At 39.1% G+C, this 143,342-nt stretch overlaps 6 protein-coding genes and 1 long non-coding RNA gene across 12 annotated transcripts in view; 3 read left to right on the forward strand and 4 right to left on the reverse strand.

Annotated features, from left to right (window-relative positions):
• The first annotated feature begins 628 nt into the window (after window positions 1–628).
• On the forward strand, window positions 629–22,020 carry ogdhb (oxoglutarate dehydrogenase b). 4 transcript variants are annotated; one of them, XM_028025968.1, is made up of 23 exons: window positions 631–739; window positions 2,254–2,681; window positions 5,128–5,316; window positions 6,262–6,355; window positions 8,865–8,980; window positions 11,719–11,873; window positions 11,962–12,108; window positions 12,872–12,962; window positions 13,426–13,605; window positions 13,694–13,822; window positions 14,813–14,992; window positions 15,282–15,434; window positions 15,585–15,687; window positions 16,198–16,326; window positions 16,419–16,569; window positions 17,620–17,747; window positions 18,034–18,212; window positions 18,396–18,467; window positions 18,674–18,799; window positions 18,900–18,972; window positions 19,054–19,217; window positions 19,316–19,470; window positions 20,418–22,020. In XM_028025968.1, the coding sequence occupies exons 2-23, from the start codon at window positions 2,448–2,450 to the stop codon at window positions 20,536–20,538; spliced, it is 3,069 nt and encodes a 1,022-aa protein (XP_027881769.1). In that variant the 5' UTR covers window positions 631–739; window positions 2,254–2,447; the 3' UTR covers window positions 20,539–22,020. The 4 variants fall into 4 exon arrangements, 3 of the variants coding, with proteins under 3 accessions (XP_027881771.1, XP_027881769.1, XP_027881770.1); XM_028025969.1 differs by lacking the exon at window positions 631–739 and adding an exon at window positions 3,659–3,916 and having other exon boundaries at window positions 2,595–2,681; XR_003596627.1 differs by lacking the exons at window positions 17,620–17,747; window positions 18,034–18,212; window positions 18,396–18,467; ... (3 more) ...; window positions 19,316–19,470; window positions 20,418–22,020 and adding an exon at window positions 15,926–15,981 and having other exon boundaries at window positions 629–739; window positions 16,419–16,560.
• On the reverse strand, window positions 21,855–34,400 carry pargl (poly (ADP-ribose) glycohydrolase, like). The gene is made up of 16 exons (XM_028025972.1): window positions 34,258–34,400; window positions 32,194–32,846; window positions 31,020–31,157; window positions 30,045–30,137; window positions 29,524–29,595; window positions 29,354–29,434; window positions 28,471–28,631; window positions 28,306–28,385; window positions 28,153–28,225; window positions 27,068–27,143; window positions 26,815–26,962; window positions 26,007–26,085; window positions 25,814–25,922; window positions 24,955–25,054; window positions 24,672–24,800; window positions 21,855–22,916 (listed from the first exon to the last, which is right to left on the reverse strand). Exons 2-16 carry the CDS (start codon window positions 32,842–32,844, stop codon window positions 22,813–22,815), a joined length of 2,094 nt encoding a protein of 697 aa, XP_027881773.1. The 5' UTR covers window positions 32,845–32,846; window positions 34,258–34,400; the 3' UTR covers window positions 21,855–22,812.
• Window positions 34,401–42,292: 7,892 nt separating this feature from the next.
• On the forward strand, window positions 42,293–81,368 carry zmiz2 (zinc finger, MIZ-type containing 2). 3 transcript variants are annotated; one of them, XM_028025508.1, is made up of 20 exons: window positions 42,293–42,800; window positions 54,764–54,865; window positions 55,693–55,810; window positions 57,084–57,286; window positions 59,731–59,893; window positions 62,390–62,608; window positions 62,731–62,943; window positions 63,226–63,309; window positions 63,462–63,639; window positions 65,976–66,117; window positions 66,857–66,935; window positions 69,446–69,577; window positions 69,697–69,802; window positions 71,803–71,960; window positions 72,052–72,119; window positions 72,202–72,270; window positions 74,976–75,217; window positions 75,318–75,439; window positions 76,078–76,281; window positions 77,908–81,368. In XM_028025508.1, the coding sequence occupies exons 2-20, from the start codon at window positions 54,816–54,818 to the stop codon at window positions 78,013–78,015; spliced, it is 2,658 nt and encodes an 885-aa protein (XP_027881309.1). In that variant the 5' UTR covers window positions 42,293–42,800; window positions 54,764–54,815; the 3' UTR covers window positions 78,016–81,368. The 3 variants fall into 3 exon arrangements, with proteins under 3 accessions (XP_027881309.1, XP_027881310.1, XP_027881311.1); XM_028025509.1 differs by having other exon boundaries at window positions 42,310–42,369; XM_028025510.1 differs by lacking the exon at window positions 42,293–42,800 and adding an exon at window positions 49,921–49,944.
• An 18,408-nt stretch (window positions 81,369–99,776) lies between these two features.
• dusp26 (dual specificity phosphatase 26) lies at window positions 99,777–106,947 on the reverse strand. Its single transcript, XM_028026061.1, has 4 exons — window positions 106,440–106,947; window positions 106,156–106,339; window positions 104,704–104,915; window positions 99,777–103,693 (listed from the first exon to the last, which is right to left on the reverse strand). Exons 2-4 carry the CDS (start codon window positions 106,332–106,334, stop codon window positions 103,482–103,484), a joined length of 603 nt encoding a protein of 200 aa, XP_027881862.1. The 5' UTR covers window positions 106,335–106,339; window positions 106,440–106,947; the 3' UTR covers window positions 99,777–103,481.
• A 1,320-nt stretch (window positions 106,948–108,267) lies between these two features.
• On the forward strand, window positions 108,268–117,370 carry ddx56 (DEAD (Asp-Glu-Ala-Asp) box helicase 56). The gene is made up of 14 exons (XM_028026471.1): window positions 108,268–108,375; window positions 109,640–109,801; window positions 109,935–110,089; window positions 111,495–111,665; window positions 112,397–112,487; window positions 112,784–113,025; window positions 113,115–113,249; window positions 114,122–114,235; window positions 114,319–114,413; window positions 114,535–114,608; window positions 114,689–114,778; window positions 114,853–114,958; window positions 116,060–116,157; window positions 116,686–117,370. The coding sequence occupies exons 1-14, from the start codon at window positions 108,319–108,321 to the stop codon at window positions 116,767–116,769; spliced, it is 1,674 nt and encodes a 557-aa protein (XP_027882272.1). The 5' UTR covers window positions 108,268–108,318; the 3' UTR covers window positions 116,770–117,370.
• The window catches only part of aebp1a (AE binding protein 1a), a 31,398-nt gene continuing 5,306 nt past the window's right edge, over window positions 117,251–143,342 (reverse strand). Inside the window, exons 4-20 of the mRNA XM_028026468.1 lie at window positions 141,858–141,920; window positions 141,176–141,235; window positions 141,018–141,086; window positions 139,653–139,730; window positions 139,459–139,568; window positions 124,777–124,916; window positions 124,464–124,548; window positions 124,224–124,368; window positions 123,225–123,304; window positions 123,005–123,128; window positions 122,691–122,887; window positions 122,069–122,242; window positions 121,853–121,978; window positions 121,524–121,770; window positions 121,010–121,149; window positions 120,797–120,896; window positions 117,251–120,417 (exon numbers count right to left, since the gene is read on the reverse strand). Of these exons, the coding sequence (XP_027882269.1) occupies window positions 119,861–120,417; window positions 120,797–120,896; window positions 121,010–121,149; window positions 121,524–121,770; window positions 121,853–121,978; window positions 122,069–122,242; window positions 122,691–122,887; window positions 123,005–123,128; window positions 123,225–123,304; window positions 124,224–124,368; window positions 124,464–124,548; window positions 124,777–124,916; window positions 139,459–139,568; window positions 139,653–139,730; window positions 141,018–141,086; window positions 141,176–141,235; window positions 141,858–141,920 (2,495 nt within the window). The 3' untranslated portion in view covers window positions 117,251–119,860. The remainder of the gene's footprint in view (window positions 120,418–120,796; window positions 120,897–121,009; window positions 121,150–121,523; window positions 121,771–121,852; window positions 121,979–122,068; window positions 122,243–122,690; window positions 122,888–123,004; window positions 123,129–123,224; window positions 123,305–124,223; window positions 124,369–124,463; window positions 124,549–124,776; window positions 124,917–139,458; window positions 139,569–139,652; window positions 139,731–141,017; window positions 141,087–141,175; window positions 141,236–141,857; window positions 141,921–143,342) is intronic.
• Window positions 131,976–132,322, reverse strand: LOC114150180 (uncharacterized). The gene is made up of 2 exons (XR_003596682.1): window positions 132,230–132,322; window positions 131,976–132,141 (listed from the first exon to the last, which is right to left on the reverse strand). It is a non-coding gene; the product is annotated as an uncharacterized LOC114150180 (long non-coding RNA).

The following is a 143,342-nucleotide window of genomic DNA, read 5'->3' on the forward strand; positions in this document are numbered from 1 at the left end:
GAAGCAGTTTCTTCCCCCAGGCTGTTGCTATGACGATCACTCTAAACACTTTACAGCCAAAGCTGTCAGCTACTTCACTGTGAAGCAAAAATAAGCATATCTACACCGTCACAACAAGCAGTCTTTTTTAACATATAAACAAATGACTGCATTATCCTTTCATTCTTGTATATTTTTCTCCTCTGTAGTTTATACATTTGTATTTAGTTGCTGGACACTGCAAGTGATTGAACACCGAAAACAAACACCTGGTTTGTGCACACATGTTTTCGGTCAATGTCTTATAAACGCTTGGCATTTAAGAAGAAAGTGATCTTCTTCTTTTTTTATTTTTTATTTTTACGTTTGAAGGCATTGCAACTGTTTTTCTTTTATAAAACCGTATATGCCTAATTGATCGTATTTTCTTTTTTCTCTTTAGACTAACAACTTTGCATCTAAGCAACTTATTTCCATACAACTGGAATTGCTGACAAAGGAACGTGTTTCATTGGATGTTCCTTTTTTTTTTTTTTTTAACCCTAACCTGTCTTATCGTGCTGACATCATCGCATGACGCAATTTAGAGGTGAAGTGATTGAGCCGTAGCGCACGCGGCTATTTACCACACACAAAAACGTGCGCGCGCGCGCGCGCCCGCACCCATGTACCCGCGCGCTGGACGCGCTGCTCCTAATTCACAGCAGCAACGGAGCGAGAGGCCGAGAGAAGCGCCAGGAAAACCAACAGGGAAAAAAAGGTAATAAACCGAAATATACGAACACGTCCGCCTCACGTTTCAGCTTGAGTTTAACTTATTTGAATACATTAAAGTTTAAAGTTTCCTCCTCGTGACCTTCCGGTTTATTTGCAGGTCTTCGAGCAAAGTAGTGGTATAAGTCTAGTCATAGATGACCCGTCTGCTGTGTAATGTCGGTGTCTTGTCCCTTTCAGAGTAAATAATACGTTAATATTATTTTTTACTTTTAATGTTTGGATTCGTCTACAGCGATTTATTCTTTAACACCTCAACACTCATGTAGTCATAACTTTTTTTTAAATGCTAGTCTTATCTTTGTCGGGATTAGAAGATGTGAACATTAACACAGGCGACAGAGATGATTTTACAGCACTACTGTAATGTTTTTATTATTTTAAGTAATCGGTTTGAAAAAGTTTATTAAATGAAAACACTCCAAACACATTGAACAACAAACCAAACACTGTTTGTCTCCAAGATATTAATTTAACTGTCTTTTAGTTCGGATCCATGCTGCTGCACTTAATGATATTTCTTTTTTTCTTTTTTTTTTTTTAAATGGATCTTTTAGATCTAGTACTGAAAGGCCTCAAGGCCTGGGCTGATTTCTGTTCAAAACAGTTTTAAAACATCATAGATTTTCTGAAATCCCATTCCAACAGTTTCTAAGTCTTCTAAAGAGACGCCAGAAAGAAGTGCCTGAGTGACCAGAGTTATCTCTCTCTGGACATAATGAAATAAATTAATTTCAGAAATTAAAAACCTTGCTTACTGCTGTCTGAAAAAAAATATTCTTCGAAATTTATTTATTTATTTTTCTTCATTGAATCGTACCAATCGTGGGAACCAAACTGCTACTATAAAACCAGACAACTGGGTCATAACTCAGTGGTCTCATCAGGACAGCTGCTGGTTATTGTGCCCCCAGAGGCACAATTTCACAAATTCAGTAAGATCTACAAACAGAAGCACATTTCTAATTTTTACACAAAAGGTGTGTTTAATAAATGATATTGTGTTATTGATTTCTGTTTCTTATGATGGCACGTTAGAGCCACTGTAGATGGAACAAAAAAAAAACGTAGGAAAGCACTTTGAAATGCCTTGTTGCTGAAATGTGCTATGCAAATTAAATTTGATTGATTGATAGTAAATTTCCACCAAAAAAAACAATCTCAGAAATTTTCAAGAAAAATACATAGAAATTTCTCAGATTTTGTTTTTGTAAATTTCTGAGATTAATCTAAAAATGATTATGTTTTTTTTCTAGCACATTTTCGACTTTTTAAACACAGAAATGTCCTTGTTTTTTCTAGATATATTTCTGTAAATGTACTCCTCTCTTTCTTTTTTCTATCTACAATGGCCCTAGGTCAGCAGTTTCTTCAGCTTGGAATAATTAGTGAACTCAAAAATGATGGAAAACAATGTGAGAAGAGTGACATTTGTATGAATTCAGCCCTGCTGTTTTCATTGTTCTTTAGAAGAGTTTAATAAACCTGTGTGCTTTTTAGACTCGACTGAAACCTGTGGAAAGAGTGAGGAGCAACATCTGTACGAATTCTAGCATCAGCGATTTAAAAACACCTCCAGCAACGGAGCGGGAGAAGCCTTCATGTTGACAGGGTCTCCTTACTCCCCACATTCTGCTGCATTTTTCTTCCAAGAGGAGAGTTGGGGCGTTGGGAACCGTGGCTGACCTGCGGCCATGCACCGCTTAAGGACTACAGTTGCGAGGCTTGGGCCTTTAGCTGCTGCACAGACAGCCCAGACCGCGCCACAGTCCCGACTGTTGGCGCTGGAAGGAGGTGCAAGGACATTTCAGCCTGTGAGGAGCCTGAGTGCGTCTGTGGCTGCTGAACCTTTTCTCAATGGAACCAGTTCCAACTACGTGGAGGAGATGTACTACGCCTGGCTGGAGGATCGTAGGAATGTGCATAAGGTACTGAGGGTTTATGAGATGGCAGCTAATGACAAGAAATGGACTTTCCAGGTGTTCAAAACTGTGACAGGGAAGATTGTTTGTCCAGCCTAACCAAACAGGTTATTAAAATTTTTTAGTGAAGCCGCCAAACACACTTAATTATTCAGTAGCTCCATAATAATATATTTTTTATTTTATTCTTTTCTCTTTTTTTTTGTTTAACTCTGCTGCTTATGGAGTAGAGTTTTAAATGCAGGTCTGATATCACCATAGTCAAGGAAAGGGAGGATTGTCATTTTGACCAAACTGTACTTTGCAGAATGAGTGAAAGATGATTTGTTGCGATAAAGAAAACTGAGTCTAGGCCTGTTATGCTAACAAGTTTTACTGGCCGATAAATTGTCTAGGAAGTTATTGCAATAAACAATAACGTTGTTTTGGGACCATTTTTAGGTAAAATAATGGCAATGGAACAATAATGGAAGAACTCGTTCTCAGAGATCAATAAACTTTAAACTCTAATGAACATTTAACACTGGAACTGGAAGACATTATCCAAAATAAATCAACAAACAACAAATAAAATTAATTATAAAGTCTCTAGAAACAAAATTGTCCTTCATAAAAGGGTCTAGTTGAAACCAAAGCATCAGACTGAAGACTTTTATCATCTAGTTTTTGGTAGAAAGAGAGAAAAGAGAAAAACAGTACATCATGCAAATGGAAACTATAGAGTTATTTTTAACTGATCATGCAGTTGATTTATTGCTTATTGTGACAGGTCTAAATGAGTCTTGATTTGAAGTTAAGTCATATTACCTTGCATTTAATTAACGTAATTTTGAAGCTTTGCAGCTTCTTGTGGTATATTACGGAAGAATCCCACAAAACATGATTAAAAAGAAGTAATACGCAGCAGTCGTGTTTGTACTCATTAGAACTCAAAGTGCATTGCTTAATCTCAGGAATGTTTGTCCTTTTGACTTTTCCTCCAGCTGCTGGCTGTCTGGAAGCTCCTGTGTTAGCAGTCTCTGCCTTACAGGCAAAATTCAGGGAACGCTAGTCTCTCAGGAGCAAGTGACCTTCTCCCCTGGATCTGCTCACTTATGCACATTTGTCGTCACATCCAGTCTGAGTCCTTTGCACTGTTTGCATGCAAACCGAACTGAGATTTTGGTCACTAACGGATGAATGTCCAGGATGCAATGGGCTAAAGTTTACGCAGTTGACTTTGATCCTCCACCTGTTTATTTGTGAGTGCATTTTTATTTAAGTAGAAACTCAGAATTAACATTATTACAGGAGTGAAGCTTCTTTGTTGAAGAAAATAGTTATTAGTTAAAAGGTCACCTTTCTTGGTAATGCCTCAAATTATGTTACTATAACAATACATTTTGTTGTGTTGGTGAAAATGATGAGAGCTGACATAAACCATGTTATTATGACGCTTAACAAGACAGCAAAAACATCAGTGCAGATCTTCATGTCTGTCTCATAATTACTTGAGATTTAGAAATAACACCAACTAATGATCATATCTAGAACCTGAAGCTCTGCTTGTGCTACTTTAAGTAGAACAGTAAAACATTAGCTGTCAGTTGGCTCATGAACACCACTAAATGGATTAAACTACATTCAGTGAACAGACGTTTACAGTGGGGAATTGTACGTCATAAAAGGTTCAAACATAGGCTTTGACCTGCAATCTGTTTTCAGCTAACAAACTGAGCTGCCTGCTGTCAGGGTTCATAGTTTGAGTACAGCTGTAAAGTAACTCGTGCACCGTGCTAACTGTAAGCTAACATCCAGCACAGAAAGCTGACCCTAAAAGCTTCTCACTCCTGTAATCTAATTACTCCCTGCTCCTATTAGAAACTTAGGTGGAGAGTGAGGTTAATGCTCATTAGTTAACGGTGTTGCTTACAGTTCATGTAGCTTCTGATTTTAATGCAAATCTACTTTAATTTTGTTTTTGCAAGTGAAATTTTATAAATTTTCAATAACAACAGCAACAACAAAAATCTTCTACAACAATCCAAAAACGTAGATAAAACTCGTGAGGTTTCATTGCCTCAGGATGAAACTGGGATGTAGGAACGTTGTCACCCCTGACTTAGCTGTGTTCCAGTTGTGAGTTGGAAAAACCAGTGGTACTTGTGTTACAAAATAATATGTCTGCATGTTGCGCATTGAAACACTAACGTAATAGAGAAATTGTACAGCACTATGTGTGTGATTGATTTAGTCAGATCAAACCACTGGCATAAAGTAACATATCATCTTAACGTACATCAACCATAACCGACTTTGAGGTTGGGAGTAGCTGTGTTAGCCTACTTTGTGTCATGTTGTTAGACGCAGTCTAAGCCTGTTGGCAGTAAACAAAAACTTCCAATTACTGTTTACCACCAGGAGATGAGCAAAAAAACAGCAGAGGTCATCCTTTTTTTTTTCCTTCTCACAGTCTTGGGATATTTTCTTTCGGAATGCAAATGCTGGAGCGCCGCCCGGTGCGGCGTACCAAAGCCCTCCTCCGCTCAGCGGGCCTTCTGACGGAATGACGGGCGTCCGGATGCTGGTGGGAGCTCAGCCCAATGTAGAGAAACTGGTGAAAGACCACCTGGCAGTGCAGTCACTGATTAGAGCCTACCAGGTAAACAACAAACACTATCGTATGATAAATGTTGTTTCAGATCAATATCAAATTTACTTGTATCTTATATTTACAGCTGTTACTACTACATTCATAGCAGAATTTTCTGCACCATAATAAATAATCGCATATCTAAAGGATTTATAACTTACAGAAAGACAAAAACATTATTGCAAGCTTATGTTTTCATTAGATATGCACAGATCCGATATTAATATCTGTATCGGTCCCGATATTCCAAAAAATTTAATTCAGTTTATTTCTATATTCATATATTCTATATATGCTCTGAATGCTTTATTTATTTTACATTATATTTAAAATTATTAATTGCACTTTCTGAATCATTCTAAAGATTTGTTGCAGTTTGTTGTAGTTAGTTTCAGTTTCTTTATTATTTATTTTCCATTGACTGTTCTACTCCTAATCACACTGACGGAACAAATTAAAGTTGGTTTTACATGTTTGACCAAACTTGTGAATCTGTTGGTGTATTTCAGTATGCTGTACTGGTGCAGAGTTATCAAATAAATTTGTAATTCAGTACATTTATGTCTGTTTAAAAAAAATTCAGCTATTTTTCTGTATCGGATCGGTATCAGCCAATAATAAACCTCAGATATCGGAAGTAAAAAAAGTGAATTGGTGAATTCCTAGTTTTCTCTCTGTGTTAATTAAACATCCTTTTAGTGAGTCTTAAAGTTGCATGAAGGTCATTTTCATCTGGGCAAACACATCAGATGTACAGAAAACTTTTCAGATTGAAAGTATTTTGTTCAGGCAGAAAACTGGCTCCAGGTAAAACAGGCAGCTGGTTTAAAGCCTTTAACCCACTTCTGATATGAGGACAGAAAACTGGGTCAGCCATGTTGACATCATGAAGGTGACCTGCTGGAATGAGTTTAGACATTCTAACCTCACCGACCCTCATCTGCCTTTCTGCAGGTACGGGGCCATCACATAGCCAAGCTGGACCCCCTCGGTATCAGCTGTGTGGACTTCGATGACGCTCCGTGTACTGTTGGCTTTCAAAATGTTGGTGAGAAAAACAGCCCTGCACCATCCGTGTTACATTTCACTTCACTAAGTGTCTCTCTGACTCCCTTTTGAATTCGGGACAGTATATTTAGGATCTTAATTTATTTGGTATTTAAATTTTTATGAGCAAAATATATGTTCTGCTAGAACTACATACCTGATCTCTAGATGGTTTGCAGAACATTTACACAGGGGGGCTGAATATATATATATATATACATACAGTATACTGTATATACTGTATATATACAGTATATATACAGTGAGGTTCATGCCTTTGACTATAATAGTAATTAGTGAAGCCCAGAAAGTGTCAGTAAAATCAGTCTTTATACAGGAAATTTAAATTTTCTAGGTGATTTGCAGAAGAAGAAAAAAAGAGTGCACACATGATCTGTTATCATACCGTCAGGGTATGGTTGTAATAATTTGAGAACATTAATTACTGTAGATTATGGCTTATCTGAAATTATAAACCCTTAATGTGATTTTATGGAACAATTATTTTCTATTAAGTAACCCAGATAAATCAGAAAGATAAACACAAGCTTCCTCACTGCCTCAAAACCCAATGCATTATCAACCTAAACTACTACTTCTTGTTGTCATTATGATTATTATCAGTGGTAGTGATGTTATCATTAATTTTTCATGTATCACATGGACTCGTGCTGCTGTGGTTGTTTTAGAACATCGTGTACAGAAAGCCATGTTCCCTATGAGATAAGACTATGTTCTTGCTTTATGATGCTCTGGCTTCTGATAGGCTAAGCATGTTATCATGATGATGTCAGCAGTTCAGTCAAAGCACAGCTGTGCAGTGTGACCTCTCACAGCACTTTGCTTCTGTCAAGACTGTGTGTGTTTTCAGTTTCACCAAAGTCAGAATGTGAGAGAAATATTAACGTTTGCTCATAAAAAAGCAAAACGCAAACTGGTACTGTAAACAGGAAGTGTCCACCTGACTGTGTGAAAGGTGTGTGTTTGCTGTTCAGTCATTGTTCCCTATGAAAAGGCCCGGTGCCTCTGAGTTCACAACCTGCTGATTTCTCTGACCTCTGATTGGATGTTTCCATGCTCACTTGTGGTTTTGTTCATTTTCAGTGAGAGGGTCACTGAGGTCAGTAAAAGGTCGCTGCATTGTCTGACCTCTGAAATTACATGTGTGGCGTTCTACTGGATCATTAACCAGCAGTTTGTGTGTTTGTCACTTTGTGGCTCCTGAATGATCCGTGCGTTCTGATTGGTCGATGTTGCTCAGCTTGTGGCCCATCTTCTGCAGTAATCACCCAGTGAGAAATTATTCTATATTATTCTGACAATAATTTAGGATTAGTGAATTTTAGCCCTCAGAGAGATTTGTATCTCTTTGTACTTAAAATATGAAAATGTAAAAGATTTTCATAGATTGAACAAAATAATTTGGAAACCTGAGTCACTGAAACCAATTGTCCAAAGATATAAGTTAAAAATGATGTTCCCTAGCCTAACATGTCAAAGGTTAATGGTTTGGTGACGGACTAGAAAACACTGCACTGGAATAATGTGAGTATTCTTCCAAAGTCTGAAGAAAAACTTTCAGACAGTTTCAGACATATTGTTGAAACTGCTTTTAAGATTTCATGAAAGTCAGGTTCATTATGAATAGGTACGCTTAAACAACAGCCACCATATGTGTTGTACATTTTGAACAATTACATTATTTAGCTTCTCAGCAACAAGCTAGTTCAAAGTACTTTACATCGTAATATCACAAAAATACAAAGTGAATAATTGAAACAATACATTTTGTCAAGTGCCATGGTTAACCCTAACCCCTACCCTACATCAAAATGTTGATTAATGTTTCATTTATAAGGTTTCAAAATCAACCTTAAGCAGGTGGGTCTTTAGTCTGGATTTAAAGGAGCTCAGTGTTCCGGCTGCTTTTCCAGTTTTCAGGAGGTTTGGTCCAGATTTGTGGTGCACAGAAGCTGAATGCTGCTTCTCCAGTTCGTGGTAAATGTTTCCATGCTTTCCAGGAAACTTTAAAGAAAGTGATTAGGAGTTCGCAGATCCACAAAGTTAATATTTGAGTTGTTAACATAATAAATGATTACCATAAAACCCTGAGGAAACTTTCTGGACGTTCTGTTCCTTGTTGAGTGAGTTATCTCATAGTGTGATAAAGAAAGTTTAGATCAGGGTGTCCAAAGTGCTGGATTTGTAGGGCATTTGTAGGTCTCTGCAGTCCACCGTAATTTAAGAATGGTGCAACTTTGGCCCCACATGGGGGGTTGGAGGGATATGTGGCTTTTATTCTTGTGAGAAGTCATATTAGTAGGAGTCTGTCAGTAAATGTTATCTTCCATACTAGAGAAGATAAAGGCAGAAATTCTAAACTTTTCTCTGTTTTTAGTTTCTGTCTCAGGTTTGCCATCCTTCTTTAGATCAGTTCCACTCCACCTGGCTCCAGTGATCTGCTTTAGATTCAGTTTGATTCTGTTTCCTGTGTCTCTTGTTCGCTCCAGGTTTGTACGGCCTGACTGAGGGTGACCTGGACAAGGTGTTCCGGCTCCCCGCCAGCACTTTCATTGGCGGCAATGCCAGCGCGCTCCCACTCAGAGAGATCATTCGCCGCCTTGAGGTAGAGCTGTGATAAGTGCACACACACATTAAAACAGCTTTGTTTCAATCAATCAATCAACCAATCAATCAATCAATCAAATTTTATTTGTATAGCACATTTCAGCAGCAAAGCATTTCAAAGTGCTTTACATCATATCAAACACAGAAACACAAAGCAACATAGAATCAACAATCAAAACATGACATTGAGTCAAGTTCCATCAATAAATTTGTAATTGATTAAGTTTCAAATACAATCCTAAACAGGTGGGTTTTTAGTGGAGTTTGCATCCATAAAGGTTTACCTGTTACACTCCTACTGTGTTATATGGAACAAAATACCTGTTGCTATTTTTATTCCCACTCACAATCACACAGTTTAAAATGATGTAAACAGCATTTTAATGGGCTTCTGGCACAAGGCTCCGTTCACCTCTTCACGGAATTTCGAGCAGGGACTCCGCCGTCCCTCATGGGTTTTTGTGCAATTCTATGGTACCTATTAGTGTCTAGAATTTACAGGGTTTCCGTTACGCCCAATGACCCTCAGTTTGCATTCATAAGGTCTTTGTCAAAAACAACTTGGACATTTACTGGAGCACTTTTATATTAATATAATTCTACTTTATAGGAATATTTATGTACATTCCAGTGATGTGCGGTCAGGGGAGGCAGGTGAGACTCTGCCTCACCTGTCATCATGGAAGAATAATATAATCATAAGATAAATTGCTATTTTCACTCTGTGTTTTGTACTATAAAGTAGCTATTTTTCATTTAGCTTAACCAATTCTGATGATTTTGTTCTTCAAAATCACTGAATTTTCGCATTTTCCCATTCAAATGGTCGGAAGCACAGCTGGTGAGGCAGCAGCAAGCTGAGCCTCACCTGGGATTGTGCAACCTCTCGCTAACTGCACTGGCTGCCATTCTATGAGCGCGTGCTCCTCCTGTCTGTACGTCACCAATAAAATGGCTAAGAAACATTTAATGTATGAACTGATTTTCCATAATTTAGCTTATGTATATATTGTACAGTGTCAATAACTGTGTGTGTAACGTGTTTTGTGCGCTAAGGAGCGATCAGAAACGGCAGAAAACAGATTCGAGGTGAGGCATGCAGTTCTCTTGCAGCTATGTAACTATAGCAACGAGTCTGCGTGTAGCTGCGCTGACACAGAGAGCGAGAAAGAAGTGGTTTTGAGTTGTACTTTAAAGTTTTTTCACTTTGCTGTGGAGCATAGAACAAAATGAATAATATCTACATGTCCAAGTTTGATTGAGTTAACAGAATTATTCTACGGCGGCAGCGCGGCTATGGATGACATGCCTCTAGCATTTTTGCCCTCTAGTGTTGTCCGCATGCGCGCAATTTCCTTATGTAAACAATAACATGTAGGGGCCTTATTTGTAAATCTGATTATGATTAAGTCAGTGGCTCACCAGCTATGAACCTCACCGCACATCACTGGTACATTCAGACACTTCTCAGACTTATCTTGGTCATCTTGAGCTTGTATACATTCAGTGGCCTTAACAGCACGACAGATGCTAGAAATATGCTTTTTCTTCTTCATTAATGCATCAAAACCTTAAAAATTCTCCACATTTGCTATGGGAAAAGATCTGTCAACTCTCAGCAGAGGCAGAAATCAGGAAGAAAAGATAATGCTAGGTAAGGCACGCCCTACGCCAGTGGTGCCCAAAGGCGGTCCTTGAGGGCCGGCGTCCTACATGTTTTAGTTTTCTTTCTGGTGGTAGTAACAACTTTCTCAGCATGTAACTGTTCTCCTTAGGCCTTCTAATGGCCCATCATTTGATCCAGATGCGTTAAACCAGCGATAGAACTAAAACATGCAGGATGCCGGCCCTCCAGGATCTACTTTGGACACCACTGCCCTACGCAAACCACCAAGCAACTTCACCAGATAGGCTGTCAGGTGAAACCTCCAAGACAAGAGAAAGAGAGGCCATCCTAGAAACACCTGGTGATGAGACATCAAGGAAAACGTCAAAAAGACAGGCAATGCTTGGAACCAACTAGAAAAAATGGTCGAGGACAGAAATCTCTGGAGTTCTACCTTTGGCGGCCCATGACCTGGGACTGGACGAAGGGCAAAACAAATGATCCAACAGAATTTGGAGAAGCTTCCAGATGGAGCTGGACAATATGGCTGAAAAATATATTATGATTTAAGCATTTCATATCAATCAAGATAAATGATTATTGATTAGGTTTTTTTTGTTTGAAATATCTGAATTACTGCCCAACTGGTGATGTGACCTCTCTTGTTTTATTTAGTTTTCACTCTGTTTACTTTTAAGCAGTTATGAGGCAACGCAGCAGATCCTGAAACTGCTGCTGCGCAAGTTACTCAACACTTTGTTGCTAGGCAACCAAACAATGAGTTTGCTAGTTGATGCCACCAACCTTGGTTAGCTCGGGTTGTGAGCTAACTACAACCCGAGAGGTTGAGCAGCTAAATTCTTTCCTCTGCCTACATCACCCAGAATGCTGTTCGGTTCTGGATTGGAGTTCAGTGAAAGTATTGAATATTGGACATATTATCTATTGACATTGATCATATGTCTATCGTGACATGTATTGTTATTGACTTGTCCAGCCCTATTTTCAGAAAGTCAGGAGAAAAAAACCCTGTCAACAATCCTGTAGTATCCATCCACCATTAATCCATAACCCAGCTGTTATGGGTTATGGATCTCAAACCAATACATGTTCATGTCTGTGTTTTCTAGATGGCCTACTGTCAGCATATCGGGGTGGAGTTCATGTTCATAAATGACGTGGAGCAGTGCCAGTGGATCCGACAAAAGTTCGAAACGCCAGGAATCATGCAGTTTTCCTTGGAAGAGAAGAGGACTCTGTTGGGCAGGATGATCCGCTCCACCAGGTCAGTCTGTCGGTTCTACATGCTCTGAGTCCGGAGGTGATGGAGCCAGAGTTCTGTGAAGCGTACCAGCGGTCACAACTGTTGGCAGGTTTGAGGAGTTCCTTCAGAGGAAGTGGTCTTCAGAGAAACGCTTCGGCTTGGAAGGCTGCGAGTCGCTCATCCCGGCCCTGAAGACCATCATCGACCGGTCCAGTCAGTGCGGAGTGGAGAGCGTGATCCTGGGAATGCCTCACAGGTACAGACAGACACACCTGGTGTCCTCTAACGCACACAAGGAGACTTTTTACTAGACACCAGTATTGGCTGGGTGAAGCCTGTAGAAGGAATTTAATGCATTTTCATACACTCTCAAAAAAAAGTATGAACTTCTTCATGTTTTGTCATGAAACAACTGTCGTGCATTATATGATGTGTGCATAATTTTGAAGTGGAAGAAAAGTGATTCATAATTTTACATTTTTTCTATTTTTACAAGTACTGGGGAACCTCTAAATACAAATTTAATTTGCTCCAAAAATCAGTTTGCCCCTTAAAAAAAATCCCCATCCATGAAAATTACATTCATGTTCACAGATTCTTCCCTTAAATATCACTAGAGGCACCACATGATGCTTCTAAATGGTTTGTAGATGGTTTGTAAAGCATAATGTTTCCTTTTATTTTTTGTAATGTTGCAAATTCAGCAAAAACATTTTTCTACAAAGTACTGACCCATGGTGACTGAGTGCAAATGTGCTCCACAATTTAAATATTTGTTTAGTGAAAAAATCTTTAAAAGCTATGTAGCATTATCCTTCCTTGCCATCACTGTATGCCCTTTGTATTGGTCTTTCACCGAAACAAAAAGAAAAAAGTAAATAAAAAAAACGAAAGACACTGAAGTTTGTAGTTGTAACATGACAAAATGTGAAATGTTTCAAAAGATCTGGATACTGTGCTGGGAGGCAAAAGTAAAGTATTCTCATTCATGTGTTTTCTTTCCCCATGATTCTCTTCAGAGGGAAGCTGAACGTTCTGGCCAATGTTATCCGGAAAGACCTGGACCAGATCTTCTGTCAGTTCGATTCCAAGCTGGAGGCTGCTGATGAGGTTCGCACAACAAAACCACTCACAGACGTCTGTGCAAACGTTAATGAAACTGACTCCAACTAATTACATGCTTTTAATGTTTGCAGAGCAATATTTTGAAATATTATTACTTCTAGATATCACGGATTTAACACAAAAAATGTGTCATTGTGGAATCATGGAAAATACCATTTTATACTTATTTTTCTGTTGCATAGAGGCCAGAAACATCAGGAATCTCTGGTTCTTCTGGTTTAGATTAAGACATCAACCCAGTTAACTTCCCCCATATTGTAGTACTTTCAAACCAACTTATTAAAATAAACACACGTAAAAGCGTCTTAGCACAAGAACAAATTTAATCAGAAGAAATGCTTCCTCCAAATTGGAAAACCAGACAAAGTCATCACTTAGACGTTTAGCTGACTTATGGATCACAGTGGCTTAAACACATGAGCTGTAACCGTTTACCGTCTGTGTTTAGGGCTCAGGAGATGTGAAATATCATTTAGGCATGTATCACAGGAGGATGAACCGAGTCAGTGACAGGTACATCACCCTGTCGCTCATGGCCAACCCGTCCCACCTGGAGGCCGTGGACCCAGTGGTGCAGGGGAAGACCAAAGCTGAGCAGTTTTACTCTGGAGACACCGAGGGGAAGAGGGTGAGAAAAGACAGTTTCATGAACTGTCTTTTTATGACAGTTCATGAGAAGAACTGTCTATAGGTTTTGAATTTGGAAACTGTTTCAGGTGATGTCTATTCTGCTCCACGGAGATGCTGCGTTCGCAGGCCAGGGCATTGTGTACGAGACGTTCCACCTTTCGGACCTGCCGTCCTACACCACCCATGGCACCATCCATGTGGTGGTGAACAACCAGGTATTCACTTGTGAACTCTGAAGGAGTTAAAGAAGGTCATTCACCAGAAGACATGCAGTGGAGAAATGAGGCCTCCAGGCTTTTATTCGGTTTAAGACGGACGGCTCAGTCTGATAAATCAAATGCCTTGAAATCCTCGTGTCCTCTGTTACTTACCTAAAAACAGAAAATCTTTGGGGGGTTTTTGTAACTGTAACAACAGGGAATGTAATTCAGAACTAGGTCTCATCCTGAGAAGTGCTGCTAGAATAGGAATACATGTTGTATTTGGTCGATGCAAACTCCTCTAAACAACCAAAGGTTTGACTTTACAGAGGAAACCGACCCGCTTAATCATGACAAGTTTGGTTTTTCTGAGGAAGATTTATTAAAAAGAGCTTTTTAGAACCAAAAATCCTCAAAGACTGCAGAACATCTACACATTAAGTTACATATTATTTTAGATTAACAGACTGTAACACTGCGTTTAAAGTCAATTATTTTTGAAGCAGGACAGATGTAACAGGGTGAACATGGAATTCAAAATAAAAAAAATATATAATTTTTCATATTTTTCATTTGGTCAAAGGAGCTTAGTGTTACTTCAGTAGTAGCATCTAAAATTATGCATTACTATGTTTTTTTGTCTACAACAGTAAAATAATCTTGTAGGTTCTTCCTGTGTCTCTCCTTAGCAACTGCAACTTACTTTTTAAAAATTTTTCATTATATCTATTAAAACACAGTAAAAATAGTGACATATTTTTACTTTAAATACACCACAATTTTGATTTCTATAATTATGCAGATTTTCTTATGGCCATGAATATGTTAGGTGCCCCCCCTCCGAGGACTTGGTGTCTTATGCACTGTGCATGATGATTCTAATTGGACTGAAGAAATGTAATGAAGCTTAATTAAGCCAGTAACATAAAACCATATTAGTTTATGCCGAGCTGTCAACCAAGCAGAAACATGAAGACACCTGACAGCCTTCTCTGCTTCCTGCAGATTGGATTCACCACAGACCCCAGGATGGCTCGCTCATCTCCGTACCCGACAGACGTGGCCCGAGTCGTGAACGCGCCGATCTTCCACGTCAATGCAGATGACCCGGAGGCCGTGATGTTTGTGTGCAACGTAGCGGCAGAGTGGAGGAACACGTTCCATAAAGACGTCGTTGTAGATCTGGTAAATGTTTAAGCAAATGTCTGCATTTTTTAAAAAATTATGACATCCCTTTTAAACTTGTAGTTTGGAGGAAAAGGTAAGAAAAGCCATTAACAAAACTTTCAGAACCCAAAAGTTCAAGTCAGAAGTGTTGCACACGCCATGGCAGAAATGGTTTGTGTATCTGTCAAACGTATTGCTGTAAATATTAAAATGATAGATCCATAGATCATTACACAAAAACACAGAAATCATGAAAATTCACAGTCCTATATCAGGACAGGGTTGTTACCAACTGTTTCTGCTGCAGGTTTCTTACAGACGTAACGGCCACAATGAGATGGACGAGCCGATGTTCACCCAGCCGCTGATGTACAAGCAGATAAAGAAGCAGAAAGGAGTTTTGCAGACGTTTGTAGAGAAGCTCGTTGCTGAAGGAGTCGTCACAACACAACACTACGAGGTAACGCCACCATCATGCCTGTACGCCGAATCACTTTGAGGATGTGATTTTTATCTATCCTAAACTTTAAAAAGACTGGAATTGAGTTTTTAGGTTTGAACTCCACATTTTCATTGATGAAACAGAAATGCAAACCTTTTTGACACTTAGGAGGAAGTAGCTCGATACGACAAAATCTGCGAGGACGCTTTTGCTCACTCCAAAGACGAGAAGATCCTCCACATCAAACACTGGCTGGACTCTCCCTGGCCAGGTAACTTGTTTCTAGGAATCATTTAAATGTTGATTTGTGTCATATTTTTTCACAGTAAAATGAATTGACCTATTTCAAATAGATTACATGTATATTTTGTGTTAATGTAATCTGCTAATCCATCTGAACTGAGAAAATTACTTTCTTTTTGTCTTTTTTCATATTTAATGGTCGCTGAAACTTGCATGCTATGTGAGTGTCTTCAAGTAGTCAGATAATTAAATGTTAAAATGATCAGAAACCAAGTCGGACTCCACTGCTGTTGGAATCACCTCAAGCTTTCGGCATGCTGTGGTGAGTGGATCTTCCTCAGCACAGACAGAGTGTCTGCGTAGTGTAGCATAGGATTAAGTAAGGTTAGCATCAGGTCGCTGTTGTGACATTTGAGTAGAACGCGTGTAAGTGTCAGGGTTTGTAGCAGTGGTGTGGTATTTATGGTGTCTCTCAATTACAACACTCCACCACTGAGTTATTATTATTTTTTATTTCTTTTGCCTATAAAATCTTTAGGTTTTTTCACTCTGGATGGTCAACCTAAAACTATGAGCTGTCCTTCCACTGGTATTCGAGAAGATGAGCTCTGTCACATTGGAAACATCGCAGCCTCTGTCCCGGTGAAAGATTTCATGATACATGGAGGTATTCTCCATCACTCCATTAGGACTGTTAGAAAATGCTGTGAATTAGCCTTGTTGAGCCTTCCTGTTTCTGCGTTTTGGATCACGGCGCAGGGTTGAGTCGGATTTTGAAGGGACGCGCAGATATGGTGAGCCAGCGAGTGTGTGACTGGGCCCTCGGAGAGTACATGGCCTTCGGCTCTCTGCTCAAAGAGGGCATCCACGTGCGTCTCAGCGGACAGGATGTAGAGAGGGGGACGTTCAGGTAACAACAAAACAGCATGTTTAATGGTAAATATTGAGTGACATGGTTTATTTGCTCAACACTGACAGTACTAGCCTGGTAAAAACCAGTGTCTTGTTCTGCACTTCACTTTGAGGGTCTGGGCTCTCGGCTGTTGAGAAACGATTGCTTCCTGAAAGCGTGGACTCTCACAAGGTCTTAAATGTTACCCAATCGCTAACGTCTGGCCATGACCTGTGTCATGAGACAGTTTGATGCTATGAAGCTTATTGGAAATTATCAGCGCTGTAAACAACCATCCTCCGTTGTGAAGAGAGAAGTGTCAAGCTGAATGAGGCGTCTGTTAATGTTAATTCAATATTTGACCAACACAAATGTCTTCGTTCAGTTCCTCTGCTTCCATCGCTAAAACTACTGGCAGACTACAATTCTAAGACAGCGCGGAAAATCAATGTCACAGTTCACAATTCCTCCTTCTCTTTGCTGATTGTGGAAATCACCAGAGGGAATCCAAGTGAATGGGAGAAAGCCCAGACTGAGCTGTGAAGAGAGATTAAAATCAAATGGAATTAGACAAGAATGCAATGGCTAGACTAATGCAATATAGTATTATCCTCAGGGAAAAGCAGAAAATGATGTTATTGGTAAAAGTTAAATGTTTTACTGCTGGTTGTAGATGAACTACTCTGATTAAATGTAACTGGGTTTGATTTGTACAAAATATACACACTGATTAAATTGGTTGGAGGTGGATTTTGTTTTGGCCACAAATTTTACATCACAATATATCCCTCTAATTAGATTACATAGTTTTATGTGAAAATCTGATTCTTTGGCCAGCAATCAAATTCAGGACTTCATAAAATGCTAATCAATGAAAATATGCTAAATACACACAGTGGCACACAGGACTGTAAAGATGCAAAAAGCTAATACTATGTTTTATATATTCTTTAAAAAAAAAAGTTGGATGCAGATTCTCATTCTTCAACTAAAACATATTATTTCATATCTTTGGCCACAATGTCCTGTTAAAAAAATAAATCAAATCGTTTTTACTCTTTTTCACAGCCATCGACATCATGTTCTCCACGACCAAAATGTTGATAAGAGGATCTGCATCCCGATGAACTCCATCTCCCCTGATCAGGCTCCTTACACCGTGTGCAACAGCTCCCTGTCTGAGTACGGAGTCCTGGGTGAGTGGCACACCGACCGGCAGCGCCATGAAAAGTCACATTTCACACATTTGACTCTTTTATTTCGAACATGACAGAAGTATAAAATCACACACATGAACAAGGAATGCAAAGGACACTTATTTTTGTACAGTAAATCTTAACATCCTCGAAAAGGAGTAGGACGAAGTAAGAAACTTATGAACTCCTACCCCATAAGGGTTAGGGTGAGTGATGAACTCATATCACATTAAACATGATTTCCTTCAGTCAAACGGTGGCGTTTGTTTTTATTCCGTCTGTGCAGGTTTTGAGCTCGGCTTCGCCATGGCCAGTCCCAAAGCTCTGGTTTTGTGGGAGGCCCAGTTCGGAGACTTCCACAACACGGCTCAGTGCATCATCGACCAGTTCATCAGCTCCGGACAGGCCAAGTGGGTCAGACAGAACGGCATAGTGCTGCTGCTCCCCCACGGCATGGAGGGCATGGTAGGAACAAACGCACACCGCCTGAGAACATTCTGGGTTTTTCTTCTTCGCTTGTATATTCAGCTCAATTCAAAGATACTTTATCAATCCCAAAGGGAAATTAAATAATTAAGGCGTCCTCATTTTATTCCGCAGACACAATGTTTCTGCATTCTACTCTTTGTGTCTCTTGCCCACATCCAGGGTCCAGAGCATTCATCCGCCCGTCCTGAGAGGTTCCTACAGATGTGCAATGACGACCCAGATGTTTTTCCTGTAAGTTTGTGTCCCTATATAAGAACACTAAATACTGGATATGTTGACATAATCTAATGTTTTAATTTGTTGTAAAGTCATGTCAGCTATTGTCTGCGTAAATTAAGCACAGATCTGACATCAACATTAGAAACTGTTGTTTTTTTATAACGGTGAAATCAGGTTTTTATTATTTTGAAACTTTTTTTTTTTTTTTTTTAAATTAGAAAGTCACAGGGGACTTTGCGGTGCATCAGCTTTATGACTGTAACTGGATCGTGGCCAACTGCTCCACTCCTGCAAACTACTTCCATGTCCTGCGCAGGCAGATCCTGCTGCCCTTCAGGAAGCCTGTGAGCGACTCCCACCATGAACCGCTGCTCAGAGTTCAAACTGATGCAGTTCCTAAAGCTCAACGTGTTCTACTTCTTCTCTCTGCTTTTCTAACAACAGCTCATCGTGTTTACCCCAAAGTCGCTATTGCGCCACCCAGAGGCCAAATCGAGCTTTGACAACATGCTGCCTGGTGAGAACTGATTTTTTTTTTTTAAACATCCAGGAAATGATGCCAATGAAATAAAGATTATGCTATATTTTCTCCAACCAGGTACCCACTTCCAGCGCCTCATCCCGGATGAGGGGCCTGCAGCTGTCGGCCCCCAGAACGTGAAGAGGGTCGTTTTCTGCACAGGCAAGATTTACTACGACCTCATCAGAGAACGTAAGAGCAGAGGCCTGGAGGATGCTGTCGCTGTCGTCCGCATCGAGCAGGTGATTGATTCTGCCTTCGCTTCACCCAACCGACTTCATCTCCAGGCCTGGATCAACGCCGCAGCAGCTTTAAAGTCGTGTTTGTGTGATGTTCGCAGCTGTCTCCGTTCCCCTTCGACCTGGTGAAAGCCGAGGCCGATCGGTTCCAGAACGCCGATCTGGTTTGGTGTCAGGAGGAGCATAAGAACCAGGGTTACTACCTCTACGTCAAGCCCCGCCTCCGTACGACAATAAACCGCAAGCGCCCCATCTGGTCAGTTTTACAGAATATAAGGTGACCTGGTGTGAAGCAGTCCACACCAAACCAATGCAAGAATGGTAGAAGTAATGAGATGCAAGATGCAGTGCTCAGCAATAACATCAGGGGTATTTCTAACATGAAGTAGTGCATGACTGTGAAATGGAAGGAAATGCATGGCTATCAATGTTTTATTTTTTACAAATGGGAATCTGAGAAGTGTGGCATCATTTCCTTTTTTCTTTTTTTCTGAACCACTACATAAAATGTAAAAGTCACATAATGAGGAAATAGCACACAGGTGTACCACTGTGTCTCAGTGTGGATGCCGCTGCTCTGTGTAGGCCTCAGAGGATTGTTGGTGAAAAAACAGAAAAGGTGCAAAAACAAATTATTCTAAATAGAATTGGAATTTCAAGTCCTGGGAATCCTGAATCCACTGAAAATGCTCCAAAATCCATTTTAAAATGCCGCTCCTGTTTGAGAGCATAAGAAAAATACAGAAAATATTTTACAGCACTCTTTCGGACACTCAAAGATTAATTCCCAGTAAACTGCGTATCGCATTACCCAGTACTTTTGAAAGACTCCACATGGAAATCCACGATGGTCAAAATTAGTTGTGGGGTTGTGATGTGATTCGTTGTAGTGAAACAGACTTCTTTCATAATCTCATAATTATGATTTTCATCCATCGTTAATGTCAGGATTGACCACTTCTGGTTTCTTCTGGTGCAGAATTCTGACGCACGCGTCACGTCGACGAGGTGAACGTCAGATCAAATGACCGTTTAGGCTGTTTGAAAACAATCCGATACGCATCTGAGTTAGAACCACTTCTGGAAGTATCCTGGTGTCTCAAGAGCCGCCTCATTAGCCATGTTGGTCTGATCGAGTCAAGGTCGACGTAAACGAAACCCTTGAGTTTCTGTTTTGACATTAGTGCCTGTGTGTTTGTGCAGGTATGCTGGCCGTGAGCCCGCCGCAGCTCCTGCCACTGGAAACAAACACACTCACCTGACGGAGCTCCAGCGTTTACTGGACGCAGCCTTCGACCTGGAAACGTTCCCAGGGAAACTGTAACGGCCCCAGAACGCCACAGCCCAGACCGGACTGTTTTCACGGTTACCATGAAGACTGTGTGTTCACAGTGAGACACGATGCCGAAGGAAAACTACAGAACCGCTGATTCATTCATTTATTGATTTTGGTGAAATATCTGCAGAATAACAATAATCAGTTAAAGAATATTTAACTATTAAAAGGAAGGTTGTGGGAAAATCTAAAACTCAGAAACTAAGAAAAGCAAACAGCCAGATTGGTAACATGGTAAAAACTTTCATTTGTGTGGCTCTCTGTCAGTACTGTTTGTCTCCCGACCAGCAAAAATATAAATTATTGTTTTTTGGGAATTTGACTGAGAAAAATCAGATAGAAAAGGGTTTTTTTTAGAAGTTTTAGAGATGCTGGACAGATAGAACTGATTTATATTCAATAACTTTGGAAAATTGCCAACTAAGCATTTAAGGGACAACATTATGGAAGGTGATGTAGTCTCAGAAAAAGCAGGAGCTTTTAAAGAGACAGCGGCCCAACTTCAAGGTGTTGCATTACAAAGTGAAATTTTTTATTGTCATATTTGATATCACATTTTTATAACCACTGAAGGTAACATAGTTACCTGATTGCGCTATAAAATGATCCTATTTGCCTGGAAGATTTATAACACCGACCCTTTAACTGGATTTTGGAATCAAGATTACAGGATTTAAACATTTACTGTTTCAAAGCCACAAAGCAACTTATAGTTTTTTAATGAAATGTCAAAGTGTTGGAATGACTGGTATTCAACTGTACTTCCCCCTCCCTCACCTGTTGCTGTGCTGTCAGTGTTTTTGTTTTCCTCTTACTGAGTAAAAGCTGTTTAAAGTTCACCTTGCAAACTCCACATCTATGCAGCAGCCAGCTACATGTTAGCAAGCTAACATCTCCTCAGTAGGCTCCAGAATGGCAAAGAAATGATGACATTTTGCACAATAAGTTGACTTATTTAAAAAAAAAAAACAGACACTAAAACTGCCACTTTTTCATTGTCCAGTTTGTCTTCAGCTAATCTGTTCATGTGCTTTAAAGAAGCTGTTAAAATGATCTGCTCATGTCAACAGCAAAGGTTGAATTTCATCTCACCACTTGTGAGACAGTACGACTGAACCCTTAAAGTTCTAAATATCTGGTTTAGCTTAAAGAAACCCATACATGGTTTATCTGTGTCATGGATCAAAATATCAAATACATGTTCTAGGTAACACTATTAATTAATATTTATACATCATTTTAACAGCAGAGAGGATATTTTGTTGCTGTTTTGTTATGGATAAAAGCAGTCAGATCATTTTTTCCCCATTTTTATTTGAAAAAGGTTTTTGGTTAATATCATCAAACGTTGATGGGAAGATCTACAGCTGCTCCATGTGTACAGCTGACTATGAGGTGAGGGTTTCTGAATAGAAATGCATCAGCGATTGTTTGACACATTGAGCTAATATAGCAGAAGAATTTTTGTTTTTTAAAAAAAAAGTTTTATTAGAAGTTCAACATCTCAAGCGGCCTCTGAGTTACAAAGTCAAGCTTAGGAGCTGAAGACGCTTCTGCAAATCTAACAGATCTGTCACATGTATAGATCATTGATACTTTTTTTCCCTCCAGTCCAAAACATCACTCTTTAAGGTCTGCTTGTACCACATTACAGCCTGTCTCTATGGAAACGTCACAGAATTGATGCAGATGTCAGTAAACACACAACCTCTGGATTAAAGCATGTATTTATTTTCGTTTGGTGCTGCCTGTTTTAATGTTTTGAACCAAAATAAAGGATTTCTATCAGTGCTGTTGAGCAATAACTATATGTTTAATTATTTCACTGAGAAAGCCAAACTAATGTACTGTAAATGAAAACTGTAGTGTAATCCAGACAGCGAGTAGAATTAGAGAAAACTCATTAGAACACAAAAAAAACTATTCTAGTTCGGCTCATTCTGCAAATTCTCAAATCCAGAAATATCTGTATATGATAAGATAATACTACAGAACCCTCACTGTTTAACACAAATAGAACTAAAAACTAAGCTCCATGTATCAGGAGCAAACATTCAGTGACGGGATGTTTGGCTCTGGCAGCTTCTAAGAACCGTGAATGTAATTTGATTGGTTAATCATTTTAGTCTGGCTTAACACTCTGATGCGTTACCGTTTGTTCTCGATCACAGTGTCAAAATGTGCAAAAAGCGTATTTCAGAAGTATTGTTTTCTTCATTATAAACCAATTCCTTCAGTTTGATGCACATAGAGCAGGCCGCCTCAGAGCTGACTCTGGGTTTTTCTCAGGTAGTCAAACAAACCCTCATGGAAATTGGGTTTGTTACGTAGAGCACAGTACTTCTCCAGATGTCTGTACAGCTGGCCTGAAAAGAAACAGAACATGAAGTAGATTTTAAAAAGATTAGTTCTGCCAGTACTATTTACTTTACTGTTCTTAAAACAAATAGTAAACTGTGCAAAGAAGCAGCTCAACATTTACATCAAATCCCATCAAAAATAAAGCTGCTTATGGATGATTTAATTGTGAATCTGACTATTCTCTAATTTTCCAGGAGGAACTTGACCCAAACTATTTGCATAATTGGTTTATATTGTTATACTATTGACCAGAATAACAGAATTAAAGTGGTCCCGATTTAAATCAGGATTATTTTTGGTAGAAAGAAATTATATTTCTACATGACAAATAATTTACTGAAAAGTGTGCAAGAGAAGAGCAGTTGTGACACAAACACTACTGATTGTGAGAGGCTGAAACATTTTTCTAAAGGTTTGTGTTTAAAAATAATTTTAAATTATTTTATTCAGCCAAGAAGTTTGTTTCTTATAGGAAATGAAACATGAATCTTTCCTGACACTACAGCAATCAAACATCAAACTTTTCTTGTACTTACTGTTCAATGTTTTGCATGTTTCTACTGTCACTTTAGCTCTTTGAACCTCTGCTAACAACATCAGAAACAAAAACTCCTGGTAGAACTAAGATTAATTTCAACCTAAATTTGCCAGGATGAATAGTTTTGGTCTTAGCTGTATCAGTGTAAAAACCTTCCTGTTTTTTGAAACTGATGACCTATTATTTAAGAAGCTATTCAGACAATAAAACACACCAACAGTAAAGAATTTCAGCTTATTATAGTATCTATTTTCAGGGAATAAAAGGATTACTTGTGGGAATATTTCATTTTAAGTTCTCGTCATAAATTTATTATTTGTATGTTTGTCCACCAGAGGGCGGCGTTGTTCCCAATTCTGACGGTGATACAAAATGTCAGACTATCTACTGTTTTACTATGGTAATGAACCTGACACAGCGAATGATATGATTAGCGTGTTTTGCTACTGAAGTTTGGGAATGGCGTGTTTTTATTGTTTTTTTTAAATGATCAAAATGTTATTTTACCATTTCAAGCTTAACTAGTTTCTTTTTTAAGGTTTTATTGGCTCTAGTTGCCTTTATTTGATAGTGAATTGACAGGAATGTGGGTAATGAGAGAAGGAGGAGGACATGTGGCAAAGGTCACCAGGCCGGGAATCAAACCTGCGACGGCCGCGTTGATGACTAGGGCCTCCTTATGTGGGTTGTGCTTCACCCCGCACCACAGCATCCCCAGGCCAGACTAGTTTTAATACATTTATTGTCCTTAAAGTGCGCTTTGGGAAGATGACATTTTATATAGAAACAAATGTTGATTTTAAAGGTCATCTGAATGGTCAGCCATTCTGTTTTGTTAATTATTCCAGTTTTCAACTGATATCTTCCCAGTGTATTTTTTTTAAGTTGCCCTCAGAGGTGGGACCAAGTCGGTGTTTTGCAAGTCCTAAGTAAGTCTCAAGTCTTTGTCCTCAAGTCAAGTCAAGTCTCAAGTAAAGACAGGCAAAAATAGAGTCAAGTCTCAAGTCTTGATTTTAATGACTCGAGTCCAGGTCATGTGACCGGAGTCCCCACCTCTGGTTGCCCTATTATTTGTCATTAAGATAAGCTGGGACTAGATTTTTTCATTAAATTTAACAGTTTTTCACTTTTTGTCTCAAAGCAAATGCGAACCACATTCATAGTCACAACAGCTTCTTCGGCTAAAACTTCCAACTTGGCTTTCTGTCATGAAATGTCTCACCGACTGTCATCTTCTGTGTGACCAGCAGGTGGTACGTCTGCTGCAGCCTTCTGCACAGATCGTGGTCTCCAAACGTGAAGAAGGCCAAACCCCTCCTGGCCTTTGCTGCTGCCATCAGCTGGATCACAGCTGCAAACCAAAACATAGCAACGTCACTCAGATGAAAAACAGCCAAATACAGAAAATATTCGCTTGTTTTAGCTCCGGGCTTAAAGGTGGAATATTTTTTCAGGGAATTGTAATAATAATAATACAGACCCGACATTAGAGTAACAGAGTTTACCTTTGAGTTCTGGGTCTCCATTGAAGGCTCCACAGCCCCACTTTCCTGTGGCGATGTCTGGCTCTTCATGACCATAGTGACCTTTGAACCCACAGTAAGCCTTTGGAAAACACACACACACAAAAAAAAAAACAACAAAAAAACTTAAAATGTAAATACATTGAACTAATATGGCAAAGTTCATTCGATCAGGTTTGAGCTAAGTTGGACCAGCAAGACAGAAACTTTGCATCACGTGATCGGAACCTCCTCTGCATTCAGTTGAACAAATCTAAATTAATTTTTATTTATAAAGCACATCTAACAAATAACTTGTTCAACCAAAGTTCTAAAACTGCTGAAATAGAGAGTCAGGAGAAGCAAGACCGCTGACACAGAGCTGACCTGCTTGTTGAACTTTGAACCAGAATCCATGGTTACGCCGAGATTTCTAACCTGATGCTTACCATAGGCTTGGAATAGGGGTGTGTGTGAATATCTGTTAGGACTGAAGAAAACCCCATCTGTTTTCTTTTCATTAAAGATCAGAGAATTCATGGCCATCATGTTCTCAAGATTCTTTAAGAGGTTAAAGGGAGCATGGGTGGAAATAGGGGGAAATAAATTTGAGTGGTATGCATAAAACTTACAAAGGATGCCAAGATATCTCAAAATCAACTCTAAAACGAGAAGATATAAAGACAAAAGGAGAGGACTGAGAATTCAAGCTTGAGGAACTCCTGAGGAAAAAGGTGCTGAAGTTTTCTGAACACAGAAAAGTTCTATCCAACAGATGTGAACTAAAGCAGCGTAGCATTTATCCACAACCCAAAGCTCCAAACGGGATATTAGAGTACTGCGGTCAACACAGTGACTTTACCTTGTTCAGTTCCCGTTTGACTTTCTCCATGTTGTACTGATCCATGGGTTGTCTGAAGTGACAGGCATCGATGGCCAGAATCTGCCGCTTCAGCCGACGCCACTCGTCTCTGCCGAAATAGTTCAACGAAATCAGACAACCAGCACAAACTGAAAACGTTCTAGTTCTTTTTTTTTTTTTAAACATCTCACACCTTTCGAGGTGATCATCATAAGGGCCCAACCACTGAAAGCTGTCACTGAAACCAGAGTAACAGCTGAACTGCTGCGTACCTGAGGAACAGACAGCGAAAACATGTGAGATGTGACACGGCTACGGTCTGATGAAATGTCTTAGGTTTTACGTTTAGAAGAGTGTCTTGAGAATGTGCATGCTTACAGCAAATGAACTGAAAGGCTGAGAACCAATCAGAACCCAATAAATTTATCCTTGAGTATGAACAAGATGCATTGTACATTTCCTGCAGCGGCTTCTGATTTATGGACAAAACATATCTAACAAAACACTTAAACGTTTAATAACCTGTATACTGGATATGTATCTGTGCCATATCACATAATACATAATATGCATACTTTTTATTTTTTACAAATATTAAATATAATTTTAAATAGCTGAAACATCTGGCAAAAACCTTGATTTATTTGTTTCAACTTCATGTGACAGACCAGCAGAAAGTCCTGCATAATTGCAAAGTTTTTCAAAAATAAACTTGACTGTAAATATTCATTATTCACACTGAACTGTGACGTCATTGTATAATTTTTATTAGTTGTTGGTTTTAATCTTTCACATATTGCCATTTAACACCAAACCTTATCAGGCAAGATATTCATAAAACAATAAATGAGACTAAAAACTACTTGGCTACTGTCTCCTGATAATCATGTGGCGCCTCGACTTGGTCATTTTGATCTGAATTAATCATTTTATTATTCATAGCCAAAACCTAAACCTATGGTTGCACAACACACAACTGGCCTGAGGTGTTTCATTTCTACCTGTAATGATGAGACACTCATCCCTGTCAAGTTTCTCTGTGAAGAGACGAGCTACGATTAGCTCTGGGTTCATCAGGAACAGGATCTCTTCCTGAACCAGGCCGGAGTCCAGGACACCTCCGCCTATCTTGCTGGCAGCAAAGTCCACCTGCACACACACACACACAACCCCACACACACACACACAATCCAGTCAGGCCTCAGCCGTGGACTGAAACAGCTGTGATCCTCTCGGCTGTAGGCCCCTTCTCACCTGAAGCAACTGTGCACCTTCGGCCTCGATCCGGCCCTCTGATGTAACATGCAGCTTGTGCAGGGTGTCTGTGCACCTACAAGAAAACACAACAGTGTGGATCAGCCTGGGCTGACCAGGTCTAAAGGTTTGGTTCCATGTTTCTAAAGTGTAACAGAAACACAAACAATATGGCTGCTTCAATATCTTCTTCTTCTAGTTGTTCTCGTTAAAAGGGGCGGTGCTATGTGTTTTCGTTAAACAAATTATAAAAATGCTACAAATATGGCTTAAAAGACATTTGACTTTGTAATTTAAGATATGTTTCTGATGAGGGAATAACATAATGACATGCTGTAATGATCTGAATACAACACAAACCATAAGATGTGTCCACCTACAGCTGAATTTGGTTTAAATTATTAATGTTATTGTTACATTTAGCATTTTTGGCCCATAACTCTTCATCAGTGCTAACAAAGCAGTTCATTCTGGATAAACAGATGCACCACATGCTAATCCAAAACAAACGCAAATAAAGACCTCCATCTGAATCCCATAAAACTTTACCTGTGCAACATGTAAACGCGCTAAAGCTCTGCATTTTGTGTTTTCCCATTGCTCAGACATGAATGTGCAAAAGTATCAGATACACATCAATTCATTTTGTTAACTCCACTGGGGGTTTGTGGCAAGTTCTCCTACGACAAGGAAAGCTCAAGTCTTCATGTTTTCTTCCTCTCTTTTTCCCGTTCGGTGTTCACCACAGTGAACCATCTGTTTCCATCCAGTCAATTCAGGTCACTTATATACCGTCAACTCACAACTTATATCCTCTCAGGATGTTTGACAAGATGAACAGCAGTGGAAAAAATTGTGCAAAAGAGACTAATATGACGACAAAGAGTCATCAGTCGGTAGATTTCCAGAATGATTTCCAGAAATTATGAAGTATCAAAGCTAAGTACTGGCTTTGTATGCTTTATTTTTTTTACATTTTTATAAAATCCTTTCAATCAATGCTGCCAAAAGTAATGAAGTGTGTAGCAGCGTCATTGATGTGAGAATGTTTTCATTTTTTTGTATTAATTCAAATCGGACATTACTTTCCCCAGGCCTGAGCTTCTGCGTCGCTGAGCCACCGCCTCTCGAACGTCACCAGGCCTTCTGGTTTAGATTCTGAGGAGAAATCAGCAGATTGTCACAAACCTCCTGCGCATCCCGCGAACACGCGTCCACGGTCCGAGGTCCGCACTCACTCTCGTCTGTCATCACGTTAAAGTAGTGCATGATGGCCTTGAACTTCTGGCTCTTCCGCTCCGACCAGTTTCCGAACAATCTGAGCAGAATCAGAAGAATCAGTCGGGATGTTAAATAAAGACGGGGCAGCAGTAAGGGGGAGCGGCGACGCCGCGTCTGCTGACCTGCTGAAGTTTATGGGCGGGTAATTGTGGTATTCTGCGTTGGACTTGGTGGTGTTGCGGTGAGGGAAGGTGCAGAAGAAGGCGTTGGCAAGGAGACAGGAAATCTGACCCTGGGACAAAGTGATGGAGGCTGGTTGGTGGCGCTGCAGCAGAGGGATGGCCTGGACACACAGACACAAACTATTACACTTATGGCGATTGGACAATGACATTGAACATACAATGAATGTCGCTGTACTTTTTCTTTTCCATACAAGCGAACACCACAGTGGGTCTGGCTGCCTTACAGGGTCGCAGCAGCTGAATGGTATATTCCTGCGCTGCATATGGACTCATGTTTGTACGGTTGTTCATTAACTTTATGGTCTTTTGTGTGTTTTATGTACAAGCAGTAACACATCTTTCTTCACTTTTACCTTTATATGTATCATGCTTTACTAATGTTAGCGTGAAGGTTTTTGTTTGGTTCTTGCCAAATGCCAAATTTTTTTCTTCTGCCATTACAGCTTAGTTTTACTGCATAGCAACGTAGCAACAAAGGAGCAAATTATAAGATTGTTACTTTCGTACCCCTACCCCCTAAAAGTTGTGTTAACTTTAAGTAGCTTTAAGTACAGTTAACTTAACTTAGCATTAATCTTGCTGGACCAGAACTGAAGCTACAAGATTGACCATTAACTCAATTAATTAAACTTCCAGGCTTGATTTCACCCTCGTTATATATAAATGATTATAAATCGAGCCTAAAGTCTTTAGTCGAGTCTAAATATTGGACTTAAAGTACGAGTGCAATCCAGATCTGGAGTCTGTGTTTTTGTGAGTTCAGTACAATTTCAGTCTAAGCCTCCGACTCTGAGTCACCCAACGATGCCTCCATTGGTACCTTCTTGACTTCATCAGGCAGCTTCAAGGCCAAAGCAGCAATCTTCGGAAACAGCTTCTCGTAGAGGTTTTCGATGTCATTCTAGAAGGAAAGCATGAAACATTTCTCATCACCCATGGCTTTAATCAGTCATAAAACTCATCACGTCAGTTTAAGAGATGACCACTGACCTTCACGTATCTGGGAAGTGCATCAAAAGACCACTCGCGTTCATAGCTGGGGTTGTATCTGAGGATGGCTTTCTGATGGGAGACAAGTAACCAGAGTCAAGCATCAGAGAATTAGTATAATCATAGTATTAATAATGACTAATCAGTCAGTGTAATAATTGTCAACTAATCCATCCCTCCATCCATCTGAATGTGTGTTTCTGCATTTAAGATAGAAACACACATTGTCTGTAAATATGTTTTACCCAAAAGTCCTCAGGTGGCAGTTTTATCTTCACCTGGTTCAAATTAAACTTAAGGGAAATCTTTATTATTTCAGGAAATAAAACTATGATTTCCTTACTTATAATAGGAATTGAATTATTTGTGAATTACTTCTAATATATTTCTAACATTAAATTGAAAAAGGTTAAGAGCTTGTATGAAAAATCTGTAGAATGTGTCAATTTGTTTTTATCTGATTAATGGATTAATAATCAGAATTAATCGATGACTTAGTTGCATCCGAAGTTCAACCATACCTCCACCTCTTCGGCTTTTGCTGCTTTCTTCTTGGCCAGAGCACGCAGCTGCTCGGAGATCAGGCTCCACCTCGACACTGGGCCAGATTGACTCTGCAACATCATTTACTTTTTACATTTTTTAACATATTAAAACATCTGCTTTATTTCACCAAAAGTTGATCAATTTGAGGACAAAGTATAACCAGTCCTGCTCCTCTTCTTTCTTACTTTAAACCTAGGTCAAATAAGTACAATACATTGTGTTCAAAGAACAGTTCTGTGGAAGCTGCAGGGTTATGTGCTGTAGTTATGAGCAGTCAGTATCTTGCCTGTAGTAGGAATTAGTCAGAGCAATATCAGTTTGGAGAATCAGGGAAAAGTTTCCATTTGGAAGCTAAGCTAACATACAAGCTGATTTCTACCACTTTAAACTCCTTCAAGTCAAACTTCTTCAAGAGCACTAGATGCTGTTGTCACAACTAGAGTCAATGTAAAGGCTGTTTTGCGAATGACAAAGTGAGTTAATGAAAGAAGTACAAAATGGGTACCGTCCCTTTGAGGTCTATATACAGACATAAACACGAAGGGGTTATTCATTAAATTTAACATTTCATTAGAACCTTCACCGTTTATTTTCAGGAACTGCTGGAAACTATCTGTCTAAGTCCAGACACTATAAGTTCAAAGATCAGTTTAACAAAGATCAATAAAGAAAGAAAAGTCCGATTGATTAAAGAGACTGATTTCTGGGATCTTTGATTTGACTTTTTACCTGCTATGCCTTTCCTTTATGTGTTATAATTTTGGGGGGGTTTCCCCCAGTGTCAGCAAATATTCCTTATTTGGAGAAGAAGCGCATCTGCTGCAGAGCAAAACATCTCTTAACCTCTTCACAGCAGGTCATAAAACATTGTCTTTACTCTGAAACACTAGAAGTACAAAGTCTGGATGACCTTATGAAACTATCTAAATGTGACTTCATTAATTCTTCACCTTGAATCTAACGGGACCAAACTGTGTGTCTGGTTTGGGTGAGACGCTCGATGGTGAACACGGCATCTTAACAAAGCTACTGAGCCACAGGTCTCTCCCGTCCTGAGGAACAATCGCCCTGCAGCTGAAGGAATTCACCTGAAAAGCAAACAGAGCAGAAATGACTTTGTCTGGAACATGGTTTTATTATTATGCAATAAATCTAACCTCTATTGAAGGATACTTTTGATACGTGTTTTTAAATGGCTTGATTATTGATCGAGATGTCATGTGCAGTGGATCCTAGCCGCTTCAGAGTTCATTATTAGGGGATTTTTCTGGGAAACATAACTCCAAATTAGTGCTAAGACAGTTTCGACTACATTATCGCATATTAAGGTATGTCTGGTGTTTAAATGATTAAAATAGGAAATTATAAACATGTTCATGTGGGGTCTCAAGTATTTGCAAATTTAAGCTATTCACAGTCAGTTATGGTCCCTAAGCCATTTGGAATTTGTGTGATTTCATGAGGAAAAAAATTTTATTAAAAAAATAACTATTTTATTTTGGATTACAGCCCTGCGACAGAGTGAACCCCGCCTCTCACCTGGAACGTTAGCTGGAGATAGGCACCAGCACCTCCCAACCCCATTAGGGACAAGCGTGTTACAAAATGGATGGATGGACTTTGGATTACAGTTGAAACAATAAATCAGACTAATCATGCTGAATCGATTACCAAAGTAATATGTCCTACCCAGAACTCCTGGAGCAGCATAGTTTTACCATCACTTTGTTCAAATTCTGTGACAAAAATCTCTTAACAAGCAGCTTTTGCTATCCTATTATTAATTGGTTAATCTAAAAATTTATCATCAGATTTTCTTGCATTTTAGGCAGTATGTTTTTTCTTATTTAAAAAAAAATTATTATGTTTATTTATTAGCATTTTATTAATGTATTTCTAATATTGCATTAAAAAGGCTTAGATGAAAAATCTGCAGAATGTAACCAAATTTTTTCCAATGAATCGTCAAGATAATCGACAGAATAGTCAACAGGTCCCGCCCTACTTTGGATATGTAGATTATGTATATATTGTTTTTCAACAGGCGGTGCCTGTAAATGAAGACGTCCTACTTGTTCCTTGTTCAGAAAAAAAGAGACAGAGAGAAAAGCAGAAACAACTCACATCTATGAGGACGGTGTGAGTCTTTGAGAAATGCAGTTTTCCCAGTTTGATGTCACACTGTGGAAGCGTCTTCAGTTCATCCAGCCGGCAGCACGACAAGCCGACTTCACTGCGCTCCTCGCCACACGGCGCCCAAACAGGCATGTGTTTGGACGCCTTACTTCCATCCTCGTTGCCACTGCCTCCATCAAGTTTGCTCGCTTTACTTCCATCCTTATTGCAGCTGTCTCCATGGTGTTTGCTTGACTTTCTTGCGTCCTCGTTGCAGCTGTCTCCATGGTGTTTGCTTAACTTTCTTGCGTCCTCGTTGCAGCTGTCTCCATGGTGTTTGCTTAACTTTCTTGCGTCCTCGTTGCAGCTGTCTCCATCGAGTTTGCTCGCTTTACTTCCATCCTTATTGCAGCTGTCTCCATGGTGTTTGCTTGACTTTGTTGCGTCCTCGTTGCAGCTGTCTCCATCGCGTTTGCTTGCCTTACTTGCGTTCTGGTTGCAGCTGTGTCCAGATGTGGATGGATCAGAGGAGCTGGCCTGCATTGAGCCATCCTTGCCATTCTGCTGGTTTTCATTTTTGGGCTTCTCCCCTCCCTTGTACAGAGGATCAAATGATTCTGCGACCTGGGAGCTGTCATTGCGATGTTTTTTCTTTTCCATGTCTGCAGAAAACAAGAGAATGTGACCAGGATGACGGTCAGTGTGAGTTTTATGTTCTCTGGTTTCAACTTGGTTAATTCCAAGATATTCCCAGTCAGATATTTCTCAGAAACCAACATGTACTAATAACAGCCATAACAGTAGCAATAAGCTATTTATTTGTACTTCTGATATAATAAGTCTCTTATTAAATCTGTTAGCACATATAATGTCTATTAGCATGACTGTGGCCACATTTTCAGTGCATAAAATATTCAGTTTTCAGACTAGAAACAGGAAGGAAGGAGTTCAGTTCTACGTTGTTTCTTGATCTGAAATGTTTTCTGAATTCTGTTGTGACAAAACTTTTAGGAGTCTGTCACTTTCACTGATCCTGTTTTTAACTGACAAACAAATCTCTTTGTAAAAAATCTTTTTATTGAAAAAGATCAATAAAATCTGACATTTATCTACTAAATCTGACATGTGATTAATATCAATAAATAAGACATTTCATAGAATATCCATTATTCAATATATGTAGAATATTCTGAATCAGAATCAACAACTGTGAGCAAAAGAGTAAATTTATTCCATTTTGTGTCCCTAGGATGTATGTTTCACTTTTGGGGTTTCTGTAGAAATTAATCTTGTAATTCTTCTTCCATGAATAGCTTTGTAAGCCGAATTCCTTCTCAGTTGTTGGAATGTTGAGCTATAAGAAAAGTATAAGCATAAACCCCACACCCAGCAACAGACCAACAACAGAGCAAACAAAAAAAATCCAACAAAAACTGAAGGAGAGAGAATCTTAAGTACTGAGGGAGATGTGGAAGATAAGAAGGAATCAGAAGAGCTAATTACAGGTGAGTGGGGGCAGCTAGAGAGGAGGAAATGGGGGGAAAATGGGAAAAAGCATAATGGCAGGCAGAGGGAAGAAGGAAAAACCATAAAACTAACGGGAAAAAATTAAAGGATCTAAAAGCTAAATCAATAACAAACGCTAAGTGACTGAACAAAAACGAAATAATTAAAACAGAACATGAACTAAGAACACCAGCATCTTAAGAAACACAAGATGAGATACAACAACAAACTGAGAACCAAATCTAGGCGACAAACTAAGACTAGAAATAAAGTAAACAACGAAGAAATTCCCCAAAGAAGCAATAATGAAACTGAAAGTCTACACACGACAGAAAACACAAGTCATTCAGCAGCACGAAGCTCGAGCATCTCAGTGACGGGAATCATTTGTCTGGAGGTGGACTGGTAAAGCAGTCCAGTGTAATTTGACCCCTTTAGCTTCACGTCCGAGGTTATTTTTCCGAACCAAACACTGACCTCAATCAAAACTCCGAAAGACAGGCGCGTGCCCACATGTAGTCGTCGGTAACATATTTAATTTAGCAAACATTTTGCTATAAAACTCACCTTCAACCAAAGACTGCGTTGGGTTTATTTGAATGTCGTGTAATTCTGTCCAATAGAGTTGTTTTCCTCGCTGCGCGCGCCCCCAGGACTGGAGAGACACAGTTCAGTTTACTTTAGGTTAGAATCGAAAACGAAAGTGAGCTGAAACCAACTGCGGCTGCGCACAACCGAGAAAGCAGCTCTGGAGTTGGGCATGTTGAAATCTGATGATCTGATTTAAAGCTAATAATTTGGCTGCAGCTAAATTCAAAGCTTTTTTTAGAATGCATTGCGTGCGAGCACGTTCTATTTAAGAGATGATTAAACATCTTAGTTAAAAATGAAAAAGTCAAATTGTATAATACTACTGTAGGCAATAAATCTGAAAATAACGTTTAAACCACCAAAACTAAACACTGTATTAATTGCATATATGGAGAATACTAGAATGTTGCCCAAACTTAATAAATTGTTTGTTTGTTTTTATCGGATGATAAAGAAAACTAAGACTGTTTTGAGGACCCAAAGTGCCACATCTCTAGAAATCCTCTTGTTATATAATTCAGTCCAGTTCCAATGTGTGAATAAGACTAATACCTAAGAAAACTAATATTAAAAAGTTTTCCTCGCTTTGCTTTGACATGTTAAATCATTAAAGACATTAGATTAGCAAGTTTGGGGTGGCAGAACTTGAATTTAATATGAGACTGACCTTTGCTTACACATCAGTATCTGACTTCACAAATGCTGTCTTGGAATAATGCTCAAAGAATTACAGAATTATACTCCTAAAACTAGTGAAAAATCCTCCCAGGTGTGTTCTGTAGCTGAATATGGGTGGGATAACATCATACATACCTCAATAGACTAAGAATGTGATATCAAGGGAAATGAGTGAAAATGCAGAGATGACTTATTAGAAAATTGTTGTCAAACTCTTTAAATTTTGACCTCCATCTTATAAAAACTGCCCAGAGAAATGGACGACAAGTTACTGAATTTCCTAATAAAACACACACACAACCATACTAGATGAATTTAGTACAGATTTAGGCCAGAATAATCCTTGAAAGATGTACATCTTTATTTTGTTTATTTTAGTCAAACAAGCATGGTACACCATGAATTATCAGATGTGAAATACATTAAAGGTAAGTTAGTTTGTTTCTGTTCAAGAACTAGACATATTATCCTTGCAATTAATCATAATCATAGAGTAAATAATAAAACCAAAAAACAATGAAAACACCTACTTGCATTTAATATGTTCTTTTAGACATAACATAAAGATTTCACTGGGTTTGCTGAGATTTCACCAGAGGATGGCAGCAGTGAGCCAGAATATGTAAGTTAACGCCAGGTTTTTCACAAGATCACATTTGTATTATTAGAGATGAGCTTTAAATTTAAACCAGATCTTATACACTCACATTTTCACACTTTGACATTCAATTACTTTAGTTAATTTTTTTTAGTTACCACCTAACATTTTATTAATGTAATAGCCAACCTTTGCGTAAAAGAGATATCGAAATATTGTTTTAATATACATCTGAAGCATAAAATAAATACAAATGTGTCTGAGGTGCACATTTACATAATGTTATGGGATTAATACTTTTAATTAATTGTCAGCGAGATACAATTTTAAAGTTCTGAATAGCAGCAAAAAATGTACAATGGGTATGTTGACATTTTTCAGGCAAAGAAATATGTGAAGACATGTTGCTTACAAATCGAAGCCTCATCATGGTACAATAGTGAAAAGATGGAAGGAAACCTGTGTAAAGCCTTAAAAATAAAAGGTTACTTTTCAAAAATGTTCTGCATTTACTGGAAACTAGTAGAAGGATCTAAATATGGAAGGCAAACATTCCAGTGCAAGACGACCAGTGAGAAGCTCTCGCTTCACCGGATTGTTCTGTAAACATTGCATTAATCTAGATTTCCATGTATTGAGAACCATTGTCTTCTTGCGCATTAGGTTCATAAATCCTGACTCACCTCCAACCTCTTCAGGAACAATCTGCTGCACCTCAAACCACTTTATCCAGATACAATTTACCAGTTAATATTTCACTTCCTGAACTACCTTTAAGAAACTCCTGACTGGTGTGGAGACGCCTGCTGGCTTAGGATTGTTATTGCTATTTTTATTTCTGTTAGAATTTCCTAAAATAGGTTGCAGAAGACGGAACCTAAAGGATGTTTGATAACATCCAACAGAGGGGATTCTAAAAATATATCCCTGTGGGACTCCACATTTTGTGAACTAAGTCAAAACTAAGAGATGTTGTAATACATCCACAGTGTTATTTCAGAAACAGAGCCACTTTAAAAACTTTTCCAACTCTTCTTTTTTTCAAAAAACATTTTCTTGGAATAATAAGGGACATTTTCAGTAACAGTCGTGTGTTTCTGGACTGTGGGAGGGAGTACCCAGGAAGTACCCACATAAACACGGAGAGAAATCCCTGGATGTGTGAGCCTGTTCCATAAATATGTAACAAAATGCAGGGGGTGAATATTTTTACGAGGCAACGTAAGCTTTTCTTTTGATTCTTAAAAAAAAAAAAAAATCTTCATGTTTCAGTTTTAAAAAACAACAACTTTGTTTTCCGGGACATCCCAGTCCAGGCTTGCATCATGGAAAATGCCTGCTTATCCCGCCTGAGAAGGTCCTGCAGGGCCGGAGGACATGGTCAGCGGAGCTGGAGGGCAAACGCCGTCATGTGTTCTTGTGATAACAGTCATGTGAGGTTTTGCCCCAGCTGCATCCACACAGCGCGGTGTGGCTGTGTTTTCCACATGAACGGTAAACAGCGGTTTCAGTGAGTCCGGCCAGCGAGAGGGCGGAGGACCTCACTGCCTCAGTCATCCCGACTCTCTGTCTCTCTCTCTCTGTGTGTGTGTGTGTGTGTTTGTGTGTAAGTGTTATTCTAGGTCAGCCATTTCCCTGGAATGTTCTGCTGGCTGCCAAAGAGAAGTCACTACAAAGGAATGCACACATAACACTGCAGAAACACAAGGATGACTTAAAAAGGACTGAAAGTCAGAAGAGACGGGCAACATGCTAAGTTCTCCTCACTCCTCTTCCATGTGGCACTTCATTTGTTTTGACTGTTCAGGAAAACATAATTATGAAATATAGTGCTGTGGGGGAAAAAAACAGATTTATTCAGGGTTTTTTTTTGTTTTTTTGGCTCCCTTAAACAGTTTGTATCATCAAACAAATTTAAATATTAGCAAAGATAATCTGTCTAAATACCAAAAAGTTTGATTATTTTCTTTATTAGGGGAAAATATAGTAATCTGATCCAACATGGGACTGTATGAAAATATGACTGCCCCTCTAGTTACATCATTAATGAAAAGTGATTAACCACAATTTTAAAACAAGTGAGTTATATTTCCCTATGGGCCTAATTAAAGCCCTTAAAGAGTAAAAGAAAAAAAATATGACATAGACAGAGCTTGCCTGACAACACGAAGCAGGCTAAAGATCTCAAAAAGTAACAGAGTATAAATAGAAATTCAAAAACAGATGAGAAAAAAAGTGACACATATTTGTCTCCAGTTGCTCTGAAACAATTATTTGGATTAATCGTGATGATTCGATTATTCAAATAATCGTCAACTACGTTGGTAATCGAAACAAACAAACAAAAAAACAATGTCATTTGCACAAAGAACAACATAGTCAGAGCACTAGAAAAGCCAAAACTGTACAGTTTGAATGATCAGGCATTCACTAAATTACTACTGTATTTGCATTATATGCCACAAAATGTTAATTTTATCATTTAAAAAAAGGAGTTAAATCATTTATTTGTATTATTTAAATGTGTTTCCAATAGTTTGTAAAATAAGGATAAGTGGTTGAAAAATCTGCGAATGGGCCAATTTTCTTTATCCAATGAATCATCAGATTAATCGATTACCATAATGATCTATAGTTGCAGCCCTGGCCTGCAGTGAACCACAGTGAACCACCTATCTAGAAAAAGCCGTACCCTGCCTGCTGGAATCACTCCAGGAGGAGTACATCAACAATTCACTGAACAGATTAAAAGAAAACCAAGAACAGCCAAAACACAGCTGGCTTGAGTGAAGGTCAGTGAATGAACAACAAGAAAAAGACTTGACTAAAGTTTTTCCCATGGTAGAATTTCAAGGTCAAAGCCACCGCTGACCAGGAAGAACACAAAGACGGGTCTCAAGTTGACCAAAAACACCTTGGTGGTCCCCAGGACTTTAGGGAAAATATTCTGTGGCCTGACAAGATGAAAGTAAAAGCATGTTACGCATGAGCTAAAACTAATACCATTCCAAAAATAATAAGTGGTGGGAGTATGACGGTCTGGGGCTGCTTTGCTTCTTCAAGACTTTAACTGATGGACTATAAATTCTGCTCACTACCAACAAAATCCTTAAGGAGAATGTTTGGCCAGCAGTTCAAGTGACCTTGGGTTAGGCAGCAGGCTCAATGAACTGAAGCAGCACACAAGGGCGTAAATCCCATCTCATTATTGGGGTTGGGGACCATAAACAGGAACATTTCTTAAGAGCAATTCTTGGGGGGTCGGCGAAGTTACAGTGAAATGTAACGTAAAATATGGTTTAAAAACCTTTTAAACCATATTTTACGTTACATTTCATATTCAAGCTGCAGGACCAAAAATGATTAGTAATGCATATCAACAAACTATTGAGAAGTAAAACTAAAATTTCTGTTTCTTCTATCTATTCTCTCTTCTGCTCTCTTCTGTGTCCACTTGCTCAGCCTCTTCCTCCCGTTTCAAACTCTTCTAATTATATAAAAGTTGAAGAGTTAAATATGAATGAGATGTTTGCTACCTTTGACAAAAAAGCTTAAGTCTATGAAAGCAGTGTAGCAGTTTTGCTAATCAGGCAGTTTATCATGATTCAGCCAAAGTAATGAAACAACAAACTGCAGTCTGGTCTTTATTGTTAATTTCTTCTTATTGAGCAGTAAAACTAAATAAAAGGTTTACATGTCTTTTGTTTTAAGTATTTACTTACTGGAGGGTTTTATGTTTGTGCTGCAGAGCCACAGCTAACAGCTAACAGCTAACTCCTCACTTCAGCGGCTCTAACGGAGCCTGTATTGTTCAGCGCTGCTGTTGCTCCTCCTACAAGTTGGACTGAACCATTGTTCTAATAATGGTAGGGGGGCCTAAAAATTTATTCTTATTTTAGTTCTGAGATAAATGGCAGATATAGTTCATTCTTTGTTTCTTTTGCTTTTTCATATTGATATTATTTAAATGCAAATGTTTCTTCAATGACTTTTTTTTTGGGGGGGGGGGACAATTCTAGACTTTTCCAAGATTAGGGGGGGTTTGCTTGATGATTGTGATGATGGCATTTGACAAAATGTAATGTTTTTTGCTTGTCTCCTAATAGGTTTTTATGTTTTTATGGCGTAAAGCATTTTGAACTGTCTGTTGCTGAAATATGCCAACGCAGATAAGCTTGACTTTTGTGTTAATGTCAAGAAAACTAAAGGAAACTTCTGAAGTGGCCTAGTCCGAGTCCAGATTTAAACCCTACTGAGACATTGTGGCGTGACCTTAAACATGTTCAAAAAAAAAAAAAAAGTCTAAGTGGGAGAACTGAAACAATAACAAACTCGATGTCTGTTATCTTGATTGGAGCATTGTCGCCCGTTTCTAGGTTAAGTTTGTCAATTACTTTTCCACATACAACCAGGTTGGTTTGGAAAGTTGTGGTCTTTTCACTGATAACCGAAATGATCATTTGAGAACTGCCATTTGGATTTTACTCAGGTTTATCGTTTTATGTTCTGAACATTTGATTGAGGTGACATCTCCAAAAGGAGAGTCAAGGTGGGGGAATCCTTTTCACCTCACCGTTTACATCCATCTGCATGATTCATTTCAGAGGAGCATTCTGCATCTGCGCCGCCATAAAAACCAGAAACCAATCTGAACCTGCTTTGTTTTCCCTCTTTGTCTCTCCAGCCCTCCCTTCCTCCCTTCTCCTTTCTCTGCCTGTGGAAGTCAGGCTGCTGCAGCAGTGATGGCCGCTCAGACTCCGATCGGAGTGAGCGGAGGGGTCGGCGCTCCTCGGCCGCTGCTCCTGCGTGGCCGTGTCGCCTCTGGTCCTGTGACATTGTGAAAACACTGCAGCAGATTGGAATTGTACGTGATGCGACAGGTCGCTGGGGGAGGAAGCAGCGAGGCAGCCGCAGCGCGTGGAGTGTAGAGGTGGTGGTGGTGGTGATGCTGGGGAGGAGGAGGAGGAGGAGAGATGGATAGAGAAGAAGAAAAAAAATGAAGAAATGGGAAATCTCGGGAACCTGTTTCCAGGGCAACAGAGGTCTGAAAAACACAGGCAGGTTGGACTGTTTATTCGCCACGCTGCACTGCCCTGTGGCAAGATACTGCAGACGAATCTAATAACTCCGGACCTGGCTCTGGTCTGGGCCCCGGCCCCGGCCCGGGCTCCGTCTCTGGCCCCGGCTCCGGCTTCGTCTCCCATTGGGCCCAAGCTGGCTTTAAGGGATGCTGCCTCCTGTCAGAGAGTGTGTACTTCTGTCACATGTGTGTTGCAGGTAAAGGGAAATCACAGGGCCATGCTGCATGATCCATGCCATCCCCTCCTCCTCCCCCTCCCCAACCTCCATACATGGTGATCAGCTGCAGGTGACGTCATGCTCCTCTTGCTTTTTTTTTCTTTTGCTTTTTTCTCGAAAATGATCTGCTCTAATCTGCAGTCATTCACTCAGTAGGCTTCAGGAGGAGGGAGGGGAAACATCCTTTTCTCTGTGGGAGACATTAGCCCTGTGAGCTCATGAATATATTATAGAGGGCTATTGAGCAATGAGGAAAGGCTCACTGAGCTGCCAGGTTATGACCTGCGAAAGCAAGCACTAACTGCAACAGCCTCTGTGGGAAAATTAGGATTAAAGCACTGGATTACTCTTGCTTTTTTGTATATAAATATGTAATGCATATTTAATTTGTTTTTTGTTTGTTTGTTTGTTTGTTTTTATTGGGGGAAAAAATAAGTGCCACAAAAATATCGCGATGGTAGTTGCACATTTGTAAACGTAAAGAGTGCAGTTTAAAGAGACCAGAAGCATTTTGTACCGCTGAGCTATAGTGCTCACATCGGTCCTTCTCTCTGTAACCTGACTGCGACACGGAGAGATAATGCTGCGTTTAATGACCGTCGGACATCTCCTTTTCCCGTCCCCTCCCACGCCTGAAAGTATGGTTCGGAGTAAAAAAAAAAAAAGAAAAAAGAAAAGTTGACTTTATACAAGCAGTTCGTGAAGAAATATTACACCCTACCCTACAGAAATAAAGTAATACACAGACGCATCGGCTATTTTTTTCCCCCTTTCAAACAAGCAGTTGAAGGAGGAAGAATTATTACCAGAGCTTCCAGAGGAAGATATGAGTCAACAATACTGCTGAGCTGAAAGTAACCTGGGTTTCCATGATACCTCAGCAGACACGGACTGATTATTCATCACATCTAAAAAAAAAAAACCCTTAGCAGAAGAGTTTTTAATGTATGACTGTTTTTTAACGAGGTGTGTATTTAAGTGTTCTCCTTTTATGATTTTGTTTGATGATCTAGTGTTCTGTTTGCAATTTTACTCGATTCTTGTACAGTGTCTATGAAAAGAAAAGCGCTATGCAAATAAATGTGATATCGTTATTATTGTTAATATTGTCTGGTGGAGTTAATTAATGCAAAAGGAGCCCGGGCCAAGTAATATTGAATGAAATGTGTACAGTACATAAACAAACTTTTAAGAAGCCCCCCAATCTCTTTAAAAAAAAATCTAATGCAATATTTTAATTTGTGATAAATAATTTTCACGTTTCATTATCTCCACAATCACCGCAATATACACATACCTACATATTTCACTTATTTTTTTCGATTACTTAAATACATTAACACAGACGCAACTGTATCCTTGTTTTAATATTTATATTTTAAGTGTCAGTTGACAAAAATACGAGTTATTAAAGGTCACTGAACGCACCGCTAGCTTTATCTCCGTTTAGCTAAGCTAACATAACTGTATAGTATAAAGCAGCTTCATTGTCTGCCAGCTGAAGCATAGCCACGGTAAGCTCCGGGCAGCGAACAGGCAGCGTGTTAACCGTTAGCTAGCGTTCGTTACCATGTCGCTCGCGCTTAGTGACGCCGCACAAAGGACGTTCCACGGTGTTACACAAAGTTAACGGTGTGAGTTCAGTAGCTCTCAGTTAGCTCAGGGTGGCAGCCAGCGGCTCAGCCAGCAGCGTGTTAAAGCCCCTCCACAGACAGCTCTCCTACTCCAGTCCTCTGCTGGCACTTAACACAGCGACACATAACCCAAACTTAAAGCGACGAGAGGCTGCCAGCGCAGCGCCTTCTTCCATTTCCTTCAAAACGGGACTACCTGCGCCTATTTCTTCACGTTTGTGCTTGGGTATTTTTTTTTAATTTTATTTTTTAAACGGCGGAGCTCCATCACCCGGAGCGTCTGCGCTTTATCCCCCGAGCAGCCCGATAAGGTAAGGTTGAAGCAAAACAGCTGCTATTCTCTGTTTTAGTGACGGAGGGGAACACGCGCGCACAGAACACACGCGGACACAGACAGAGAGAGGCTGGTCTCATCCACTCTGTGCTGCACACTGCTGAAATGCTTTGTTCTGCTCTGCTGCATGTTTTTCCTGTGACACTCTTCAAGATGCGTTTACAAATCAGGGTGTTCATGTTTGCAGAAAGGGCTGCAGCTTACTGAAAACGTCTGGCGCTGAGATAATGAGCAGTAATATGTGTCACATTAATATTGCTGTCATATTAGATCATTAAACCTGTTTGGGAAGAATTACCTGCTGTGGAATGATTGGGTTATTTTGGGAGAAGGCAGCTGCAGAGAAAACAAAACACGCTGTAAACGGGGAGACATATATATATATATATATATATATATATATATATAAACGTTAGCTGGAGATGGGCACCAGCACCTCCCGACCCCACTAGGGACAAGGGTGTAAGAAAATGGATGTACACACACATATATATATATATATATATATATATATATATATATATATATATGTACATAGCACAGTAGAGAGGTCTTTCTCTGAAGAGATATTTGGAGGGAAAAAATTCAGTGCCGTGTTACATTTGTTGGCTGACCTTTACTGTGATGCATTTATATAACAATCTTCCTTGCAAAAGTATTTGCGCCCTTTGAACTTTTTCACATTTTGCCACATTACAATCTCACGCTTTGTTTGGATAGGTTTTGCATAAGCCAGCGTATTATTCTGAATACAAATAAATATCTGAAAAGTGTGGAGTGGACATGTATTCATCCTCCTGATTCAATCGTATGTAAAGCAACAAACAAACAAGCAATACAAAAAAAAGCAACACTTTTTGCTGCAATGACAGTGACAAATCTTTGGGGAGGGGGTGTCTCTACTTGTTTTCACATTTAAAGAATTAAATTTTTACTTGAACTATTCTTCTGCAAATTAATTCAAGCTTAGTCAGATTTGACAACTGGTGCACGCGGACATCGATTTCGCCCAATCTCAAGTCTTCTTCAGCTATTGACATATTTTCTTCCAGAATGACTCTATACTTTTTCAGCTTAATTGTCCCAGCTGGAGAGAAGCATCCCCACAGCATGATGCTGCTACTAATCTGGTGGTGGCGGCATCATTTTCCACATAGTTAGCTTGAGTCATTTCAATGCCGACAACAGACACAAAGCTAGCTAACTCTTACAGTCCACAGATGAAGCCTTGTGTTCATTGTACTGATTTGGTTGCAGAGGTCATTTCTGGTTGTGACTGCATAATTAATACCCTTAGTGGCATATTACTGAATTTAAGTAATTTATTCTTTACATATAAACCAGATATGAATTTTATTGGAACTGGATACTTGAACCGAATTAAATAATATTTTCATTCATGTGCATGGGTACAGTCATTGTCAAAAATAACTCATTCAAGGAGAACTTCATCAAGTTGTAATGTGTTTTCCATGATTTAATGCAGGAAAACACGGGAAAACAAGTAATAGTATTTATACTATAAAAGTATTCACCCCTTGGATGTTTTGCCCTTTTATTGCTTTTACAAATCAACCATCAACAAAATTTTTCTTTATTATGTGACCAAAAAATGACAAAAAGCCTCTTTAATGTCAAAGTGAAAATTGATTTCTACAAAATTATGACAATCAAGTAAAAATATGTAACATAATATCCACCCCCCCTTTGAAGTGACTGACCTAATTTGACAGAAGTCCAGCCAATTGGTGATAGTCATCTCAATGAATGGAATGGAGCTCACCTGAGTACAGCGAGTGTGTCTCAAGTAATCTTAATATAAAAAAGCCTGCATCTGAAAGATCCATTGATCCTGGTTACCATGACGGCACGAAGACAACATGCCTCCACGGTCAAGTGGAAGAAAGTTCTTTGCTCCGATGAGACCAAAATGGAGGTTTTCGACCATCAGATAAGATGCTATGTTTGGGGGATAACAAACGCTGCACATCACCACAAACACACCATCCCCACTGTGAGGCACGGTGGTGGCAGCATATTTTATGTTAAATATTTTTGCTTCATTGTCATTTAGGAGAAATCAGATTTCAATTTGATATTAAAGAGTTCTTTGTGAATCTTATTGTCGCTGAAGCCATATTTTGCTGATCATGACTGATTTATAAAAGCAACAAATAGTGCAAAACATCCAACGGAGTGAATACGTTTTATAGGCATTGTACATATGGGACCTTTCTAGTGCTTTTCTGGATATCCTAAGACCAAAACAAGACCATTTTGCAGTGACCCAGGATCAGTGAGACATGACAATATTCTTGAGACATATTTAAGGTGAGAGAGAGCAGATTCTGTGAAGGGTTTAAAATGTGACTCAAAGCAGAAGATGGAAGATGGACAAATCTAGCAGCAATCTATTTCCAAGAGGAAATCTTCAACCTTGCCGTCTAGTGTGTGTTTTACTGTTTTTAAGGTTAGGGAGACTTCCAAGCAGTTAGACTCTTATACCATGTGAAGAGTTGATCAGTAAGTGTGATCAGATGCGGATGTAAGTTTGTATGCTCTCAGCATATGAATGACATGTTGGGATTTGACAAAGTGGGATCCTGGCAATGATAAAGAGTAGTGGCCCAAGACTAGAGCTCTGAGGCACTCCTGGGTTGCCAAGGGAACTGTTCGACCGGAATGTCACAGATCTATTGTATACAAACAGTTCAAATGTTTTCACTTTTACAAAACAGTATAAAAGATACAAAAAAGTGCTATTACATAATGTATAGTTTGATGTTCTTTTTAAAATCATGGATTCGCATGAATCATTGCTTATACCAAGATTTCAACTGGTAAAAGGTAAACTTTTGACATATTATCTAAGCTAATAAGCCAATAATGTGTAGAGATTTTGGATTTGATCTGAATTGGATGTTACTGAAGTAACATGCCGTTTTTTGTTTTGTTTGTTTGTTTTTTTTAACATAAGGTATCACGTTGTGGTCTAAATTTTATCCTCCAGCCAATAGGACACAGAAATGACTTATATGGGACACAAGATGGTTCAAAGCTGTTATTTGAACAAGCATGACTTGTTGTTGTTTTTGAGTCGGAGTGTGTCTCTGAGGTGAGGGAGCCACTGCCTGTTTTTCCTCTCTGGCCGTGGCTTCCTGGACGTATCATGGGCACAAAAACATGTTGACTTGGCACGAGGCCAGGCTCTGTTACTTTAGGTCAGTTTTGACAAAAAATCATACTCCCCTCAGAAATGTGGAAAACAGGAATCTAGATCTGGAAAGGAAAGTGATGATATGCTAACTCTCAAATTGTTGGCGGGAGTACTTTAATGTACTGTGCAGCTCTAATACAGAGTGACAGAAGAAAAGGTCTAGTTCAAGTAACATTTCAAAAGAAAGACAGTTGTACAGTAAAGGTTCTGTGTTTGTATTCACCAAATCCATGTATTAACCTTTGGGCAGGAGAATTTCTTAAATATCCCATGAATAATGGGATATTTTTCCATTATTCATGGGAAATAATGAACGATTATTTCATTAAACGATTAATGAAATCGTTAAATGATTAATCGTATTAATTGTGATGAATCGACGATTGAAATAATTAACTAATTTAGTTGTTAACTGGAGTATGCAAGCTCAAAAACTTGCAATTTTCTGAAAGAACAACACACTCAGAGCAGTAATTAAGCCAAAACTGTACAAACATTTGTACATTTCCCGCTTACGATAAAAAAAACAAACTCTTCCTTGTCTGTAAATGTGTTCTACCCAGAATTCCCCAAGTGACAAAGTTTTAGCTTCACCAGGTTCAAATTCAGTAAAAAAAAAATCTCCTATTAAGCTCTTGTTGCTGTTCATCTACTAATTGAGAAAAACATTAGACAGATTGTTCGCCCTACGCTGAATTGATGTTGAGTCGAGCAGAAAGGGCTGAGCTTCGATGTTCGAAGCATTGTTTTAGCTGCAGATGCATTCTTTTTGCTAGAAATGATCAAGCACACATAAAGAAATGCTATGCTACTGTATTTTACGCAACAAAATATAATTTTTTTTATTTGAAACAGAATGGGTTGTTTATTTGCATTTTCTATGTATTTCTAGCATTGTATAAAATAAACTTAAGCGTTTAACTGAAAAGTCTGCAGAAGATGGCAATTTTTTATCCATTAATCGTCAGAATAATTGACAGAATAATTAATTACTAAACGCTTAAGTGGTTAATCAACAAATCTGCAAAATGTGCTTATATTTTTATATGAATAATCGATTAATCATCAAAATAATTTCTAGAATAATCGATTACTAAAATAATCATTATTTGCAGTGCTAATTCATTTTATTCGCAGATGCATTAAGGTGGTATTTATGATATTTCAAGGGCAAGAGTTTTTATCCAAAATCTATAAGTAATTCACATAAATATGGTTAAATTACTACTTATTAATTTTTGTTGTTTTTGTTTTGTTTTTTGTTTGGGAAGGACTGGGGGGATTTGGACAGTTGACGTTAAAAGATTAGCTATTCAAATCACTAGAGGCTCTTCATTAATGCTTTTAAAAGACGAGAGCAGAGCAGGTCAGCTAGGGAAGGCTGTCCTTTGTGTTGAATGATTTTTGTTTTTTTCAAACCTGCAGTTTAGAAATGGCTAACCTTTATTTTCCCAACTTTTCTTCTAGCACAAACTATGCAAGTCAAGCTTTCTAATATTCAGTAGAAATGCAACTGATACTCTTCCTGATTAGTGATATTGTAAAGAGTTGTACTAACTCAGTTTTGAGAAAGTTAGTAAGGGAAGTAACTTGGCTGCTTTTTAAAAACATTTATGTTCTGTAAGTTGTTCTAGTGTTGACTCTTTACCTGTGGCTATTGGTGAAGCCAAAGAAAACATTGGGTGGCGTCCATTTCTGGTGTGGAAACGTAGGCATTTTTGTTCACCTTTCCTAGAATTGGGAAATCTGTCAGAAAGTATAAATAGCAAAGTAAAAATAACTGTTAGGTGGATCTGTCACAGTAATGCAGTAGGTGAGGTTTTTTTTTATTTAAGCTTAGTTTTGCAAGTTTAAGATTGCAACACAAGATTACTTGAATGGATGACATTTCCTATTTCCATTGGAGGTTTCTGCACCTCTGATAACAGTTTAGCTGTTTCTGTGAAGAAGGAAATACCACTAGTATTTCCACTGGCTTATTAGTGGTATGATAGGATGCAATCCATGTTTAGATTTTAGGATGTTTATCTTGATGTTTTGTCCACTAGTCCTTACCCAGTGGAGGGCTCTGTTAGATACAGAGTCTGACATTGTGTATTTTTCAAAGATTTTTTTTCTAAACTGATCCTGAGATGATGGCATTAAGAAACCAAAGCCTAAGGTAGACTTTAATTGGTCACACTTCTGCTGTTTTATATTTTCTATACTTTATGCTGTAAATAAAATTGTATTATTAATGTATGTATACCAGAGGTGTGGACTTGAATCATGCGGTTGAGAAACAAGCCAGATTTTAGTCACAAATTTAAAGACCTTACTCAACTTAAGAATATCATAAAATACTTTGGACTTGACTTGGACTTTCACACCAATGACTCGTGTCTTTACTTGAACTTGAACACTTGATTTCAGTTCAATTCAGAAGTTTAAATGCAGCGCACAAAAAGACACATACAGCTTTAAAAAAAAAATCTGATTAATCAGATTAATCATTATGATTCCTTATTGAAATGATCATTAATTCATTTAGAAATCGATTTATTGCTAACTGGAGTACACAGGCTCAAAACAATTACATTTGCTGACAGAACAACATGATCAGAGCAGTAATTAAACCAGAAATTGTACCAGAAATGTGTAAACTTTTCATATAAAACCCCCAAACAAAACGCTTTGTATATGTTTTACCCAAGATTCATCAAGTTTTTATTTGCATTTTGTAATGCATTTCCAATGTTGCATTAAGAGGATTATCAGCTTCACCTGGTTTAAATTCTGTAGATAAATAAATCTCCTATCAAGGACCTTTTGCTATTCAATTATTAATTGGTTAATTGAAAAAGTAATCAGTCCTACACTGTTTTGATGTTAAGTCTAGCAGAACTATCTGAGCTTTTCACATTTTGATGTTTGAAGCTTTTTTTTACCTGCAGATGCATCCTTTGAGAGAAATGATAAAGCGTTCCCAAAAAGAACGTTTTTATTTAGAGGTGGGCAGATCACTCCAGCATGCCAATAATATTGCTAACAAGTTGGCATCAATATTAGATAGTTACTAGCATGGTAAGATCAGATTCTCTCTTGAATTTTTATTTTATCTTTGGAATTGTAGTTTTTCGGCCCTACCTCAAAAAGATTTTGTTGTTCTGACACCTATAAACTTTGTCCAACTTCTGTTCTAGGTTTAAAAAACAATTCTAAAGAAGGAAACACAAAAACCTAGAGGTCAGAAGTTTGATGATATTTCAAACCTGAATGAAACGTATCAAAATCGGTATTGGCAATACTGGTGCTGTACTTACTTGGTATCGGATTGATACCAAAATATCCAGTATCGCACACCTGTACTGTTATTACATTTCAGTCAATGAAATGTTTATTTTCTTATTTTAAAAAAAGGATATGAAATATTTGTTTATTTGCATCTTGTAATGTATTTCCAATGTTACATAAAGAAGATTTAAATAAAAAATCTGCAGTGTGCCAATTGTTTTATCCGATTTACCGATTGTCAGAATAATCGATAGAGAATAATCGATAACTAAAATAATAGTTGGTTGCAGCCCCATTGTGCATGACTTAATAGTGATCCTGTTGAAACATTAACCCACCTGAGTGGGGCCTCTTGCCTGCTCCTCTGATTAATGCTCTCCTCGCCTGGCCTATTAATCTTCAGTTGACAGTCATGTGCAGTTGTGTCATACTCTTTCCATTCTAGGGTGATAGATTGAACAAAGCTCTGTAAGAGCATAATGTTTTATTACACAATCTTGGTTAAGTTAAATTACACACAGGTGGATCCGTGAAGAGGAAGAGTCGAGGGTAAAGAAAATGTCAAGATGCCGTGGTCAAAGGAGGCAAAGAGAGAGAGAAAGAACCGAGTGTCGCAATGGGTCCTCCACAGGTACAGTCTGCGCCTCATGTGCTCGCTTTTGAACATCTGATGCAGTCTCACACGTCTCGTCCTCCCTTTGTGTGGTTTCACCGCTGAGCTGTGATGGAAGTTCCAAGGTACTCAATAGGAGGGAATTCGCGAGTGGCGATCATGTGATCTGAGGAGCAGCACCCCTCCCTCTCTGTCTTTTTACACAAGATTCATGATGTCTGACCCAAATCTGCAAAGTACAAAAAGGAAAGTGGCAGTGAAAAAAAACAGGGAGGGGGTTGGAGGATGTCGGGGCTCTGATGTTGGGGAATTAGCATGCCACTTGGTAACCCTCAGATGAAGGAACTTGTTAGGTAAAGGCGGAGGAGCAGCATGGCGCAGGGATGAAGAAAAAGAGGGAACATATGGAGCTGAAGATGCAGGTGTAATATTTAATAAGCTGGTTTATAAAAACCTAATTTAGACCTTAATCATTCCTTTAGATGTCCATATTGTGTTTTCTCCAGTGGCAAGCCAACTACACAGTACAGCTGCAGTAACTCCCAAACTTTTTATTATAAAATAATTACTACCTGTTTGAAAAACAGGCAGTAATGGGAAACTTTTTTCTGTAAGCTGTAGATGAGACGTTTTTTCCATGTGTATCTTTCTCCGCTCTAAATAAAGACCATAAATAGGGATGTACATTATATCAGCATCATCATCGGGTCTAGATGTGTGAACTTGCAGGTATAACCGAGGCCATCTTTGAGTTAGTTATGGCTGTACAGCACTTTAGATACTGAGGAATTCTGAACAGAACCAGGATCTTATCAAAAATGAAGAGCTGTGAAGTGAAGTGGGCACAGTAAACACATTGCCTGAATAGGCCACTTCAGTCACATTGTCAGACTTTAATCACAAATTAAAGTCTTGGTGATAGCCATTCTAGGGTGATAGATTGAACAAAGCTCTGTAAGTGCATAATGTTTTATTACACAATGTTGGTTAAGTTAAATTACACACAGGTGGATCCTAAGGAGTCCTCAGGCACTTGGCAGCTGCGTTTGATTGCTATTCACAAGGCTTTGATATGATAATGAATCAATGGATGATACAAAAGTCCTGATTCTACTCGACTTTTGATGGTCCCAGGTCTTTTATGTTAGTACTTGGACTGAATTTTCTGAGCTAGGAATCATTAGCATTGGTAGCTTGATGCGCTTTGGGTTTAAAGACAGATCTGTTTTTACTACCACATTTTTAGTCAAAATGTGTAAAAAGTTCCTTTTGTTTTGATGTTTTATCATCAAAACAACATCAAAACAGTTGTTTTGAGAGATTTCCTTTCAGTTTCACACATCCTGCATATGGCTTGGATTTGATCCAAGTCATTTTATCTTTGCCAGTAATCTTACACATTCCCCATAAACTGTTGCATCTACTTGCTTCTGAGTTCCTTAAATGTGTGTGGAGTTAAGTGGCATTAACTATTGGTTCTGCACAATATTGTTTGCAATGAAGTTGTCATCAGCATAGAATGTGACCGCCTCTTTGTTGCTACTGTTTGATGACTTAACATATAAGCTCTGTGGAAACTCCCTCCCTAGAAAATCCTGTTTGAAGCTTAACACTGGCCAGGTATGGATGATTGATGGCTAGGTGTCATCTTGGTGTCAAAATGTGAACAGCATCTCTCAAGGAAGACTCTTTAAACACAAACTGTCTTTGAACTAGAACTTGTATTGGTTGTTTCATGGATTGGACTCATTAGAGAAGAGCATGCACTGAAATAGTGGTGGGCATTTACTGTATTCGTTGTTTACCACTTACTGTAAAAAACTTGTCATAATAAGAGTTTTTATTTATCGTTGTCTATAAATTTCAGAGACGTGATTCAAACAGCTGTGCAGGTATCCATGAGGTCAGGAAATTACACAAAATTCCTCCACAAAATTGTTACTGATGCCTGAATCTCCACTAAATTTAAGGCAAGTACAAAAATAATTTAGATAAGAATTAGATTTGCACAAGATATTGAATTGCAGCCATGATCGTAATATCAATGTGTGCAATATCACAGTGACTAAAGTCTGGTTTGGACAAAAGGCATGCACATAAGAGTGTGATTTTTAAAACAGGCAAAAAGAAGAAATGTAGTCGATCACAACACAAGAACAAACTGCTTTACTGCAGTTACTGTTACCATGCTGCAAGTTGCAACACAAGGAATAAGATGAATATTTTTCTATAAATGTAACTCTGTTAGAACAAAACAATATTTGAGTGTGAACTGGGTATGTAAATCTTGCTCAGAAAGTTTGGGTAGTGAACAGAAATGAACACATTATTATCTTGTTTGGGCTGAACTTAGAACTAAGCTGATGCATTATCTATTCTATCTAATGCATCAAGTCTTATTTATGACTTCACATTTAAGCAAAAATCCCCCCAAATTGTATTTATGAATCTTTTTTAATTAGATAAAGGAGAATAAACAGCCACCAAATGCTGAAATCATAGACTACCACAAATAAGCTCTACATCATAAAGTTTGCAAATAATGAATGCATATGGAACATCATTCATATTCTAAAGACTCCACCAATAATGGCCTCCATAATACCACCCATCTGTTCTTGCATGTTTCTGTTTTATTGACTGATGTAAACCAGAGCCATTGATGAGGTCACTGGGATAGTGAAGATCTATACAGCCTGTTAAGCTAACATCATGAAACTTCTTGTTTTGTCTGAGTCAGAAAATCTGAAGATGATCAGTTTACTGTCAAAAATCTGGATAGAGCAAATGTTTGCTGCTTGATGGTTATATATATATTTCAAGGTGTGTCTTGACCTTCTGAAAATTTGGTCAACTTGTGATGTACAAATCATCTGACCTATAATCATAATCTGTCCGTTTTTTCTTTTCTTTTTTTTGTTTTGATAAGCTCTGAGTGATGATCAGCCATTCCGATCCTTTTTTTGGTATTAAATTAATCAGAACTGAATCCTTCCACTTTTTTGAGTTCTGTGACTCCATCGTGTTTGAGTTCAGATCAAGGGTAAGGGCACATGTTTGGATGCATAAATTGTTTTAATCCCTTCTTTCTTTGGTGGATTCAGAAGTACCTCTGTCAAAGATCATTTCTGGCAAAAGAAAAATCCATTGGTGAAGCAAGTTCACACAAAATCCTGTTCATTGCTGATCGGCAGGCATATACGGGAAACAGAAACCACATGGAACAAGTTGATCTGTTCAGATAAGGCTGATATTGGCAAATTTGGCTGATACTGATTATTACCACTTTTTGGCTGATATTGATTTTTTTATGTTGTTTTTTGGGGGGGTTTAATATTTCTGAAGGGCAGTTTTCTTTGCATAATATTATAGTTTATCGCAATAATTACTCAGACAATTTATTGTCCAGCAAAACTTATCATGTCTGACCTAGGCGAATCCTGGTTTTGTCAGATGCTGATGCTATACCTGGCTGTTATAAGCAGGAAGTAGAGGATGCAAAGTAGCCTGGACCACACATCCCAGAAAAATGGAAAGAGTCTTTGGAATTAGAATTTTCTGCCTTTTCATGCCTCTGGTAAGGCACAGACCCACCAGTAGATGGGGACCATTCAGTCACTCCCACCCCAGGCTGGAGCCGGCCACTAAAGGCTGACAGTCTTCCCTCACATGCTGGAGGTTTGGACTTATTTGACAAACCATTTTGCATATTAACTCTTTCAGAAAAGCAAAAATCACTTCAAGCGAGCATGAAATCATTTTAGCAATATTGAGAAAGTTATTTTAAATCTTGCAGTTTCCGTCAGTCTTTGCTAATGCGATACATCAAAATGCGCAGAAAAAACGTTGATGGAAACACGGCTAGTGGCTGATTAACTTTAGATAAGATCGATGGATAAATCTTTTTTTTTTTTTGTATCAACCAATCTTTAAAAATTAAGGAAATCTTCGGCTTCTTATCAGTCCACCCAGGGTCCGAAACAAAATTTCTGTCCTTGAGTGGCGTGAGAATGATACTACAGGAAAAAGACAGTCCAAGTCCAGACTATCAGTGCTTTGAACCAGCTTGTATTGGTTAAGTTTTGTCAGAGGAGTTCTGAAGTCAATCTCAGTAAAATGCAGATTTTCTCACATAATCTTTAAAAGTTCACAACACAGGAACAAAGCACCTCTGGCGTGCCTCCTTTCTTTTTTTTTCTTGTGTCTACTTTAAATCTACTTCAGGATCCGAAGCATCCTTCCAGATGTTTAACTAAAATCCATTTCATTAAGTTCAAACAGAGAAATTATGTGAATTTAGTGAAAACACTTTGAACATGTGGCTAATCAGCTACCTATTGATCAGAGTATTGAACAGAGTCAGAGTGGTTTCGTGTGTCCTGGGTGTTCCCGGGAATGACATAGGAAGACGTTGACCTTTTATTAACGTATAAAAGGTCCAGAACACGACTCTAGTCAGCGGCGGGAGAGAGCGGCGCGCGGTCCTGAGTCACTGCTTGTACGTCGGTGAGGCGAGAGAAGAGCTCGCCTCGTCTCATCTCTGTTCTCTTAAATTCCTTTTGAAATCAGCAAGCTAAATTTAGCTCGTACCCCCTCCCCCCCTCCCTCTTCCAGAGGTATCCGAGCTGCAGCAGACAGTGATAGGCTAACGTTTTTGAAGTGCGCAGTCCACACACACACAGATTAAAGTGAGTGGCACAGAGTGGGAGGTCGCTATGTCTTTTGTGCACACAGTGTGGGCTATAGTGATGATAAATGGTTGCCGTGCAGCAAATGAGCTGTGAGGGTTTGTCTGTTTATGCGCGTGTTTTTTATTTTTTCCTTTCCCGTCTCCCAGGGCTGATGCTTGAGGACAGTGGGGGCTCTCTAATGATCCCACCATTCATCCGATGAACCCCCTTAACTCCATGAAACCCTCCCTTCCTCCCATTCCACAAAGGTACCCACACACACACACACTGTGCTGACATTAAGCCCAGGTACATGTAGATGATGTGGTGCATCTCTGTGACTGTCTCATTTAAGCAACAGTGCCACTTGATGATGGATCTGCACAAGGATCAAACTTGAACGAATTATTCAACTCGCATGTCACCTTAGACCACTAGGAGGAAACTGATCTGGAAATTATTTAGAAAACTGCAATCGGTGCACCAGCAGTTTCCTTGTTTCCTACTGAACAACTTTATTAAAATAACGTTTGAATGTTTCATAAATCAGTCTGGTGTTATTCTGCAGCAATAAAAACATATATATTTTAAAGTTTGCACTTCTATGCTAACAGTAACAAAAGCAATGCAGTCAGTTGCTGATTAAATTTTTTTTTTTTAATGCAGATGTGTTTGTATTTACACAACATCGCCCTACTTTTTCAGGTTTCTTGCCAAAACCATTAGGTATTGCAGACAGTGAGAGATGCGGTGTGACAGCCATGCTGCTGCGGTAGCTTCCTGTTGAGGAAATGGTTCAGAAGGAGGAAACTGAGGCTAACCTCAACTGTCAGATGAATAAACTGTGCTCAGGTTAATCTTTAGCTCCCCAAAGCGAACATTTGTTTGTGACCTTTACACTCAGCTGAGTTTCTCTGAGTAAGAACAGCAGATGAACTCTTACAGGGAGTTAAAGCCTCCTTGTTTTCAGGAGGAAACCACGGAACGCCGTCTGTGATGCTCTTATTGCGATTACTGCTATCTGGATGAATGCTCTCTTTCTCTCTCTTTCTCTCTTTCTGCCTCCCCTGAACCATTCCTTCTTATCCCTCTGCAGCACTGACGGCCCCTTCCTAAATGAGCCAGTCTCCTGGCAACCAGGCACCAATCAACACGCAAGATCTCTCTCTGTAGTAACCACAGTGTGGGGCGTGACCAATCCCACACACAGCCAGGTAACACATGACTCACTACCCGGGGACATTGTTCTCGTCTTGTCTTGACTAATACACGCTTTATTTAGTGTGTTTTCTTGTTAATATTTAAACCTAAAGTGACCGGTATGTCTCAGAACGATACTTGAGGAAGTTGTGTGGAGAATTCTTTGCTAATTTGATTCTTTGACAAACAGATCTTTTTTGTCTACCTCTTTTGGTTTAAAACATTTCCTCAGTGACACATTTCTAGTGGATTTCTAGACTGGAAGTCTAAAGGTCAATAGAAATCTAGCATACTATCAAATAAATGTCAGATTTATTTGACATTTATGAAGTATGATAACCTTGAGTAAATATATCACAATATTGACACAAATACTTAAAATAATGTATGTGTTACTTTGAATTTAAAACAACTTTCCAACAGCAGTTGTAAAGAGATAGGTGGCACTACTTTAGCTTTCACATGTCAAGTGTCCATGCTTTTTATGACTGGAAATATCTGGATTGCAAAAAAACATGGAGAGTCAAGATGTGGAAACTAAACTATTACTCTTATTAAAGGGGCAGTATTATGTAGAAATCAACTTTTTTTAGCTTTACATCATGCTATAATATTATTCCCTCATCAAAAACATACCTGGAATGTTACTTAGATTCTTTAATGCATGTTTGGGAAATCCTTTAATCTCCATGGCAACCATTCAGTTGTGCAAAACTCCTGGTTGGACTTAGCTTTGCCTTCGAGGACGAAGCTCCTCCTTAGAGCTGTAGTTTCCAAGCTAATAAGCTTCTGCAACTCCCCCACTCAGCTCCTACAGACTAGCCAGCAACAATTAGCAAACATCTGGTGGAACTGTGCATCTGCTGAGCTACATCTCAATGCAGCACTGGTAAAAACTTTGTTTTAGGGTTAGTAGAGGAGCCATGTTGTGATGACTTCCTTCTTTTCTTCCTTTCTTGTATGTTTCCTTCCTGTATGGAGGACAGGATTTTACATTTTAAAAGGAAGATAAGGGACTGAGAACCCGAAAATATAAGTTTGGAAATTCTGACATTAAAATCATACAGGAACCCTGAATTTTATTCTTAATTTTACTCTGTAAGTAAATTAACTTTACTTACAGTTTATGTCAGGTTTACTTTTAAAGTTTAAGTCTAACCTCAGAGTGGACGCTCTCTTTGTGAACATCTTGTCAATCACCTGCTTTTGAACTTTCTTTACCCCTTTGAAATCCACAACCTCAGATCTCCAGGGCCATAATGCATCCCTCCTCCATTTCACCTGCAGGTGTTTGGATCACCCATGGGCCCCGGCGAGAGTTCTGGTGGTCACATAATGCCAGTTGGCAGCCCAGGGATGGGAGGCAGCATGGGCTCCCAGTTCATGGGCCAGCAGTCGTACGGGGACGGCGTGTCTAAAGGCTACGGCCAGCCGGTCATGTACGGACGACCCAGCACCGCCTACAACCCGGCTTCAGCCTATGGAGGAAGGTAAGTTGCTTTCTTCAGGAAAACAAGAGGCTTCACTTCGTTGACTGAATATTAAGTGTCAGAAATAGTAAATATGACAGGGGAGCTGTGGCTCTTTCAGTGTTTTATAGGGATGTATGAAGGATGTTTGAAAACCTCGACTTCAGGCCGTTGTTTTAAGAGATTAACAAATCATCTGATGTTATCCGAAAGGTCTTATATTGGAACATTTAATGTAATTTTATTCATTTGATAATCATTAACAGTATGTAAAATCTGTGCTGTTGTACTAGTAACATCCAATATAAAGTTTAATACATTTATTTGCTAGTTATTACCATAGGCATGAAAACACTCTGAGTTTTTATGCCTATGTAACTTTTTATACACCGCCTTACAAAAATATTTAAACTCTTTATGCCTTGTTGTCACTTTTTGTTCCAGTACAACTAGAATCTTTGATAAATTTGGGGAGATTTTATGTGACTCACAACCATAAAGTGGGGAATTATTTAGCTTTTTATTTTTATTTTTAAAATTCTGAAAGGTGCAGTACTCATGAAGATTTTTTTAAACAATGGATTTCTTCTTGCAACTTGACCTTTCTGCTGTATTCCTCAGTCTTTATTAAAGGGGCCTAAATAGAAATGCATGCCACACTTTTCAGATTTTATTTTATTTTATTTCTTTTTCTTTTTTGGAATTAAAAATCTATATTCTTCCATTTCACAATTATGCCCGAACTTTCTTTTGGTCCATTACATAAAATCTATTCAAATATATTGCAGTTTGTTGTTGTCACATGACAGAAATTATACAGTTTATAACCACTTCTTGTTTCCAAAGCTTTACCATAAAGGATCTATTGATACGTGCTCCTGTTTTGCATGTCTAAAAGCTTTAAGCTGCGTTTAACGGCATTTCTCTGTGAAGCTCAAAAAGACATAGACCTCCATCTCTTTGATTTTTTTTTTAAAACCGTGTTTCAGAATTACAGGCTTCTTTTAAAACGATTTCTTATAAGATTAGCTGCTGCCTTTTTGTCAACCTTTATTTTTAAACACATCTTTAATAGCAAGTTGCACTGCTTTGTTCCGTCGTCCCTGGAGGAGAATAACACAGAGCAGGCGTTAATATTGTCTGAAAGCTCTTTCATGGAGCTGCTCCGTGTTGTTGTCAGTTATCCTTTGATTTTTTTTTTCTTTCTTTGATCCTTCTCTACCCGACTGTCTTCTGAGTTCCAGTTTCTTCTCTCAGTGTTTTCATGACAAAATGGAGATTTTTACAGATGCAGGCAAATTTGTTGCAACCCCTCATAAAGATGGGCAAAACATCTTTGAAATATATATATATATTTTTTTTTTCTTACATTGCATTAGCATATTCTCAGACTGAATGTAAGTTTGAGGACATTTGTTCTGTGGGGAAACAAATCACATGTCCAGTCTGGTTTCCCTGTAGTTTCCCAACAGTAGAGCCTTCTGGCTGAAGTGCTCTACTTTGCACTACTGTAAAATATCTCAGTGTTATCCAAAGTTGAATTATATTTAGTTTGATCTTTGACCTTTCCTCTGCGGACAGTCTCTATGCATCGTCCAGACCCAAACCAGCTCAAATTACGCCGAAAATCTCAATCTCATTTTTTACCTTAGCATCCTGCTCAGCAGCCGTGTTTCCATCAACATTTTATATGCATTTTGAAGCATCACTTTAGAAACGGTTGATGGAAACAGAAAAATGTGACAGATTATCTGTGAAAAAAATTGATCTCCTCCTGATTTACTAAAGCTATCTGAATAAATGCACAGCTCCGACCAAGAACAACTAGTCGTAGCCAGAAGGAGGGTCTTGCTGCTGTCAATCGTCCTAATGTACTCGCTGCTCAATGTGCTAATGGCAGAGAAACAGCTTACCGTTACAGGAAAACTGCTTATCCGCCATCATTGGACAGACTCTGCTAGCTTTGGCACAGCAGAGAGAAAGTGGGTATGAGAAGCATTAAATAGAGGATGATTGACAGCGCTGAGACCCTCCTCCTGGGTTTGATTGGTTGTTTTAGTTAGCATTGGAAGAAGGTAGATTATTTTTGTACATTATCTCTCATACCATGGTGTCACAACATAGTGACAGTTTAAACAAATATGCAAAGAAAAAAAAAGTGAAAAGTTACATACTGCAGCTTTAAAGTGAGCAAACTGTGCAGCTGGGCTGTTGCATCTCTTTTACTTCATCCCTGAGATTAAGTGTGCTGATTTGAGCAGGTATTTGCAGCTGTAATGTTTTCATGCTGCATGTCATGAGCTGTTGTTCTGCTGCGGCGGGGTTCCACACCAACATATGCCAGCGTGGCATATGTTGGTGGGTGAGGTGTCACCCACCGCCGTGACGACACCTCACACACTCATTGACTCGGCTGACTAAGACCGCGGCCCACTCATCTCTGCGACTTTCCCCTCTCGCCACAGTTACTCTGGCAACGGCGGAGGCGCGGGCCTGGGCGTCCGCGCTCCCTCCGACTTCACTCAGGCTGCAGCTGCCGCCGTCGCCGCCGCCACAGCCACTGCCACCGCCACGGCAACGGTCGCAGCAATACAGGAGAAACAGAACCAGGAACTGAGCTACAGTCAGGTAAACGCCTCAGAGAAGAAAAAAAACCCCTCCCCCCCTACTTCTTGGAACAATAAGAGTTTCTAAGAGCTCCACACACACACACACACAAGCCGGGATGTTGGTTGTGAAAGTTTCCAAACGTCTTGGTTCTGACTCTGCTCTTTAGTTGGAACATTTTAGCTGCAGGGCTGGAAATCAGAAGCTGTTTTTCTGCTTCATGCTCACATCAAGTCCAGGACACATGCTTCTGATTACCAGCAGAGACGTTGCATAATTAGATACTGGCTTGCCATTCAAACTTAAACACTATGTATGAGTCACTGTCAAAGCTGAACAGACTGAATCACCAGCGCTGTGAGCTGCAACTGCTGGAATGAAATGTAAGCAGAGTGCAGACATTTAAATGTATGTATTAGTTATTAAAAACACCCTCTCCACACGTCTCGGGAAGATTCACTCTGTGGATGGTGGAATCTACGTTCCAGCAGATTCTCTGCCAGATCTCTCCCTCTGGCTGAAAAAGCTGCTGAAAACCCCGAACATCTGGCTGAGATGCAGAAAGAACTGAATCTGTGGTTGCAAGGCAATTCTGGTCGTAGAATTTCATGTTTGTTCTTTTTTTGTTTGTTTGTTTTGTTTCTGCTTAGGTATTTAGTTACAGATTCACTTACTAAATGAAAAGTTAGACCAATTCACAAATGTCAATATTAGTGTCTGCAATAGCAAGAGCTAAGACCGCTTTGGTGTCCAAAGTGCGGCCAGGGGCCATTTGTGGCTCCCTGAACCATTTTGAGCAATCCTTGGTCACAATTCAAGAATAGCCTAAATTTGAAGTTTTCACTTACGCCACATCGTTCAAAAAAGATTCAAGTAAAATCTTAAAATGGACAATGTAAGATGCAACAGATAGACCTCTCACAATAAACAATAGATAAATTAATTTATGATGATTTATCCTTTTTTTATTTTGTCCTTTCTCTTTCTCTTTCTTCCAAAATCTGGATGACAAAAGTCTTCAGTCTGATGTTTTGCTCTCTTGAATTGAACAACAATTCTGTTTACAGAGACTTCAGAATTAATTTATTTGTTTGTTTTTTTTAAAAATAAATTTATTTTGGCTATTTAAAATGTCTTCTAGTCCTGTGTCAAAGGTTCATAGAATTTAAAGTTCTATGAATCTTAAATTCAGTGAACTTAAGGTTCTTAAGGAACTTACTTGAAAATGGTTTGAAAACAACAATTTTAACTTCTGGGACAATTTATTATCCAGCAAAATTTGTTACTGTGACCGTACTACCAACATGAAGTATTCATCCATGTTTTTGTTTTCAATTTAATATTATTTATTAGTAGAGGAAACCAAAAATATCCTGTGGTTTGTACTAAAATGCAGACTTTGACATGCCCGTTGCATAATCTTAGCAAAATAATGCAAAATTGGGCCACATCCTGTTTTTGTTGCTGAACAGACAAAAAAAATCTAGAAAATCAAAAAAATTATGATGTGTTTTGTAGCTATTTTTTTGTTATATGGCAAACCTGCAATACCCGTTTTTTGGTTTAAACTCTACAATAATTTATGCATTCCTCGTCTACTGAAATCCGATTTATTTGTTCATTTTGTTAAATTATTTATGAGTTGAGTTTATTGTTATTTAACAGGTGAAAATAAAAAAAATCATAGTGTTTTGCAATTATATAAAAAAAAGGGGGAAAAAATATTTACAAATTTGTGACCCCTGGAGTGGTTTCAAGTTGATGATTGAACCTTACAGATAATGAAAACCCAACATTCAGTTTTTCAGAAAAAAATTTATATTTTGACATTTAGATTTTGGGGTCACACCCCAACCAGCTAGTTAACTCAAAAGGCTAACTAAGGTGATTCACAGCACTAAGACCCTCCCCCTGGCTGTGATTGGTTGTTTCTGACCAAGCAGAGTATTTCTGCAGATGGCAGTAGGACGACAGGGAGAAGGCAGAGGAACTTGTTTTTTTTTTCACAGATGATCTGTCTCATGCTATCAGGACATAGTGACAGTTTAAACAAATGTATAAAAATATATTTTTATAAAAGTTACCCACTGCAGCTTTAAGTGCAAATTAACTCACACGAAGAGGTAAAGATAAATTATGAAATTATTCTTAGCTGTCTCAGGCAACTTTAAGTTACTGAGTAGGGAAGTTATTCAGTTAACTAAAGTCATTTTCCAGAACTTATGTAGGTTTTAAATGTGAATTCTAGTGATCATAAACTTAACCAGCTGAACTCTGCAGAAACCTTGCTTTTTCATCTCCTAGCAACCAGACAGCCCATGATTGCAGATGTCCCGATAACTGACTTTTTGTTGGTAGAAGTTATCAAAACATTTTCCTGACCTCCTTGTAACTTGGCGTCATTAGTTTATCAGTAACTTTCCCTCCCTGTTCTCTACAAGCCGACCAGGCTGCGGAAAAGAACCAGCAGGCTTTGTTTTTACGCCTCCTGTTTTATTTCCCTCTTCCCCCGGTCAGATGGGTGGAGCATCCCCTTACAGCAACCAGTTCCTGTCTCATTCTGGGCCCCGCGGGCCCCCGGGGATGAACCACGGCGGGATGGTCCCTTTGAGGCCTGGACTCCCACCTTCCACAGGTGGGCTGTATCCCTCTCACCCCGCGCAGGCACAGAGGATGCCCCAGCACACCGGCTTCTCGGGCGGACAGCAGGGCCTCAAGCGACCTTTCCATTCAGAGGTCAGTGGAGGTTTGAACTTCACTTTTGAGTTTTTGAATTTTTTTTTCAATCATTATAGACATTTAGGACGCCAACTGCAGCCGAACCTATGCGGTTCATTAACTGTCGTCTATTTTCCCAGGGGTTTCCGGGGCAACAGTACAACTCTGGAGGGATCTCTGGGTATTCCAACCAGCCTCTGCAGTACCCCAGTGGTCCGCAGCAGAGATGCGCGCCGTCACCCTCTTACCCGTCCAGTCGGATGCCTCACATGGGGCCATACACATCTGGAACCCACAACCCAACACAGTTCCCTCCTGGTGCCAGCCAGCCCAATCCTCCACAGTTTTATAAGGTGATCAGATTCACTGTGGTTGACTAGCATGGGATTTTGTTTAAAGCTGAATAAATTTGAAAACTTGCCAACAAGTAAATCATAGAGCCTTCAATTCAAAATTCAGATCTCCTGCCTTTGATATTTCAAATGATATTATATTCAAAATTTAACCTGAATAAATGTTTGAGAATCGTTGAGGAATCCTGTGTGGATTTCTTCTCAGCGTTCCTGCTGAACTTCTTTGTGTCAAGATAGGTGAGGAATTATCTGAACATTGTGCTTCCTGCCTGTGGCTTCCAGTCAGAGCCTTTCAATGGCCAGGGCAGTCTACCATCTGGAGCAGCAGGGGGCTACAACGCCTTTACACAGGCTGCAGTCAATGGGGTAAGTCCTTCAACTTGTTACAACAGTTATTGCCTTCTGTTAGACTCTAACCTAAATACATCTACAAGCGGAGCCAAGCATGGAAAACTTTCAATGTGGAAAAAAAAAAAAAAAATTGAAGTTCTAACTTTGTTTTCATCTCTGTTTCTCAGCCAGGTCGAGGTGCAGTGATACCCGGGTACCCCAGCTCCCCGATGGGAGGGAACCCCACCCCGCCGATGACACCAGGGAGCTCCATACCCCCCTACCTCTCCCCAGGCCAGGACACCAAGCCACCCTACCTTCCGCTGGACTCCAAAGCCAACATCAGCACCCAGCAGCCCTCTACAGGTCGGTCAGGGTTACATGTTGCCGCACTCTCTTTCAGCTTAGAATTAGAACAATACAACCTCAGATGATCAAGAAGCCATGAGATATTAAAGATGCAGCATGTAACTTATAAAAAATATATTTTTTAACATATTTGTTAAATCTGTGAGACAGATAATCTAAAAAAAATGTAATGAGGAGAAACAATCTAACAATACAGGAAACTGTTTATCCACCATCATCTGTGGCCATGCTAACTAGCCTTAGCATTCATGGCAGGCTCTGCTGTGGGGGAGGAGCTGTTGCGTAACAAAGAGCAAGGGACAGGGTGTGAGCAGCTTGCATAAGAGCATGGTTGACAGCGCTAAGATCCTCCTCCTGGCTCTTATTGGTTGTTTCTGACACTGAGTGGTGTATTTCTACAGATGGCAGTGGGGCCAAATGGAGAAGGCAGAGGATTACTTTCCAGATTTCTTGTCTCATATTTTCCTGTCAAGACATAGTGACAATTTTAACAAATATGTAAACAAATATGTAAAAAGCTTAAATATCATCCCTGGAGGACTAAATAGAGCCAAAATGCTGTGTAAGGATTTTGTTGAAGCACCATCAGCTGCGGTGACTCCTAGTGGTCATATTTTGCGTGACATCATCAGTGTCTCACATTGTTATGAAAGAATTGTGTTCACAGTGTTCCCTAAGTACATTAAGATTTGCAGACATGCAACACTTTTTCAGGATTTAGATCAGTGTGTCAAGATCCAACTTCAGCAAAACAGGAGGAAACAGAGAGATGTTATCACATTCACCTCAAGAATACATAAAGAGGTCATGGTTGACTCAACGACTGCAGGGTCCAAGTCCGATGCTTGGCCATAATGCTCCAAGATACATTTGATTTCTTTTTAATCAGATTTTTCTCCAGCATATTGTGGCTTATGGTCAAACATCACATTTAATCTTTCTGTTCAATAAACATCAACCTAAGCCAACCATGTGTCAATGTTCTCCTTCTCTTGGGAGCCTTCTTAACCGACCGGTTGTTGTTCGACTGGAGCCTGGTCTTGCTTTCTTTTTTGAATTGCATCGTGGCGATCTTTAGTCTGTAACACCAACAGAGCCCGTGCAATTTAAGGTCCAATGGATGTTAGTATTTTCTCCAAGTAGAGCACTGTTTCATCTGTGGGGTGAACCTAATGTGACATCGACTGCTGGGAATTGTCTGAAATGTTTTCCACTTTAGGAATAACCTCCTGAAGCAGAATGACAGACTTTAAATTGTTGGGAAGCTGCTTTCCTTTCCTAGATTGATGGGCAACAACAGTTACTTCTTCTTTGTCACTGCATTGACACACAGTTGAATTCTTCATAGTATGAAACCACTTTCATGGAAGTTCTCATACAGTTGAAACGTTTTCCTGTCTGAAGTTGAATCAGACTAAATTTTTCTTTTTGAGATCAGTTAGAATTACTAAAATTATTTCTATTTGCTAAATGCCATAATAATGAGAGAAAGAACATGCCAGAGATTGATTTATTAATGTCTTCAAAATAAATTACTAAAATAATTATTACTGTCTCTTTAAGCGATGTAGAGGTCGGATTTAACTTCAGGCAGTGTCTTTTTATCCACTGTATGCAAACTTCTGGTTTCAACTGTATTTGCTGCTGATCATTAAGGCTGTGTTCACACTGCGGCTTGAAGTGACCCAATTCTGATTTATTTGTCAAATGGGATTTTTTTGCCGCTTCTAAATATATGCGACCTGTATGTGTTCTGCAGTGTGAACGGGCAAATGACCTGAAAGTGTCCCGCATGCGCAGTAGAGGGCACAATAACCGCCATAAAAAGAAGAAGTGCTCAGTGTTTGCGGAAGTAAACATGGATGCTAACGGTGGCGCCTAGCTTACACATTTGAAGTTGTTGTCCGACTGGAACCAGCATATTAACAACTTAATCCTCATTATAATCCGTCATGGTTATTGTTTTCTTCCTGCTTGCGCGTATCAGGTCGCAGAATAGTGACATTTGTCGGTACGAGTGACGTTCAGGTTGGATGAATGCGACCTGAACGTTAGGTCGCATTTGAATCGGATGCCTATCAGATACTCAAGTGGCCTAGGTCGCATTCGAAAAGAATCTGACCTGTGTTGTCCAGACTGTCATGAAAAGATCAGATACAGGTCGCATTACCTCAAAAAAATCGGAATTGGGTCACTTCAGGCTGCAGCGTGAACGCAGCCTTAGTTGATTAGTTTTATTGGTTGCATCTGTTTGCAGTTTGTTGATATAGAAGTTGTCTAAAGTTTGAACTTTAGTTACTGATTCCAGCACTAAAATATGTTTGCCTTTGAAGGTAACCCTAGCGACGACCTGCGTCTGACCTTCCCCGTCCGAGACGGCGTGGTGTTGGAGCCGTTCCGATTGGAGCACAACCTGGCTGTCAGCAACCACGCGTTCCAGCTCCGAGACTCGGTCTACAAAACACTGGTGATGAGGTGAGAAGATATGAATAAAATAGTTCATATGAGATCTCCAGGGACGACAAAAAGAAAGACAGAGGCTTGAGTCTGGTTCTCTTGATCAAAGAAATGATTGAAAGCTTTCGAGTTGGGTTTCCGTTTTCCACTGTGACTTTGCTGCTCTAGTGTGACACCTGGTGGTTGTTTCAGGTAATGTACAAGGGATGTCGGAGCGTCTACATCACTATTCAAATTCCATGTTTTTGTGATGCAAAAAAAGAAACTTTTATAAAAGTAATTTCAGAACTTTTTCCATGTATAATGTGACTATTATTCTGAAGAACTGAACTAAAAAAGGTAAAAAAAGAAAAAGCTGCAATAATTCGGCTGCATACGTGTTGACATATTTAAGCGAACATTGAAACCACTTTTGATTTGGTTTACAACATTCTGGCTTCTTGAATTTACGCTTATCATTCTTCCTGCTTGCGCATATACAGTATAGCTTTACAACTGAAACGAGTTGCTTTACAGATACTGAATCTGATGAGAGCTACATGACTGTAACTAGTTTAAGCCCAGATCCATCAGAAAACATCCTCCACTTCCCTGTATGGCATTCATCTGTATGTGTTTGCATATACTTTATAGTATCGTGAATTTGATTAAATACACATAAAGTGAAGCTGTTTATCTAACACAGGAAACAGACCCAGATGCATAGGAAACCCCACCATGGGTCTGTTTGACTGCTGTGTTGTGTCTCCCCCTACAGACCAGATCTGGAGCTGCAGTTCAAATGTTACCACCATGAAGACAGGCAGATGAACACTAACTGGCCCGCCTCTGTGCAGGTAAGCAGCACCTTCAACCTTTTTCACTGGATCCAGCTCTCGGATGGATTCATCTCATGTTCAAGGATCCAAACTGACCCACTGATGTAGACGTTTTGTATTGATCTCATATATTTGAGATAAGCTATTTGTCTATTTACTGTGACAATGAAGTATCATTTATGTGCCACAAAGAAGTCTTCAAAATGGACTCCTTAGAAAAAAACTTATTTTCTTATTCATCTACTCAGCTGATTGAGGCCAAGTTATCTCAGTGAAGTTGTGTTTGACCTTTAACTGTCTGATTAAATTAGCATCACTGAACTTGACTCAGTGGAAATGTTGGGACAGCGGTGCTGCAGCTCTTTATGACCACCATGTTGCAGTGCAGCTGACTTACAGGAAGAAACCATTGAGGCCGACATGTCTAGTAACAGCTTTTGGTTCTGAAACTGCAAGAACACAGAAACCATTTGATAAAGAGCTCATTTACTTATTTTTGAATATTTTGTCTTCCTACAACCAATAAGCCTTTGGCAATAAGCAATAAATCAATTAATCACATCATAAATGAAAATGAGCTCCATTATCACAAAAGTCCTAACTGGCAGTTTTGCGTCTCTTACCTCTCTGAATCTAATGATAATTTTTTTTTTTACAGCAATGTTGTTTATGGAGACATCATAATCCATTTTGTTAATGGTTTCGGTTATGTTTGGGTTTATTTCCATCTTTTTATTTATTTATTTTTTAAAAATTTTGAATAGTCAAAATGTTTTCCAGTTCCAGTGTCAGTTGTTCTTTATAAATTAAAGTTTATTGATCTTTGAGAGGACATACTTCCACTCTTATTTCACTATCTTTATATTACTTGAAAATGGTCTCAAAGCCACAATATTATGGTTTATGGCTATAATTCCTGGGACCATTTAAAACTGCTTCCTAAGAATGGTTCATTTGCTTGCAGCCTACTTAGCCCATTAATCTAATTTAAACTGATAACATCAGAAAAGTACAGTTTTAATCTCTTATTATACCCATTTCAAATCTGCAACATTCAATATTTGTACATGGATAATTAAAAGGATAAAAATCAGCGATTTGCTCACTACCATAAATCTCGTTAATTATTAACAGCTCTTTGCCTATCTTATGCATATTTTATTCATTTGACATCAGAGCTAACAGCAGCAGACAGCCACTGGCAGGGACAGCTGCCGTTATCACTTACTGTACCAAAATGCAGGTCAGCCAACATCAGTACAGCGGCTTTATTGTAAGTTTTTTATTTTTATTTTGTTGTCACCTTCAAAGTTGAACAGATACTTATTTTGTTATTCCATGACACTTTATTAATGACTGTCTCAGAGGAAACTGTTGCAACAGCAGCATGAAAAGAAAATGTCTCTTGACCCATTTTTGCAGAAAAGTGCATATTATTGCATGTAATGCAATAGTGGCATATAAATTCCCGAATTCCTACAAGCATGTAGAGATTAGTTTTATGGCTGGTTTTCTATCAATACAGTATCGATGGTTGGATAATATAAAATTATGTGATGGTGATATGATTAATAAACATGGCAATTGGAATATCACCTTCTATAAAGTCATTTCCTTTTCTTTCATCTCTTCCAGCACCTTTTCAGATTTTTAGTACATAGAGTAGTATAATAAGCAGTGTTCAGGTTTTTGTAGCCATGCTGGTGCTTTATATTAGAAGCTGAGATGACGTCACTTATTAGCGAGTTGTCTTTAACATCAAATTTCAAGATCTGGGATTTATGGTGTTTTTATGGTCTCAATATGTGCCTTTGTGAATATATATTGAAGATGTCTAATACATTTTTTCAACTTTTTATATTTTGGCCATCAGTTTCAGTACCAACCTGCCTGATTTTCTTTCTCATTTCTTCATGAGCTGAACATGTTAGCAGGTCAAACTGCGTAAAGCTCAGTTTGTGGCAAAATAAAAAAAAGTTATTGATGCATTTTTACGTTTGAATCCAAGGAGGTGAATTTGTGGAAGAGTGATGATGTTGGAGAAAAAGAAACGTGCCATCAGAGATTGTGACACTTTGAACCTTTAGCGCGTTGGGTATGTAACCATGGACACAAAGCCGTTTAAATTACAGGAGTCAGCAGTTTTGAGAATTTAAAAGCACCAGTGGTATCGGACAGTGGTCCGATATCAGCCAGAATCGAGTGTCAGATTACCTCAGTCTGCATTTGTATCCCACGCAGTCACATTGGTTAATAATAAATGAGTTTGTTCTCATACCTGTTGTTGTTTACTATTTTTCTCTGCTTTAGTAATATCAATTGATCAAGCCTGCTCTAACATTACACACTACAAAATAAGCAATAAAAGTGTGTATGATTCCTGCTGATATCTTATGAATATCGGTATCTGTCAATACTCAAAGCTCAGTAATCTGTATCACATCATAAGTGTAATAGTTACATCGGGACATGCTTAAAAAGCACCAGATTTGTACTGTTGATTGTTTTTTCTGAACTTTCTGTCCCAGGTCAGTGTTAATGCAACTCCTCTGTCCATCGAGAGAGGGGACAACAAGACTTCCCACAAGCCCCTGTACCTAAAGCAAGTGTGTCAACCGGGACGCAACACCGTGCAGATCACCGTGACGGCATGCTGCTGCGTAAGTCCAGATGCCTCACCCATCCTGTCGCCGCAGCAACGCTCCACTAAATACATCACGGATCACAGTGATGCAGAATCCCACGGTGAATTTGTCCCCTCCTGTGTCTTTGTCCACAGTCTCACCTGTTTGTGCTGCAGTTGGTCCACCGGCCGTCGGTCAGGTCCGTCCTGCAGGGCCTGATGAAGAAGAGGCTGCTGCCAGCTGAGCACTGCATTACCAAGAGTGAGTAAACTTAAACTATGTTTGGTCTGCAACCTTTATAATCCAAGCAGCCATTTTTCCCTCAGTGCAGCTGAATAAAACTTTAGAGCCACAAATGTTACATGATTTAGTGACAGAAGACTGCGTCTACATTTTGATTAATACCTCCTGCAAAAACTCTGTTCTCATTTTAAAAGGACCATTATTTTTTTTCTTTTTACATTTTAAGAATAAAGAGAGACTCAACATTTTTACAATAAAGTGGATGGATTCATTTTCGTCTATGTGATGTTGATGTTTGTGGAGAATGCCATGAAAAATTCTTTATTCTGTTTCCTCTAAAGTTTATTTATATATACTTAATGTCTGTACAATGTGAGCTCTTAAAATTGAAGTACATTTTTTCCCCTACAAAGTTTAAAAAAATAGTTTAAAAAAATTCAGTAGTTCTTTTAGAGTCGTTGTTTTGTGAAAATTAAAATGACTCCATCAAAGAGCTGAAGAATTGTTCAAACCTGCATTTGTTATCTTAAAAACATTCGTTCAGAGGTGTCCAAGGTGTGGCCCCGGGGCCATTAGTTGATTTTGTTCGGCCCCTGATCACAAGAATAGTACGAACAACCAGTGACCCCCAAAATTTTTGGAAATGCCTGTTTTCTTTTAGTAAGCCCTTTTAATGTTTTGGATCTTTAATAATATACATATTTCCTAAACTTTTTTTATTGTTGAGCAAATAAAACTAAAAAAGTTTGGACAGCTACATTAGTTGGTTCTTTATCACTTTTTATCAAAGTTCTTACGAGCTACGGATCCAAAGAACAGACCGGTCCGACAGAGTTTGAACTATTCGGAGAAGACCAGATGTGCTTTTCAGTTTGACTGCAGTGAGCAGAGAAGAGGAGCGGCGTGGGACAATGGGGACGCCACCAGTGGAGCAGCTGTGGACTGTTTCCTAATGGGAGTTGCAGTCGTCCCAGTGAGACGTGTCCGGTCCCTGGTGGGCCGCCACAGAATCCACCTGATGTTGTTGAGGAACTCTGGAAACAGGAACAGGCTTTTGCTGTCTCTGCTCATCTCTCACAAGCATCCGGGACCATCTGTCTCACGTAACCATGGTGACACAATACCACAAGAAGAAAAAGTGTTACGGAAATTCCACAAATTCTTCGCATATCAAGGTTTAATTGATTTTCTTTGTTTTTGCAACAATGTTTTCATCTGATTCCACACATCAGCGGCGGGCTTGTAAAAAATTACAGATTCAATCCTTTCTGTAGAATTGAAATAAGGTGAAGGAAGTTAGTGAGGGCTTTAATGGGATTTTTGGGATTTTTAAAAAATTTATTTTATGTCTCTTTAGCTATTTTTTGTTTTTATGAAGCTTATAGTTTTTGTGTTATTTAGAAGACCTAATCTCTAATTAAACATTTCTTTCCTGGAGTGATCCCTCAGTAGCTAATTTTCTGACAGGAAAGAAACTCCAGCTGTTTTGTTCTGTGTATCGCTCTTCATTCAGACAAGTAGTTCTAGTTTTTGTCAGGCAAAGAAAAAGTCAAATGGGTGTTTAGGGGCAGGGACTAAATTTTTGTTTCAACTTGGGTGCACCGATCCTAACTTTTTGGCCAATTTCCGATCTGTCCTCCCAAAACCGATTTGGCAGCTTCAGATTTCTCTTTAAAAATAATAAAAGAGATATGAAGGAAGAAGCCTTCAAAATGTTCCTTTCTGAGAAGGGAAACCAATTGAAGTTATATGGAGCTTTTCTTGTCCTCAAAACACTTTTACTATACGAACCACATTTATAACAGTTTGTACATGTAGAAGCAGTCTCTGTACAACTCTGTGGAGTTTATCATCTGATATTATTGATTAATCAACGCTGGTTAAGGTCAGTCAAGCTATAAATCATCCGATTCCGGTCACCAGTGTGATCGCTCGTTGTCGTCGAGCGATCACACTGGTGGACTGTTTCCTGAGCAATAACGTAGTCAAATGTCGTCGCCGCTGTGCTTTTGTTCCAGTAAAGCGAAACTTCAGTAGCGGCACCATCCCCGGGACGCCCGGTCTAAACGGAGAGGACGGAGTGGAGCAGACGGCAATCAAAGTCTCCCTCAAGTGTCCAATCACATTCAGACGAATCCAGCTGCCAGCCAGAGGCCACGACTGCAGGCACATACAGGTGAGGTCACACACCGTCCAGCATCACACACCATGACTACTTCAAATCACGACTTAACACGGAGCGGCCATGTTTTTTTTTCTTCTTCAAGTGTTTTGACCTGGAGTCTTATTTACAACTGAACTGTGAAAGAGGGACGTGGCGGTGTCCTGTGTGCAAGTACGTGCAGAGGCAACTTTTCTGTCAAAGCCACTTTTACCGACATGAAACTTAACCAACTAGCTGCTCCTCTCGTTTGCAGTAAAACAGCTTTGCTAGAAGGCCTGGAGGTCGACCAGTACATGCTGGGGATTCTGGTCTACATACAGAAGTAAGTTAAAAGAATAAATATAGCACATAATTGTGAACCACTTGTTTTAGAACAAAGTGAAACTTTTTAACCCACATGAAAATTATGTGGAGTGAATAACAGACTGAGAACTGAAATGGGGGATAGATGGAGCTGGAATTTAGAGGCTTTTCAAATTAAAAGTCTTAAGATTAACAAAATACTGAAACCTGAATCAGTGAGCATGTCTGTGATGATTCTGTAAATAAATCAGTGTCAAATTGTTAAGCTGATGTCAAACACAGCAAGTCAACAGGGTCCTGAGGGTTTTGAGTTTAGAGCAGGGGTTTTCAAAGTGCGGCCCTGGGGGCCATTGTGGCCCTCTGACACCTTTTGTAATTTTTTAGGATGATTTTTTCCACGCCATGTTTATATCTTCTTAAACGGAAAATGTTAAGTGCAATAAAAAGAACTTCACAATAATTGGTGCCACAAACATCCAGTCATTTATTACCGTGTTTCACTAAATACAGCAACAATTTTTAGAATAAAATTATTTTTTCTGTTGCTGAAAATAAACCAAAACCATTTTAAAGACCTACAAAACAGAAAATAAGTCCAAAATGTTAAAGGTTAACCAGGTAAACATTTGACTTAATGTTTACCTGTTGAAAACATTAAGTCAAATGTAAAATATTACATGTTTAATTTATTGTGGCGCATGTAAATACGACAGGGCTGGCCCAAGGCATAAGCAAACTAAGCAGCCGCATAGGGCCCCAGGGCCACTAAAGGGCCCCCTCAGTGGAGCTCATTTATTTATTTTTTTAGCAACGATTTCTATATCAGTATAACAAAAAACACACAATTTCATCATGAAATGATTTGTTTTTACAATAATATATATTTGATGATGTGTGTAGAAATTATTTATGGACAAAAAGACAAAAAAAAAGTTCTTTGGGCCCCCCTGGTGGCCACGGTAGGTACCACATGCTTCACCGGTAATTTGCCGTGCAAAGGTCGCGTTAACGGAATATTTCCCGTATTTGACCGGTTATTTTTTTAAATGATGGGAAAATTTGAAGCCGTTGGTCATTTGACAGATTATGTTCACACCCTTGACTGGTGTGAATTATAGATTTTACGCAAAGAGTTCATCGCAAAGGCAACTAAAATCAATTAATAAAAAATTATTTCTCAATATCATTTCATGGACACTGAGCTAAATGCGTCTTTCTGACCGGGAGCTGACAGCGTGTTGAAGAGTTGGAGCGTGTCTGGTTCAGAAGACCAAACCTTTGGTAGACATGGCGCCACCTTGAACGGTTCAGTTCAACAGCCAAACATTTATGCTAGCATCTTAGTGTGAAGCTGAGTTTTAACTTGAAATTAGTTGATTCTCCTGCTTGGCTCTGTATATTTTTGGCTTCAAAACGGTGTGTCTGATAACATTTGATAACAATAATTAAAACTTCTCAATGTTTGACATTGTCTAGCAAAATGTTTTTACATCAGGCTACATGGCTACTGCAATGTATCTATGAACTGCTCTAAGCTGTAGTTGGTGATATGCTGTTTGCTGCTGATCATTTTGTGGCTAAAACAAACAAACGTTTTTACATCAACTTCTAAGTTATATGAAACTTCTGTTAAAATCATTTGAAGGCTTAGAATCAACCCGGTACCGGTCCACATTCTCAGGGACCTGGTGTAAATTAAAGGTTTACACCAAGTGAGTTACGCTTAAGAGAAATTAATTTAATCACAGAATGTCATGAATATGTGTGTATGTATTCCATCTTAAGTTGGGCTGCACTGATTGCAGTTTTCTGGCTGATCCCCAGTTACCGATCTTTAAAACTCCTGACCTGCCAATTTTGATTTTGGCCAATATCAATCTTTTTGTTTGAAATGTCGCTAAATATAGAAGAAAGTCGCTGCGTTGGCAACAGTGGGGTGAATATTGTTAACTGTAAACGTTCAGACTTGACCTGGTGGGTCGGTCTGTCAGTCAAACCTCTCACTGCAGAGCAGAAGAGGACAGAGGCTGATTTATAAACCTTTGCTGATGAAAATAAGATCAGGGGACAAGGTGGGCTTCACATGTAGAGCTGATTACCGATCCCCCGAAATTAAGGAAATCGGCGCCCAGAAATTAACTGATTGATAAATCAGTTGGCCAAATAAATGTATCTTATTATACATGTATAAAATGTAAACAGCACTGCCAGAGATGCAATAAGTTTATAGCAGGTGTGTGAATGAGCTAATGATCGAACTGCTGATTGCAGCCAGTCTACATTGTTAGCAGAACTATGGGGCCCCAAAACCACATTTCGCTTAGGGCCCCATGGAGGCTTGGGCCGGCCCTGAAATACGATGTTGTATTAGGGCCATTGTGGATAGAAAAAAGTTAAAAAACAGAAATTTTTAGATTAATCTCAGAAATTTACTAGAAAAAACTTGGAACTTTCAGAGTTTCAAAAGTTGAAAACTTTCGAGTTTCTTTTCTAGAAAAGTACCCATTTTTTCTCCCTATCTACAGTGACTCTAATACACCATCATGAGTAAAAGACAAAGAATTCACAATAATCTTTTTGCGTTTTTAACCTGGAAGAAAGCTATTTTGGCCCCTCAATTCCTTTCAACTTGGTGATTTTGATCCTTAGCACAAACGAATGTTTATACACCACTGGTTAAGAGCTTTGTATGCTAATGTTGCGGTTCTGTTTCCCCTCTCTCAGTTCTGATTACGAGGAGATCACCATCGACCCAGTGTGCGGCTGGAGGCCCGTGCCGATCAAACCCGACCTCCACATAAAGGAGGAGCCTGATGGTCCGGTCCTAAAGCGCTGCCGCACTGTCAGTCCAAGTCACATGGTCCTGCCGAATGTGATGGAAATGATCGCGGCCCTGGGGCCCGCTTCGTCCCCATACCAGAGTCTGAGTACAGGGGGCAGGAACACCCCTGACTACAGCCGGCCAGGTAGCTCGACGATTTTGGCCCCAGTGATTAAAATATTTCGAAACCCCTGACATACGGCATGCTGAACTGAAGTCGTGCCTGGTTTGTTTTGCTCTTGCAGGAAGCCAGGGATTCTCCGGACAAACAGGATTTACAGACTTCCCCAACACTCCTGGGACCCCAACACTCGGAGAGTACACCTCCTCCGGACCGCCGCCTCCCCTCCCCTACCAGTCTGAGCAGGTTAGACATATTAAAGCCAAAGGCAGCCAGCGCTTTACACAAACCAATATCTACACCACATTGTTTAAAAACCTAATATCGAACACACAGAATCGGTTTCAGAAAACTTTTCATCCACATAAACCTGGGAGTTGCTTTAAACATGCCAAACCCACAGGGGGCAGTGTAGAGTAAAGCTAAAACCTGTCAGCCAATCAGATTGCTTCAAAACAACCACAATTTTCTGTTAGAAATTAAACATGGTGCCAGGAGGTCCATTTGTGTGGACAGATATTGAGGTTGAACTACTTTTAAATAACGCATTAGAATACACATTTGATAAAACACAAGGCGATGTTGATCAGAAAGTTAGACTGTAATGCATGGGACTCTGTCAGCTTTCCCATGTAGACACACAAACAGAAATACAGTTTTCTCAAATCTGAACTTTAGTCTGAGTTTTTATAAATTAATGTTTTTAGTGATATTAAACTGAGTTTTCTAGTGGATGGAAGGCTAAAACTCATAAAAATGAATTTGTTTTCCCAGATATCCACCTACATGTCTACTAGGCCTCAGATATCACATACATAATTGTAGGAGAAAACCTATAGAATGTATAGTTAATTGCAAAAAATATATATTATAATTGCTTTCAGGCGGCCCACTCTGGAGGAATGGAGCACTCGCACGGCAGCATCCTCCAGCAGCACGTATCGGGGGTCCACAACAACCAGAGCCTTGGCGAGGCTAGCAGCCCGCTAGCACAGAGGAGCTCAGCCACACAGAACTCACGGCTGCAGGGTGAAGGCTCCTTCAGTCTGGGAGGCCCTGCAGGGGAGGGGGCCGATCACGCTCTGGATGTGAGTAACAATCAGACAAGAACAACGAAAAACAAACAGTGAGCATCTTGTTTGAGAAGGCTTTTAAGAAAAATACTGTGAAGAACAGTTCTTTGATCAGATGAGATGACCTGTGAAACATGGCGGCAAGATGATGATCCAGGTTTGTTTTGCAGTAACAAAATCTTTCAGCTAATATGTTGTTTGCTAATTAATAACGAGGTACAACAGTCCATATTTTAGTAGCTTTTTTTACCTCAAACAAACCAGAGACCTCCATTGAAAACCTCATTTATTCCAGTCATTTCATGTAAAAAAGGGAAACTCATATTATATATACTGCATTATGAAACGCTAACTTTGAAAATGCTTAGCATGCTTAGCTTAATTTTAAAGCAGTTTCTAATCTACTGTTGTCCTGCATGCTTTCTGATTGAAGTCCTACTGCGGTCAATTAGTCAAAATTTAGCAACAGAGTTAGCAATACTGGCAGCAACAGAGTTAGCAATACTGGCAGCAACAGAGTTAGCAATACTCAAGAGCTATAAAACTGAAACTCTTAGTGAAAAGTTATTTCCAAAGAATCACTTCCTGTACTGCAAGTGCACAAGTACGTGTGTAATGCCAAATTTGACTCTGGTGCAGTGATGTACTATGATTTTGTACATGTTTCATCATTGACATAAGTTGTACTTAGCACTTCAGTATTAGTTTCTACAAAACGCCATGTTTATGTAGCGCGTTAGTGTTAATGTAACTAATATTTATGACTAGTGCTTTAGGGTTAGCGCGGCTTCCCACTGAATTCACATACTAGCTAAGTTTAATTTTTTTGATTTAAATAACTGCATTAAAGTTCTATATCTTATTGACAATACCTGACATCCTAGAGAGGCAGCTGGTAATTAACCACGACTGCATCAGTTTATGCAGTCGTGGTTATTAAAAATTATGAGTGATGCCTCCTGTTAAATCCTTGAGTTTTACTTCAGCATTAAGGTATTTCTGTACATCTGGGCGTGAGGTATTTGAATGATTCAGGCTCGGCAGTAAAAGTAGGTTATGACATGTTTGTGCATGTGATCTCAGTAGCTGAATGTCCATTAAAAATGTGTGCAAAACTTTGTCAATATTCTATCAGTTTCCATTAAATGAGAAACACAATTAAAATCACACGTGAGTAAGTTTGTTGATGGGATGTCATTAAAAGGCACGCCATGCCATGATTCTTCAACTACTTCCTGTTGTCCTCTTTGTGTTTTTTGCCAATAGTAATGTCCGGTTGTTGATCACATGACTCGTGTGATGAGAAAATCACAAGCGTTTCCACTGTAGCTTTTCGAAATACACCGACTTCGATACAGCTCTAAAACACCACAAAAACCTTTTGTTTTGAAATATGAGAAGTATTTTTTTTAAATTGGCATGTTTCCATTAAGCAGATTTATTTTTGCAATTCCAATTTGCGCAATTCTAAGGCCCGTGGGAACACAGCAGGTAAGTGTTTTCTTTGTGCAAAAAGGCAGCTTGCAGTTTAAATCAGTTAATTTTCTTTCTTTGGAGCAGCAAAGCCATGAAAAACAGAAATAGTTGTACTTAATGTACAGAAATCCTCAGCATCTCACACTGTTTCTGTCTGCCCTGCAGCTTCTTCCCGAGCTGACCAACCCGGACGAGCTGCTGTCGTACCTGGGCCCCCCCGACCTCCCGAACAACAGCAACGACGACCTGCTGGCGCTGTTCGAAAACAACTGACTTGTGGACTGAGCCGAAGAGCGCCGCCCGGCCCCCCGTCTGCACCCACTTCAGCGTGTGCGTGCATACCAGTGTTTTTGTTCGTCTTTTGTCTTTTAAGTGTCCTACTGTACTCTGCGGTCCTTTCAGTGCAGTGTGGAGGTGCATGAAGGAACAAGGTGAGTGAAGTACAAAAAGATCCTAACAGGCACCGACTCCACAGGCCAGCATTTCAAGCACAAGCCTCAGACTGGGGAGGGAAGGTTTGGGGGGGCAGGAGGTGTGTATGAGGAAGATGATGGAAACTGAAGGATTCCCACATTAACTTTACTGTAGCTGCTTCATGTTGCCATATGCATTTGAAATATTTAGTGGAAAGGAGCAGGTTCCCTTCTGTAAGTCGAAGACATCAGTGCAACCAAACTACAAAAGAAATCTGCTCAGTGACACAGTAGCTGTGTTTCCAGTGACCATGTAATTGCACCGTTTGACATTTTGAATATAAACACCAATTTTGAAAACTAATTTCGTGATAAAGCGTTTTGGCGCTTTGATGGTTTGGTTTTTGGTCATATGGATATCAGTTTACTTAGCAAAACACTTTTCCCGCATCACACCAGCCTCATGGATCAACAACTGGATGTTGCCTCTGGCGCCAACCACGAAGAAGAAGACGACAGGAAGTAGTTGGCATGTTTTTTAATGAGTTATTGTGTGACCAAACTTATTGATGTGCGATTTTAATTTCGATTTTTACTGAAGGGAAACGGCACAATTGCAAAATAGTTTTTTGTCGACATTAGCGGAATATTGACAAAGTTTTGCGCACATTTGTAATGGAAACACAGCTATGTGATGTCACTTATATTAGAAGATTAAAGGTCCTCACACATACAGAGTCAAGCAATATTGTGACAACATATAACTGAAATGTATCCGTTTATCAGCCTCACTTTACTATTGTTTGGTTTTTATTCCTCTCACAGACCAAAGTTAGTCTGGTGGTCAAACAACGATTTTTAAAGATAACATTAATGGCTACTTGGGAAAAACCTCGTCACATCTGTATGTATGAAGATCTTTAGTTTTTTTTAATGGTATTTCAAAATATTTTTATGTCATCAAAGACATAAAAATCAAAACCAACATCATGCCTTTGTCAATCCTTAAATGATTTATTTCTTCATTTCTCTGAATATCAGGAAGGAGAGAAAGAATTAGAACTGGGAATCTGAACACAACACAAAAGTAACTTCCTGGTATTATTAGTTCAAATAGATCTAAGTCAATACATTTTATACTCTGAGTACAATTTTACAAAAAATCTCTATAAATAGAATTTGCTGTTAAGTTGCAGCTCCTGTTGTCCAGACTGTGTATCAGATTTAGAATCCGTGTCAGAAGCGAAAGCAACAAGAAAGTGCCTTGAAGTGCAGCGCCACTTTTGGCCAGCAGTGGTTAGTGTCGTACTGAAAGATATATTTTTCTGACAATTCATCCGCACATCTGTTCAAATTGATCCTAGCTATCACACAGTGCAATGAGCTCAGTTTATTATTCAAATTAGTTTTTAATGTTTTCTAGGGAAACCCAGCACATTGCATCGAGTCGTTGACTTGCAGAAGCAGCATGTAAACATCCAAAACATTCTGCCAAATCGACAGAAGCCGTTCACTGCACAAAACAATCTACCTCTTCTTCCTCCATCAGCACCTGAATCCTGAACCTTTGAGATGAAGCTGGCAAAAAATGATCTAGAATAATGGGGTCCAAATGTTTTGAGAAAAGTTTTTTTTTTTAATTAATCATTCACTATTTTCTTATTCATTCAATATTTTTAATAAAATAAATAAAATAAGTCATATGTATATTAGCAAACGGAAGCGCAAATCATTGTGGATCCAAAGCTAAAGGCGCATTTATCCCATTGAAATAAAAGCGTTGAGTTTCCCACGATGATGTATTAGGGCCATTTTAGAAAGAACAGAAAAAGGAGTATATTTACACCCAAAAAGTCAGAAATGTCGGGATTAATCGCAGATATGTTTTAGAAAAAAACAAGGACATTTCTGAGCCTGTAAGGTAGAAGATTTGCTAGAAAACCTCAGAAATTTTCTAGAAAAAGCTTCTGAGTTTCAAAAGTAATAATTTTTGGATTTTTGGAAATTTTCTAATTTTTCTAGAAAATTCTGAGACCCAAAATATGCTGCTGTAGTTTCCAAATTCTTTTGGCCTTGATTGGAGAAAGAAACGATGAGAACGCTATAAAATCACGTTTATTTATTTTTTTGCTAGCCTGACATTTACATTGTGAGAAGACTTTAATAAGTCGGGGGAAAAAACTGGCCCTAATTGAAAAGCAAAAAGTCTCCGTCAGCATCAACCACCTTAGCTGCATTCTTGAATTTCCATCGTAGGACGTATGAAATCAGTCCACTAACACTGTTGGTTTTGCTTTCTATGTCATTTACTAGAAAATGATGCAACTAAAACAACAAAAACTGACCAGTTCTGGTGACACTTGGTGCAATCGCAGCATCATTGTTGTCTGAGGTTCACTGTCTGCGACGTGCTTCAGCACTGTGGGAAAATAAAAAGTTTTAAATCCCCTGCCACACCAGCACCACCACCGTTCCTTCCCTCTGTCGGGGCTTTCAGAGCTGTGTGTGCGATGGCCTTTTCTGCCATTGTATGTTTTTAAATGGTTTGACATGTATAACCCATCCAGACGCGGGTTTATGTACTGTATAATCAGCTGTTTTCATTAGAGAACGTGTGTGTATCAAAAGAATTGTTAATCATGGTAACTTTGTCATTAGTTGGATAATGGATCATTGTTGGCACTGTATACATTCTATATGTTAGAAAACTATAAAGCTGTTGTAAGAAAAAGAAAAAAGAAAAACTTCACTCATAGGCACATGACGCATGTATGACAGAAACTAGTCATCTGACACTAGGTCAGGCAGTGAAACATGCAACGGTTGGTTCCTAATTCTACTTTGTAAAGCTGAAGTTTATTGTTTTTTATTGTTTTGTTTTTTTTCTATGATCAGTTTTGCAACCGTACCCTTTGTGGTCCAGCGTTGCCTTAACGAGGTAACTACAGCAAAAATGTTCTTTGCCAATTTGAGCAACAGCGATATTATATTTGGAAACGATGGACTATTTAACTGCAAATTTGCTAGAAAGGAAGAAGAAGAAAAAGCTTTTTTAAATATGTAAACTACTCCACATATTTTGTAGCACATTGTAATTGCCATTATTTTCTATTTATTTTTTAATCATAATCATCATTGTACCCACATTTACTTTGTCTCCCCCGCCCCTCCCACCTCTGAATCTAAATTAAAAGTCACTTTATTTGGCAAAGACTGTTCGATCTTTCATCTTTATTGAAAACGCTTCTTGTCACGCGTGACTGGGATCCACTTGGCTGGACTTTCTTCATGGCAGTCTTTTAATCCGAACACTTTCATTATTGATTAAACAAAGGTGGAGTTAAAATGGTCAAAATCCAAGTTCCTATTGGTCCAAAACAACTGAAATTGTGTTGTTAATCACAAGCACTTGATCAAATCATCACCAGGAAGTGCCACCGCCTCTTTGAATCGGCGCTTTGTGGAGCTAACTTGAGCCCTGGAGAAGCAATTGTTGCTGTTAGGGAGAAACAACGATTGCAGTTTTCTGGCCGATCGCTGCTGATCTTTATAAAGCTTGACCTGCCGATTCAGATTTTTGCCGATACACAGGTTTTTTGGGGGGTTTTGCCTGTAAAGTCACTAAATATATTGACAAAGTCTTTGAGTGGTTGTTAATTGCGCAGTACAGACACAGGTCTGCCAGTCAAACCGCTCACGACAGAGCAAAAGGGAACAGAGGCTGATTTTCAGACATATGAAGAGGAGAGGATTGATTTCTCTAACATTTTCTAGAGTTCAGTATAAAGCCATTTCCATAAAACTAAAGAATAGCGAAGACTTCATGAGAGCAAGGATGAAGGCAGGTAATAAAAAAAAAACGACCATCAGTAATAGCTGCTAGCGGCATGGACAACCGCCCAGGGCGTCATCATGTGGGCGGCAGCATGATGAAGTGACTGTATCTATACTGAAATAATATATTCTGGACACCTTTTATGAAAAACTGTACTTTCTTTGGCACTTTTTCAGATGGTGGGTAGTTGGGAATTTTCCATAAAAAAAGAAATCTAAAAAATGATCTCTATTTTCAGTCAGCAAAATAAAAAAAAACTACTGAAGATAGCCATAAATGAATGTTTTTATCTGATGAAGCAGCCTAATTGACATAAAAGAAGGAAGTTTCAATGGAATGCATAAAAAAATAAACATTTTGGTGCAAGTCAAAAATTCCCTAAAATTAGATATTTTAAAAAACAAACAAAAAATCCCTATTTCCTACCACCGACATCAATGAAACTATTAAAGATGGCCAAAATGGATGACTTTATATTATTCAGCAGCCTAATTTATCTTTGGTAGAGAAGTTTTATTGAAATCTGATGAAAGATACGAATTTGAGGAGCGGTCAAGAAATACTCAATTTTGTCAATTTTTGTGTGAGGAAAGGAACAAACAAAAGTCCCAGAAGTATTAACAGAAAGGTGGACCTGGTGAGCCGATCAAAAAGAACCAAACGGTGCAGCAGGGGGCCAACCCTTTACTGGGCTGTTGAGGCCCCTACTAGTACCAAACTAGCAAAAAAGAATCTACAGCAAAGAAAGAATCGAAAACAGGACAACCGGTCCCACCAGGCCAAAATCACAACGAAACAACGGCGAGCAAACAAAGGCTGACAGAAACTACCGCATGGCAGGCTGGAGACGTCAGCTGCGGCCGACAGCTACTGAAGACGTGCGCGCACCGCGTCAGGACGCATCCGCGGTGGTGGAGCGAGCGGAAGGGCGGTAGAGCCAGAGCCGACTCCAAACATGTGTTAACCCAGAATATTTCTAGGCGGTCCAACAGCGCCACAAATGAACGAGACCAAGTTAATAACCAAACAGGAATTATCCAAACTCCAACGTATGTTAAACAAAAGTCTTTCAACTAAAGTCAGTACAAAACAATCTAGAAAGACAAAAATAACCTCAAATAATTAGAATGTGCCCAAAGCACATAACACACACACACACATATATATATATATATACTGTATATATATATATAATGATGACATTAAAAGTGTGAGGCCTTTTAATTATGCCAATTAAAATTAAAAGGTCTCACACCTTATATATAATAAGTTATATATTAATATTATTACAATATACACTGCCTGGCCAAAAAAAAAGTCGCCACCTGGATTTAACTAAGCAAATAGGTACAAGCCTCCTATTGGATAAGTACTGCATAGGCGATTATCTTTCAGGTGGCAACAAGTTATTTAACCCCAGCTGATGCAATGAGTAATTCCTCATTTCTTAAACAACCATGGCAAAAGACACATCCTGTGGTCGTGGAAAAGACGTTGGTCTGTTTAAGAAGGGTCAAATCATTGGCATGCATCAAGCAGAGAAAACATCTAAGGAGATTGCAGAAACTACTAGAATTGGGTTAAGAACTGTCCAACGCATCATTAAAAACTGGAAGGATGGTGGGGAACCATCGTCTTCCAGGAAGAAATGTGGTCAGAAAAAAATCCTGAATGATCGTGATCGGCGATTACTTAAACGTTTGGTCAAATCAGATCGAAGAAAAACAACAGCAGAACTCAGGAATGTGTTTAATTGTGAACACAAAAGCATTTCCACACGCACAATGCGAAGGGAACTCAAGGGGTTGGGATTGAACAGCTGTGTAGCTGTAAGAAAACCTCTAATCAGTAAGGCTAACCAGAAAAAAAGGCTTCAGTTTGCTAGGGAGCATAAAGATTGGACTCTGGAGGAATGGAAGAGGGTCATGTGGTCTGATGAGTCCAGATTTACCCTGTTCCAGAGTGATGGGCGCATCAGGGTAAGAAGAGAGGCAGGTGAAGTGATGCACCCATCATGCCTAGTGCCTACTGTACAAGCCTGTGGGGGCAGTTCTATGATCTGGGGTTGCTGCAGTTGGTCAGGTCAAGGTTCAGCAACATTGTGTGCCCAAAGAATGAGGTCAGCTGACTACCTGAATATACTGAATGACCAGGTTATTCCATCAATGGATTTTGTCTTCCCAAATGGAACGGGCATATTCCAAGATGACAATGCCAGGATTCATCGGGCTCACATTGTGAAAGAGTGGTTCAGGGAGCATGAGACATCTTTTTCACACATGGATTGGCCACCACAGAGTCCAGACCTTAACCCCATTGAGAATCTTTGGGATGTGCTGGAGAAGGCTTTGCGCAGTGGTCAGACTCTCCCATCATCAATACAAGATCTTGGTGAAAGATTAATGCAACACTGGATGGAAATAAATCTTGTGACCTTGCAGAAGCTTATTGAAACAATGCCACAGCGAATGCGGGCTGTAATCAAAGCTAAAGGCGGTCCAACAAAATATTAGAGAGTGTGACCATTTTTTGGTGGCGACTTTTTTTTTGGCCAGGCAGTGTATAATCTTATTGATATGAAACTCACACCAGTAGTTTGTAGAATAGGTGTGATTATGCAGAAAGGCTTACTATGTTAGCAGGGATGCTTATTTTGGCACAGCAAGTTATTAGCCTGCTGACATTTGCAAGCCCTGTTTTTCATCTCGAAATGTGTCAATACAGATATGAAAGTCCTACCAGTAACTTAGTGGTAACAGGACTGTAATCTTGTATATTTAAAGTGGTTTATTGCCTCGTGGTAAACGCACCATAATGGTGCGTTCACACCAAACACGCTATTATCGGAGCGTCCATCAGAAAACAGCGGCTAGAGCTGATGCGTCTGACACGCCTCCATATAGACTGTGAATGTAAACCAGATGGGCAAAACGATAGGTGTAGAGCAAAACGTCAAGTGCCTGAATTCTAATGGTGGTCCACACCAAACACGTTACTTGCATCAAAAACGCCTCCGAAGCTTCAAATTCGACGCTTGTGCACTTTGAATGCAGACGCTTGATGCCAAATGCTTGACAACTAGCATTTGGTGCGTCTGGTGTACATTGAAAGACTATGTGGAGGCGCGTCGAGGGCACGTCAGCTCTAGGTTGGACGACCTTGACGCGTCAAACGCTCCAAACGATTCAAAACGCGCAACGGCCTTCGACGAGCCTCCACATAGACTTTGACTGTTAACCAGAATCGCCTGACGCTCAAAACGCGTTTGGTGTGAACGCAGCAAAGTGGACAAGCGTCGAACTTGAAGATTTGGGCACGTTTTTGACGTAACGCGTTTAGTGTGAACGCACCTTTAGACAACTCCAAACCTTGACATTACCAGAACACAAAACTACTCCTAACCTCAGTCTAAACTTAATCTACACCTTAACCCAGATACTAAATATAATGCTTCACAGCATTAGGATCAGGCTTCAGTAAAATATACTGCTCAAAAAAATAAAGGGAACACTTTAAGTGTTAAACACCTGTTTAAGTGTTCCCTTTATTTTTTTGAGCAGTGTATATATAAGTGAACAATAGAGACTTGTCAGGATCTGTGTTTTTCTGTGTTTATTTAGAGTTTCCTGTGTCTTTGAGTCTCCGTGTTGTCCTGTCTCCCCCTTGATTGTTTCCCAGGTGTGTCTCGTTTCTGTGATTACCCTCCCGTGTATTTAATGCCACCTGTGTGTCTGCGTTTCTGTCGGGTCCTTGTCTAATGTGCGTTCAGTCCTTCGTGTGTCCAGCCGTAAAACAGTTGCTACCAGCGTTGAGCCCTGGCTTCCGCTCAGTCGTGCTGCCTGTGTTATTGGACTTGTTTTGGACTGTTACTTTCTGGATTATCACCATTAAACCATCATCTTCTCATTTCAACCCGAGTCTCAAGCGTCTGCCTCACCACCTCATCCACCAATTCATGACAGAAGGACCCGACCAGAACCGATCGGTGAGGCTCGCTGTTAATATGGATCCAGCCGTATTAAGAAGAACAATGAAGGACTATGTCGAGGAGGTGGCAAGGCCATACTCCGCCCGTCACCGCCTGAACATTGCCACACGCTTGGTGATCATGCTGGATTACTGGATTCCGCGGCTTCCGCACCTGGGGCTGGTGGAGTTGCAGGAGGAGGCAGAGCGGGAGCGCCTGACGGCGGTTGCTGTTTTGAAAGGCAACACTCTGCCTCCCAAACCGCACAGTTTCTCCGCCAGCCAGGGGCGCAACTCCATATTTTTGAGGTGGATGTGAACATATCTTCGGCGCCCCCCCATATATCGAATGATGACTGAGGCCTGCTCTTGCTTTGAAATATCAGGTGTGCAGTCCAGTTCCACTGCAAAGTACTTAGAGGACTTGATCTTGGCAGATATTTTACTCAAAACACACTCTGATATTGAATCTAAAAATTCATTCTGAGTGCACCATGTCAGATATCCAGTGGTATCAATCACTATCAATAGTTTTACCTAGGCGTAAGCGAGATGCCATTTCTTTCCACGTCAGATAAGCATTTATGTGAGAACTACTGGTTTCATGGTGCTTCAGTGTTTTTGAAAGACATCGCCAGTTATTATACCCCTCCACAAGGCATGTGTCAAGAACTTTAGCTTCACCAAAAAGCTTACATGCAAAACAATAGACTCTGTTAGTATTTTTAGAATACAGTAACCAATCTCGTTCAACTTTCTCTCCATTAGACAGTAAACGAAAACAGTATGCTTTGGAAAAACACCTCTTATTCTTCTCTGATCTTGGATATGGACCATCAGAAACTTTCTGTGGGCCATTTACAACCATGTACTGCCTAAATGTGTCCCCCATTTTGTGTGGTAAAGGCCATTCAGATGGTTCTTCTGAATAAAGCCTTGTCTCGGCTCTCTCCTCCGCAGCTCTGTGCTTCTCTCTCTTTTCATCATCTAGTCCTCTCTGCTCTTCCTCTCCCTCATCTGCACCTTTCTGTTTCTCATTCTCCTTTCTCGTGGTTGACTCACCATGACTGCCTGCACTAATTTTCCCAAAAAAAGAACACAATCAAAGATGGTCATCAGAAACTCAAACCATCGTGGTATATAGGTTTTTGTTGCTTTCCTAATGCCTACCTGATCTCATCACTTGTCTCCTCTATCACTGACCTCATGTCTGTGTGATGCCCACGGGTGTGTGCTCACAATAGAAAAAAAGGAGCATGCATTTCTTTGACGATGGGTGTAGTAATGGTGTTTCACCAGTAGGTGGCGCATGGAGACTCTGAGCTGCCTGTTGCTCTGTCGTTTTCTCATAAGCTGAGAGAAATTGGAGCAACACAGACTGCGTCTCCCATGTGCTCATTTTCATACATTTTTCAGGTGAGAATAACCTGCAAGTTCGTTTTAATAAAGTACTTTTTTTTTATTATTGGGTACCGTTCGAGAAATGTTTAAGCAAATGTGTCAAAGTGTAAAGATATTGAAATAGTTTATTGTATTTCGGAGCCAGCGGTGGCTAGAGGGAGTAGCTAACATGCCGTGATGCTAGTGGTTAGCACACTAGCAGCAGATGATAGCGGGGTATGTAGATCAGGCTCCAGGGTTTATTTGTGTTATAAACATATATACATTCACTTAATTAAAGTAGTTTGAATTCTAGTATAGTTATGCCAGTTTACAATAACTTTAGATACAGGCCCATTAAAATGTCACCGTGTGTGATTAAATATGCATATTAAGTGCAGTGAATTGAAGGTACTTGTTACCTGAGGGAATTGGGACAAAATAACGAGGTTATTTGATTATTTCTGGTTTAAGGAATGCTAATGTTGATGTTTCTGTCAATGATAGAATATGTTTAATATGTACAGTAAATTACTGATCTATAAATTGGGCTGTATTGACAGTTAAATGAGCTGGTTAGTTCAATAAATAAGCTGAGAGAAATTGGAGCAACACAGACCGAGTCTCCCATGTGCTCATTTTCATACATTTTTCAGCTTTATCTGCTGCTGACGGGTCCGGAACCCTGGTACCCGTTACATCTGTCTCCTTCATCCCTTGTCTGTGGTGTTCTCCACTAAGTCATGTGGTCAAAAATATTAGTTGTAAAAATTACAGATCTTACCGTTTTTAAAAATAATGTTTAAAAATTTGTGCTTGAGATGGACTAGTTGCTCCCTCACTTCCACCTGCATTAGACCAACCTGTTGCCTTCCCCTGTCTGTCCTGATTCTTCCTCTTTCATCATCTTCTCTTCTTTCTCTCCACCATCACAGCTGAATGACATCAATTTTGTGTTAAATAGGCTTAAAAAATACAGCAGTCAAACTACAATAGAAATTAAACTTTAATTTAAATCATCTCCTTGTTGGATAACAGTTACTGATTGGACATTACTTCTGATCTGACTTATCAGATACATCACAACACCACTGTAGTGGTATTGAATAAGACATTTAAACTCAAGTGTCCCCCTGCCAAAAAGGTTGGTAAAATAGGTCACCAACCTTTTTGAGTTTAAGGGCTTTAGTGACTCTGATGACTAATTTGTCTGATACACACATGAACTTGAACAACTCATCTTTAATTAAAGAATCCATAATACATATGAGTGAAAAAAATGCACCCAGGAGGGCTAAGTGTTGGACCATAGCTGGGCACTGCCGCCACAGCAGCTTTAGCTTTCCTGTGTTAATATTTCCTGAGTTTTATTTCGGTCATTCTTACTTAGTGCGCGGTTATGTGTCTGTGACAGGTTTATGTATCAGATATTCATAGAAATACAAAACAAATCGCGTCCCTTAATGGTTTAATAGGGGAGGCAACTTTTAACAGCAAATATGGGACGATTCCGTATTAGGCTAGCTGCTAGCTTTAGCTAACTTGATTATTTACAAGCCTCCTGTCCTGCTAATACACTGACGGTACTTACCTACTATCTTTCAACCACATTGAAAGGCTTTTTTTCATCCCGCCAACATCTTTATCCTTCTCCCTTTTCCTTTTTCTGTTTTGCGACCCGGACAGCTTTTTTTTCTGCCGCTCCATTTTGTCAAGTGCACTACGAGTGGTAGTCTAAAATAAAAAAAAAACAAAAAAAAAACACGCCTGCGTACTCTTAGGGGCGCGTGCACAGCCACCTGCATGGGAGGAGCAGAGGGGCGCCTAATCAGTGCTGTTCCCCTGTTATTGATCATTTCATTCTGTTAATTATAGAAAATGCCAACAAGAAAAAAACATTTTTCGAGACGGGGTTTTGGCGCCCCCTCTAGTGCAGCGCCCCTATGCGTCGCATACCCTGCATACCCACTTTTTGCGCCACTGCCGCCGCCAGCCCAGATCCAGCTCCATCTCCAGGACCAGCAACTCCGTCCGGCGCATCCGAGCCCACTGCCACTGCCTCTCCCCCTCTCGTCGCCGCCGGACCACCTGCGTGGTTCCCGCCTCCTTTGCCTTTTTATAGTTATATTTACATTTTCGACATCATAACTGGATTACTTCAAACCTAAGGACTGGGGGATTTTCTTACTTTTACTTTTATTTTTTTTACCTTACTTTTCTTCATCTCCAAGTTGAACCAGGGCAAAATGCCTCCAGCCGACCCAAGGGACATTAGCAGTATTATAAAACGACTTCAGTCTATAGAAATGAAGATTCAACTGCTGGAGGTGAACTTTGAGATCAACGCTACCTGTGGAAATCAGACAACTCTTCCTCAAATCAACGGAGAGGCCGTACGCCTCGCATCAAGCAGCTCACCCTGGAACGCTCTGGGTGCCAAGCCGAAGCAAAAGTCTCACACCGCAGATCCGATGAGATGACTGACAGGGAGAAATCCCTCACCTGGACGAATCAGCGTGGCCGGCTCTGAGCCGAAACCCACCTTCAACCTCAACACCTGCTCCACCAAAGGAAAACAAACAAACAAGCAGCTGCAACCAAAACGGTTCCACCGACCCCGCTCCCAAAGACAGAGCTACCAGCCCGGGCCTCAAAACATTCTGACTCTGTGGGAATCCCACTGAAAAACAGATTTTCTTCACTCCAGCCTGAGCCTCTGGTTCCCTTCTTCCTTCCCCCCTACCCTCCCCTCTCTGCTCACCCTCTCATTCACAGGATTCACAAGATACCTATGAAGAAATGTCTTCTGGACCGGAGTTTCTTAAATTTACAGATGGAATGAATCAACAGGTTTTACTTGGGACGTCTCTCCTTAGCGCTCACGTAGCAGACCTCACTTCATTTAAGTCACCTGCCTCTGACTTCCCAGAGGATCCACCACTCTGCGTTTCTGAGGTCTGAGGCCGGGGTCCAGATTTTATCTTTACACATATCTTCCTCCAGAATGTGTCTGGCCCCCCGGCACTGCAAAACAGGACATTACCCGTCCGGATAACTACAAGAAAATTTACAAAAACCAGAAATATAAAATACAACTGTCCTAATTCAAACCTCAGACTGTTCCCCTGCCTAAAGGAACCTCAGACTGAAGAACTTTTGGCCTCAAAGGCACTTAAACTAGCTCTTTAAAATACCAGACTTCTCTGTGCTGAAGCTCTATTAATTAATGATTTCATCACTGTGTTTAACATCATTGTTATGTTTCTGACAGAAACATGCTTGAGTGACAATAATGAAGCAATCATACTAATTGAATCAGGCCACGGTGAGAACTAATGTGCTCCTGGAACGGACACTGAAGACTTTAGAAATTAAAAGGGCCATGACGGCAACCAGTTTTGTATTGTTGCCGACTCGTACAGGTCCAGGAAGGCGTGTCCGATTCTCTGAAAGATGGTGGTCGTTGGCGTTTCTTCCAGCAACAGCGTCTCATCCTCTGATTCTTTTACCATCCTGGATTTATGTCTGTCCATCTTCACTTTCAAAACAACTATCTCTTTGTTTAATTCATCATTTTCTCTTTCCAGCCATTCAATCTTTTCTGTCTTCTCTCTCAGCGAATCCTGTATGTTTTCTTTTGTAGTTTTGTGTGTCCGTTCCAGGAGCACATTGGTTCTCACTATGGCCTTGTAGTCAGTTTGTAGTCTTTGTAAATTATTCCTGGCTTTGTCCAAATCTGAATGGAGACGTCTAATTTGTTGTTTATAATGTTCTTTGCGACTTCGAAGCATCTCGTTGACAGTTTGATAGCTTCTCACATCGTCGGTGTTCTGACTAAGTTGGAGACGCTCAATTTTTCTCCTCAACGTTGCCACCATGTCTTTAAGCTGCTCGTTTTCATGCTGATACTTCATGCAGCTGCTCTCAAAAATCTCTATTCCTGCCAACAGGAAACCGTTTCCTCCTGTTGCAGTGTTCTTTATTTCTGCAAAAAAAAATTCCTTCTGTGCCATGATACTTATCTCTCTGTGTCGAACCTAAAACCGCAAATGAATTTTTCTGTGGAATCTGGGAATACAGAGACAGTGACCAGTGATGTCACAGACAGGATGAGTGACATCACTGCTTCAAATCAAAGTCACAAGAAGTCTGTTGCGTGGGCGGGGTGGGGGGGAAGGATGTTTTTTTTTAAACTTTATTCGCAGATACACTGTATAACGACAGAGTGAAACATTTGTTATGCCTCCAGAAAAACTAATACAGATAAATAGAGATAAACAGTATTCAAGAAAAAGCTAAGGGGCTTCGGTTCCCAACTGTACATTCAAAGCAGGACAGATTTCAATTGTTTTAATAGCTATTTTTTGTCAGAGTCTTTCATAGTCGGGATATAAAACTTCACTTCATTGTAAAATGCAGCAAGGCATGGCTTTCTCTACCTGGAACAATTAATATGATATTTAGCTAATGACAATAAATGATTTATGAGAAACTCTGAATTGCTTTTAGTGAGGCCAAGTAAGACATCTTCCCATAACGGATTGTGCTTCTATGTTGTTGTGGATGAAGTCACACCGATTCTGCCAAAAAGCATCAACAAAGGGACAGCGGCAAAACAGGTGGACAACAGTTTAAGGATATGAATCACAAAACGTACAATTTACATCAAATTCTTTCTTGAATATAGAGTTCTCATAAAAGGATTAGTGCAAACATCTGCGATAGCTTTTCATTTTAAACGGGTAGGATATTCTGATGAAGGAAGTGATGTTTTTGTGTTTTTGTCGTGTAAATTGTTCCAGTGCTATGCTAAGCATAACTTCTAAGCTTCCACTTCAGTCTCGTCAGATAAAGAAATGAGTGATCAGAAATGATAATATTTAACATTAACACTGCCTGCTATAGTTTTCGTTTTGTAAACATCTTACACCGACTTAGCCATTTATCCGTGCTGCGGTAGGAAACGATGAGGCAGCACAGGTGGTCAGAACAACGACTCATGTTAGATCCTTTACCTGGATACGGTGTGATCGATGATAAATTCTTGTTGAACTTCTGTCTTTTTTTCTGTGGTTTTTTTTTCTCTCTTAAAATAGCCGAGGATTCTTCTGCAAAGCTGCTGGACGACATGTTTGGCAACACTAAAGCGGTTCCCTGCATTTACTGGCTGCCCTCACAGAGGAGCAGCTGAGCGACACACCACAGCTTTTACACTGATTTTAAACGATTTTTTTCCCTTTTTGTTGCCTTATAAACACAAACTTCAGCGGATTTTGTGTGAATTTTAATGAACATAATTGTAAAGTTTAAGCAGAAAGAATTTTTTGAACAGTGTTTCATTATAAATGTTTGAAAAGTGTGGCATTCTGATATTTCAAAATAAAACTCAGCCAATTGCTTTTTTTTCTTTTCTTGATCTGTTAACATGTAATAAATCCACTGCGAAAACACAAACTCTGACCAAGTATTTTTGGTCTAGTTTTTTAAGACAAGACTAACTTACAAGTAACATTTCAGCAAGATAGGAGCTTTTTAAAGTAAATGATTCCTTAATATTAATTTTTAAAAACTACTACTTCCACTGACAGATTATACTTTTAACAAGATATTTTTCCCATAAGTGAAATAATCTGCCAGTCAAACTAATACTTTTTTAAAAACAATGCTAAGGAATTATTAACTTAAAACAATCTCCTCTGTTGTGTGTAAAAGTTACTTGTAACAGACAAAATACACATAAAAAGTAAAAGCAAAGTGCAGTACTAACTGGTGTATCAAGGCAGAAGGACATCAAAATTACTGGCAAAATAAAACATATTCACATTTGCTCTTTAAAAAAAAAGACTTATGGGCGTGCCGCGGTGGCGTAGCGGTTAGTTCGGCCCGTATTTGGAGGCCTTGAGTCCTCGACGCGGGTTCGATTCCCGGACCGGACGACATTTTCCGCATGTCTTCCCCCCGTTTCCTGTCAGTCTGCTGTCACATAAGGGACACTAGAGCCACAAAAAGACCCCCTGGAGGGGTAAAAAAAAAAAAAAAAAGTTATTCAAAACTTGATTTAAATAACTGTAAATGTCCACGTCTCGAATGAGTAAATCAAAAAGCTAATTTATTTCAATAATATTAAAATATTAAAAGTTGGCCCCCATATGGATTCCTTGCACACAATGTTATACGTCTACAGCATTTATTTCTAATTATTTCACACCTGGGCTCCAACGCATGCTCCGATGAAGGAGGATTTGGTAATGTAATTAGATTAGATGTGTTACCACCCCCACGCCACTAGAGGCAGTAACAGGCCCAAAACGATGCGACTAAGGAGCAGATTTAGAAGTACACCGAAAGCTACAAAATGTGTTAAAAACTGTGAGTTGCGCTGAAGTAAATAAAAGAAAGAAATTCAAATACATGCTGAGAGTGAAAATCCTTCCTAAAGGTGAAAATATATCGCAGATTTAAAAAGAAAATAAAAACGGGAGGCTGCAGATTATATAGGAAATAGCGCCCCCTTCACTTCCGGAGTGCAATGGTCCCGTTTCCAAATAAGGTATGAGACTGACAGTGGTCCGTCCCTGCCCCTTTCTGTTTGCTGCAGCGAGGTGTACTTCACGCTTTTAGCTCAAAATAGGTAGTACGATTAATCTGCATTATGCAACAGTAGCTGCTTTATATGCAAATGTCTGTAAAACCTTGTCAATTTGCCACTAATGTCGAAAAAACACAATTTGCATATGCAATGTTTCCATTAAATAAGAAACAGAATTAAAATCACATTGAAATGAGTTTGTTCAGTGATAAGTCATTAAAAAATATGCTGCGTGATCATCCTCCAACTACTTCCTGTTGTCTTCTTCGTGGTTTCCACCAGCGACAACATCCTGTTGTTGATCATGTGACTGGTGTGATGTGAAAAATGTGTTTCCACTGCAGTTTTGCAAACTAAACCAATTTCGGTACGGTAAAAAAAGAAAACATCATAGCGCCAAAACTATCGAAAAACAATGGTGTGGTTCCACTAAGTGAATTTATTTTCGAAATGTTAAATTGCACAATTATGGTAAATGGAAACGCAGCTACAAACGAGGTAAACGTTTTAGATTAATCACATGTGTTAGCACACAAAAAGGAGCAAAGACCCGCCCCATATTTGCTCCTAAAAATAACAATGAAATAAATCAAAAAGATGTTGATGATGTTGTGATGCTGCGGTGAAATACAGCGATGCTGCATTTCACTGTTCAGCGAACTCGAGACAGAACTCTCAGTTTTTCGCTCACCGCTCACAGTCAGAGCTTCTGATTTTCCCGTTGACATGCAACTTGAAATCATTGATTTTCAGAGTGATGTGGAATTGAAGGACAAATTAGCATCAGTTTGGCTTGGACACATTTTACAAGTGTCTCCTACCAGGCTGTCCTAAATTGCACTGGCTGCAAATATGTCCATGTTTGGGACTACCTGCCTTTGTGAGCAAATTTAGTCACTAATGAATATAAATAAAACAAAGCTGCGCTCAAAGCTCACACATTAGCACTTTAATGAGACTCTGAAACTGGCTGCTGCTCAGGACATGATGCTTGATATTGATGTACTTGTCCAGGATAAAAGATGCCAAATTTCAGGGGCAAAAACTGAGTAAAACTAAATCCTATGGAATGTTACTGACAACGTTGCACTATTAAAAAATACAGCTTTAAATATTTGCTGAATTAATTCTGCTAAAGTTAGTGCTAGTCAGTAACAGATTTACAACAAAGAGTTTTGTTGAGTAAAATATTTCTCATGCATGCAATACATGTTATGTATGCACGTTTTTCTATATGTATACATTTTATGCATCAACAAGAAAGGTGAGGAATCTACTTAATCAAACGTCTGTTTGAAACAGCTGCCACTAAAGACCTCAAATATGTGAAGTCAAATAATTTGTTCAAATTGCTTCCCAGATGTGGAAAATTGATTTTAAATCATTTCTTAATTTGTATCTGTTTAATGTATTCTGTCATGCAGGACAATGTTTTAAGTTAATAATGAATAAATGTTTTTGCAACATTGTGATCACTTCTTATGCATAATGCACTTAATAAATGTTTAACTGAGTAAAGGTATTGTTGAAATTGCCCATACCTTCCTTAAAAAGTCTGAGGTTATTCATAATATATTTGGTAAAAGTGAAATTCGTTTAATATAAAAATCAACAAGTGCACTTTTATTTTAGTTCTATTTAATCTTGCAATGAGTTTACCTGTGTGGCCCCTTGAGATCAGACTAAACTGTATGCGGCCCCTAAACCAAAGTGAGTTTGACACCCCTGACTTAAAGCATGAGAAAACAGAGGTCCATTATGTAGGACACTTGATATCACCATTAACTGTCCAGTCTATTAATATAGGAGAAGATGCATTTTAATGTCTGAGCCTGACAATATCTGCATCCCCTGTCTATTGTCCTATTGATATGAAACTTATACCAGTAGTTTAGAGAACAAGTGTGATTATGTAGAAAAGGTGAAATCTCACTTAACTCCTTATTTCTTCAAGTTTGGAGGGGGATGCATTTTCTGGCAAAGCAAATTATTTGCCTGCCAACAACATCAAGCCTCTGTAGTATTATTTTTGATGCGAAAAAGATGAAGACAAAAAAAAAACTCTGTCGACTTGCACACGCCTATTTGGATTCCTATTGGTCCATTTTGAAGTTTTTCGTAGTGCGGGTTTATTAATTGGCTGTCAGAGAGCTATTTGTCACATGTTAACTAAGATAAACAGTCTCTTAGCTAGTTGTCAGGCTGGACAGCAAGCACGTGGTGTTCGGCAAAGTCTTTGGGGGCCTGGAGGTTGTCAAAAAGGTGGAATCGTGGCTCAGCTAGTGGCAAGGCAGCAGAGAAGATTGTCATTGCTGATTGTGGTCAGCTGTGTGCAGGGCAGCTGTTTGACCTGCTCTCTGTAAGGTTAATGAGTTAACCTTGGTGAAATACCTTCTTCCTGTTTGAACTCGTCTGCTGTGTTCGGTTGTGTGCTGGGGCATCTTGTAGCTTCTGTTATCTTTCTTTGGAGGATGATACTTTTTATGAAAATCAGCAGAAGTTACACTGATGTTAATAATAATTAAAAAAGCTTTAAAATCCAGCCACTGTGTATGTTTTTGTTCCTGGAAGACACTGGTGGTCACACTTGTTTCACTTGTCTCCTTGTTCCATACAGAGCCTGTCGCAGCCTTCTGGGTTCCAAATCCAAACATTTCCAACAAAGGCTGTGGGTGGAAACAGGTGCTTAAAGATGATTCTTTGATTCTTGCACGCACTTCCGACTTGATTGTTTGAAAATAAATAAATGCTTTATTCCTTGTAAAAACATAGACAAAATAACTACTAAAAATCTCTTACAGCTTAGTTGAAGACGAAAGTTAACTTAATCTGACGTTCAAAAAGTGGTCAAAAAAATCATTCCACAAAAACCTCCCATCATCACGGACATTTGCCAAACAACAGACCTCCACCAAACAGCCGGTGTTCTTACTTACGCAAATTAATGGGAGAGTCTAAAAGTCATCAAAGTAATTAAACAATTCCAAATATAAAAATATAATACAGATTTAGGTTCTAAACTAAAATATATTCTAACTGCCCAAAGAAGAAAATAAAATTTGGTAGAAATTACAATCACAAAATTTAACATAAATGGCCACAACATCCCAGGCCCTAATTTATGTACAACAAGAATTACATCTAATATCTTTATAAATGACTATTACCAAATGCATTGTTAATATTAACATTAGCAGACTTGGCTCTTCAATATCTTTCTATTGTCACATAATTCATTTAAACATCAACTTATGCAGTAGTCCATGCAGTTATCCAACATTTTAGCTTTGTCCAACTAGAAAAGTACATTAGCAGCTTAATAGTGGAGCATATTTATTTCAACACAGCTGCACATGTTAGGACCTGATCTTTAACCTTGGGATCAGATTCCAAATGGACAGGTATTTCTTTAACAAATAGATTATTGTTGTGACAAAGTTTTGACAGACATTGCGCCCTCTTCTGGGCCACCTGGATGTTGGGCATTTTTACTTCAGGATTAAAAAAGTGTAACTTCAGGTAATAGTGCTCATCTTTAAGCAAAGCTGATTTTGATATAACATCCATGAACTGGTGCTTTTCAAAAATCCTGCTTATACTGACTGACCAGCATTTCTTCCAAATTGCTTATAGAGATACGGTTCACCTGGAGAGAACCAGCAACACGTCCATTTTCTTCACTTGGTTGGGTTGAGTGGACCATTAAAAACCCAACCAAGACTTGTTAGCACAGCATAAGGCTTTTACAAATCAACAGTGATGATCAAATGTTTTGTTTGTTTTTATTACAAAAACATACCATTTCTAGAAAATGACAAAAACTGGTGAGCATAAAAATGAGATCGCTTAAATATTCATGACCTTTTAAGTGGCTGATGTAATTCAACAGAATTACATCAGCCACTAGATCTACTGTTCTAGTAGATCAGTCTCAAAATGACTGATTTGTAAAACAGTCCCTTCAGATTTTCGCGATTGTGGAAATTCTTGCAGAATAATCAGATCTCCACAATTTTTCGAACTGGCGCGTACTTGTGAGGGGGTTTTTTTGTTCCAGATTTTCCGCAAAAATGGTAAAAAAATTGGGTTTCTGCTGCCTCAGACTGACTTGGTGTGAAGTCATAGCCTGTGATCGACATGGCGAGTAACAAACAGTTACATTTACCATCACACGTCAGCACAAAGGATCGAATAAAGCTGTGTCTCTCTGCTTTCCATGAGATTTGAGGAAAGTTATTTTAAAAGTCTTCCAAAAACTCCTTTAAAATATTTCCAAAGTGCCACCGCACTCACTCATCATGAATAATTTTGCAAACCTAAGCTAGTCTGCCATGTTTGGCATTACCCAACTGATTGTGAATTATCCGTTACATTGTAGAATGTAGGGGTACTAAATACAAAAAACACGATAAAAGTCAAAGGATTTTTCTATTTATTTATGACCGATTACAGCATTTATCAAAACAAAGTTGACAATTGTGGTCGTTTCTCACCGTAACAAGACCAAGTTGAAGAACACAGATTAAGGCTTGAACATCTCCTTTAGGGGGAATCACAGGGAGAGTGGTACAAAAATAAATTCACTGGAATTCCAGTCTTCCTATCGAAGGGCTGCTGCTAGGAACCACGGGGATATAAACGGGAAGAACGAAGTCACATCACGACAAAGTCACAAATACAAAACATACCGCAGGAAAGCTGAAAGTCACAATGAAAACATTTCCCTCCGTGTTCTTTTAGGAGAGTTCTTAATTGTTTTTTGACTGCCATCTCTATGTTAGTAGCTTAGCTTATTCAGATCAGCAGGTTATGCTGTTAATAGGACATCATATATGCTCCTCTGTCTGGAGGAGAACACTGAGCAGAAGAAACATCAGACCTCTGAAGTTTAGCCTAAGCTGTACAAAAATGTTATCACTTAAATGACCTTGTAATGCTGTCTGCTTAGACCGAACATCAAGATGGACAACATTAAAACACAAGATGCAGAAGGCATCAGAAAACAAGCACGTAGTAAAGACAAACCAAAAGACGCCGGGGACCTGCTAATACCCGTTTGTCACCCAGTTAGAGGGAGTCTTCAGACGTGTTCTGGTACTTTATTTTGGAAAAAGAAACACTGGAGCTCACTGTGATCAACTGGGCCACAACATGGTGAAGGCATGAAGCCATGATCTGTAAACCGCAACATAACACTTAGAAATAGATGTTTTAGGGGCGTGCCGTGGTGGCGTAGCGGTTAGCACGACCCGTATTTGGAGGCCATGAGTCCTCGACGTGGCCGTCGCGGGTTCGACTCCCGGACCCGACGACATTTGCCGCATGTCTTCCCCCCTCTCCTTCCCTGTTTCCTGTCAGCCTACTATCATATAAGGGACACTAGAGCCCACAAAAAGACCCCCTGGAGGGGTAAAAAAAAAAAAAAAAAGAAATAGATGCTTTATAAAGCGTATTCATGATGACATAACAGCCAAATGTGGTATTAAACATTAAAGCAGTGGCAGCTGATGACTCAGAAGATTATGAAGTTATGAAAGTTTTTAACATAGAAAGGGTTGTGGAAGGATCAGGCTCCATTCAAGCTTCAGGCTTTATTGTTAAAAAATTGTTGCAAATATTTTTTTAATTTCGGGGAGAGTGAAAAGAAAACATATCACAGTAACAACATGTTATTAACTTGGCGAGTTTTGATGTAGACAACATATAATACCGCAAAAAGAATTTCCTGTGTTTCAGGAAAACACCTATTCTTGATCCACAGGTTTCAAATGTGTTTGTTGGTCAAAAGTAGCAAGAATTAAAAATTCCCACCTTTTCAGATGCCTGATCTCACTGCAGCTTTCTTCTGTTAGTCCCTTTATAAATCTCGACCAAAAGCTGCATTGTGGTTATGGTCTCCAGGGACTATTATGTTCTTGTATTGTGGACAAGAATCAGGAAATTTGGACAACACAGACATTCAAATATATTTCCATGTCCGCTGCTTCACATTTTTAAATCAAAAGCTCCCACTGCTTAAAGAGTCAAAATGGAACCTTGAATTCTGATTAAGACATTCAGACTTCTGTCCAAACATGGAAGTTTCCTGAAAGTAAAAGTTTGGGCCAGGGTTGATGAAGGCAGTTGGTAATGCCTGACTTTTAACATCTTTGTTAAGAGTAAATCTGGACAAGACCCCTTTATAGCCCAAAGGTCTGGCAATGACTGACCTGGAATAATGATCTCTATGGGAGACCAGTGTTTGGAGGGAAGGCAACTTTACATGGTTTCAAACCAAATCCTTAAAGGTTCAGTGAAAAAGCTCATCTATCTACTGTATGTGTTGACCTCTATAAGACTTCTATACAGCTACAAGTTACCACCAATTAGAGCAAGTTTAGTCTTTTCTCTATTGAAACACTGTCAGGAGTTTTAAGTTCTAACAAACCTTTTTGACCCTTTGCAACTCTGTCATCTAATCACACTGAGGTACCATGACGGACGTCGGAAGTGAGGGATCTGAGTATTGAACAGACGACTGCGATTGCTTTCCCAAGTTATTTTTGCCAGTTTAGCCATGCCTTCTACTTGTTCGAGTTGCTGCTATGCATCACCATCATCTTTCGAATCCTCGTCTGTGCAGCACCCTATGACAACATTAGACTACCAACTCTCCGTTTTTTTGACGAGTTTTGCAAGAGTTAACATGCGCATAGGTGGCTTGGACGTCCGTCATGGCCATGTGGGCTACTTTCTGAAGAGTGTGAAGTCACATGCAAAGGGTCAATATGGAAATATGGGCGGGGTCTGTCCATGCTACTGCAGATAACCAATGAGAGCAGGATAAGCTTTTCTGGGGAAGCAGCCTCTCTAAAATTATATTTCTAAATTAGCTGAGATCTGTATTCTAGACTTTACAAATCCAAACGTTCATATCCAATATGTACCTTTTCAGCAACGAGACGAACCGTCTGTCTTCTCACCCAAACTTCGTCTTGCCGATACAATAGCACAGAACAACTCCAGAAAGTATATTAGAAACACTATAGTTGAGGTATTTAACAACAACACTAAAGAGGACTTTTAATAAGCTAGCTAATACTGAGAATGTTTTTAGGAAGCACAAGGCTCACTTAGCATCAGTCACAGAGAGCACTGGGTACGACAGGGCTCTGAACACCCAACACTTCCTGTCAGCCAGGCAGTTAGTAGCTTTTGCAGTGGCACATATCTGGTATTATTTTGTGACAAAATCCAAGAGACCTTCCAGTCAATGTAACACTTAAACACACACTAGACTGGACAGTTTTTAATTCAGCGCAATCCTAGTGCTAATGGACATAGATGAAAGGCCGTGCCTGTTAAAGTATTCCACAGTAAACCAAAAACTGAACTCTATTCACACCGAAAAAAGCTCTGTTGTTATTTTGAATACCTAACGGCTACAAAGCGTTGCTGGTTTAGATCCATATTACAACTGCTGCATGACTCAATAGCTCAGGCCAGGGCACTTATAAAACGGAATCATCTGAGTAGTAAAAACAATGCCTATAAATTCAGTGTACAAGTTTAGAGTCATCTGGTTGTAGAATTGGAGATTGGTATCAACAGAACATCACTTTTCCTGTCAATGTGGGCAGGAGAATGTAAAGCTGGAACTGTGCCTTCACACGGTTCTGGAACATAGTGCAAGAAGAGGAAAAGAACAAATCATGATGGTGTGTACTGTTTCTTTGTCGCCCTCAAAATGCTTACATGTAAGTCAGTGGGTCCATGAGGATACCGGTGTCATCATGACAGTTACGGGGTTAAGCAGCGGGTGCAGTGCACTGCTTCCAAACCCGTTTTTGTTTAAGCGAGGCAGAGTGGGGCAAGGTAGCGTTGAGGGGGAGCATGCTCAAACATGTTGTCTTGCACCTTACATTTGAGTTGAACTGATTAGGTTTCCAGGAAAGGTGGTGATGTCCTAGAGCGCCAAGTGAACGCATAAATTGTTGCTACGTCGACTCAGCAGCTGAACCAGACCCAACTCTCAACCTGGTAATACCTGAACATAGATACCAGGGACTTTCTCTGGCAGAAACCTGCATCCTGTGGTCAGACTGCAGCACATCTGTGCAATTTGGAGTTGTGCATTCCACTCTCCCTAGTTTTGATCTCCAGGCTTAAATGCACAGGATCCTTCTTACTATGTTCATAGGCTAAATCAGACATTCCAAACATCCAGCTATGTTTTTCAGTTCCCTTAGAAGAATCTGAAATTCTCCATGGCTGGGAAGACAGAAGAGATACGTCATCCCCTGAGAGCCTTCAGAGTCTACCCCTGAAAAACAGTCGAGAACGTTTCCACTCTTCTTGATGCAAAGGAAACTGATCAGACTGACTTCTGATCCCTTCTACCTATATCCGAGGCTAACATTATAAAGAATCAGAACACCCTTAGTAGAATCCCTGGAATGATGTACTAGAGCCAAGTCCTCAAAAATTGCCTCTGGGAATAGTGCGGAAGCCTTCTCTGTTCTACAGCTACAGCTTCCTGAAGGTTTTTCCATAATTCCTTCGAAGTCAAACAGTTGATACCTGGTCACTTGATTGTGGGCCGTGAGTATTCGAACACACTGGTTCATACACGCCGCAGACCACCTAGCAACACTCCTCTTGCTTCAGCATACATCACGCCCAGCATTTAGCTGTTCTTGACAGACGAAAACATAGCAGCAGAAGCCATGGCATAGACGAATGTGTATGAAATCATTAATTGGGTAGGTTGGTATTTAGAATTGAGTAAACTGGAATAAACTGGTAAAGTGAGTAAGTATAAGCCACCTGTGTACTCTGGAATGTGAGAAGTTTAACGTCGAGGGTCAACCAAAAAGGAAGTAGATTTTGGTTTCTTCAGAAACTAGTTGGGATTTTACCAAGACTTCCTGTACAAAGGCAATCGCAGTACAATAAACTCTGCTGGATCGACTTCTTTGTTTTCAGTGTGGGTTTGATTTTTGTCTTGTGTATTTTTGGAACTTGAGTTGTGCTTTTAAAACCTCTCCAACCTACATGCCACAGAGTGACGTTCTATCAATGCTTGTTTACCAATTTTTCCATCAAATCAGTAACTTTTTATCTTTAAAATGTCAATACTGCTAAATCCCAAATGGAAAGTCTGAAGGATGGAAACGCATCAATTGTTGCATTCTCCAGTTACATGACCTGAAAGTGGCACCCTCTGCTGTTTCCCTGATTTGTCCTTCAGTAAAAATATGACACGTTAAATGAATGTGTGAATGCTTTAAAGGACAGTGTGAGGCTGTCATTGCCTCCACTAATCAATCTGATGAAACTTGGACCTTCCCTGGAGAGTGTGACCTTGATGGGCACCGCCAGCAGTACATGTGAAAGAACTGGCCAGATAAAAAGAAACGAAATTACCGTTAGCTCAGGAAAGTGACATTCAGTCCCCTTTTGCCACTCAGAGCCTCCAGCGTCAGAAAGTCACGTGTTGCTCTGACTTTGTCTCTGTTTCGTGTGTCTGGCTGCTACCTTGGCTTATGTGTGTGGCTGTGTGTGTGTGGGAGGGTTTTCAGCTCTGCGGCGATGTCTTCCGGCTTTCTCTCAGGATGCCGTCCAGTCCATTGAGTTGGCGGAGGAAACCTCGGTTGGGGATGACGCCTCGGTGGTCTTTGACTGTTCTGATGGCCTCCACCAGCGTCAGGTTCTGTCTGATCATCAGGTAGGCCAGCACCAGAGTGGCTGAGCGACTTACTCCCACCGTGCAGTGGACCAGCACCTTACCTACACACATGTGCCGGTGTTAAATGATTATGTTTCCAACATGCTAGAGTTATTCTAAGGAAGAGCTTGTTTTTTTTTTACGTAAAATGCGCCGTCTGGATTGGACCTGCAGGGCTTTTGCACATTTTGTCACATTACAACAAAAAACTTCAATGCACTTCATTAGGATGTTGACTCATAGACCTTTTATTTCTCACTGTCTGAAGTTCAATCAGACCAAACTTGTCTTGTTTTAGGTCAGCTGGAGGAGATTATGTATGTAAACTTCTAATATCGAACACATCAATAAATTAATCTCTGATATATTCTTTCTCTCATTGCTGTGGCATTTAGTAAGTAGGAGTAACTTTGGTCATTCTAACTGACCTGAAACAAGAGAGGTTTGATTTAGCTTCAGACAGAAAAAAAAACAGGTGAGTTTGGGTTTTTTTTTATCCAGTGTATATAAACTTCAACAATGTTTTTACAAGGCACTCTATAATTTAGATCAATCAATTTCTTTTTTTTTTTTGCATCTAACCACTTCGAAATTGGCCTCAATAATCCTCATTTCTACAATAGGCTGGTTCCATTTTCTTTTATTATGCTTCTTTTACACGAATATTTAAAATTTTGGCATACTAGTCATGTCATTTTCCCCATAAAGGTACTCAAATTAAAAGTTGATATTTTGTTCTAAAATTGGTCAATGTCAGATTATGCTACTGTAATAAATTCCTTTTTTTTCCAGATCTTAATAATCTTTTACAGGGATACCAACAGCTCACGGCGAGATCTGAACAGTTTTGATCTTGTGTGGAAGTGATGTTATGGCAGAGTTGGTGTTTTGACACTAAACAGTAAGTTCTGGTTGTTTTAGAGTCACTCGTCCTTTGGAATCTGCCTCAGTCTGATTATGAGAGGTGGCTGATTTTGTTGCCGAGCCATACTACGAATTAGTATTGGTAAAAATGGGAATCAGTCATTAATGAATGGTTTCTATCTGTACGCCTTCGTATTTACAGATTTACCTCCACTCGAGAGGGCTTTGTGGATAAACTCGGCAGCCGGGTAGAAGTTGACGCTCATGTCAAAGGTCGGGGAGTCGTGAGCCTCGATCCCGTGGTAGGTGATGTTCATTCCCGCGTAATACTCGGCTCCGCCTCGCCACTTGCTCTGCGCGCAGTTCAGAATGTGTGTGATACCGAGTCTGGCCAGCTCACGGCGGTCAGAGGCAATGTTTCTGAGGAGAGGAGAGTTGGATCAGCATTTTCAGTTATTGAGATACTGCTCTTCCTAACTGAGGTAACTGAGTTATACAGCTTGAAGAAGCTGCTATCTATATCTTTATAGATATATATATATATATATATAAACTTGAAATGAGAATGTTTACTTTGGTATTTCTGTTCACTTGTTTCTAATAAGTGCATTCAGGAGAGTAAAGGGTGCGGTTGCAGTCTTCTTTATTTCAAGCACTGAAATTCCCAATATGCACTTTATAACTTTAGTATTGATCTGTAGCAAAACAATGCCTTCAAAATGTAAAGTAACAAATGAAAGACCACGGCATTAAAAATCAATGATTATCATAAAAAAAAAACTGTTGCTCTGAGACACTCGCTCTCCTTCTCAGACAGCATCATCCATAATATTAAGACCCATATTCATGTGACCATATTCACTATCATTGTAAATCCATACAAATATTACAGAAATCCAGCTACTGTTCAGGCGTTACAGGGATGTTTTTATGTACAGTACAGACCAAAAGTTTGGACACACCTTCTAATTCAATGGGTTTTCTTTATTTTCATGACTATTTATAAAGCAAGAAATCCCACTTATTAACCTGACAGGGCAGGTTGACCTATGAAGTGAAAACCATTTCAGGCGACGACCTCTTGAAGCTCATCAAGAAAATGCAGAGTGTGTGCAAAGCAGTAATCACAGCAAAAGGTTGCTACTTTGAAGAAACTAGAATATAAGGGGTATTTTCAGTTGTTTTACACTTTTTTGTTTAGTGCATATTTCCACATGTGTTATTCATAGTTTTGATGCCTTCAGTGTGAATCTACAATGTCAACAGTCATGAAAATAAAGGAAACTCATTGAATTAAAAGGTGTGTCCAAACTTTTGGTCCGTACTATACATGTGGGAGATATTTCATTGCATCAGGGAGTGACTAACTAAAACTAAAAACAGAATAAATGTGTTGGTGATATCTCAGCTGATTTATTTTTTCTTTTTTTGTGGTCAGATTCTTTAAACAGAGTTGATGTTCGGTCAGCCTTTGTACATGCACACAGAAATGTACAAGAATTGTAGCTCTGTAGTCAGTCTTATGAAGCCAACGTGGTGTTATACTATGGGGAGAGGTTCGCTCAGGAGAATAGTTTGGAGAGTAAACAGGAACCTCTACTCTTCTCTGCTGTCTGATGCATCATTCTGGCAATAGCAGCTCTACTGAAAACCAACTCACTGGTCTCCAATGTAGAGTCTGGGCCACACTTCGTCCGCATGGTTGCAGGCCGTTTTGCCCGTATACAGCAGCCTCTCCAGCTCGGACACCGTCAGTGTCGGGGAGTCACGCTCAGCCTCCTTTCGACTCGGAGACCTGGAGCTGCTCCGAGACCGAGAGAAGCGGGACATGAACGCCATTTATGCTGAACAAAAGGAGGAAAACGACCCCATTTATCGCACGGGACTGTATTTAAGCTGCTTTCAGAGTCATAAATATAAGTATATTCAATAAGATTATATTACCTGTGGCTATGGAGCCGAAAACTTTCTTTGTCTCGTTTTCCCCCATGTCTTCAAATTAAAATGCCCTTCTGAGCATGTATAAAACGAACCGTGTGTTTTTCTTTACCCAAGTATTGCTTTGCTCTACGACTCAGAGGATGAGCAGGTCGAGCTGCTCCGCGGCCATGTTGACTCATATAGCTGCTGTGGGAGGAAGGATGGTTGGTGATGGAGACTACTTCTCTCCACTACGCTGCTCAGCATCCACCAGTTTCTGCACCGCCCGCCGCCGTCGCCGCCGCATCTCCGTCCCCGCAACAAGTCGTCGTTAAGACCGTCGCTCCACAGCCACAGCTCCCGTTTACCAATGAAACATAAGTAATGTTTACTCAAGCAGCGCAGACAGGTCCGTGGTCTCTCCCGCGTGACGAGGTTTCCGTCGTTTCTTCGAAAACAATGGAGGTTATTTGGACAGTTATTTCGCCCTTGTATGACGGAGACCTTCTCCCCCAGACGGTTGGTGTTTGTCTCCATCTACAGGCCAAAAGGTAGAACTTCAAAAATAGTGTCAGTAAAACCTGCGGCGTTCTGGATGTTTCGGTCACATCTGATGACCCTCGATAGTAGTTCAGTTTAGCTAGTTATAAAAACTGTTTTAATCGATTTATTATTACTTGACATTTCTGTAGTGTCATTAGACTGCAGATAGGCATGTTAATTGGACTCTCCTGTAGAAATAATGGCAAATAAGACAATGATAACGAAATTTCAAAATTGGGTTCCAACGAAATATTAACAGCGATTGCAAAAACATACCGTTCCCTAGTAAAGATAGGATTAAGTACTAAATACAACAAGTTATTTAAAAAGGAAATAAGGAGACCCGTATTTGGAATTTTAGTCACAATAACACAACTGATTTAACACAAAACATTATGGTATATGAAAAATAAAAACATTTATCACTGACCTGGGATCCTGATTCTGTTAGTTCCCAAATGTTCCTAAACAAAACAACAAACACATTTTGAAAAATCACGTATCAATTTTTATTCACAATTAAGTCTACATTTAGCATAAAAATTATAGATCAGTGGTTGTGATGTAAGAAAATGTTGGTTTGTTCTCAAACAAACCAGTTTATACATGATTTTTCCCTTTTTTTCTTTCTTCTTTTTTTTGGCGTGTTTCTCAAACAAACCAACCCAAAATTTTGGGAAAAATCAGGTATCAGTTTTTTTTTGCTTTCACAATTAAAACAAGCATACAAATAAATATCCTCCAGTGTGTGGTTGTAATGTGAGAAAATGTGGGATTGTCCATTGGGTTTAAATACGTTTGCAAGAGACTGCAGCCAAGTTAAAATGATCGAACGAGATGTTGATCAGATATTCTCAAATATTCTCAAAAATTGATTCCTGCGATTGACTGACGACCTGTCCAGGGTGAACCCCGCGTAACTTTCGAAAAACTATAACTTAACTATAAGTATAACTTTCAAAGCAGCTTACTAACTGCTTTAAAATATCTAACGACATGGACTTTTTCAGTTTCTTGTGTTGTGTCACACAGAACAAAACAAAGCAATCAAAAGACATACTGAATGTCATTGTAGATCCGTAGTTAAGGAAGGAGACGCAACACAAAACCCTGCAAACTTTTATAAACTTTGATATACACTATATAAATTTGCACCGTTTAAAATTTTACCTCAGCTTATTATTGTTGTATGTAGTCATACATAACAATAAACAAATGACACGTGAAATCGTGTTATTAACGCAATAAATAAAAATACATTTTGTTATATGAGAATCTATTTGAACTTTTCCCGAAGACCGTGAAGGCAGCATGACGTCAAATCTCCTCGACGCACGTGTGAGCGTAGCGCAGAGCAGTGATGGCTGCTGAAAGACTTCAGTTTCATGAAATGGGATTAGACGACCGCCTCTTAAAGGTAAAAAAACAACAAAACACCCCAGAAGTTGTTAAGAAAATAAATGTTAGTTGAAACTTTCAGTCTTTAACTGAAGTGTTAAGAACCGAGAATATGTTTAAAAACGTGACATAAACGGAGGAGAGGGTTCTCTCTGCTCTGCTAGCGTCTCGTGTTGTCGGGCTAAAACATACTGTATGTGCCGTGGGATATAATAACATCTAAACTGAATATTAATTGAATATTAATGCATTTGTTCATTTTTTTAATATTTCTGAGACACCCAAAAGAAGTGACAAACACACTAAACTTTCGAATGGATTAAAATGAGAAACACAAGTGATGGTGTGTTTTGTTTGGCCGCTATGTTAGTGTGTGTAGTAGTTGTTGCCTCCTTACATATGACCTCTGTGTTTGAGTTTTTCTTTCTTCCGCCTGTCAGACTGATTGCTCTGGTTATTAGAAATCCTGGATTGGAGTCGTTGCCACTAAAGATGGCAGAACCAACTGTTGGTTTTTGTGTTTAGTTTACTCTAGTTGTCTTTGTTTAATGTTAAAAAGGGTTTGATGACGTGAAACAATGTGTGACAAAGAAAAATCAGAACAAAAACAGTTCAAACCTGTAAGGTGGAGTGTGTTGTGGTTTTTATGCTAATTATAAATTTGCTTGATTTAACGTTTTGGCTCAGTTTGTTAGTGCACGCCGTCTAGGGCCGGAACGATTAATCGTGATGAATCGATCGCGGAAATAATTTTCTACTACTTAAGTAATCGAATAATCATTAATTTGAGTATAAAGACACAATTCCAGGGCAATTGCTGAAAGGAAAGCACACTCAGAAAAGTAGTTAAACCAAAACTGCACAAAAAATATAAAAATTTTGCATTGAAGATGATTTAAGAAACAATTTAGAAAATATGTTTTTAAAATTATTTTTAAAAAAGAATCGAATAGTTTATTTGCATCTATTATAGTTCTAATATTGCATGAAAAGCCTTAAAAGAAAAATCTGCAAAATGTGCCAATTCTTTTGCTCTTATTGTCAAAATGGTTTATAAATTAGGCGCTAAAATAATTGCTAGTTTTATGATCATCATATATTGCTATTTATTCAACATGACAAAATAAACATAATAATGTTTATCTCCCTTGAACACAACCTAAGCGTTACAATATGAAGTAAAATTAGTGGCATGGTAACCTATTCATGGTGTGTCATTGGATCAATGCACGGTTTCCAGTCTCCTGCTCAGTTGCACTCACTTCCTGCTCTTGTTGGCTCAGGCGGTGGCGGATCTGGGTTGGTCTCAGCCCACCCTAATCCAAGAGAAGGCCATTCCTCTGGCTCTGGAGGGGAAGGACCTTCTGGCTCGAGCGCGGACCGGATCTGGAAAGACTGCAGCCTACGCTATACCCATCATTCAGCGCATCCTGGCCTCCAAACAGGTGGGGAGGAATCCCGTCTCACACATTGTTTAATGTAACCCTGTTTTATGGTGCTTTATGAAACACTAAAGATCAGCATTTCCTGCTTCGAGACGTTTCCGTGGTTATTTCCCTGTTTGTTTTGCATCTTCAGAGTGTCCGTGAGCAGGACGTGAGAGCTCTCATCCTGGTGCCAACCAAAGAGCTCGGTCAGCAGGTTCAGACCATGATGAGACAGTTGACGTCGTTCTGTTCTAGAGATGTCCGGGTGGCAGACATCTCCGGCAAGGCCGACGTGTCAACGCAGAGGTGAGTCTTTTGGTTTTGGAACATCCTTCGTTTCCTCTGCTAAATGCAAGCATTTTCCATTTTAAGTTGTCTTAAACTCAGAGTTGTAAGCTGCTTCTGGCTTGACAAGCTAATCTAATGGTTGTTTTTGTTGATCCGTTTAGAGATTCTCCTGCTTTAGACTTTGGTCTGTCGCTACAGGGTTGTTCAGGAGAAGGGATTGCTGGGTAGTCAGCGACTCTGGGTGTCCATCGATAGAAAAATGTTACCAGCTGTAATAATAAGCTGAACTTGACTGCAATATTTAATAACTGTCATGACACAGACTTTGAATTAGTCTTATTCCTGTATATGAATTGGAATTTGATTTGAGGTGAAGTTGAACAATGTGGTCTGATGAGCATAAAGACGGCAGCAGAGAGTGAGATGTTAGTCAGTTTATGCAACTTTTTACTTTATTTGTATGTTATATTTTTCCAGCCACCCACTGTGGTTGGTGATCAAGTTCACCTTCATACCTGAACTAGTTCTAATATCAGCTTGCACACCGTAAAACTAACTTTAAGTTCATATGTCCCTGTTACGTTCAGAGCTAAATTCAATATTTGAACATGACCTGCTTCGTTTTCACTAAAGTTTTTATTTATTTATTTTTTTATTATTGGGTCCAGCTTATTTCAGAATATGAGTTATGTACTCCAACCTTTTGATGCCAGATTGCGAAGGACTCTCTCTGTGTTTTATAAAGTCTGGGAAACAGATTGGTACTTTTAAAAAAAAATTGATTTGGAACATGTGACTTTTGTTCCATGTGTCTACTGTATGTGTATACTGTTGAACATGTCTATGCATCGGTTTGTTAAAATCAGTGTTATAAAAATCAGTCCCTCCAGTATTTCTTTTTGCAAATTTCACGCAAAATCAACAAATCCCAGAATTTCTTTGTGCTAATGCATAATTGTGAATTTATGGCAAATTGTCTGTAAAAATGGTAAATTAGAACGTTGTATTAAAGTGGCTAACTCCCCCCTGCAGGTGGCAGTATTTTTACTCCTCCTACACTTGTGCCGCAGCCTTACTTGTCAAGTTATAGCCTGTGCTTGACAGTAACAAAACAATTGAGCTATTTAAGTTCGGCGAAGAATAAAAATATTTATGTCCAATCCATTTTCTTATTTTAAACTCATCTTTTTTTTTTTCTATATGTAGATCTTTGAAGGAGTATAATAAAGAAAAAAATATAGCTATATCCCTTGTGTAAATTTCTAAAGTAACACCACAAAATCAGTGATTTTGATGGCAAAAAACCCCACAAAAATAATTGCTTAATATCTCGGAGGGAATGAAAAATGCATTATTACATGATAGATGCTCCAAACGTTTTCCTGTCTGTTAACGGTGGGTGTGTGATGCTGTTTCTGAACAGACCCATTTTAATGGAGAAGCCCGATGTGGTGGTGGGGACACCGTCCCGCGTTCTCGCCCACCTCAACGCCCAGAACCTGGCGCTCCACTCTTCCCTGGAGATGCTGGTTGTAGACGAGGCCGACTTGGTCTTCTCCTTCGGCTTCGAGTCTGACCTGAAGAACCTGCTGTGGTGAGAACAAAGAAGTATACTATACATTAAGGACAATGTATATACTGAATACTAATACCTGCCACACCTTCCAGACTTATAATCAGAAAAGAAGATTCAACAGAAGGCATCATTTTCTTGTTATTTGACAATTGCACACTGTAGCATCGAAGTTTTTGGTTGTAGTCTGAAAATTTCTGTTTATTTTCTAGTTTTTTTGAAGACATTGAATGTATGATTCTGTGGATTATTTCTAATTTAAATTTCAGTTGAAAATTTAGTTGATCTTAATTTTATACAGGAAAATCAGTTCTCATTTTCAAAAGTGACCTAGTTATAAAAATGACATGATTGTAGTTTTTACATTCTACATTTAAGCAGTGTTTCTTGCAATTTTTGCTGAAAATATGCAAGAAATGCACAATTATGTATCTGTGCAAACAAATGTGGGGATTTGATCCTATTGCACCAGTTTCGTCTATTGTGAAATCATAAAAAACTGGAGGGAAAGTTTCCCAAATTTGTAGCTTTGGAAACACCAATTGCCTGGACCTCTGCTGAATTAGGTTAGGCACTTAAAAAGAGGGGAATATTTACACAGTTAATGCGAGAATCTGTTGATTTTGTGTGAGTTTCTGCAATTGCAAAATCACAGAAATCTGGAGGGGCTGCTTACTGAAGCTATGTGTTGTTTGTGTGACCTTAAATGAAAACAAAGCCACTTTTTTCATCTTTTCTCCATGTTTTTGTAGCCATTTGCCGAAGATCTACCAGTCGTTCCTCATGTCGGCTACTTTCAACGAGGATGTTCAGGCCCTAAAGCAGCTGCTGCTGCACAACCCGGTAATATCTTTATTATTATTATTATTATTATTATTATTATACATTTCACATCCTGAAAGCTTGTTTTTGCAAGCTACGTTTTACTCTCGGCAACATTTTCCATCAAACAAATCCGTCAAATGTTTTCTTCCTTGCAAAAATTATACGAACGAAAAATGCAAACTCAAAGAAATGTAAATTCTTGCAGGAATGTCCGCTGAAACCTGCAGTGTTCCGTTTCGTGCTGCACATGAAAACATCTCCAATGTGTAATGTGTAATGTTTGCCCAAATACAAAGGTTTCTGTGTCTCTTCAGGTGACCTTGAAGCTCCAGGGCTCTCAGCTGCCTGACAGCAGCCAGCTGCAGCAGTACACCATCAAATGTGAAGAGGAGGACAAATTCCTGCTCATCTACACGCTGCTGAAGCTGCAGCTGGTCCAGGGGAAAACGCTGCTGTTTGTGGCAGCAGTGGACCGAAGCTACAGACTCAAACTGTTTCTGGAACAGTTCGCCATCCCAGCGTGTGTCCTGAACTCGGAGCTGCCCGTCCAGTCCAGGTGGGCCACCGATGCTGGTTCCTTTTTAAAGATGGGATGAAAGATTACTATAGAACGTTTAGTAAAAAACTGTTTGTGCTCCTCTGCAGGTGCCACATCATCAGCCAGTTTAACCAGGGGTTCTATGACATCATCATTGCCACAGATGAGCAGAGCTTGGTTGAACCTGCCGCGTCTTCTTCAGGGAAGCAGAAGAAGAAAAATAGCAGAGCGAAATCAGCAAAGTGAGTATCGCTACATGAGATTAGAGAAAACATGTGGAATCCACGTTGTCAGCTGGATCCGGCTGTCTGTGCAGCATTAAAAAGTCCTAAAGGGGCGAAGTTATGTAAAATCAACACTTGGGAGAACCTAGGTCTGCTTCTTCAGAGCTGCAGGTTCCAACTTCAGCGTTTCCGCCTCACAAAGCAGCTCTCCACTATGACTCCTCCACTCAGAAATGTGACTACGCATATGTAGTCACATTTCTTTTAAGTTATATTTGATATATATATTTTAACAACTGATGTTAACATAGTTACTTTATTGTGCTATAAAATGACACTATGTGCCTGAAAAATACAAATTACTGCCCCTTTAAAATGTCTTAAATTTGTGTATCTAAAAACAAGACCTTGAAATGTTTTAAATTCATTAAAGAAAATGTAAGCTGTCCTGAAACGCATCACTCACTTACCTTTTGTCCTGGTAGGACTATCTAGTCTTGTACTTTATATGTGCGACTGTTTGAGTCACACACTGACATCTTCATTATTCTGTGATTCAAGGGGTTTCAGGCTATTGCTAACTAGCTGCTAATATACACTTGCTAGCTAACTGGCTTTTTTGCGTCTATGATGGGTAAGTGCAAATTTATCACTGGTTGGCGGAATGACATTCATCTTAAAAAAACACAAACAAGAACAAAAATATAGAAGATATCCGATTTTCTTTTGTACATTTCATTCATAAAGGTCTTAAAAAGTCTAAATTTTGAGTTGGTGGATCCTGCAGAAGCCCTGCGTTTGATGAATGAAGTGATCAGTGGTATGAATTTCTGAAAACTTTTTAAAAGTCATCTGTTGTTGACAGTTTCTTTGTGATCGTGGATTTTCAGGGCTAAAGATAAGGAATACGGCATCTCCAGGGGCGTGGATTTCCAAAACGTTTCCAATGTCATCAACTTTGATTTCCCAACGTCTGTTGATTCGTACATCCATCGAGTTGGAAGGTCGGTAACGTTCAGACGACTTTCAGGTTGTGTATTCCGTCCTTTGAGCCGTTTCAGACATTTCCTTCGTTTTCTGATCGCAGAACAGCGAGAGCCGACAACCCAGGCACGGCCCTGTCGTTCATCTCTCACACCGAACTCGATGCCCTGGCAGAGGTGGAGGAGGCCCTCGGTGGAGGTGACTCTGTCTTAAATGTGTTTGTGTCCAAGTCAAGATCCTGCAGCTAACATGTTTGCAGAAGCGTTCTTTAGTTTTTATTTGGTGATAACTGGCGCGTGCCTGCATGCTTTGTGTTCAGATAAAGCCGAGGCGGCGCTCAAACCTTATGAGTTTAAGATGGAGGAGATCGAAGGCTTCCGGTACAGGTGCAGGGTGAGTCCTCGTCGCTTCCTGTCAGGTTGCAGAACGATCTGTGTCGTCTCGTGAGCTCACCGATGCGGTTCGTTTGGCAGGACGCCATGCGGGCCGTGACGAAGCAGGCCGTGAAGGAGGCCAGACTGAAGGAGATCAAACAGGAGCTGCTCAACTCGGAGAAACTCAAGGTGAGGGGCGGACTGGAGGGACGGAGGCCACGTACAGATAATGTAGGAACTGACAACTCTGCTCTCTCACACAGATGTATTTTGAAGACAACCCCAGAGATCTGCAGCTGCTCAGACACGACAAAGACCTTCATCCTGCCGTCATCAAGCCTCACATGAAAAACATTCCCGACTATCTGAGTATGTACAGCACACACACAGTACTGCACTGACGGGACTCATTCACATTTTACTGGACGATGAATTGTTCCAATAATTAATACTGCAAACAATAATGTTGTTTCAAGAACTCTTTCAAGTAATGTCTTGATAATGGCATAATAATGCAAATTCAACTTCTCAAAAACCAATAAACTTTAACTTTGTAAAAAACCCTTAACCCTGGAGCTGGAAGACATTACCAATGAAATGGTATTTACATGCGGTGCATGCTGGGTTTTGTGTAAAGACCCCAAAATGGCTCCTATTAAGAGACACGCTTACGACGCAGAGTTTAAGCTCAAGGCGAGTAGAACACAGTAGAACACGGGAACAGAGCAGCAGCCAGAGAATTTAACATGAACGAATCAATGGTTATAGCGGAAGTGGATATATATTGTGATTGCACTAACGTTTGATTTACCGTAACATTATCAGACTGTTTTTTACGTGTTTATTGAATCGAGGAAAACTTCCCCTCCACTATATGTTACACCTTGCTGTTGTTAAAAGATAAACTGTGTCACGAAAATACCACGTCACTTACTTTACCTCAGGGAAAATAATAAAACAGCTGTTTATTCATTTTGGGAATGAACAGAGTTTTCAGAACGCTGGTTTGTAATTTATTAATAAAGTTTGACTGACAATATCTGACTGTTTTGTTGACATTCCCTTTAGCGCAGCTCCATCTAATGGATGCATAACGTAACCCCAGCCTCTATTGTAGCTTCTATTCTATGCGCCTTATATATGAAAAAAGTTTTAAAATAGGCCATTCATTGAAGGTGCGCCTTATAGTGCGGAAAATATGGTAGTTTTTCACATATTGCTCTTTCATTTTTATTTACTTTTTTTCCTAAATGATAACATGGTGGAGACAGTTGTGAGGTTTTGTTCTCCTTATGTTTGATTGAAATAATTTTGGAACCTTATAAATACCGGATGTTGTTCATTATGTCCTAATGACATGAACTGCAGTTGGACAGATTTGTCCTCACAGAATCAGAAGTTCAGGCTTCTGTCCGTCAGCCTGACAGCATCCATCAAAGCTAACGCATCAGTTTCACACTTATGCTGCAGTTCCTGAGACTCTGCGTGGCGTAGTGAATCCGCTGTCGAACAGGAGGAGGAGGAAGATAAAACCAGCTGCAGAGGGAGTGGTGAAAAGCAGCTTCAAGGTTGGTTGCAGATCAGAACACCAGAGCAGCGTAATACTTGTCTTGTTTATGAAGAGCAGATCAAACAATCCTGGAAAGTTTTAATCTTAGTGTATTACATTGGTAAGCTACCTTCCATTTCCAAAGTTTTAACTAATATGGAGTTACAGATAAAAGTAGGTTTAGATTAAATTAATAGGTTTTTTACTCTTTCAGTTTGTACTTAATGCATTTTTCTAAATGAACATCTTGTGGATTTGAAGAAACATAATTAGTTTATTTTAAAACGTCGCTCTGGGCTCTGGAAGCTGTCATGATTAAATGGTATCAGACAACATCCAGTAAATCACATTTTTACGAAAGATCATAGATTGCAGTGTAATTAACTTTGAACTGTCTGTTTTCAGCTGAATGTGTACATTTAGTTCATGTTTCAATATATGTTATGTTCTTCTCTTCTGAAGTTTTTTTTGTCTTGTTTCCCGAATAATGTAATCAGATTTTATTCGGATCACGATAAACTGAAATGAGTCATTGTGTCCTTGGCAGAGGAACGTCCGGGGGAGGAATCCGCTGAAGAGTTTCCAGTACAAACGAACAGGAAACAAAAAAGCCAGAGGCGGCAAATCATAGCTGCTGGAGTCCAGAAGAGGGGGGAGATCAGTTCTGCGTATTTCACCTGTTCAGAGACTGTCATTATGAGGATGGTGTGTGATCATAAACACATTGAAGACAGAATGGACTCTGCATATCGACATATTGCTTTAAACAAAACATGGGCTTCAGGATCCTGAAAAACTCATCGTTAGACCTGTTATCACATGAAAATCACTGTTTTCTAAACAATTTGAAAATGTTTAAAAGTGAAATTTCTTCACACCAGTTTTGGCTGTTCTTGTAACAATTGAGAGCTTGAAATATCTTGGATCCAGCTGGGAATATGATGAAAAGCTCCCATGTCATTACCATTCGAGCAGCAGTATTTACTAAAATTTCTCGTACAGCTGGAACACTGAACTGGAACAAACTTATTTTGAACTGAAACGTTAACGGTGAACTGAAATAAAAATGTTTAATGACACGTTTATGAAAGTTTGATCATGACAAACGGTCGTACATTTAAACTTTTATTGTTTCCCCTCCAACCATGACAGCTCAGCTTATATTTTATTTTAATGCATTCAGCCATTACAAGAAATCAGTGTAAAAAAATAAAGATGATACAAAAGCAAAACACTTAAGAAAGCATTGCTTCTTCTGTTTTGTTTGCAGTGGAACGTAGAGATACATCTAAAAAAATGGAGAATATTGTGAAAGGGAGTTTGTTGGCCAATCAACCTTTACAGCTTTACATGTGTTTTGGGTTAATTAGCTGATTAGACTGGGACACCATGATTTCCAATATTTCACAATATTCTAGTTTTCTCAGACCCTGAATTTTCTTTTTTTTCATTTTCTGTAAGTCATAATCACAAAAATGACCAAAAATAAAGGCTAGAAATATTTCACTATATGCATAGGTCCATATAGTATATGAATTGAACTGTCTTTAATGAGTAATAAAGAATACTGAACATGTTACATTTTTAAACATGTACCTGTACTTTCACTTTGATTTGACTCTTGCTCAGCAGACTATTCAGTGGTAACTTTAAAGTCAAAGCCTCATAAATATCCATTCTCTTCAGTCATAAGAGAGGCACTGATCAGAGTTTTGTGACCATTTTTCAGTCTCTGGCTTTGCGAAGATTTTGCCTGCCAATATCAATCTTAGTTGATTCCCAGTTCTCCTTAATAACTGACAGGAGTAAGAATGGTATTCAAAACATTTTTCTACCCTTCCTACTGTGAGAGATTGCTAAATATTTCTATTGGCATGCTGTGCATTAGGGAGAGGAGGCACTTTTAAAACGTTAGTTTAATACCTATGTAACAAACTGATTACAGACTTTAGTTTGTCTAGTTATCATTTGTGACTGTCGGCATCAATCTTCAGTTTCATTCCCTAGAACACTGATGTCAAACTCCACTTTGAAAAATGCTAAATGCAACATTCGGATGCGTCTTTGCTTTAGCACACATAAGTCAAATAATTAGGTCATCGCCAGATATCTAAAGAACTTGACTACCTGCTGAGGAGACAATACTCATTTGTTTCAGGTGTGTTGGATCAGGGACACGTCTAAACGCTGGAGATTACCAGGCTTTGAGGATTAAAGTTTGAGACCCTGCACTAGAAAATTCAGATCCTCTAATCTGGAGATTTCCACATTTCTGACAACATTCCCAAATACAGCATGTTCAATGACGGACAGAGATCGGACACTCGAGGATAAAATAGGGCAACATCGCTGTATCACACTGCCTGGCCAAAAAGAAAAACACAGGTCGCACACTAATGCATCTCCGGATTACCTTTAGCTTTGTTTACATCATATATTGTGGGAGTTCAGAACCTTTTGATGAGGTTCTGAAAACAAGTCGTCTCAGAGATAGAGGACTTATTTTCATCCAGTGTTGCATGAATTCTTCACCAAGATGTGGCATTGGTGATGGGAAAGTCTGGCCATGGTGCAAAGTCTTCTCCAGAGCATCCCAAAGATTCTTAATGGATTCTGTGATTGAGATGGGGGATGAGTCTGACTAACCGGGTCATTAAGTATATTCAAGTAGTCAGCTAAACCTTGATCGGAAGAACTGCAGCAACCCCAGATCATATGCAATGCCGCCAGATCATATGCTGACCTTGTTAAATCGCTCTAGAGCAGTGGTCCACAACCCCCGGGGACCACTGGGATCCCCGGGGGTTCTGCTTCCTTTTCTCCAGTTAGTCTCCCTGGTCAGTAGTTTTCTTATGGCTGCACAGCTGCTCAGTCCCAATCCCTTCAGTACCCTCCACATTGTGAGAGAGGAAATGCTCTTGCTTTTGTTATTAAACATAAAATTTCTTTGAGTTCTACTGTTAGTCTTCGGTTTGATGTCACCGAACACCTAAGTGATCGTAGATCATGACCATTCAGGATTTTTTCCCGGCCATATGTCTTCCTTGGGGACGTTGCTTCCCAGGTTTCCTTCCCTTCCAGTTTTCAATGTGTTGGACAGTTCTGGACCTAATTTTAGAAGCTTCTGCAATCTCCTTAGATGTTTTCTTTGCTTGATGCCAATAAATTGACCCTTCTCAAACAGACTAATACTTTTTCTTTGACTACAGGATGTGACTTTCAACATGATTTTTACAGATGGAATCAGTTGGGGTTAAATAACTTGTTGCTGGCTCAAAGATTATGCAATAATTATCTACAAGGAGACTTGTTCCCCTTTGCTTAGTTCAGTTCAGTTAGTGAATTTTTTCTTTGCCCAAGCAGTGTATGTTCAGCCTTCCTGTTATCTTATATCGGTGCTTCCTCTGTCAGCGCACAAGTACTGAGACCTGGAAAGTTTTTCTAAGCAATCTAAACAATCATTTTCACACCACATATATCTGCATTTTCAAATGCAGATATGGTCTGCTCTTAGACATGGTGCGTTTACTGATCAGATTTAAAGTTTACCGGCTTACTAGTCACTGCTCTGGATCAGTCGAGTTGAAAATCTGCCATTTTTTTGGTGCATCTCTCTTCACAAAGACCTTTAGAAAACTCATTAAAAGACTTTAGAAGTAGTAGCTTGTAATGTGTGGTTACTGAGGAGTTGTGCAGATAGATAGTGATTTATTTATTTTTTGCTAATCAATGGTGTATTCAAAATTATACTCTTGCGTAGGTGCTGAGCCAAATATGAAGGTGTCAAACGGGTTCTCTGTATAGCTGTCCACAGGAAACCAAGAGTTGTACCAGGAGGTTGTGCTCTCAGCATCAGGTGGTTGTGTTGTGGTTGTTGTTGTTGTTGTTGTTGTTGTTGGAAGGGTGGTGGTGGTGACTCTGCCTCTTAACCTTTCGCGCAATTTGCGTCGACGCATCAGCCTGAACCGTCTGAGTCGCTCGGCTCTCTGGGAATTGGCCTGACTCTCCTCCCCTGTGACGGTGGGCTGTGCCGTGGTGCTTGAAGCGGTCGACTTCACCCTGTTCGTTTTGGTGACGAGTCGAATGGGTCTGTTCCCGTTGCGCGCCATAATCTCTTTGATGCGGTCCCAGTTGGACTTGGCTAAGGTGAAGCTGCAGGGAGTAGCTCCAGTGTCGTAGCCCACCATGCAGAGCCGCGTCTGGGGCGTGTGGCCGTCAGCTTTGGCCGTCACCTTGTATTCACCGGGATTCAGCAGCCGCCAATAATCCCCGCTGGCAGCTAGAAAGACACATTTAATTGATACAGAACCTCGCTAAAATACCTGTACCCTCTTTTTTAAAAAAACATCTAATCAGGCTACAACCACAAGCCTCCCTGTATTTTAATGGGATTTTATGTGACAGACTGACACAAATTAGGATCCAGCTGTGAACTGGAAGAATGATGACATGGATATCCACCTGAACTGGTATGTTAGCCAAGGAGAACATTGATGAGAGAATCAGATTGTTATTGGTGCACACTCTAAATTTGGTCTTTATGGAAGAACTGCTGAAGGAAAGTTATAACAAGTCTTGAGAAGGTTTGTAAACCATGTCTTCCCTCCATTTCGCAGCACACACTTTGTGTGAAACATAAAATCTTGATCAAAGCGTACCAGTTTTGACATCATGCCGGATTCCCTCCACAGTTATTGTGGCATTAGGCAGCGGGTTTCCCTCCATGTCTCTTACTATACCTTTTATTCCTCGATTCACCTGCAACAACAAGGCAAATCATTTCAGAGCAAGATTTAATTTATGGTCATTCTTTTACATAAATATTCTGAAATAAAACTCTCCTCCCCATAAATGAATGAATTTGTGCTCACTTGTTCCATGAAGGACAGAAGAGCCTCGCGATTGTTCTCCCACTCCAGCGCCAGCTCGCTCTCGTGAGGAAACTTGTCACAGCCGAGGAAGACAGAGAGCTCAAAGCAGTTGGTGTGAAGGTAGCTGAAGTCGTTCATACCTGTGGAGGAGATTCATGGAGCTTGTTATTGTTAACTTGTAACAGTTGTATTGCAGATGCTTGTATCTATTGGAGTAGGGTTAGGAGAAATCTTGAATGTGAAACAGAGGTTTAGAAGATATCTAAACCTAAGGGAAAATGCAGTGGGAAAATGGCGCCTGGATATTGAACACCCATCTTTGTTATCTTTGTCAAATAATGAAACTCAGTTCTTTAGACGGACTCTACAGATGCTACATCTTAGCCCTTTCGGTTAGTACCAGTCTTGTTACAAAAAAAAAGTCCTTATAAATCAAAGTAGAATTTGCTCTTTTGATTTTCTTGTCACAAGGAGTGCCCATTCCTCTGTGGGCTATTTGCCATCTTCTACTCACTGCCCACCACTGGTTTCCAGCTGGCTCTATTAACAATCCCCTGTCCTCCAGTGACATCATCACCGTGGCAGGATCCCCAATAGGTCTCAGTCATGGTTAGATGGCTGTGTGCGTATGACATTGCCAACCAGCGAAACATGGCATCATCAGGAGTCTCTCTGAGCGCTCCTTCGTTCTGCCTCTGAATACGAGCCCAGGTCTCTTCGTTCATCTCAGCGTTAATCCTCCAACGCCGACTGTCGGTTAACTAACAAAGCGAGACAGCACAGAATCAATGATTGTACATTTTGGAAGATATTCCATGATATTCTTTATCCTATTAACCTTACAGAAATTGGAGGACGCTGCATATCAAAAGGGTACACCACCATTTTTTCTCCTGCTTGTAAATTGGCTCCGAGCACAAATGGACTGCGCTCCATCCATGAAATTATGGCTTTGGTCTCAACTGCAAGCTAAAGTAACGGCACAGAAAGAAATACTTGTTAATATATTTGTGGAAGTATAGTAAATACACAGTCAGTCTCTGATGTTTGCACACTCACAGAGCCACCAATGAAGTTTTCTGGCAGCGGAATGTGATGATTGGGCACTATGCGAGGCACCCAGCCTCTGTCTTCAGCTCCCCACAAGATGCTGTTCAGGTCTGGGAAGTTCTGGAATATGTCATAACCTTCTTCAGTCCAGTGACCCAGCGCCCAGTTTCCCATCTCTGAGCCCTTCAGGACAGCAGGAGGACAATATGAAAATCTAAATGTAGATTTTATCTACAATATCCAAACACTTAAAATCCTAAGTTGTTACAAGGATAACAAAACTAAATGCAATCAAAAACAACCATTAATCATCATAAGTGATGTATGTGAGAATGTGGCTGTTCTTATTTATTTATTTTTTTGCCAGTTGTTTGTTGATTCTTGCGTTGTGTGTGAATTGTGAGACAGTTATTTTTTTGTTTTTGGGCATGTGCACCGACTGATGGCACCCTTTGAATTTCATTGTCCTTGTGACAATGACAATAAAGATTTATCTTATCTTATCTTATCTTATCTCTAAGGATGTACTTTCTTTTTATATTCATTTTAGGTAGATTTTCCTTCCATTTAAAAATAGACAAACTAAACTTTAGATGTCATTAATGTCGTCATGACTCTTGGGGTACGGTACCATCTCATAGGCCAGCTCGTAAGCATCTGGGTTCAGTGATGGCACCAGGTGAATCCTCACTCCGTCCACTAGGCGTCGCACTCTTGGGTTTTCATCTCTGTACTCCTTGCAGAGGAACTGCATTAATAGCAGGAGAAGCTCCCGACCCAGAGCCTCATTGCCATGGAGACCTGCTGTGTAGCGAAACTCGGGTTCACCTGAAGATGGGGTAAGGTAAAGTTCTAATGTCAGTGAAGTTTTTCCCCAAGTAATCACTCTGCCTGCGATGTTATGACATGTTCTGAAATAAATGCTTAAGAAGTCTAAATGTCGACCTGTCTCGTGTTCGCCTGGGTTGTCTGAGATCTCCATGGCGTACATCTTGAGGCCTTGTGAGCTTTTCCCAATGTTGTAGATCCTTGTGATGTTGGGGCACTCCTCATTTATCACCTTCATCATCTAAAGCATTGAAATAAAAGAAGGAACAAATTTATTGCTCATTTATGTTTAATTTATTTTTGGCCAGAATTTCCTCTTCACTGTCTTGTGCAAAACCTGTCTCATCTCCTTGTAGTTGTGATGTCTGAAGTCCAGATCGTCTGATGCGTTGACCTCATTCTCACTGTGGTAGCTGCCTGTAAAATAACACCCATAATGTCAGAAATAAATGAAGTAATACATTAGTTACACAGACCGCAATTCAAATAAAATTGGAGAAAGAGAGAGAAATAGCTTTCTTTCTTTATAAAGACTAACTACTCAATGAGCTGGGTTGGTTACTGGATAGCAGCCATCAAGTTAGCTAGCTAGATAGTAGTTTACTAGCTATCTAGCTTACTGAAAGTATTTTTAATTATTAAATCATGGTTTTACTTTTTAATTAATTAGTGACCCATTTAAACAATGTACTTGATTTTTCTCTTTTGAGTTTTTTTGTTGTTGTTAAAGCTACTACTGTTCTAGCAGTTGGAATAGCTGTTATTCGAGCCTCACCACTGAGAGACATCTTAGCAGTTCATGTTAAAGTTCATGGTAAAGAAATGGATATCTCCAGTGCTGTGTGTAAATATAGCCCATGTTTGCCAAACTGCAGTGTTTTTCTTTCCAGGGGAAGGTGAATGAGAATGTCCTAACTCAAAGGAAGGAAACCCTGGATGAAAATATCTAAATATAAACTTCTCAGTAGTTCTAGAGTTAAGAAACCTGAATTATGTCCCCAAACATCGATACACCGTCCTAAAATGCCAGTTTCAGCTATTTTAATGTTACCTACACATTGCAGAGTGTAGTTTAAGTGAGTCAGTCAGTTGTATAGAAAACGATAGATTGATTGAATGAAATAAAATTTGATGTTTTTTTATGTCAGAACTTTTAAGGACCTTTTATATGTTTTCCTGCTTCAGTTCGCCTGGTTTAAAGGAATGGACCGTTAAGTTCTTTAGAAGTTGGTCACATACTCAGTCACATGGTTCAGGGGTGTTAGAGTAAAGAAACACAGTAGTTCTCCTGATTGCCAATTTTGTTTGTCCTGATGTTGTTGTCTGTAGCACTGACTTGGTAGCTGACAGGCCAGGACTTCGGCTCTCAGACACAAGCTGCCGTTCCAGCTCTGGGGAAGAATCCGGATGTAACGCGCTACCACCGGTGCGGCAAACTGACTCATTACGGGTGTTTCCTTATCCACGTTCCCATAGAAGAGCTTGAGGAAAGGGATCACACAGAGAGAGGGATTATGTTTTTGAGATTTCTCTTTGAAAATCTCCGGCTGGAGTACAGTATTTAGGTCCCGCTCACCCATTCGGCGTAGCCATCGTGCAGCACCGTCCAGTCCCGGCTGTCGTTGCTGAAGGCAACAAAGTAGGACGATACGAAATCCTCCCTGAAATGAGAACATAAGTCACGAGTCCACAGTCCTTCCAAGCTCCAAGATCTAGAGATGGAAGGTCTTGACAAAATAGCTCAAACGTATGCCGCATTTCCACTAACCATAAAATTTAAATTAAGACTAAGTTTTTATTTATGAAATGTGATCCAGTGTTATGAGAAGAGATTGATAAAAAGAAAAAAAAACTTTTTAAAATGGCGTTTAAAAACAAACAAAACTCACAGTTGCTCCGAGTTCTTCCCTTGGGTGATGACACCGGTGAACTCCACCTCTCGCCGAGCGTCCACCTGGAACCAGTGCTCCTTGTCCTCAGGCTCTGCACACCATGCACCTCCATACATGTCCTCCTCATCTTCAGAGCTCTGCAAACACAGTTCACAAACCAGAGCTGCAAATACACTGTTGTATCCTTCATCATACTTTATGAGAGACTATATAGGCACCCTTCTGTCAAATTTTAATCGGAGTTTGATGGATGATTGATTGATGACTAATAGATTTTGATTTCCGGTCACAGGATGCCCCTCCCCCCCCTTCCCCCCCCCCCCCCCCCCTCCCACCTTTCCCACCCATCCCCCACCTTTCCCACCCATCCCCCCACACAGATCCGTTTTTCCCACGCCTTCAGACCTGTTATAGCAACCTTCTGTCAAATTTTAATCGGAGTTTGATGGATGATTGATTGATGACTAATAGATTTTGATTTCCGGTCACAGGATGCCCCTCCCCCACCTTTCCCACCCCTCCCCCACCTTTCCCACCCCTCCCCCCACCTTTCCCACCCATCCCCCCACACAGATCCGTTTTTCCCACGCCTTCAGACCAGTATGAGTTGTAAGAATAATACAGGTAAAATATGGAAATTATGAGTTTTAAGAATAATACAATGAAAGTATGAAAAACAATGAAAGTGTTAGATAATTGAGAATAATATACAATATAGTATATTTAAATAGGATGTTGTAGTTACCTCTGGTTTTAAACGGAATATCCTCCTGAGACACTGCGGAAACGGGCTCTGCGAGGCAGGTTAAAAAAATCCTAGTTGGGTGATTCTCATGACCTTTGGGGTCAAAACACATCCTCTGGCAAAGAATCGATAACAATGATGCTCGGTCTATATCTCCGGTTTTAAAACGGAATATCTTCCTGAGAATATTGTGTGAAACGGGAAAGGACTCTGGGAGGCAGGTTAAAAAAATCCTAGTTGGGTGATTCTCATGACCTTTGGGGTCAAAACACATGTTGTGCAAGGAAACTCTATGCCACCGACATCCTCTGACAAACAATCGATAACAATGGCGATCGATCTCTGGTTTTAAAACGGAATATCTTCCTGATCGGGTCTGCTATCAGCTCTTGGAATCTGCATATGTCACCACCCAGACCCCCTGCCATGGGTGCTTGTCTGTGTGTGTGTGTGTGTGTGTGTGTGTGTGTGTGTGTGTGTGTGTGTGTGTGTGCGCACCCGTAAGACTGAACACATACCTCTACAGAAAGCCTAGAGTTTTAACTGTTTTACTGCTTTATTTTATGGTAGCATGATTAGTCAGTGCTGACTATGAGTTTGTGATTTCCTTCATCACTTAAATTTTAAACTCTTATAGATTTTTTTTCTGTAACACTTGCTAGTGTGCAACATGTCAGTAAATGTTCCTCATTTGTACACGTACTTCTGAAGAACATGTGACAGACAGTAAACAGGCCTACGTGAGGCTGCTCAAATTTAACTTTTATCTTTCCGCAGTTAAAGAATTTGTCCAGACTTTTCCAGAATTTGGCCCGGCATCACTGTGAATAATTTTGTTCAGTTTTTTTTTCTTGCTGTTGAATCAACGCTGATCTTCCCACTGTTTCATGTTTTCTCCAAAATAGTAAATCTTGGTTTAAATACATTCGAAACTCAGATTGTTTTTCTGTAACACTTGCTAGTGTGAAACATGTTAGTAAAAGTTCCTCATCTGTAAATTTATTTCTGAACAATATCTGACAGGGACTAAACAGGCCTCGGTGAGGTTCCCTTGGATTTCTATTGATTTATTGAATGTGTAAATATTTATCATATAGTTTTTTTTCTTTTGGTGTTTGTTGCACAAAATCAAATATATGCCGGCTATCAACCAACAATTAAATCAGTGAATTTGTGTTTTTTCTTAAATACTCCCTCTCACTGAGACTTACTTACATCTTCTGACAACTAGCTTATAATAACTTATAATAACATTGACTAAGTTTGCTATTGGTACACTTTACCTAAAAATAAAAATTAAACATACTCACTACACAACCATGCTCCAAGAGTTGCTCACAAAATGGTGAATTGTTTTGTTACCTTAAAAATGATCTGCAGCTTTTGTTCCTTGATGCTGTCTGTTCACTAACAGACAGTAAACCTCTTGTAATTGATAAGCTTATAAATGATCAATGCGAAACATCAGTATGCGCTAAAGAAGATCATATCAGTCAGATTAAGTAAAATATCATTATACTCAAAGCAATCAAAATTATATTTCTCTGAAAGGTCTTTTTTTTCAGAGAGTTTAGACTGTATGAAAGGAATCAGTGAAATATACTATGAAATATTTTATCTGCTGCATCCCCATAATAAAACTTCAATTGTGAATTGAATGATTACATTGCATCTAGATACAAAAGAATCAACCGTTAAGTCAGTAATCATACTGACTAACAAGATCTGATCAAACAAGAAACTTGACTACCTCAAGGGATTTCTCACATTGGAGAATAAACCGTCTGACTTTCTTTAGCCACTAAATTTAACCTTACCAAAGTTTTGCCTTGGAGTAAACAGGTACTGAGTTTGAAGCGGATCAGACGCCTTCAGCCATCTGCTAAAGCTAGACTCCGGCCTTCCTCACTGTAAAATAAAACATTAGACTTAAAAAAAGTTCAAGCGAACATCACTTAATTATCATCGACTTGTTGTTTGTACTCATCTTAAACAAGTGGCAGAAACATTTGGATATATAAAAAAAAGCTTTATAAGTTAATCTATTTAAGTTGAGTCCATGCAACAAGTAAAATAAAATAAAAAGTGAACTATTTGAAAGTAATGAGGATTTAGGGTGATAAAAGTTGAACATTTTAACATGTCCAGACACTACACCATTTCTGCTCAAGCAAACCAAAAGGTTTTGAACAGAACAACCATGTCAAATAATGAGACCGTGAATCTTTAATCTATGTAGCAAATATATTGCTGCTGCTGCTGTAGGCAGAAAATAAAATAAGTTTTACAGAGAATAATATTTTGGATGAGTTTAAGAATATTGTTTGCCTAAATCACACGGTGTAACTACGCTTGTCTTTTATATGTAGCAGTAATTGAATCTTTTTGAGGCAATTGGTTGTATAAATTAAAGTAAATACGACCTATTTTCCTGCTCCACATACTTAGCTAGTAATTTGCCAGTTAGCTTCCCAGTCTGAACTTCTGGGCAATGTCTTGATTCAGTCAAATCTTCTATCTCGTATCTCCTGAACTCTGATATTTTGCTCGCTGGTCTTCATCGTGCTTTGAATGCAGTATCTGGTTTCTCTTACTTTAACCCGCCCAACTTGCACCTGATTGGCATGTTAGCCTTTTGATTCCCTCCCAGCGAGGCGGTGCTTCACAAAGCAAACTGTTTGTCAAACTGTTGATCTGTGGCTGTTTTAGAAGATATGGTGACTGAGGTTTAGACAGTACTAGCCGGCTCATGCAGCTTGTTTTTACTAGATGGCAGTCCTAAAAGTACATATCTTTAAAATATGAATAAATACGTACAATTCCATAATTATTCGATCCAACGGTTATAGAGGTTTTGTAATAATGCAATTCATGTATTTTACATTTTCTGGACTAAAGGAGAATTTCAGTTCAACACCTGTGGTTTCTTAATGTAAGTGTTTCTGCTACTGGACAAGAAACAGGGTTAAAAGAGGATTTAGAAAGCAAAATACAAAGATGATAGTTGTTTTTACCGAGAGCAAGGCTGTGACTAGTTATCAGGACAGAACGAGACGTGTAAAACTGTTGGGCATCTGCTCCAATAATTTATTAATCTTTAGGAAATATTTTTGGACACAGCCATCCGCAGGAGCAAGATGAAGCAAGAACATCGCAACATCAGATGTATTTTTTCATCCTTATATCAGTGATTTAAAACTATTTTTTAATTTTGCGTCATCTTAAAGATGGAAAGAGTCAATTATTTTTTCACCCATGGAAAAGTGTAATGTGTTTATTATGAGTAGGATTAACCAAGCTGAAGGAAAACAAAGAAAAAGGATAAATAAATATTCATTGATACAGAACCGAATCAGCAAATATGAACTTATGAAACTATTGAAACCTTCAAGAATTTTATGTTGTGTAAGATATTTAAGAAACTAAAACTGAATCTGCGTTCATGAATTTCTTTATTTGGTTGTTATCTGTAAAATACGTCTACCTTGTGTTTTGTTGAACACCAGACATCTCATCTCTTTTCCACAGTTTTTCACTTAGTTCCACTACTGCAGTGGATTTTATAGTCAATGTTTAAAGCCAGCACAGAGTCTGAAGCGATGGAGGAAATTTACGTCAATATGGAACCTGTTGGAAAAACTGCATCTAATCACATAGGTAAGAACAAAGTTACAGAGAAATCTAGCATGTAATGAATTCAATTTTGCTAAGGTTGAGGTTTTTGTTAAGGTTGGAGCAGCTCCAAAGAGAGGCTCTGCCTCCGTGCGGCTGTATGGTTGGGAATCCTGAATGTTTTACTTTTGGCTGAACTCATCGCCCTCAGTGTTCACAGTGAGTCTTGTTCTAGTCATCTTAAAGATGTAAAAAGAGTAAATTTTATGTTTCTGTTATATAAAAAAGGTCATTGTTCCCCTTTTGAAATCAAACTGACCAAATAGCAAGGGTTTAAAAAGAATAAAGCTTAGTGACTCAAAGTTTTGCAGAGAGGTGAAACATTACACATGAGTTTGATTCATTTTCAACAATAGTTGCATTTGCAGCCATTTATGTTAGGGTGTCTTTAATATCTTCTCTTTTTCAAACTATTTACCCAACGATTCATTGTTCAGTGTTACCTCAGTTTAAATTCTACAGGCATAACCAAAATCATAAAACTATTTTATAAGTCTTAAGTGAAAATACGGTCTTGCCACTTCTTTTTGCAAACATGGTTGTTAATTAAATTTTTTTTCAGCTCATGACATGACAGCAGATTTTTCTGACATCAACAACATTCTGACCGAGCAGAACAGCAGCAGCGAGTTTCCCTCCATGAACGCTAACTTCACTGAAACGGCTCCACGAGCTGAAGACACTTTAAGGTTGGTCAAAACTTTAAAAAAATTTGGATCTCGTTAAAAATTGAATTCTACTCTGAATTGTAGAGTATAACTAATAACTTTCCTTTTTGGTCTAAATGAATATAATGTAAATGAACAACTTTTATTTTAATTTATTAAGTGCTCTATCATTTGCGTGTGCTGAAAAACAACAATGTAAAACAAACTAAACTTTGTTTGTTTTCTCCTTAAAGGGAAATTGTGTCCTGCAGAACGAACAAACATCAATTGTTCCTGTTCATCCAGGGGCTGAGGAAGAAGAGAAGAACAGATCCACTGGTGATGGATGATTAGGATCTGTGTTCACTGTGATATTATTCACCAACAATAATGTAGCCTACGTTGTTACATAAAACCCTAAAGATAAAATGTTCACTTCCAACTGTTGTGACCTGCATCTAATAACACAACTCTGTGTTTTTCTTTCTTGTTAAAACTCTTGACATGATAAACAAATGTTAGAGGATGGTTTTGTGCAGAGAATCGGTTTAGCATGATGCTCTCTGAATGTGTCTTAATGTGACTTTTACTACGAGACTTTATGGAGTTCCAGTTGTGTCCGGTAATATCAGAATAAATTCTATCTTGGTAGAATTATATTTCTACATTTCCAATTATTTACTATCATTTGTAATAAAGTGATGCCAACACCGCGGATTCAACAGTGAGAAGTTTGTTCTAGTCATCTTAAAGATGGAAAGAGTCAATGTTGTGCTGATTCTGACTAACTGAATGATTAACTGAATGACTTTTTATTCATTTCAGAGTTCAATCAGCGAGATTATTCATTTTGTGATGGTCCTAGTCTATGAAAGAAAGAAACAAAGAAGGAAAGCAGCAAATGTACATGTTGGTTCCCCTGAAAATACGGATAAATTCAGTCATTGTAGGGTTAAAGTAATTTGAAGAGGGAGAAGCGTATAATCAAGTCAATGACGAGTCAATGACTTGATGCATTCTGCATTTTTTAACTCGGTTAACTTAACGTTTTGTTTTTTTACTGACTTTAATACATTTAAATTGCTACGTTGTTTGATAAGTAGAATGGAAATGACTTTTTTTTTGTAAATGGTTTTGTAAATTAGCGTTTTATAAATCAACTGAATTGAATTAAGAAATTTGACCATCGGATTGGACTGAAGAGAAATGATGAGCAATGTTTTTTGGGTTTGGGTTTTATAAAGCAAAGATTGGTATTTTTGTAACATCAAAAGTTCATTTTTGAGGCAAAACTAAGAAACTTATAAAAAATTCAAATTGCATTTTCCTACATACCGTTGCCTGGTGTTTTAACAGGTAAAGGTTGTCAAAAACCATGATCTTAAATTTTATTTACAAAGCAATTTTCAAAGAAAGTCCTAATATTCTGTACAACATAATTCACAGGTTACAAATACTAAAAAAGTCAAGCATCAGAATCACTAAAAACTCATGACAAAAAAAAAAACTTGTGACAGCAACCTTGCTCCTGAATTTGGGTCAGGAAAATAAAGCTAGAGAAGCAAACTCTTTCACAATTTAGATTTACAGATTCACAGGAAAAGCTACGTTTTCAACAACTATATAGATTTAGAAAAACAAAAAAACAAATTTTAGGCATAACTATTGTATTTTACCTGCCTCAGGGGCTTTGTTGGATCACTTTATGTAGCATGATTTATTAGTAGCATCATGTAGTGCGATAGTGCCAGAGTGCAACATCAGTGTTTGGAATAAGTTTCGTATCTTTAATGGCATGAAACATCATTTTTTACATCAGCGGGATGTTAAAAGTCTTGTATCTAAACATCTTATGGGGAGGTTTTTATTGTTTCCTTATTTATTGTTTCCTTAAAACTGTTAAAGGTGTTGAATGGCATGCTTATGGCCTGGAAAATGTGCTACACGGCATGCATTTGAAGCTTTGACCCAACACAGGGCAGGCTGTACACTGTGATGGAGATATTTGTCTCTTTAAAGATCTGTTCCAGGATCTTTGACACCTTTGACCACTGCAGCTGGTCCAGGCCACAGCCAATTCTGAGGGAGGAGATACGAGACAAGCAAATTGATTAATTATTCCCAATAAAGAAGAAGATTTAAGGGTATTTATTATAGTCATTTATTCACAGTAGTTCCTACAAACCGGGGTATTGATATCCTATTGACACCATTTTCTAAGCAGTGAGATTTCATGTCTTCCAGACTCTGTCTTAGGTTGACATACGTGGGTTTCTGGCTGGCTTTTTTCTTTGTGATCTGAGACACACAATAGGAAAGATACAGTTACCAGATTAAATAATGAAGCAGGTTTTGGTCCTATGCAGTATAATTGTGGTATGTTTACCAGATAGTAGATGAAACGTTGATCATGTGTCAGGACAGCACACTACCCCGGCAGCTTCTCTATTAGGACATACATAAAAAAAAAAATTAAAAAAAATACAAAACAGAATATGATTTAGCACTTGCTGTTGAAATCATACATTTGAATGAACTGCAAAAACATAAAACATTTTTTCCAAAACAAAGATTTTAGTAACTAGTCTGACTCACTCTGCTCCTTTAACTCTGAGACTCGACCAAACTTCTTCTTGAACATCACCGCTATGCCTGCTCCCATGCGACAGTCTTCACTGATGCAGTGGGCCAAGGATTCATCGCGTGGACAGGAGAACACATCTCCGGTGACATACTTTAATATCCAGTTGGTTGATTGATAGAGTTCCTCAGTTTTGCCCATGTTCATACTTTCTTAAGCGCAACTTGGAGAAAACTATAACCACAAAGTACCAAGTTGGTAACGGCGCTTACTACAGCCTTGCTTATCCCCTCTACATGTGGCCCCACACTAGGCTGTGTCTCATTGTTCCTTTAAGCACCATCCACTTTGCAGAATTTTTTTTCCAAATTTGTCCGGGGGTTGTTAGTCCCAGTAAACTATAATAAGCTGGATTTTCTGTTTGGCTCAAAAATGAACTTTTGATGTTACAAAAATACCAATCTTTGCTTTATAAAACCCAAACCCAAAAAACATTGCTCATCATTTCTCTTCAGTCCAATCCGATGGTCAAATTTCTTAATTCAATTCAGTTGATTTATAAAACGCTAATTTACAAAACCATTTACAAAAAAAAAGTCATTTCCATTCTACTTATCAAACAACGTAGCAATTTAAATGTATTAAAGTCAGTAAAAAAACAAAACGTTAAGTTAACCGAGTTAAAAAATGCAGAATGCATCAAGTCATTGACTCGTCATTGACTTGATTATACGCTTCTCCCTCTTCAAATTACTTTAACCCTACAATGACTGAATTTATCCGTATTTTCAGGGGAACCAACATGTACATTTGCTGCTTTCCTTCTTTGTTTCTTTCTTTCATAGACTAGGACCATCACAAAATGAATAATCTCGCTGATTGAACTCTGAAATGAATAAAAAGTCATTCAGTTAATCATTCAGTTAGTCAGAATCAGCACAACATTGACTCTTTCCATCTTTAAGATGACTAGAACAAACTTCTCACTGTTGAATCCGCGGTGTTGGCATCACTTTATTACAAATGATAGTAAATAATTGGAAATGTAGAAATATAATTCTACCAAGATAGAATTTATTCTGATATTACCGGACACAACTGGAACTCCATAAAGTCTCGTAGTAAAAGTCACATTAAGACACATTCAGAGAGCATCATGCTAAACCGATTCTCTGCACAAAACCATCCTCTAACATTTGTTTATCATGTCAAGAGTTTTAACAAGAAAGAAAAACACAGAGTTGTGTTATTAGATGCAGGTCACAACAGTTGGAAGTGAACATTTTATCTTTAGGGTTTTATGTAACAACGTAGGCTACATTATTGTTGGTGAATAATATCACAGTGAACACAGATCCTAATCATCCATCACCAGTGGATCTGTTCTTCTCTTCTTCCTCAGCCCCTGGATGAACAGGAACAATTGATGTTTGTTCGTTCTGCAGGACACAATTTCCCTTTAAGGAGAAAACAAACAAAGTTTAGTTTGTTTTACATTGTTGTTTTTCAGCACACGCAAATGATAGAGCACTTAATAAATTAAAATAAAAGTTGTTCATTTACATTATATTCATTTAGACCAAAAAGGAAAGTTATTAGTTATACTCTACAATTCAGAGTAGAATTCAATTTTTAACGAGATCCAAATTTTTTAAAAGTTTTGACCAACCTTAAAGCGTCTTCAGCTCGTGGAGCCGTTTCAGTGAAGTTAGCGTTCATGGAGGGAAACTCGCTGCTGCTGTTCTGCTCGGTCAGAATGTTGTTGATGTCAGAAAAATCTGCTGTCATGTCATGAGCTGAAAAAAAATTTAATTAACAACCATGTTTGCAAAAAGAAGTGGCAAGACCGTATTTTCACTTAAGACTTATAAAATAGTTTTATGATTTTGGTTATGCCTGTAGAATTTAAACTGAGGTAACACTGAACAATGAATCGTTGGGTAAATAGTTTGAAAAAGAGAAGATATTAAAGACACCCTAACATAAATGGCTGCAAATGCAACTATTGTTGAAAATGAATCAAACTCATGTGTAATGTTTCACCTCTCTGCAAAACTTTGAGTCACTAAGCTTTATTCTTTTTAAACCCTTGCTATTTGGTCAGTTTGATTTCAAAAGGGGAACAATGACCTTTTTTATATAACAGAAACATAAAATTTACTCTTTTTACATCTTTAAGATGACTAGAACAAGACTCACTGTGAACACTGAGGGCGATGAGTTCAGCCAAAAGTAAGACATTCAGGATTCCCAAACAGACAGCCGCACGGAGGCAGAGCCTCTCTTTGGAGCTGCTCCAACCTTAACAAAAACCTCAACCTTAGCAAAATTGAATTCATTACATGCTAGATTTCTCTGTAACTTTGTTCTTACCTATGTGATTAGATGCAGTTTTTCCAACAGGTTCCATATTGACGTAAATTTCCTCCATCGCTTCAGACTCTGTGCTGGCTTTAAACATTGACTATAAAATCCACTGCAGTAGTGGAACTAAGTGAAAAACTGTGGAAAAGAGATGAGATGTCTGGTGTTCAACAAAACACAAGGTAGACGTATTTTACAGATAACAACCAAATAAAGAAATTCATGAACGCAGATTCAGTTTTAGTTTCTTAAATATCTTACACAACATAAAATTCTTGAAGGTTTCAATAGTTTCATAAGTTCATATTTGCTGATTCGGTTCTGTATCAATGAATATTTATTTATCCTTTTTCTTTGTTTTCCTTCAGCTTGGTTAATCCTACTCATAATAAACACATTACACTTTTCCATGGGTGAAAAAATAATTGACTCTTTCCATCTTTAAGATGACGCAAAATTAAAAAATAGTTTTAAATCACTGATATAAGGATGAAAAAATACATCTGATGTTGCGATGTTCTTGCTTCATCTTGCTCCTGCGGATGGCTGTGTCCAAAAATATTTCCTAAAGATTAATAAATTATTGGAGCAGATGCCCAACAGTTTTACAGGTCTCGTTCTGTCCTGATAACTAGTCACAGCCTTGCTCTCGGTAAAAACAACTATCATCTTTGTATTTTGCTTTCTAAATCCTCTTTTAACCCTGTTTCTTGTCCAGTAGCAGAAACACTTACATTAAGAAACCACAGGTGTTGAACTGAAATTCTCCTTTAGTCCAGAAAATGTAAAATACATGAATTGCATTATTACAAAACTTCTATAACCGTTGGATCGAATAATTATGGAATTGTACGTATTTATTCATATTTTAAAGATATGTACTTTTAGGACTGCCATCTAGTAAAAACAAGCTGCATGAGCCGGCTAGTACTGTCTAAACCTCAGTCACCATATCTTCTAAAACAGCCACAGATCAACAGTTTGACAAACAGTTTGCTTTGTGAAGCACCGCCTCGCTGGGAGGGAATCAAAAGGCTAACATGCCAATCAGGTGCAAGTTGGGCGGGTTAAAGTAAGAGAAACCAGATACTGCATTCAAAGCACGATGAAGACCAGCGAGCAAAATATCAGAGTTCAGGAGATACGAGATAGAAGATTTGACTGAATCAAGACATTGCCCAGAAGTTCAGACTGGGAAGCTAACTGGCAAATTACTAGCTAAGTATGTGGAGCAGGAAAATAGGTCGTATTTACTTTAATTTATACAACCAATTGCCTCAAAAAGATTCAATTACTGCTACATATAAAAGACAAGCGTAGTTACACCGTGTGATTTAGGCAAACAATATTCTTAAACTCATCCAAAATATTATTCTCTGTAAAACTTATTTTATTTTCTGCCTACAGCAGCAGCAGCAATATATTTGCTACATAGATTAAAGATTCACGGTCTCATTATTTGACATGGTTGTTCTGTTCAAAACCTTTTGGTTTGCTTGAGCAGAAATGGTGTAGTGTCTGGACATGTTAAAATGTTCAACTTTTATCACCCTAAATCCTCATTACTTTCAAATAGTTCACTTTTTATTTTATTTTACTTGTTGCATGGACTCAACTTAAATAGATTAACTTATAAAGCTTTTTTTTATATATCCAAATGTTTCTGCCACTTGTTTAAGATGAGTACAAACAACAAGTCGATGATAATTAAGTGATGTTCGCTTGAACTTTTTTTAAGTCTAATGTTTTATTTTACAGTGAGGAAGGCCGGAGTCTAGCTTTAGCAGATGGCTGAAGGCGTCTGATCCGCTTCAAACTCAGTACCTGTTTACTCCAAGGCAAAACTTTGGTAAGGTTAAATTTAGTGGCTAAAGAAAGTCAGACGGTTTATTCTCCAATGTGAGAAATCCCTTGAGGTAGTCAAGTTTCTTGTTTGATCAGATCTTGTTAGTCAGTATGATTACTGACTTAACGGTTGATTCTTTTGTATCTAGATGCAATGTAATCATTCAATTCACAATTGAAGTTTTATTATGGGGATGCAGCAGATAAAATATTTCATAGTATATTTCACTGATTCCTTTCATACAGTCTAAACTCTCTGAAAAAAAAGACCTTTCAGAGAAATATAATTTTGATTGCTTTGAGTATAATGATATTTTACTTAATCTGACTGATATGATCTTCTTTAGCGCATACTGATGTTTCGCATTGATCATTTATAAGCTTATCAATTACAAGAGGTTTACTGTCTGTTAGTGAACAGACAGCATCAAGGAACAAAAGCTGCAGATCATTTTTAAGGTAACAAAACAATTCACCATTTTGTGAGCAACTCTTGGAGCATGGTTGTGTAGTGAGTATGTTTAATTTTTATTTTTAGGTAAAGTGTACCAATAGCAAACTTAGTCAATGTTATTATAAGTTATTATAAGCTAGTTGTCAGAAGATGTAAGTAAGTCTCAGTGAGAGGGAGTATTTAAGAAAAAACACAAATTCACTGATTTAATTGTTGGTTGATAGCCGGCATATATTTGATTTTGTGCAACAAACACCAAAAGAAAAAAAACTATATGATAAATATTTACACATTCAATAAATCAATAGAAATCCAAGGGAACCTCACCGAGGCCTGTTTAGTCCCTGTCAGATATTGTTCAGAAATAAATTTACAGATGAGGAACTTTTACTAACATGTTTCACACTAGCAAGTGTTACAGAAAAACAATCTGAGTTTCGAATGTATTTAAACCAAGATTTACTATTTTGGAGAAAACATGAAACAGTGGGAAGATCAGCGTTGATTCAACAGCAAGAAAAAAAAACTGAACAAAATTATTCACAGTGATGCCGGGCCAAATTCTGGAAAAGTCTGGACAAATTCTTTAACTGCGGAAAGATAAAAGTTAAATTTGAGCAGCCTCACGTAGGCCTGTTTACTGTCTGTCACATGTTCTTCAGAAGTACGTGTACAAATGAGGAACATTTACTGACATGTTGCACACTAGCAAGTGTTACAGAAAAAAAAATCTATAAGAGTTTAAAATTTAAGTGATGAAGGAAATCACAAACTCATAGTCAGCACTGACTAATCATGCTACCATAAAATAAAGCAGTAAAACAGTTAAAACTCTAGGCTTTCTGTAGAGGTATGTGTTCAGTCTTACGGGTGCGCACACACACACACACACACACACACACACACACAGACAAGCACCCATGGCAGGGGGTCTGGGTGGTGACATATGCAGATTCCAAGAGCTGATAGCAGACCCGATCAGGAAGATATTCCGTTTTAAAACCAGAGATCGATCGCCATTGTTATCGATTGTTTGTCAGAGGATGTCGGTGGCATAGAGTTTCCTTGCACAACATGTGTTTTGACCCCAAAGGTCATGAGAATCACCCAACTAGGATTTTTTTAACCTGCCTCCCAGAGTCCTTTCCCGTTTCACACAATATTCTCAGGAAGATATTCCGTTTTAAAACCGGAGATATAGACCGAGCATCATTGTTATCGATTCTTTGCCAGAGGATGTGTTTTGACCCCAAAGGTCATGAGAATCACCCAACTAGGATTTTTTTAACCTGCCTCGCAGAGCCCGTTTCCGCAGTGTCTCAGGAGGATATTCCGTTTAAAACCAGAGGTAACTACAACATCCTATTTAAATATACTATATTGTATATTATTCTCAATTATCTAACACTTTCATTGTTTTTCATACTTTCATTGTATTATTCTTAAAACTCATAATTTCCATATTTTACCTGTATTATTCTTACAACTCATACTGGTCTGAAGGCGTGGGAAAAACGGATCTGTGTGGGGGGATGGGTGGGAAAGGTGGGGGGAGGGGTGGGAAAGGTGGGGGAGGGGTGGGAAAGGTGGGGGAGGGGCATCCTGTGACCGGAAATCAAAATCTATTAGTCATCAATCAATCATCCATCAAACTCCGATTAAAATTTGACAGAAGGGTGCCTATATAGTCTCTTTTATGTTTGTTCTGAGCGTCTAAAGGGACAGTATGATGTATTTTTCCAGGTACATAATTCATAATCAAATAACTATGTTACCCCCAGTTGTCATAAAAATGCTATACACATCAAATGTGACTTAAAAGAAATTTGACTTTGTAATTTGATGCCTTGAAATTGGGCCTCTGTCTCTTTAAAAGCTCCTGCTCTTCCTGAAACTCTGCCTTCAGGAAGTCATAACAACATGGCTCCTCTGTTAACCCATTAACAGTGTCTTTACCAGTGTTTCACTGACAAGTAGCTTGTAAAATGAGCTCATCAGATGTGTAGGTTTTTGCTAATTGCTGCTGGCTAGTCTGAAGGAGCTAAGTGGGAAGGGCCTCTCAGTGAGGTGGAAGTTTGAAATCGAGGCCTTGAAGGCGGCCCTAGATCCACTCAGGTATTAATGGATTTCGCAAACATGCATGAAAGAATCAAAGCAACACTCCAGGTACGTTTTGATGAGGAAACAACATTACATGATGTAAAGCTAAAATGTCAATTTTACATAATGCTACCCCTTCAAAAGGAATATGCTTAGATTCCATTAGTTTGGCTGTTTTATGGCCATCATACAAGGTACAATGTGTGATCATAAAGCATCAGCTGGGGCGAGGGGGTATCAGGTGTTCAGATGGTTTTCTTCTACAGGCTACCTGCATGTTAAGGCGTCCCCTCTGAGCCGCGAAGCCGTGGTGAGACTGAGAGGAAGCCAGCAGCTGGTCGTCATCCACCCGGTGAGACTCCAAGCCCAAAGGAGGACACTCTGACAACAACACGCCAGATCTCACTGCCAAATCTCTCAGGATCAAACCAGTCCATGTAAGTCATAATAGTGTCGTAAATGTACTTTTTGGCTGAGCAGGAAAAGCCGCCTTCTTCAGTCTCTCTGCTTCTTCCTCCTCCCATTGTTTCCTCTGCTGCTCAGCTGTGGGATTAGAAAGCAAACAGAACGAACTTACAGAGGATCAAGATCCACTTTTTCTGTCCTACTAATGCTAATGTGTTCTTATACAAAATCGGGGCCATGCCTTGACTTGTTGATGCTGTTTTGGCAGAAAGATTGTATCCTTCAATATGCCGAGATATGTTCTTTTCATGTGGTGGAGCAAAAGTCTTTTACAAAGAAAAATCTCAAATATGTGACATTTTTATTGAGAACCTGTCACTCATTTAACCCTAAATAAAAATACAACTCTACCAGCTGCTTTCTAGTTGGTACTTTATTCTGAGTGTAAATGCATCCTCGGGTTTGCTAGAGAACAATAACAGAGTGTATAAGCTGGGGGTCCAGTACCTGTACGACCCGGGAGCCGGAATTGACCTCAATCCTCTTATTTAGAGTCACAGATCAGTTTATTTTTATTGAATCATCCAAAGGGAATTTTGTAGATTTTTTTAGAAATTCTCGGGCATGTCGTGGTGGCAGAGGGGTTAGCGCGACCCACATTAAGAGGCAACGTGGCCTCGACATGGCTGTCACGGGTTCGACTCCCGGACCCGACGACGTTTACCGCATGTCTTCCCCTCTCCTTCCCCTTTTCCTGTCAGCCTACTTTGAAAAAGGGACACTAGAGCCCACAAAAAAAAGACCCCTTGCAGGGCGATAAAAAAAAAGGAAATTATCAAACTATTAAACTAAAACTAATGCATATTCTTTGGAACATTGTATCTCTGTTGAAAATGTTGTCAAACAAGTATGTAGTTTGGAACCAAAAGAAAAGGAGAAATTGCTTCATACAAAAGAGTATTTCTTCCACCCCTAGTCTCATTCTTTGTGGTGATTCTATTTCTTTGATGAAAACGGCTAAGAAAAACTTTTAAACCTGACATTTTTTGAATGATCTTTACATTTTGTGTTTTTATGTTGTCAATACTGTATGTTGCTTTTCATGTGCAGATCTGATTTTTTTTCCTCAACTACCCTAATATTCTTGTTCTTATCTAACTAAAGGGTGGCTTCTCAGGGCTGCAGGTTGTACCCGCCTGCCCATGTCCCATGTTGATTGTTTGGGTTCTTTTGTTCTATGGATGGGCTGTACTGAAATGTCAGCTCTCCCCACTCCCCTGTCAATTCATTCATTTTTGAAGTTCAATGCTTTTACATTTTTGGTTATTAGATGCCATAATGGTGAGTGTAGAGATACAGGTGGTTGTAGATCCCTCATATAAGTAGACTTGTCCTGAAAAAGAATCAATATTTTCCATCGGTTACCTTTTTCTGCTTTCTCTTTGCGGGCTCTCTCCTCCTCCTCTTGTTGTTTCTTTGCTATTGCCTCTGCCACTGGAAAAACACAGAGAAAGTCTCTCATCGGCCACAACCAGGACAACTGTCTTAATATTTGTCCAGTTCTCGGCTGGATAAAGACGTACAGTCAGAGTAATCATACTCTTCATACCAGGGACCAACGAATGGAACAGACGTGGTTTCCTCTGGAACAACAAGAAAGAAATAATTCAGATATATGTTGTTAGAGATATTTCAGCAGTGATCTTTTCCCATGAGGCCATTTAAAAAAAAAATCCATATATATACAGAAATAAAAAAAAGTGGGAGTGTTTTGATTGGAACCCGCCAGTTGTAAAATTACAGTAATATTCAATAAATTAAAACATGCATTCCCGTAAGGCTTGTTTGTCATATTAAAATTACTTTATGACAATAGCAACTATTAAAAATACTCATCAGTAAGATCCCCTTTTATCTGATAAAAACAAACCTGCTGTAATATTCTAATCCTAAATGTCATGTTTTCATTAGCTTTTGGCAAATAAATAGTCTTAAAACATTGGACTGTGTGTAATCAATCAATACAAGTGTGTTACTGAGAAAAAGATTAACTTTTCATTTATGTCATAAATTATTGAAAGTATCTGACACGATCTTTCTTTTCATTTTCAAGCAAATCCTCAATTTGTCCCACAGGAATAGTGAAATTATGTCCACAGTTGCCCATAAATTTGATCTTATTTGGGAACAAAATCAACACAGAAGCATCTACATTACAGATACAAATGATAAAATCCCAACCATTCACTGTATGATGAGGACTACCTGGTATGTACATGATGACCTCAGTGGTTGTGGCTTCCTTCTTGTGTCCTCTGATCCATTTGTCTGGAAATATCACATTATCATCACAGATATATGAAGATATATGAAGATGATTTTTATATCTACGGTCAACTTTTGTACTGAATTTTAACCCCATCTCATCTGAACTTCACTTCAAGCTGAAAACACATTTACTGTAGACATAATACAAAATGAATAGTAATGTAATAATAAAGTAGCACATGAGGATGACGTAAAATGCTGTGCCAGGATCCTTACTTCCAGATGTCGTCTTTTTCATGGTTTGCACCAGTGGCAACATCCGGTTGTTGATCATGTGACTCGTTTGAAGCGAAAAAAGTGTTTCCTTTGCAGTTTTACGAAATGCACCAATTTTGATATGGCCCCCAAAAAACACCTCATTCTAGCGAAAAAATCTTTATTGGAAAAAAAAAAAATTGTTTTTCAATAAAGAAATCGGCATGTTTCCATAAAGCAAATTTATTTTCAAAATGCCAAATTGCACAATTATACAGTAACTGGAAACGCTTGAGAAACTGAAGTGTTTCTGATCCTTCCCAAACAAGCAAAAACCCTTTGAGCCGTCCATGTACAGCCATCAGTTAGTGTCAGGTTGTTTTTAAGTATCGTTGCGCACCTTTCTGGCGAGTTTTTAAAAAATGTTAGTGTGGTGCAGTTTTTATTTGTTTTCTTGTTGAAAACATCACAATTGCAGATCCGTTTAGCAGAAAACAGAAGTTTTCCACTTCCTGCGAATATCTACAGCCACTACTTACAACCCACAGAAACCTCAGCACTTTGTTGTTAAAGGCTTAAGGAAAAGCTTTGGCTCCAGAAACAAAGATGCTGATTAAAACGGCATCTGGCAACACACTGGTCCATGTCGGATTTTAGTAGCAGATGAACCCGAATAAAAGGAATAATTAGTTTTACAATGTTACTAAATTGTAATTCTATCCCTGATTTATGATGTGGACTTTGAGGTTTGTTTGCTTTGTAGGCTCAAATGCAAGATCGCTTTGTAGAAAAGCAATAACTTATTTCCACTAAATTGCTTTGTTTTGTGTCACTGCAGCTTCCCTTTTTAAGTGAACTGGGGTCAAAATGCAGAGATCAGAAAGCACAGGCCCCAATTAAAGTTAATAAAAGACTTTAAAATTAAGCTTTTGTTTTTTTACCTCAGCGGTTAATTGACAATGTTCTCACAGAGTACATCCACAGGTACATTAACTCAAATGTGTCTGTTAATCTAGCAGAAGTTTGTGAAAGGAAACCCAAAACTCATATAGTATAAAAGGCAGCTATACCTGATACTGATTAAATGTATGTAAACTTTTGAATTCGAGAAAAGTTCCAAAAAGTGTCTAAAAAATGTTTTTGGCAGGTTTTCTGGCATTTAACAAATGTAAATACTTTGGTACTTCTAACCAAGTTAAAACAAGAAAAGTTGGGTCAGATTTAACT

Source organism: Xiphophorus couchianus, chromosome 8 (genome assembly GCF_001444195.1).
Source record: "Xiphophorus couchianus chromosome 8, X_couchianus-1.0, whole genome shotgun sequence".
In the NCBI taxonomy this organism is placed as follows: Eukaryota; Metazoa; Chordata; class Actinopteri; order Cyprinodontiformes; family Poeciliidae; genus Xiphophorus; species Xiphophorus couchianus.

What these genes read in the sequence shown, in the direction of transcription:
- ogdhb (XM_028025968.1), top strand. Translation starts at nt 2,448, where the DNA reads ATGCACCGCTTAAGGACTACAGTTGCGAGGCTTGGGCCTTTAGCTGCT. An exon ending in GTAGAGAGGGGGACGTTCAG is followed by an intron (nt 16,570 to 17,619) that starts GTAACAACAAAA and finishes TCTTTTTCACAG; the next exon opens with CCATCGACATCATGTTCTCC. An exon ending in CCCACGGCATGGAGGGCATG is followed by an intron (nt 18,213 to 18,395) that starts GTAGGAACAAAC and finishes GCCCACATCCAG; the next exon opens with GGTCCAGAGCATTCATCCGC.
- pargl (XM_028025972.1), bottom strand. Translation starts at nt 32,844, where the DNA reads ATGGAAAAGAAAAAACATCGCAATGACAGCTCCCAGGTCGCAGAATCA. An exon ending in CACTTCCCAGATACGTGAAG is followed by an intron (nt 29,435 to 29,523) that starts GTCAGTGGTCAT and finishes CTTTCCTTCTAG; the next exon opens with AATGACATCGAAAACCTCTA. An exon ending in TGAGTGTCTCATCATTACAG is followed by an intron (nt 26,086 to 26,814) that starts GTAGAAATGAAA and finishes TCTGTTCCTCAG; the next exon opens with GTACGCAGCAGTTCAGCTGT.
- zmiz2 (XM_028025508.1), top strand. Translation starts at nt 54,816, where the DNA reads ATGAACCCCCTTAACTCCATGAAACCCTCCCTTCCTCCCATTCCACAA. An exon ending in CACCCAGCAGCCCTCTACAG is followed by an intron (nt 63,640 to 65,975) that starts GTCGGTCAGGGT and finishes TTGCCTTTGAAG; the next exon opens with GTAACCCTAGCGACGACCTG. An exon ending in TGAGCACTGCATTACCAAGA is followed by an intron (nt 69,803 to 71,802) that starts GTGAGTAAACTT and finishes CTTTTGTTCCAG; the next exon opens with TAAAGCGAAACTTCAGTAGC.
- dusp26 (XM_028026061.1), bottom strand. Translation starts at nt 106,334, where the DNA reads ATGGCGTTCATGTCCCGCTTCTCTCGGTCTCGGAGCAGCTCCAGGTCT. An exon ending in AGACTCTACATTGGAGACCA is followed by an intron (nt 104,916 to 106,155) that starts GTGAGTTGGTTT and finishes TCCTCTCCTCAG; the next exon opens with AAACATTGCCTCTGACCGCC. An exon ending in CAAAGCCCTCTCGAGTGGAG is followed by an intron (nt 103,694 to 104,703) that starts GTAAATCTGTAA and finishes ACATGTGTGTAG; the next exon opens with GTAAGGTGCTGGTCCACTGC.
- ddx56 (XM_028026471.1), top strand. Translation starts at nt 108,319, where the DNA reads ATGGCTGCTGAAAGACTTCAGTTTCATGAAATGGGATTAGACGACCGC. An exon ending in GCCGACGTGTCAACGCAGAG is followed by an intron (nt 110,090 to 111,494) that starts GTGAGTCTTTTG and finishes GTTTCTGAACAG; the next exon opens with ACCCATTTTAATGGAGAAGC. An exon ending in GGAGGAGGCCCTCGGTGGAG is followed by an intron (nt 114,414 to 114,534) that starts GTGACTCTGTCT and finishes CTTTGTGTTCAG; the next exon opens with ATAAAGCCGAGGCGGCGCTC.